The following is a 144179-nucleotide window of genomic DNA, read 5'->3' as shown; positions in this document are numbered from 1 at the left end:
GACATTACTAAATCATTATCTCCTGTTCCCTCCCTCACCATTCTTTACACCCATATACATACATTCATATTTGGGGAAACTGGAAAGAAATGAAAAATAAGGATGTAGAGGGTCACAGATAGTGGGGAATTCTGGGCGAGGTATAAGACCCTTTAGTACAGTAAAAAGAACCCTGCTGACAGTGTCTGGTTTGGCTCCCCTTCCACCCTAAGGGCTTTCCACCTTTCTGAGAAGGCAGGGGATATGACAGCCTGTGTTTAATTAAAGCAGAGATATACCAAGTGGCAAAGAGACATTTACACACAATATCAAGCTGTTTATATGGTACTGCATGCATAATATGTAATTAATGCATATTCAGTGTGCTGCAGTTTGTAAAGGCATAAGAACACATAAAGCTGAGAGAAGTTGGAGTAAACAGTCTCCTGTTTGACCATCCATGTGAGTCCAGCCTCTTCACTCCTCTTGTAAGATCAAGTACTCTGGCTGGTACAGAGATCCTCCAGAGAGCTAATCCAGATATTACTTACATTACTTAAAGGCTATAAAATCATGCATATTAGCTCACTCTTGTGAGTAATACCACTCCTAGGTCTTTATCCAAAAAAAAGGAAAAAGACCTTTGTGTAGAAAAAAAAAAATGATTGTCAGCTACACCCAGAGAAGGAACGCTGGGAAGAATGTAAACTGTTTGCATTTTTGTTTTTTTTCCCAGGTTATTTTTACATTCTGAATCCAATTCTTCCTGTGCAACAAGAAATTCAGTTCTGCACACATATATTGTATCTAGGATATACTATAATATATTTAACATGTATAGGACTGCTTGCCATCTAGGAGAGGAGGTGGAGGAAAGGAGGGGGAAACTCGGAACAGAAGTGAGTGCAAGGGATAATGTTGTAAAAAATTACCCATGCATATGTACTATCAAAAAAAAGTTACAATTATAAAGTTAATAACAAAATAAACTATATTTAAAAATTTTTAAAAGAAAGAAATAATCGTCATGGAATATCACTGTGCTATTAAGAAATGGTGAGTAGAATGCTTTCAGAATAACCTGGAGTTCCTGCAAAGTGAAATGTATTCTCTACAAAAGTAACAGCAATATTGGGAGATGATCAATTGTGAATGGCATAACTATTATCAGCAATACAACTCTGAGACTTATGATAAAAAAAATACTATCCATACTCAGAGAAAGAACTGATGGTATCTGAATACAGACTGAATCATACATTTTATATTAAAATTTATTTTCTTGAGATTTTTTTGGGTCTGTGTTTTCTTTCACAATATGACTATTATGGAAATATTTTGCATGACCACATACACATATCCTATATTGAACTGCTTATATCTGTTTATGGGATTGAGAAAGGAGGAGATGAGAGAATATGGAACTCAAAATTTTTTTAAAAAATTAATGCTAAAATTGTTTTAACATATTAGGGAAATATAATATTTAATAAAAGAAGAAATTTTACTTGTTTTTTTTTTATTTTGGTCTACCTTAAAGATTAGAAATTATCTATTTTGGGGTGTTAATATTCTAATGATGATTCACATTTTGTCAAGGACCAGAACATATCCCTGCCCATTTTATTGATATCCCACTCCTGGAACTGCTCTAAAACGAGTAAGACTTAATGGAAAAATATTTTCTCAAATTGTCTGACTTTTTGACAGTTCAGGAAACAAGCTCAGACTCTTATTTATGTCAATAGTTCAACCACAAAGTTTATCAGAAAAACTTCTTTTAATCCTTAACTTGGGATAAAAAAGGGCTTCTTTACTTAAGTTTGGAAAGAACTGCTTGGGAGATAGAAAGGATTCATTCCTCTTCCTTCCTGATCTATACCTAGATAATCTGATAAAAATCTTATTTTTTTTTCTTTTCTCCTTTTCTTTACTTTTCCTTAATTAAACTTTTGCAGAGTGATTACCAAAAAGAACAATTTAATCTCCCAGTTCACCATTTGTGAAAAGGATATAGTATCAATGCCAATAGTTGCCAAGTTTCTCTTCTTTCTTTTTATCCTACAAACCCAACCCACAAAAATTTCCTTGGCTTCTGGTCTCTTAAACTTGAATTAAAAGATCTAGGAGTAAATACTCTTTTTTCTCTCTTTCTTGTCTCTTTCCATATACATATATACACATGTATATGTATACAAACACATAAATCTATCTATCTATCTATCTATCTATATATATATATATATATATATATATATATATATATATATATATGTAGTTTAATGGCAACAACGATTAAATGCTGTTCAACATTTTTTTTAGCAGGGAACCTCCACCTCCCCCCCCCCACTTTTTTATATTTTAAATACTTGGGATTAATTAGACTTGGAAATAAATAATGGTTTTGCTATTATGTAGACCAGGAATTCTTAACATTTTTACTCCATGGACCCATTTGGCTGTCTGCTGTAACCTATAGATCCTTTTTCAGAATGTTTGTTTTTTTATTATTAATACTTTAAGGAAATTATAAATTTTAATTAGGGGTCAGTGAAAATCAATATGTGATGTTACCCTTCTATGTAAGTTCACAGATCAACTGAAATCTGTAGATTCCAAGTCAAAATGCTTAAACATAGACTGTCCACCTATAACCAGACAATACCTAAAATACTTTTCAAATATAAAGGACTATGCAAATTCTAAAGATAATTGTTTAACAATGCCCTCCAAACAAAAACAAACAAGAACAACACAAAACCAAATCAAAACAAAACAACAGCACTAAAATCCAGTCCTTGTGAAGGACTTAAGATAAATGAAATTGCCCAAATTATTGGGATGCATGCTTTTCAATGTTGGGAGGAAACCCAACCAATCAGAAGATCTTACAAATGGAATCTAGTCTAGTGACCTCACTCCTTTAGGAAATAAACAACTTTTCTTGGAGCTTTTCATTAGAGTGTAGGGTGTTTCAGCTTATAAACAGGAAAATTAGGCAGCATGGTCTGAGTAGAGAAGAATTATTTTGTCCAATTTGCTTCTAGTAGCTGTCTCATAATTAGAGCATGCTTTTCACAAGAGGAGCTGAATACTTTTTTGTCCCCTCTTAATAAGTCCACTCCCTCATTGGTTGTATAAGAGTACATTTCCAAAGGCTTTTTAAGCGTTCAGAGGCCCCCCAAGATTCATCTTTAGTCCTTGAGAGTGCTACTGACATTTTAAATTAATAATTCATTATCTGTAATTGATGACTATTAATTACACAAAAATTATTTCTCTTGGACTTTTCATGATATGAGAAAAATCTGGGAAGATATTTATAAATTGATACAGAATAGAGTGATTAGAACCAGAGGAAAAATAGAGAATAACAACAGTATTGCAAGAACAATCCATCCTTGGGACCTCTGATCAACACAATGATCAACCACATTTGGCAAAGGACTCATGGTGAAAGATGTCATCTTTTGAGTAAAAAATCTGTTCCTTCCCCTCTTTTCTTCTCTTTCTTTACTCTTCCCTCCCTTTTTTTCTTCCTTCCATTTTCCCTTCCTTCCTTCCTTTCCTCCCTCCCTCTTTCCCTCTCTTCTTTTCTTCCTTCCACAAAAATTATGTTTCTTGGTAATGAATATAAAATTTAACAAAGTATGAAATATATAAAATCAAGTACAATTGAACTTATAAAACAAACATTCAAGGAAAAATATAAACATTAGTTGATATTAAGAAAAAACAAGGTGAAACAAAAATCCTGAATAAAATATTTTAAGAAATCACAAATGAAAATTGCTGGCGATAAAACCAAGAAGGTACATCTGAATTCTCTCAAATTCCTTTCAAAACAACTTTAAAATATAGGCTCAATTTGAGCTCTGAAGTATCTGAACCAACAACAGTGAAAATATTTTCCAGCTCAAGACAATTTAGAAGATCCTTAGAAAAGATTTGCCTCACTGGGGTGGTGATAGGTCCTGGAGAGCAATGCAGGATAGGCTAGCCTAGCAATTTAGCTTTAATTATGAGATTTAGCTGCCAGCAGCAATCTAGACAAAAGAACCTTTCTTTACCTAGGACCATGATGACTGATTTTCCTGTTCATAAACAGAGACACCCTAAATTCTAATAGAAAGTTCCAAGGAAAGTGGCTTATTTCCTAAAGGAGTTATATCACTTAGGCTTTGGAGGTGAATCTGTTGCTGCTGCCTCTGTTGCTGCTGGAAGTCTCATTCTTTACACTGTAAAGGGGATCAGAAGGATATTACAGTACATGCTTTGTTGGTTCCAGGTGAAAAATACTGTTTTAGATTGTCCATACATAGTTTATATCATAGTCCTGGGGTAGAGGAGCACTAGTGAAATTGTCCTTACTACTTTGGAGAGCAAGGGCTTTGATCACAGTTCCCAAGGCAGAAAAGAGTACTCAGTTGCTCAAAAGGGGTTAGTGGTCACTGGTCCAAGGCAAAGGAGCAAGAATGTTTGTGACCTCAGGAGATCAGAGCCTGAACCTCATTCTTTGATCCTTTAAGGGGTATTTCATTCCCTTGCTGTGGGTAAATGGTTAAAAAAAAAAGTGCAACTCCCAATATCTTCTCATGTTGCTTAACTTTAACCAGCATCCTCTTATAAATCCTAGCTAAAGGTACTATGCTGTTAGACTTTATATATTTTGGTATAAGCCCTTGGAAAAAAGAACTAGCTTCACCAGTGACCTTTGGGCTCCATTTTGGTGCTGGAGGGGAACCTTATCTTTCAGAGAAGGTGACTTTGGATATGAATTTGGTGCTATGCAAAAACTGCTATTTGAACCTGCTTTCTGAAGAGTTCTAAGTAGGGGATTGTGATTCTGGGTATTTAAGGGAAATTCTTTTTCTCACTTTTATTCTTGTTATATCTTTAAATTAAATATCCCTTTGTAAATGAAAAAAAAAAATAATGCTCAAGCCTAGCTTTGAAGTAAGCTAGGTAAATAGAAAGTGTGTGTGTGAATATGTGTATGTGTATGTATGTGTGTTTTGTGTATGCATGTATGCATATACAAATTCATATTAAATTATGAAAGACTCAGACAATTACCCTCTTTCTCAGGCAGCAAGTGGGAATAGCAAGATAATTTTCTAGGTCCCTCAAATTCCACCAAGTACTTACAGCTTGTCATAGGTCTTTTAAAAGATAGATGTTGAAAATCACTGCAGTTAATAATGCTTTTGGTAATTCTGAAGAAGTGCCCTTAGTAATTCAAACCAAAATTTTCTTCACATCATTTTTTATTATAGCCTTTTATTGACAAAGCATATGCATGTGTAATTTTTCAACATTAACCCTTGCAAAAAATTCTGTTCCAACTTTTCCCCTCCTTCCCTCCATTCCCTCCCCTAGATGGCTGGTAGTCCCATACATGTTAAATATGTTAAAGAATATGTTAAATACAATATATTTGTTTACGTATACTTATAGTTATCTTGTTGAACAAGAAAAATTGGATTTAGAAAGAAGACAAAAATAACCTGTGTAGAAAAACAAAAAGCAAGCGAACAATAACAGAAAGTATAAATGCTATGTTGTGGTCCACACTCATTTCCCAGTGTTCTTTCTCTGGGTGTAGCTGGTTCTGTTTATTATTGATCAATTGGAACTGATTTGGATCCGCTCATTGTTAAAGATAGCTACTTCCATCAGAAGTGATCCTTATATAATGTTATTGAAGTGTATAATGATCTCTTGGCTCTGCTCATTTCACTTTGCATCAGTTCATATAAGTCTCTCCAAGCCTCTCTGTATCCATCCTGCTGGTCATTTCTTACAGAACCATTCTCCAATTGATGGGCATTCATTCAATTTCCAGGTTAACCACTACGAAAAGGGCTGCCACAAACATTTTTGCACATACAGGTCCTTTTCCCTTCTTTATTATCTCTTTGGCATATAAACCCAGTAATAACACTTCTGGATCAAAGGGTATGCACAGTTTGATAACTTTTTTGCATATAGTTCCAAATTGCTCTCCAGAATGGTTGGATCTGTTCACAACTCCACCAATAATGCATCAGTATCCCAGTTTTCCCACATCCTCTCCAACATTCATCATTATCTTTTCCTGTCATCTTAGTCAATCTGACAGGTGTATAAGTGGTATCTCAGAATTGTCTTAATTTGCATTTCTCTGATCAATAATGTTTTGGAACACTTTTTCATTACATGTCACTGTTAAAACCTAATATCTATCAAAAATTTAAGTTAATAAGTATCAACATAATTGAGTAAATTAGTATTTTTCTTTCAAATATCTATTGATGTCAGTGGAGACTACCCATATACCCTACCAAATTAGTTTGGGTTTAAGTGGAAAAAATATAGCCATGGTCTTTTATTTTCTATAACCTGACTTTGAGTCACGACTATAACTTTTGCTTTCTCTGTTACCTGCTGAAATACAAAACTATCCAGTTGGATTCTAATTTCCACAAAGAATTTCTATCAAGTACTCTAGTACTCTAGTGTTTGCCTTATGCTGTTCCAACTACCTGAGCACCAAAGCATATTTCTGCTGTCAGTACCAAGTTTGTTGTTATTCTATGCCTTTTATGCTTTTCTTCCTATATTAAAAAAAAGTTTTCCTGACACACTTTTTTAAACAAATGAATAAGTTCAGCTTTGGTAATGTGCTATCTGTAAATAAATGGAACAAGTATGTACAGTTCAGCAACACCTCACAGAGCATGCTTAATTAAAAATTATTCTAGGAAAGGAGCAGATATTGACCCAGAAAATATGAGAGTCATAGTTCTTTCATATTTGTAAAAAGATATAAATCATTCACTTTCACCAGGCATTCACAAAGAACAACTTGATTTAATACACCTTTTAAATGACTAAAGTTCTAGAAATGTAGTTCTTTCTAGCCTTATGGATTTCCTAAATCAGCTAGATATATAGTTCAGGAATTCTTATGTATTTATCCATCCTATATGTATTTATACACACATATGCATGCATGTAATGCATATTTTTAATTTTGTTGTCAACTGTTTTTCACTTGTATCCAACGCTTCATGACCTGATTTGGATTTGTCCAGGCAGAGATAATAGAATGATTTATTTTTTCCTTCATTTTACAGATGAGGAAACTGAGAGAAACGAGTTTAAATGACTGGTCCGAAGTCATACAACTACTAAGTGTCTGAGGCTAGACTTGAATTCATGAAGATGATCTTCCTGACTGTAAACACAGCACAAATAGCTGCTGATCACACACATACACACTCACAAACGCACACACACACACACACACACACACACACACACACACACACACATGCTTGAGAAAGATGCAGAGAGAACAGAGAGCCAGGCAAAAAGGATAGGGTGGAAGAAAGGAAAAAAGGAAGGAAGGAAGCAAGGAAGGAAAGGAGGAAGGGAGGAAGGGAGGAAGGAAAGAAGGAGAGAGAAGTAAAGTAATAAAGCAACAAAGTAATATTACTTTATTGACTTAGTAAAAATGTTATTTTATATTACATAGATTATTAATAATTGTAATGAAAAACAGTGATCTAAATGTGTCGATCAGTTTTGGAATTTGTTCTTATAAAGTATTTGAATACAATTATTTTATTTGTTTATAATTTAAATCAAGAGATCTTTGGTAAAGTTATATACTTAATTATCCTCCTTGCTCATATATATTTTTCTACAGTCCTGATTTCTGAGATACAAAATTTTATGTCATATAGTCATCAGAAGGATGTATGTACTGCAAGCCACATAAGGGGCTTGCTGTTTTTGCAATGTTCCTATATATGTGAACAACATGTTATATGATTATGGAGGTGACTTTATAATTGCAGGCTTTCAATGTTGTGTAATCATATCATGCAGTGATATATTAAATGTGAGGTTGGAAAAAGCATACAGACTATACTTAAAGAAAACAAGAGGTTATCAACCTGAAAGGGGAGAAAAAGGGATATGGCATGAATTAAGACAGATAACAAAATATGAGGTAAGTTTCTTCCAAACACAGTCCTTAATGGCTTGCAAGGCTGTTAAAAGAAATAATTCTGAAATGATGTTATTTATCAATTGCAAAATAATGCATGGGATAGGCGTTACAAATGGAACAGAATCACTAATTAGACACTATCCTTTAGAACAACAAAACTGTTCTTTGGGGACTATCCTTCCCCAGCTGCATATTGTTTATCAATATCATCATCATCATCATCATCATCATCATCATCATCATCATCATCATCATCTTCCTCCTCCTCTTCCTTCTCTTCTTGCTCCTCTTCCTCCTCTTCCTTTTCCTCCTTTTCTTCCCCCTTTTCCTCCTCTTCCTCCTCTTCTTCTTTTCTTTTCTTCTTTCTTCCTTCTTTTTTCTTTCTACTTCCTTCTTCCTTCTTTCTGCTGCTGCTGCTACTGTTTTTCTTCTTCTTGATATTAACTTTTTATTGTTTTTTTTTTTATTGTTACAAATGTACTTGTGGATGAAAAACAGAATGAGAAAGGTAAAAGACAATGGAAGGAGAACAAAAAAGTCCTTTTAGAGCAATAAAAAGAACAAAATTTAGAAGCAAGGGTATGGAATATTTAACCTAAGGGAGGAAGACTAAAAATTATATACATGTATATATGTAATATAATGATATATAATATATAACATCTATATTTTCAATTTGTGATTTTTAATATATAAAATTCACTTTTTATACATAACTCTCATACAATAATAGTATAACCCATTTGAATGAATATATATTCAAATGTATGAAAATCTTTGTAGGATTCAGAACAGGAAAGGATGTTAGAAATGATTTGGGTATTATTTGGGTAGCTAGGTGCCACAATGAATGGAGTGCTGAGACTGGAATCAGGAAGATTCATCTTCCTGAGTTCAAATCTAGCGCGAACACTTATTAGCTCTGTGACTCTAAGGATGTCACTTGACTCTCTTTGCTCAATTTCCTCATCTGTAAAATTATTTGGAGAAGAAAATAGCATACTACTCCAGAATCTGTGCTTTAAAAAAAAGCCTTATGACTGAAAAAGACTGAACAAGAATGACAAACACTTGATTTAAATAGATGAGGAAACAGGTTTGCAGACTTTTAATGTGACCAAAATCATATAGGTAGCAATAGATCAATTATTTAGACCCAAATGCTCTGATGTTAAATTTTGTCCCTTTCTTTATACCACATTCCTGGTATTTCTGTCCTAGCATGTAACTGAATTAAAAAAAAAAAAAAAAAAAAGCAAAACAATTCCAGTTTTAAAAGGGGGAATAATGTGACAATGAAATTTTCTTCCCAGCAGTCTATCCCTCCATGTAAAGATAGACTAAATACAACTGACAAATTCCAGATCTAGACACAGGCCCCTGCTCTTTCTCTAGGTACAGATTCTACTGTTTGTTGAATTATTTATATCTTGTTTGCAAATCCTTTCTTTAGTTTATTCATTTATAGTGGTGGGGGAAAAAAAGTTGGTGTCATGCTTATCCTTCATATACTTGAAGACAGTTTTCTCCTTTATTTTATTTCCTCCAAACTAAACAACTCCAGTTCCTTTAACTTTTTCTCATGGGTACTATTTTCCAAATCCAATTAGTTTTAGTATTACATTTTATGAACCTTAATTTTCCAACTGCAATAATGCTGACTGATATTAATTCTTGTTAGATTATCTCTGTATGTTTCTGTCTTCATCAACTTCACTCCCTTCCTTTCTTTCTTTCTCTCCTTTCCTTCCTCCTTCCTTTCCTCTCTCCCTGTTTCCTCCCCCTTTCTCTTCCTCTCTCTGTCTCTCTGTCTGTCTCTTATTTTGTCTCTCTTTTACACCTATCCACACCTCATAGACGCACACACATGCACACACTGTTTTGAGAATTACTGAGATATTTTGGCAAAGAGATTTCTGTTTCATAAAATAAAAGTTGTCATAAAGATATCAATTTGTTAAAAGTAGCATATTTTTCACTAATAAATAAAATTTAGATATATGAATATTATTCCATGGATACCCCTTGAAATTCTCCCTTATAAATTAAAATAGTATTTATTCTCCACTATTTTAGTTTGAGAGAACAATTAAGATCACATTTTAAATATTGATAGGCTTATCACCCATGTATTTAAATGTAAATCATTTTGATAGATATAAGCAAATTTTAAACAGATTCACTTCACTATTGTTCCTTATGAATTATATTTTATGCTTTCATAGGTCCAAGTGGATGATTTAATGAATAAACATGAGTAAAAATACTAAATTCTTTGAGAGGTTACTTATTTTTAGCTTCCTTGTTTGCAGTCATTTTTGAATTCTTTGTTCTTGAAAAATGTCCATGAATTGATCTTAGGCCATTAAAAAAAAGCACAGATGTTTTACAGGTCCTATGGATTGTTTTGAATTTATTTACTTAAAATAAATATTATTGTTTTACTTCCTTCTCTGTCTTATCCCCTCCCTTTCTTTCTTTCTTTATTCCAGCCAGGTGGATTTTACTCATTGAATCCAAAATAAGAATATATTAGAAGGTAATGCACCCCTTTAATATGTAAGAGAATTTGTTCTTGAACATATATATATATATATATATGTGTGTGTGTGTGTACATATATATATATGTATATATATATGTGTGTGTGTGTGTGTGTGTGCGTATATCTATATCTATATCTACATAGAGATATACACACATATATATAGACAGATAGATATACCACACAGACAGAGTTTGGTAACAGAATTGTTAAAAAAAAAAAAGAATGAGAAAAATAAAGAAGCAAAGAGAAAGAGAAAGAAAAATATTTTTCTTTGTAAAAATAGTTAAAATTCATGGGTAAGGAAAAACAAATGTGAGCAGTTTGTCAATATCTGTAGAAAATGGGTTTTTGCCTAAATAAAAAATTATGCACCTTGTAAATAATGTAAAATTAGGCATGTTTCATATATGAACAGTTAATGGACTAAAGGTAGAAAATAAATTTCATTTATGAACCAAAAGCTTAAAAATTTCCAAGTTAACTTACTCTTTAAATGTTATCCTAATCAAACTACTGGGGGAATTATTTGCAGGCCATAATAAAATATAATAAAATTTACTTGGGAAAACAAAGGACCTATAATATCAAAGGAAATAATAATAAGAAGAACTAGGGGTAAAATTAGAATCATACTTCCAGATCTCAGATCTTTTCTAAAAGTAGTGATCATATTATTCAGCATTTATTAAAAAACAAAGAAAGTTCAATGGAGCATACTAGACACCAGAAAATTCAAAACAATATCACTTAATAACTCAGTATTTGAGAGTGAAAAACATAAATCACCTAAGAAAGACTTTTTGTTATATTAAAAAAAAAAAAAAAAAAAAAAAAAAAACAACTACTGGAAAACCTAGAAAGCAGTCGGGTAAAAAAGGCTTTGACCATCATTATTCCATAATGTTTCCATAATGTATTCTAAATGGACGCATGACTTGAATATTAAAGGCCATTTATATGTGTATGTGAATGCATGCATATATAAGTATATGTATACATAGAAATATTTATATATATATATATATACATAACTTCATGCATGTATACCTGTACAATATGATCAGAAGATTATACATCTCTCCCAACTTTGTGTAAAAAATATATTCTTCAACAAACTACTAATAAATGCAATTACAAGAGAGAAAATGTATTATTTTGATTATATGGACCTTTAAAAATCCTGCATCAAATTAAAGCACTTAGGATAAGAAGAGAAATAGTCAAATGGGAGGGAGGAAGCTTTATATTAAATTTCTCTCATAAATATATTTATATATATGGCTATATACTTAAATGTTCATATATATAGATGTATATCTATATCTATATCTATATCTATATCTATATCTATATTTATATATAGATATAGATATAGATATATATACACACACACACAAACTTACTACCTCTATGGCCTTTGTTATATCAGTGTCCCAAAATGATCTGAAGTTGCAAGAATCCTGAGGGAAAAAAAATTATGATTTTTCAAAATACAATTTTGCTTTAAAGATCCAGAATAGTCAAGGATAACACAGCTAGTAAGTGCTAAAGCAGATAAAATAAATAGAATAAAATCCAGAATAGTCAAGTAATAACATTTCATTCGTTATTCAAAAACTATCCTCAAAGAATTGAAAGATCTTGTTCTAAATATCAGTATCACTTGGGGCAATTAGGTAATTTAGACAAGAGAATATCAGGCATGAAATCAATATCTGCCATCCAATGGATCTCAGAAATTTACTTGCTGTAGGACTTACAGCAATTAACTTGATCTTTTTTCTTGTCTTTTTCTTACTGTTTATACTTCTACTAAACAAACTGATTATAATTAATAGCAGATGAGGAAAATGAGGTAGAGAGCACCATGATCACATAATAAACATTTGAAGCCATATTTGAATTCAAGACTTTTCATCTCCAGTATTCTGTCTTCTGAATCTCACTTGTCTAGCATCATAATTTTTGTTATTATAAATAGAATAACCTAAATGTGGTATCTAGAAAGACTTTTCTGCTGAAGGAACCAGTATGAATTATTAAATCAACAAGATAGTCTTTTTCATTATCAGCTAAGTAGACAAACAATATTGAATGTGAAGAACACGTATAGGAAGAAATAAAACAATGCATCTGGCACGAGAAATACATACCAAAAGTTTCTCATTAGCCATTACATTTTACTTTCAACATCAATTGTTTCTTGCAGAAGGTAATAATTTATATCCTCATTAAAAATAACAAAAATATTAACTTAACCTTCCAATTTTGTTTTAAAAGTAAAAATTCAAAAACAAGATGATTTAAATGTATAATTACTTTTATCATCATTATATGTATATGCATATATATGTATATATATATATACACACACACACACACATATATATATATATATGTATATATATATATATATATATATATATATATATATATATATATATATATATATATATATATATATATATATATATATATATATATATACAAATGAAACGAGCATTTACTGAAAATTACTCATGAGAGAAATGAAAAAAACCTAAAGCCAAATCAGCCTTCCCCCAAATACCCTTTCATATTCTAAATGTAGCAATCATTTCAAATTACAGAATTTTATCAATGCAGAATCTGAGTAGTAAGGCCATGCTTGACACTTACAATGATGCATCAGCTGCAGGAAATTAAAATGACATATTATGTATGATTTTTAATTTAAAATCAAGAAGACTCATTTACATTCATCTTTCTTTGTGACTGCTAAAGCAGATAAAAAAGATGAAAGTACCAGCTAGAGTCCGCCTTTTGTCTAGACAGTGAGTAGCTCTCTTTCTGATGGCATTACAGTATTGGATAAAAAGCATTAAATTGGGATTAAGGGCCCTACACTTTCAGGGCAGCTGGATGGCATAATGAAATGAATTCTGACCCTGAAGTCAGGAAGATTCATCTTTTGGAGTTCAAATCTTGCCTTAGGCACTTACTAGCTGTGTTATCCTGGGGAAGTTTGTCTCAATCTTCTCATCTATATAATAAGTTGGAAATGGCAAATCTTTCTAATATCTTTACTAGGAAATTATCAAATGGGATTTTAAAGAGTTGAACACAACCAAAATGACTGAAGGTAATATACAGTGCTCTGCCATTAACTAGTTATGCATCTCAGTTCAAGTTATTTATCTAATCTGGACCTGTGTTTACCACTGGACTCATTCTATAATGTCTAATTCATGCATTTCATGAGTTAGTAGGAAGGATGCTTCAGCAATTGCCCCAAAACATTTCCCCTCATTAACCTCGAAATCCTTATCATTCACGTGAATTATAAAACTGAATTAAGTTTATCTATCCTACTGGACATTCACGCAAGTGAGCTCACCTAATAAATTCTTTATGTCTTGATATAAATTGAAGACATATTTCATACAATATTTTGGACAAACTTATGAGTTCATTGTTATACTTAACTCTTCGTGACAATACAGACCTCAATGTATTAATTAGGGAGCTACTTTGGAGGCAATGGAAGGGTAAATATCTAGTACAACATAGCCAATATATGGCATGAGTTCAATCCAGCTTTCTAGATCAACTATTTTTATCTTAAATAATAACCTGTGTTTTAATTAGAATTGATTAATTAATTGATTAAATGAAATCAGTAAATGAGACAGTTTCAGTGCTGGAACATACTACGGTAAAAAATCATATATGACTCTGAAATTTAAATACCTTATTTTTTATTAACAACCTACAAAGATGTAAGGAAGTTAGGGAATCTGGATAATAGCCAATTTTAGTTTATAATTATACAAGTCATTGAATTTGTTAATGGTTATCTTCTAGGAAGATTAACCCAAGTTTACTGTCATTCTGTTATCCTGAAGAATATTAAAAATTTAAGTCAGTGACATAAAATAACAGTATATGTTAACATTTAAATTCTATAATTTTATTGAATCAAAGTGTTATTCTCCCAGAATTTTCTTAGTACAATTTCATTTTAGATGCCTACAATTCATTGATATACTTTTGTAAAGACAAACTGAATTCAATATTGCATATTAAAGTATGAACTGAGACCAAAAATTCATTAGAAATTGTTGATTCTTATTTATATTATATAAAATGTATGGAAATTCAAAATTTTAGATTGCTCTTATTATAGTTACTTTTATATTACCTTATATATCATCCAAATGTAAAACAAATTAAATTTTTGGCATATAGCCAAAATTCTAATTTTTCTCTTGTTTAATGAAAAAATATTCTATTCATAAAAAAAATCTTCACCTGATCTATCTTCATTCAAAAAACAACATTGAAGCAAATTATTAGTCATCTTGTCACTTTGTACCAGGGGAAGTATAGGGAATGTATTCTGTTACAATTGATAATTGCTCCTTTGAAGTAATTGGTTTTATAAATTTAGGTTTTCCTAAACTGAGACGTAACTATTTTTAGAGAGATGATGAACTCATCATTATATTATATCAGAGGTTCAGCTCACCAAAATTCAGCAGCCTGAAAATTGTAATCTGGAAGGTTTCCAAGTATATTTCACCTTTTCAACAAGTTCTTAAACTCCCCAAAATATCAGTTTTGATATTCAAAGGAAATTTAAAAAAATAATAACCAAATAAAAATTTTGCCAGGTTTCTATAACATCATATATGTATATGTATATGTGTATATATATATGTATATATGTATATGTATATATGTGTATATGTGTATATGTATCTTTACTTATAATACATATATGTGTATGTATATATACATATATGTGTGTGTATACATACATATATACATGTACATATATAACATGTATGAAGGATGCTGTTAACACTTCTCACTTTAAAGAAGCTCATTTTCTAACTGAATGACGAAATTGATTCTTTGTTGATAATGAGTCTGAATATTTTAATACCCAATTATATAGCCATTTATATGAGAAAAAAAGATCTTTGGTTTTATAACAGTGAATTTTTCTTCATTTCTTCTGACTTCCAACTTTTGTAACATGAATATCATCAATCTTTTCCAGTCAAATCTCATTTCTTCCTAGGTATAATCTATTCTCTGGTATCTGACTTCAATGTCACTAAATAAATCTCCATGGACATGTGCAGAGTAGAAAAATAATTAATGTAAAAAATCCAGAGGGTCTGTTACTAGGAGGAAAATAACTAGATTCATGCTTTTAATCTTTTAAAGTTTATGTTTTATATTTCAAGATTCTGTCTTTTAAATTTTATTTATTAATACCATGGGTTTTTCTCTCCTTCCTTCTTCCCCGCTTAAAAGTTAAAATAAAATGGAAAAAAAAATTAAAATGCTGGTGACAAGTAGACATAGGTGAACAAATTTGAACTATATTTTATATATATATATATATATATATATATGTGTGTATGTGTGTGTGTGTGTGTGTGTATTTATATATATATATATGTATATAAAACAAATACACAAATTAAATATTTATTGATAATAAATCATAATTTCACAACCCCCACATTAAGTCATAATATATGGGATCTGGTCCGGCAGTTTGAGAAAATTTGGCATATCAGTCTCTTAGAATCATGGTTGATTATTGTATTAATTGGGATTTTGTTTATTCTTTCAAAATGTTTGTCTTGTTTTTTTTTTAATTGTCTTAAATGTTATTGTAACAAATTGCTTTTAGATTCTGGTCACATCCACTATATTTGTACTCCCAAGAAATCTCTAGAATTGCCAACTAAGAAAAAATTCTCAGGATGATGACAACAGAGCTTCACTGATCTTTTTTCTTCTATTTTTTTTTTTTTTTGTCCATATTGTGTACTTACGACTGTCCTCTTTGGTGCAACATTTATAATAATTAAACATCTAAAATCAAAAGCTGCTATAAGCAAACTTCATATTCATCAGAAATTCAGCATTAATTAAACACAAATGCAAATAAGTTTTAAAATATAGATGAGCTTTTGATTTAACATTCGTACTCCTAATATAGGAAAGGTCAGTGAGTCCTCTTTCAGGACAAAGTTCATCTCTCTCAGTTCTTCTCAGACAGAGATAGCTTTTTAAACTCTTAGACTACCTAATTTTCTCACTGGGCAGGTATGGAAGTGACAATGTCTAAACCCCTTAAAATTTTCAATGCAAACCACTTCTATCTTCACTCATAGATTAATTAACTAATCTCCCAAATACACCAATCTCTTTTACTATCCTTTTTTAAACTGTCAGAACCATTGATCATTTCTTGGATCTTATAAGACTTTCATTAATATTCTATTTAGAAACAGAAGAGAAATAACTCACTTTCCAAACTGAACCAGTTTTCTATTCTTAGGAATTAATAGACAGACTCTGAGAACCCTAGAGAGAACCAACAGGAATAATTACCCATTCTATTTATTACATTTTAAAAACATTTTTTGAAATTTCTGCTTTACCCAGGAATGCTAGTTTAGTTTGTGCCTAAATTGGGTTTCTCTCTGAGTCATGGTTTGTGGATGTTTTGAATTTTTTTTTGTTCTGATTTTATGTCTTGAGCCACTATAACAGCTCAATATGGTAGGTAGCTCAATATGTTTTTTATTTCTTTGTTTGTTTATTATTCCAGGCTACTTTCTGACTTCTGATTCAAATTCAGACTGGACTCTGGTCCAGGCTAGTTGTATTGCTCTTTTCTTAGAATAATTAGAGCTATGTTATTATAGAAAAAGGGACAAGGTGAAGATCCTCAAGTACTCCTAACGTGGCTTTATGTAGCAAAATTTTTTTTTTATTTCAATTATTTTTTATTGATTTTATAATTATAACTTTTTTTGACAGTGCATATACATGGCTAATTTTTTACAGCATTATCCCTTGCAAAACTTCTGTTCCAGGGGCAGAGCCAAGATGGCGGAGAAGAAACACACGACTCAGTGAATGTCCTCACTCCCTCACAACCAATTAGATAAATTAAGTCTCAAAATTAGCTCAGGACTGATAGATACCACAAGAACTGGAAGCACGACTTACCAGCTGAAGAGAATCTGGAGTTTCAACAGGAAAGGTCAGTTCTCAGGGGAGGAATAAGAGAGACCAGCACAGATGGTGGGGTAGTGGCACACTGCGCCCATTGCGCTGGGAAGCGCTCTGGGATCAGAGAAGCCACTGAGGTAAAGGAATCTGGCACAGGCTGTTAGCTCTTCTCTGCTAATTATTTAGCAGTTCAGAAGAGAAAGCCAAAATATTTTAAAACTCAGATTAGATTTTCCCGGGATTCTGGAGGTGACTCAGCAGATCTCGGCACCAGGGGGTGTGGCCTCAGCTACCACCTGAGAATAGTTAAGAGATTGACAAGTGGGTGGATACGGCCCAAGGCAACACACACTGCCTAGTTTAGCTGGAGGGAGTGGAACTCAGCTCCAGGAAGTCCCAGAGAAGCGGAACCTTTGAACTAGGGACCGTGGTTTCTGGCAGACACTTCCAGTCTGAGCGCAGGGGTTTTTCACGTCACCTGCTGCAGACATCCACTCCCCACCCGGACACATAGGCTGGGCTTTGTGCTGTCTTTACTATTCTACGCCCTCGAAGCACAGTAGTGCTAATCACCTCTGAGGCACTTCCAGGGAGGGGGTGGGGAACTCTCTCCCAGAGCTCTATCTTAGCTCAGGCGCAGGAGCCGCTGCATCCATCCGGTCTGGGAGGAAGCTGGTAAAGAAGTAAATAAATAATTTCCTACCCCGGGGACAGACCCCAAAAGATTTTTTAAGTATGAGCAAAAAAGCTAGAAAAACCATAGATTCCTTCTATACAGAGAAAGAGTGGGTATCCAACCCCGAGGAAGTTAACAGCAGAGAGACAGCAGATAACAACCTAAAGGGGAACGATTCCTGCCCCCCATCACATAACTCTCTCCTAGAAGAAACTCTTAAAAAATTGAGGGAGTTTGAAGAAAACTGGGGAAAGGAAAGGGAAGCTATGATAGAGAATAACAACGTCCTGAAATTGGAGTTGGAAAAAATAAAGAATTCACAGGAGATGCAGGGAAACAAAATTTATGAATTAGAAAAGGTTAAAAAAACACAGGAAAGTAGGATTTCTGAATTGGAAAAGATAAAAAAGTCTCAAGAAAATAGAATTTCTGAATTGGAAAAAGAAAATAATTCTCAAAAAAAAAATTAGGGAAATGGAAAAAAATTCAATAGAGCAAAATAATTCATTTAAAAACGAAATTGGGCATTTACAAAAAGAAGTAAAAACTGTGAAAGAAGAAAATAAATCCTTAAAAGTCAGGATGGAACAAATAGAAATGAATAATTCACAGAGAACCCAAGAATCAGTCAAAAAAAAAAACAAAAAAAAATGAGAAGCTGGAGAACAACGTCAAATACTTACTGGGAAAATCTATAGACCGGGAAAATAGATCTAGGAGAGATAATCTGCGGATTATTGGAATTCCAGAAAACTATGACCAAAAAAAGAGCCTAGATTCTATTTTACAGGAAATTATCAAGGAGAACTGCCCAGAGATAATAGAAACAGAAGGGAAAGTAGATGTCGAAAGAATTCATTGAACTCCTTCTGAAATAGACCCTAAAAAAAGAACACCACAGAATATTGTGGCTAAGCTGCAGAATTACCACACAAAGGAGAAAATCCTGCAAGCAGCTAGAAAAAAACAATTTAAATACCAAGGTGCCACAATAAGGGTCACCCAAGATCTGGCTGCCTCCACATTAAAAGATAGAAGGGCCTGGAACCTGATATTCCGTAAGGCAAAACATCAAGGACTGCAACCAAGAATGAACTACCCAGCTAAGTTTAGCATCTTTTTCCATGGAAGAAGATGGTCATTCAATGAAACAGAGGAATTCTATATGTTTCTAAGAAAAAAAACAGACTTAAACAAAAAATTTGATCTACATCCACAAGACTGAAGAGAAACAGAAAAAGGTACACAGAACCCTTGAGAACTGTAACTCTTTTGTGGATATATAAAAAAATACTCAAGGATAATTTGATTTTACTGATATAAAAGAAAAAAAGGGGGGTGTAGTAAAGGGAAGGAGGTCGGTTCAGAAAAAGGGGAAGGAGTGATAAAAAGAGGGAAACTACATCCCAGGAAGAGGCATAGAAAATACACCATATCTGAGGGAACTTAGTGAGGGGGAGAATCATTGTGTGACTCTTACTCTCATCAGGAGAGGCTCAAAGAGTAAATAATTAACATATTTGTTTTTCAGAGAATTTTCTCTCACCTCATTAAAAGGGGGGAGAGGAAAAGGGAAAAGGAAAAGGAGAATAAGTGAAGGGACTTGGAGGGAGGGGGGAGGGATCCTAAAAAAAAAAAAGAGGGAGGGTTGCGCGTCACAAGGGGGGTCTGTAAATTAAATATAGGGGAGGGGGATCAGGGGTGTCAAGGGAAAAAAGCATAATCTGGGGATAATACGATGGCAGGAAATACAGAATTAGTAATTTTAACTGTAAATGTAAATGGGATGAACGATCCCATCAAACGGAGACGGATAGCAGATTGGATCAAAAAGCAGAACCCTACAATATGTTGCCTACAGGAAACACACTTAAAGCAGGGAGATACATACAGAATAAAGGTAAAAGGTTGGAACAGAGCCTATTATGCTTCAGGTAAAGCCAAAAAAGCAGGGGTAGCTATCCTTATCTCAGATCAAGCAAAAGCAGAAGTAGATCCTGTTAAAAAAGATAAGGAAGGAAACTATATCCTGCTGAAAGGTAGCATAAATAATGAAGCCATATCAATACTAAACATATATGCACCAAGTGGTATAGCATCTAACTTTCTAAAGGAAAAGTTAAGAGAACTGCAAGAAGAAATAGACAGTAAAACTATAATAGTGGGAGATCTCAACCTTGCACTCTCAGATTTAGACAAATCAAACCACAAAACAAACAAGAAAGAAATCAAAAAAGTAAATAGAATATTAGAAAAACTAGGTATGATAGACCTATGGAGAAAACTGAATGGCAATAGAAAGGAATATACTTTCTTCTCAACAGTTCATGGATCCTATACAAAAATTGACCATATATTAGGACATAAAGATCTCAAAATTAAATGTAGGAAGGCAGAAATAATAAATGCATTCTTCTCAGATCACAATGCAATGAAAGCTACATTCAGTAAAAAGTTAGGGGTAAATAGACCAAAAAGTAATTGGAAACTGAATAATCTCATCTTAAAGAATGACTGGGTGAAAGAGCAAATTATAGAAACAATTAACAATTTCACCCAAGATAATGACAATGATGAGACATCATATCAAAATCTGTGGGATGCAGCTAAAGCAGTAATAAGGGGAAATTTTATATCTTTAGAGGCTTATTTGAAGAAAATAGAGAAAGAGAAGATTAACGAATTGGGCTTACAACTTAAAAGGCTAGAAAAAGACCAAATTATAAACCCCCAACCAAAAATTAAACTTGAAATACAAAAATTTAAAGGAGAAATCAATAATATTGAAAGTAAAAAAACTATTGAATTAATAAATAAAACCAAGAGTTGGTTTTATGAAAAAGACAATAAAATAGATAAACCTTTGGTAAATTTGATCAAAAAAAAGAAAGAGGAAAATCAAATTGATAGTCTTACAAATGAAAAGGGGGATCTTTCCACCAATGAAGAGGAAATTAGAGAAATAATAAGGAGTTACTTTGCCCAACTTTATGCCAATAAATTTGATAATTTAAGTGAAAGGGATGACTTCCTCCAAAAATATAGGCTCCCTAGATTAACAGAGGAGGAGATAAATTGCTTAAATAGTCCCATTTCAGAAAAAGAAATAGAACAAGCTATTAATCAACTCCCCAGGAAAAAATCCCCAGGGCCAGATGGATTCACATGTGAATTCTACCAAACATTTAAAGAACAATTAACCCCAATGTTATATAAATTATTTGAAAAAATAGGGTATGAAGGAGTCCTACCAAACTCCTTTTATGACACAGACATGGTACTGATACCTAAACCAGGTAGATCGAAAACTGAGAAAGAAAATTATAGACCAATCTCCTTAATGAATATTGATGCTAAAATCTTAAATAAGATATTAGCAAAAAGACTTCAGAAAATCATCTCCAAGATAATACACTATGATCAAGTAGGATTTATTCCAGGAATGCAGGGCTGGTTTAATATTAGGAAAACTATTAATATAATTGACCATATTAATAATCAAATTAATAAGAACCATATGATCATCTCAATAGATGCAGAGAAAGCATTTGACAAAATCCAACATCCATTCCTACTAAAAACGCTTGAGAGTATAGGAATAAATGGACTATTCCTTAGAATAATCAGGAGCATATATTTAAGACCTTCAGTAAGCATAATATGCAATAGAAATAAACTGCAACCTTTCCCAGTAAGATCAGGAGTGAAACAAGGTTGCCCACTATCACCATTACTATTCAATATAGTACTAGAAATGCTAGCCTCGGCAATAAGAGCCGAGAAAGAGATTCAAGGAATTAGAGTAGGAAATGAGGAAATTAAACTATCACTTTTTGCAGATGACATGATGGTATACTTAGAGAACCCCAAAGACTCTGCTAAAAAGCTACTAGAAATAATTCAAAATTTCAGCAAAGTGGCAGGATACAAAATAAATCCACATAAATCCTCGGCATTTTTATATATCACTAACAAAATGCAACAGCAAGAGATACAAAGAGAAATTCCATTCCAAACAAATGTTGAGAGTATAAAATATTTGGGAATACATCTACCAAAGAAAAGTCAGGAATTATATGAGAAAAATTACAAAACACTTGCCACAAAAATAAAATCAGATTTAAATAATTGGAAAGACATTCAGTGCTCTTGGATAGGCCGAGCGAATATAATAAAGATGACAATACTCCCCAAACTAATCTATTTATTTAGTGCTATACCAATCAGACTCCCAAGAAACTATTTCAATGACCTAGAAAAAATAACAACAAAATTCATATGGAAGAATAAAAGGTCGAGAATTGCAAGGGAACTAATGAAAAAAAAACTCAGAGGAAGGTGGTCTAAGTGTACCTGATCTAAAGCTATATTATATAGCAGCAGTCACCAAAACCATTTGGTATTGGCTAAGAAATAGACCGGTAGATCAGTGGAACAGATTAGATACAAAGGACAAAAAAGGGTACATCTATAGCAATCTAATCTTTGACAAACCCAAAGATTCCAATATTAGGGATAAAAATTCATTATTCGGAAAAAACTGTTGGGAAAACTGGAAATTAGTATGGCAGAAATTAGATATGGATCCACACTTAACACCATATACCAAGATAAGATCAAAATGGATCCATGATTTAGGCATAAAGAGGGAGATAATAAATAGATTAGAGGAACAGAGGATAATCTACCTCTCAGACTTTTGGAGGAGGAAGGAATTTATGACCAGAGGACAACTAGAGATCATTATTGTTCACAAAATAGAAGATTTTGATTACATCAAACTAAAAAGTTTCTGTACAAATAATACTAATGCAAACAAGATTAGAAGGGAAGTAACAAATTGGGAAAATATTTTTAAAAACAAAGGTTCTGACAAAGGTCTCATTTCCAAAATATATAGAGAACTGACCATAATTTATAAGAAACCGAACCATTCTCCAATTGATAAATGGTCAAAGGATATGAACAGACAATTCTCAGAGGGAGAAATTTAAACTATATCCACTCACATGAAAGAGTGTTCCAAATCACTACTGATCAGAGAAATGCAAATTAAGACCACTCTGAGATACCACTACACACCTGTCAGATTGGCTAAGATGACAGGAACAAATAATGATAAATGTTGGAGGGGATGTGGGGAAATTGGGACACTAATACATTGCTGGTGGAGTTGCAAAAGAATCCAGCCATTCTGGAGAGCAATCTGGAATTATGCCCAAAAAGTTATCAAACTGTACATACCCTTTGACCCAGCAGCGCTACTACTGGGATTATATCCCAAAGAAATACTAAAGAGCGGAAAGAGTCATATATGTGCCAAAATGTTTGTGGCAGCTCTTTTTGTTGTAGCTAGAAACTGGAAGATGAATGGATGTCCATCAGTTGGAGAATGGTTGGGTAAATTGTGGTATATGAAGGTTATGGAATATTATTGCTCTGTAAGAAATGAGCAGCAGGCGGAATACAGAGAGGCCTGGAGAGACTTAAATCAACTGATGCTGAGTGAAATGAGCAGAACCAGAAGATCACTGTACACTTCAACAACAATACTGTATGAGGATGTATTCTGATGGAAGTGGAAATCTTCAACATAAAGAAGATCCAACTCACTTCCAGTTGATCAATGATGGATAGAGGTAGCTGCACCCAGAGAAGAAACACTGGGAAGTGAATGTAAATTGTTAGCACTAATATCTGTCTGCCCAGGTTGCATGTAACCTTCGGATTCTAATGTTTATTGTGCAACAAGAAAATGATATTCACACACATGTATTGTACCTAGACTATATTGTAACACATGTAAAATGTATGGGATTGCCTGTCATCGGGGGGAGGGAATAGAGGGAGGGGGGGTAATTTGGAAAAATGAATACAAAAATAAAAAAAAAATAATAATTAAAAAAAAAAAAAAAAAACTTCTGTTCCAAATTTTCCCCTCCTTCCCTCCACCCCATCCCCAAGATGATCAATACATGATAAATATGTTATTGTATATAATAGATAAAATATATGTGTTTAGAACTGAATTTCTTGTTACACAGAAAGAATTGAATTCAGAAGGTAAAAATAACATGGGAAGAAAAACAAAAATGCAAACAGTTTACACTCATTTCCCAGTGTTCCTTCTCTGTATGTAGCTGATTCTGTCCATCACTGATCAATTGGATCTGAGTTAGATCTTCTCTTTGTTGAAGAGATTCACTTCCATCAGAATACATCCTCATACAGTGTTGTTGTTGAAGTGTATAATGATCTCTTGGTTCTGCTCATTTTACTCAGAATCAGTTCATGTAAGTCTCTCCAAGCTGCTCTGTATTCATCCTGCTGGTCATTTCTTACAGAACAATAATATTCCATAACATTCATAGATCACAATTTACCCAACCATTTTCCAATTGATGGGCATATATTCATTTTCCAGTTTCTACCCACTACAAAAAGGGCTGCCACAAACATTTTGGCACATACAGGTCCCTTTCCCTTCTTTAGTATTTTTTAGGATATAAGCTGGATCAAATGGTATGCACAGTTTGATAACTTTTTGGATATAATTCCAGATAGATCGCCAGAATGGTTGGATTCATTCACAACTCCATTAACAATGCATTACTGTCCAGTTTTCCCACCTCCCCTCCAACATTCATCATTATTTTTTCCTGTCATCTTAGCCAATCTGAACTTGTGTGTAGTGGTATCTCAGAGTTGTATTAATTTGCATTTCTCTGATCAATAGTGATTTGGAACACTCTTTCATATGAGTGGAAAGAGTTGCAATTTCATCATCTGAACATTGTCTGTTCATATCCTTTGACCATTTATCAATTGCAGAATGGCTTGATTTCTTATAAATTAGCTTCAATTCTCTGTATATTTTGGAAAGAACCTATCAGAACCTTTAACTGTAAAAATATTTTCCCAATTTGTTACTTCCCTTCTAATTTTGTTTGCATTAGTTTTGTTTGTACAAAAGCTTTTCAATTTGATGTAATCAAAATTTTCTATTTTATGATCAATAATGATCTCTAGTTCTCATTTGGTCACAAATTCCTTCCTCCTCCACACATCTGAGTGGTAAACTATCTAATGTTCCTCTAATTTATGAATGATCTCGTTCTTTATGCCTAAATCATGGACCCATTTTGATCTTATCTTAGTATGTGGTGTTAAGTGTGGGTCTATGCCTAATTTCTGCTATACTAATTTCCAGTTTTCCCAGCAGTTTTTGTCAAATAATGAATTCTTATCCCAAAAGTTGGGATCTTTGGGTTTGTCAAACACTAGATTGCAATAGTTATTCACTATTTTGTCCTGTGAATCTAACCTATTTCATTGATCAACTAGTCTATTTCTTAGCCAATACCAAATGGTTTTGGTGATTGCTGTTTTAGAATATAGTTTTAGATCAGGTACAACTAGGCCAACTTCATTTGATTTTTTTTTTTCATTAATTCCCTTGATATTTTACACCTTTTGTTCTTACATATGAATTATGTTGTTGTTTTTTCTGGGTCATTAAAATGGTTTCTTGGGAGTCTGGCTAGTATAGCACTAAATAAATAGATAAGTTTAGGGAGTATTGTCATCTTTATTATATTCACTTGGCCTATCCAAGAGCACTTAAATTTGACTTTATATTTGTGGCAAGCGTTTTGTAATTTTTCTCATATAATTCCTGACTTTCCTTTGGTAGATAGATTCCCAAATATATTTTATACTATCGACAGTTATTTTGAATGGAATTTCTCTTTGTATCTCTTGCTATTGGATTTTGTTGATGATGTATAAAAATGCTGAGGATTTATGTGGATTTATTTGGTATCCTGCAACTTTGCTAAAGTTGTGAATTCTTTCTAATAGCTTTTTAGCAGAATCTCTGGGGTTCTCTAAGTATACCATAATACTACACCATCATATAATCTACAAAGAATGATAGTTTGGTTTCCTCATTACCTACTCTAATTCCTCTAATCTCTTTCTCGACTCTTATTGCAGAAGCTAGCATTTCTAATACAATATTCAATAGTAATGGTGATACTGGGCAACCTTGTTTCATTCCTGATCATACTGGAAAAGGTTCGAGTTTATTCCCATTACATATGATGTTTACTTGCAGTTTTAAATATATGCTCCTGATTATTTTAAGGAAAAGTCCATTTATTCCTATACTCTCAAGTGTTTTTTTAGGAATGGATGTTGGATTGTGTCAAATGCTTTTTCATCATCTACTGAGATGATCATATGTTTTTTTGTTAATTTGGTTATTGATATAGTGGATTATGCTAATAGTTTTCCTAATATTGAACCAGCCCTGCATTCCTGGAATAAATCCTACTTGGTCATAGTGTATTAACCTGGGGATGATTTTCTGCAATCTTTTTGCTAATATTTTATTTTAAGATTTTAGCATCAATATTCATCAGAAAGATTGGTCTATAATTTTCTTTCTCTGTTTTCAACCTAATTGGTTTAGGTATCAATACCAAGTCGGTGTCACAAAAGAAATTTGGTAGGACTCCTTCAAATAGTTTACATAACAATGGAGTTAATTATTCTTTAACTGTTTGGTAGAATTCACATGTAAATCTATCTGATCCTGGGAATTTTTTCTTAGGGAGTTGGTTAATAGCTTATTCTATTTCTTTTTCTAAGATGGGACTTTTTAACCAATTTACTTCTCTCTCTGTTAATCTGGGCAATCTATACTTTTTAGGTATTCTTCCATTTAATTTAAGTTATTGAATTTATTGGCATAAAGTTGGGCAAAGTAAATCCTAATTATTGCTCTAATTTTCTCTTCATTAGTGGTGAGTTCTACCTTTTCATTTTTAAGACTAACAATTTGATTTTTCTCTTACCTTTTTTTAATCAGATTTACTAAGAGTTTGTCTATTTTGTTGTTTTTTTCATAGAACCAACTCTTAGTTTTATTAATTAATTCAATAGTTATTTTTGTTTTGTTTTGTTTTTTTTACTTTCAATTTTATTAATCTCTTATTTTTAGAATTTCAGGTTTCATGTTTGTCTGGGGGTTTTTAATTTGTTCCTTTTCTAGCATTTTTAGTTGCAAGCCCAATTCATTGACCTTCTCTTTCTCTATCTTATGCAAGTAGGCTTCTAGAAATGTAAAATTTCCCCTCATTACTTCTTTGGGTTCATTCCATGCATCTTGGTATGATGTCTCATTATTGTCATTTTCTTGGGTGAAGTTATTAATTATGTCTACGATTTGCTGTTTCACCCAATCATTCTTTAGTATGAGATTATTTAGTTTCCAATTATTTTTGGTCTATTTTCCCCTGGCTATTTATTGAATGTAATTTTCATTTCATCATGATCTGAAAAGGAGGCATTTATTATTTCTGCTTTACTGCATTTGAGTTTGACATTTTTATGTCCTGATGCATGGTCAATTTCCATGAACTGCTGAGAAGAAAGTGTACTCCTTTCTCTCTCCATTTAGTTTTCTCCAAAGATCTATCATATCTAACTTTTCTAGTATTCTATTTACCTCTTTGACTTCTTTCTTATTTATTTTTTAGTTTGATTTATCTAATTCTGAGAGTACAAGCTTAAGATCTCTCACTATTATAGTTTTACTGTCTATTTCTTCTTTCAGCTCTCTTAATTTCTCTTTTAAGAATTTAGATGCGACACCACTAGGTGCATATATGTTTAATAGTGATATGGCTTCATTATCTATGCTACCCTTTAGCAAGATATAGTGCCCTTCCTTATCTCTTTTAATTAGATCAATTTTTGCTTTTGCTTGATCTGAGATGAGGATGGCTACACTTGCTTTTTTGGCTTCACCTGAAGCATAATAGATTCTGCTCCAACCTTTTACCTTTATTCTGTATGTATCACCCTGTTTCATGTATGTTTCCTGTAAAGAACATATTGTAGGATTCTGGCTTTTAATCCAGTCTGCTATCTGCTTCCTCATTATGGGGGAGTTTACCCCATTTACATTTATGGTTAAATTTACTAATTCTGTATTACTTGCCATCTTGTTAACCCCTGCTTATGCTTTTCTCCTTTCCTTCCCCTTTTCCCTGCTACCCAGTATTAAACTTGTGAGAACCAATTGTTTCTCACAAGCCTCCCTTTTTAGTATCCTTTCCCCACCTTAAAGTTCCTCCCCCTATTTTACCCCTTTTCCTCACAATTTCTGTATTCCTTTCAGCTTAGCTTACTTTTCAATGCGGTGAGAGATGTTTCACCATAAATTGAATATGTCTATATTTTTCTCTTTAAGCCAATTCTAATGAGAATATGATACACACTATGTTCATCCCCCTCCATTCTTTCTCATAGATATAATAGGTTACCTTTGCTTCTTCATGAGATATAGTACCACCATTTTACTCTTTTTTCTGGTATAATTTCCTTTCCACCTCTAATTTCTAGAACAAATTATACATGTGTTCTTTATATATTTTTATGGCAGAAGTATAGTTCTCAAGATTTCTTTTTACCTTTTTAAGAATCTCTTGAATTTTAGACTTCAAGATCAAACTTTTTGTTTAGTTCTGTTTTTTTTTCTTCCTTCAAGAATAGATGGAATTCACTTATTTTGTTGAATGTCCATCTTCTTCCCTGGAAAAATATGTTCATTTTTACTGGGTAAGTTATTCTTGGCTGCATACCAAGTTCCTTAGCCTTTCAGAATATCAAATTGCAGGCCCTTCACTCCTTTATTGTTGACACTGCAAGATCCTAGGTAAGCCTTATTGTGGCTCGTCCATACTTGAAATGATTTTTTTTCTGGCAGTTTACAGCATTTTTTCCTTCGGCTGATGGTTCTGGAATTTGGCCACTATATTTCTTGGAGTTTTGATTTTAGGATCCCTTTCAATAGGTGATTGATGAATTCTTTCAATATCTATTTTACCCTCTGTTTCTAAAATATCTGGGCAATTCTCTTTGATAATTTCCTGGAAAATAGTGTCCGTGCTTTTTTTCATCATATTTTTCAGGGAGTCCAATTATTCTCAAATTGTCTCTCCTGGATCTATTTTCTACGTCTGTTTTCTTCCCAAGAAGGTATTTGACATTTTTTCCCTTGTTTTATTTTTTTGGTTTTGCTTGACTGATTCTTGGTGTCTTCTCGAGTCATTCAGTTCTCTTTGTTTGATTCTGATTTTCAATGAAGTTTTTCTTCACTCACTTTTTTTTATATCTTTCTCTTATTGTCCAATTGAGTTTTTGAGTGAGTTGTTTTGCTCTATGGATTTTTTTTTCCATTTTACCAATTTTATTTTTTAAAGAACTATTTTCTTTTTCCAACTCACTAATTCTGTTTTTCAAGGATTTGATTTCTTTATCCACTCTATCTTTAAATGTTGGAAGCTGATATATTTTCACTTGGGAATTTCACCTTAACTTCACAGTGTTATTTATTATAGTTGAACCTCATGGGGCTTTCCCTGAGCTTTGGGTTTACCTATTTCCTCATGATAGCCATAGAAACCAAACTTTTACTTTCCAGAGATGAGAACTAGTTCCTCCTGCTCATGCAGAATATAGGGAGAACTTTTAATTTATCAAATTGTTGGATGTGTTGGATCCCAACAATCAAACCAATGGCCATGGGTACTGTCCCCTTAAGCCCAGTCTGAGTCCTTAGTAACCGATCCCAAAGGGAACATATACATTAGGTACAGTTATCAATGGGGTTGGTACAATGTCACCTCATGGACACCTGGGAAACATGGGACTCTGTATCCCACATTTTGGAATACCTTTAACCTAATAGATGTGTGGCCAGCTGCCAATTGTAGTTGGAGGAAGGAGCAAGGTTTATGGAACTGTCATTATGTCATCTTTGTGGAGGGGGGAGGCCCCCTAGGGATGAGAGACCCTTTTAAGCTTCCCTTTCCTTTTCCCATTTTCCTTCTAGTTCTCTTGTGAGAGCCTTTTTGATTTCTTCTTTTTGTGTATTGAGGAGCAGATCATATCTCCCTTTGGGGATTTCTCTGGAGATAGTCTGTTTTTAGTCTCCTCAGGGTTTAAAGTCTGCTCTCTACCCATATAGAAGCTATCAATGGTTAGAGCTCTTTTAAATGTTTTGCTCATTTTGTCAAAAAAGAATAAAAAAAAAACAAATTAACAAACATACACACACACACACATACACACACAAAACAAATGCAGTCTGCTTTTTTTTTTTTTTTTTTTTTTTTGGTGGGGGCAGGGAGGAGGGGCTGGGTAGTGTTACCAGGCTTCTTCTACAGAAGCAGGGCATAGCAGTGAGGCACTAGCAGGACAGCAATGGCTGTGCTGTGTCTTTGCTCTGAGACTCTGAGGCCCTAAGAACAGGATGAGTCACTCTGGATGGGGGTGGCCAGGTCCTGAGAGATGCTAGCTTTTTGGGGTTATAGTCTTTACCTCTGTGTTTACAGCTTCTCTGCTGCTTTTGGCTTGCTGCCAAGACAGAATATCCACACTGTGGTAAAGATCATTCTGCAGAAACAGAAGAGATAGCTCCCCTCCTCCTTCTGGTCTGTGCAGTGTGAGCTGCCTGCCAAGCTCTCCCTACTTACCCTCAGCCTGAGACTGATCTGTTCATCTCCAACCCGGAGCAAAAACAGACCTTTTCTGGCGAATTTCAAGGATGTCTTCTGTTGGTAATTATTTGGAATTTTTTTCTGGTCCAGCATTAATTTCGAGGCTTGTCATGAAATAAATTCTGAGAAAAAATGCTGAGCTTAAGCAGATGTGTGCCTCCTCTCTGCCATCTTGGCCAGAAGTTCCCCTGTAGCAAAACTTTTGATTGCTGCCCCTCTGGTCTGATGAAGTAGGACAATCATGATGAAAATGGATGCCATCTTCACTTTTTGTTTTGCTTTTTCCAAAAAAGAAAATAAAGAATGATTGTCATTTTGGATAATTTATATTGTCAAATTTTTAGGCTCAATAAATTTCTTTGTTATAACTATAATTATACTCTTAATTATCTTTGACTTATTTCTATATTTTGTTATCAAAATTATTTTGATGCACAAGAAAATGAAGGTAAGATAAAATTGTAAACTTGATTTTTATTTTGGAGTCAATAGACTAACACCATATCAAGTATAACCTGTCTAATATTACACATGGTTCTGACAAAGTGATATATAAATCATTTACTCATTGGCTTTAATCCATTTTATAAGTATTTTATTCTAATTTATAATTAATCTTCAATTTGTACTAGGTACAATCATATTTGCTTTAGGTTTCTCTGTATATTTTAACCTCTCTGTCAAATAATTATCTAAGTTTTGGTCAAGGCACATTAACTGTTAGTATATTCAAATATTCTGAGAAGTGACTAAAATAATTATTAATCAGAGAAATGCAAATTAAGACAACTCTGAGATACCACTACACACCTGTTATATTGGCTAGAATAACAAGGGAAAGATAATGCAGATTGTTGGAGGGGATGTGGGAAAATAGGGACATAGATACATTGTTGGTGGAATTATGAATACATCCAACCATTCTGGAGAATAATTTGGAACTATGCTCAAAAAGTTAGCAAACTGTGAATACCCTTTGATCCAGCAGTATTACACTGGGCTTATATCCCAAAGAGATCTTAAAGAAGGGAAAGGGACCTGTATGTGCAAGAATGTTTGTGGTAGCCCTCTTTGTAGTGGCCAGAAACTGGAAACTACATGGAGAATGGCTGAATAAATTGTGGTATATGAATATTATGGGATATTATTGTTCTGTAAGAAATGACCAACAGGATAATTTCAGAAAGGCCTGGAGAGACTTACATGAAGTGATGCTGAGTGAAATGAGCAGGACCAAGAGATCATTATATACTTCAACAACAATACTATATGATGATCAATTCTGATGGATGTGGCCCTCTTCAACAATGAAATGAATGACCTTCAACACCTTCCATTTTACAAGATATTTTATAATTGAAAATCTGAAAATTGATTTGTAACTTCCCAAATTCTCTCCAATTTATTGTCAATTTATTGAGTTCTTCAAAAATTGGGCTTTTACTTTTGAAATTGATATGTGGTGTAAAGGCCCTTTTACTTACCAGAAAACTAGAAACACATTTTTAGAGCAAGTGTTTCTGATAAAGACTCATTTCTAAAATAGAGAATTGACTTAGATTAATAAAAATACAAACCATTACCCAATGGTCAAAGGATATGGACAGACAATTTTCAGATGGAGAAAATAAAGCCATTTCTAGTCATATGAAAAAAATGGTCTAAATCACAATTGATTAGAGAAATGCTCTGAGGTACCACTTCACATCTCTCAGATTGGCTAAGATGACAGGAAAAGATAATCATGAATGTTGGAGGGAATATGGGAAAACTGGGACACTAATTCATTGTTGGTAGAGTTCTGACATGATTCAACCATTCTAAAGAGCAATTTGGAACTATGCCCAAAAAGCTATAAACTGGATACCCTTTGATCTCATATCTGACCTTGATCTGTATCCTCAAAAAATCATAAAAGAAAGAAAAGGACACACATTTGCAAAAATCTTTGTAGCAGAACTTTTTATAGTGGCAAGGCATTGTAAACTGAGTAGATGCCCATAATTTAGAGAATGACTCAATTAAGTTATGATGTATGAATGTAATGGAATATTATTTTTTCTACAAGAAATTATGAGCAAGCTGATTTTAGAAAAGCCTAAAAAGACTTACATAAACTGATGCTAAGTGAGCAGAGCTAAGAGAACATTGTACACCACAACAACAAGATTATGTGATGATTAACTGTGATGGACTGAGCTCTTTTCAACAATGAGGTAATTCAAGGTGATTCCAATAAACTTATGATGGAAAGTGTCATTTACATCAGAGAGAGAACTATGGAGACTGAATGTGAATCAAAGTATGATATTTTCACCATTTTGTTGTTGTTGTTTGTTTTTTTTTTCTTTCTTTCTCAAGTTGCTTTTTTTCCCTCTTGATCTCATTTTTAGCTCAGCATGACAAATATGGAAATATGTTTAGAAGAATTACACATGTTTAATCTATATCAGGTTGCTTGCTATGTTGGGGAGGGGAGAGGGGAAGGAGAGGGAGATAAATTTGGAACAGAAAGTTTTACAAAAGTGAATGATGAAAATTATATTTGCATGTATGTGGAAAAATAAAATACAATTAAAATTAAAAAAACATTGATGCTAGTATATCTCTTATTTTACTGCATGGCATTATTACTCTGGAAAAATTAAATAGAAATTTTGTCAATAAAAAGGATTATATCAGAGACTATATAATAAAATACATTAACAATAGTTATATGTAGCTTGCATTTCTATGCAAATACTTAAAATTTCTATTTATACTATAGAGCATATTGGGTAGAAAGTTGCAACTCCTTTCATTCCTGAAAGTTCGCTTGTTTTCTATTCACTGCACCATAGGTTAGAATTCTACTTAATGCTCTCTTGAAGTTTATAATTTCTATCATTTTTTTAACCTATCCTTCCTCTCTCTCTCTCTTTCTCTCTCTCTCTTTCCTCTTTTTCTCTCTCTGTAACACACACACACACATACACACATGCACGCACTTCTAACTACAGAAGCACAGATAATGGAATAATCAGAAATATTTTTCTTAGCTATATTAATACATTTATATAGCATGCTATGGGTGTAGGAATTGTTTTATTTCTTTAAGTATGAAAATATTTTTACAGTCTTCTAATCCTTGAGATTCTGCTTGGTGAAGGTAGTCTAAATCTGTTAATTGGTTATCAGATCTATGTTTATGTAACATCAAATATATTGAGAAGTAATACATTGGTAAATTTTGCCTATTGGTTTTTAAAATGGTTCAATGATACTATGAATATCATGGGATTGTGAGGAAAAAAAACTACAAAAAATTCTAATTAAATGTGAAGTAGCATCATCATCATCATCACTACCACACCACTACCACCACCACCATCACTATTATTTACAAAAACACTATCTGATGAAAGGCTAAATTCAAAAGTGAGCCACACTATATCTTTCAGGAACAGTGAGGAATTATACAAAACTTCAAGATTGTTTATCACTTAACCATGATCCCAAAATAATTTTTCCACTCCGTTCCATTTGTACTACTTTCTCTAGATCTGTACAGAGGAACTAATTAGATCACATGTAAAGTCTTTTGTTTGTTTGTTTGTTTGTTTGTTTTTAATCTTTGGTCTACTTCATAGTTACACAGTTCATCCTTCATACCAGCTTGCTGTTCCAAGTTCCAGCTGCCTGGCAAATCCATAGAATAACAGAAGGCAGATGGAGCTCCAAAATCATGCCCACTTCTTAAAAATCAAATCAGCATATGTATTGAAATGGAAGTCAGAAGGATCATATTCGTATACACAGGGCTTAACGTTATTCAAAGAAAGATCAAAGCTTATTCATTTTTTAAAATGACCCCAAAGATTTAATTTTTGAAATGAGTGTAAACAGGTTTTACACATGTTCAATCACCAAAAATATAGATATCCATGTAGTAGATAGTAAAAGTAGCACCTTGCTCCAAGGACACTGCACATTCTTCTCTCATGTGGATTGCACTAGAGTAGCTACCTACAATTGGCTACATAGCCAAAATATGTCTTTAAACCTATCAGATTGAGACTGTCTTTTTCTCTTTCTAGCAATTTTGAGGTGTAAAGTTCTATTCATCCATAGTACTGGGTAAACTATATACAGAAAAGGGTACCTATGCTTTGGGCATATCAAGATCACCTAAGACAGAAGCATGCATGTGAGAGAAGAAGAAACCTGCTGTCTCTTACATGAATGCCTCCATTTTAGGTGATTTGGGCATACATAGATTCTTCTTATATAAGTTCTTAAAAACCCCAAACATTTTAGATTTAGTACCTTTAAGTAACCTGCATAAAAGTATATAGGTTTGATGGAGGTGGGAATACGAGTAAGGGAAAAAGGGAAAATAAGGAGAATACAAGATGGAATAGAACTAATAGATTATTTCTTAAATTAGCATAAATGAAAGATATAAGATGCTTTCCTAGTATTAAAATTGAAAAGAAAGATCATTTTGTCTGCCCTGTTAAATATATGTTATAATATTCTGAAGCACTATAATTTAAAAACAATAAACTTTAAAGTTAGCTTTTTTGTTGTTGTTGTTGAAGAGGAAGTTTCAGCTAAAATTAGTTGGGCATAACTTAGGAAGTTCATGACATTGTTAAGTTATTGTCTTGATAATAAAGCCTATCAAATATTTATATAATTATTTAAAAAGGGAAAATTGATAAGTGATTAATATGTGGGAAAATGTACAAAGAAAAAAAATTGTAAAATCTCCCTTTGTAAACTTACAGGGAATCATTTAGTCAAATTCTTATCAAGCTCTTGCAAGAGCTTACTGTGTTTTGGAATTCCTATTGAGTTAATGGGATTCAAGTACTCTCCACAAATTGGGAATGGAAATTTTCAAATCTGTTTATGATGTAAAGTGAGTTTCATCCAAGGTTGCCCATAATTTGTATAGGTTATATAGAATTTTACAGCAATTGGTCAATGTTATTTTTCTAGGAGTTTTAGTGCACTATCACACATTATCTATGTGAGATTCCAGAATGTAATTTTTTTTTATGTGTAGAGATATACTTTTTATTTTATTTTATTTTTTTTTAAATTTTTTTTATTATATATATATATATATATATATTTTATAATATTATCCCTTGTATTCATTTTTCCAAATTACCCCCCCTCCCTTATTCCCTCCCCCCGACGACAGGCAATACCATACATTTTACATGTGTTACAATATAGTCTAAGTACAATACATGTGTGTGAATATCATTTTCTTGTTGCACAATAAACATTAGAGTCCGAAGGTACATGCAACCTGGGCAGACAGATATTAGTGCTAACAATTTACATTCCCCTCCCAGTGTTTCTTCTCTGGGTGTATCTACCTCTGTCCATCATTGATCAACTGGAAGTGAGTTGGATCTTCTTTATGTTGAAGATTTCCACTTCCATCAGAATACATCCTCATACAGTATCGTTGTTGAAGTATACAGTGATCTTCTGGTTCTGCTCATTTCACTCAGCATCAGTTGATTTAAGTCTCTCCAACCCTCTCTGTATTCCTCCTGCTGGTCATTTCTTACTGAGCAATAATATTCCATAACTTTCATATACCACAATTTACCCAACCATTCTCCAACTGATGGACATCCATTCATCTTCCAGTTTCTAGCTACAACAAAAAGAGCTGCCACAAACATTTTGGCACATATATGTCTCTTTCCGCTTTTTAGTATTTCTTTGGGATATAATCCCAGTAGTAGCGCTGCTGGGTCAAAGGGTATGCACAGTTTGATAACTTTTTGGGCATAATTCCAGATTGCTCTCCAGAATGGCTGGATTCTTTCACAACTCCACCAGCAATGTATTAGTGTCCCAATTTCCCCACATCCCCTCCAACATTTGTCATTATTTGTTCCTGTCATCTTAGCCAATCTGACAGGTGTGTAGTGGTATCTCAGAGTGGTCTTAATTTGCATTTCTCTGATCAGTAGTGATTTGGAACACTCTTTCATGTGAGTGGATATAGTTTCAATTTCTTCCTCTGAGAATTGTCTGTTCATATCCTTTGACCATTTATCAATTGGAGAATGGTTTGGTTTCTTATAAATTATGGTCAGTTCTCTATATATTTTGGAAATGAGACCTTTGTCAGAACCTTTGTTTTTAAAAATATTTTCCCAATTTGTTACTTCCCTTCTAATCTTGTTTGCATTAGTATTATTTGTACAGAAACTTTTTAGTTTGATGTAATCAAAATCTTCTATTTTGTGATCAATAATGATCTCTAGTTCTCCTCTGGTCATAAATTCCTTCCTCCTCCACAAGTCTGAGAGGTAGATTATCCTCTGTTCCTCTAATCTATTTATTATCTCCCTCTTTATGCCTAAATCATGGACCCATTTTGATCTTATCTTGGTATATGGTGTTAAGTGTGGATCCATATCTAATTTCTGCCATACTAATTTCCATTTTTCCCAACAGTTTTTTCCGAATAATGAATTTTTATCCCTAATGTTGGAATCTTTGGGTTTGTCAAAGATTAGATTGCTATAGATGTACCCTTTTTTGTCCTTTGTATCTAATCTGTTCCACTGATCTACCGGTCTATTTCTTAGCCAATACCAAATGGTTTTGGTGACTGCTGCTATATAATATAGCTTTAGATCAGGTACACTTAGATCACCTTCCTCTGAGTTTTTTTTCATTAGTTCCCTTGCAATTCTTGACCTTTTATTCTTCCATATGAATTTTGTTGTTATTTTTTCTAGGTCATTAAAATAGTTTCTTGGGAGTCTGATTGGTATAGCACTAAATAAATAGATTAGTTTGGGGAGTATTGTCATCTTTATTATATTCGCTCGGCCTATCCAAGAGCACTGAATGTCTTTCCAATTATTTAAATCTGATTTTATTTTTGTGGCAAGTGTTTTGTAATTTTTCTCATATAATTCCTGGCTTTTCTTTGGTAGATGGATTCCCAAATATTTTATACTATCAACATTTGTTTGGAATGGAATTTCTCTTTGTATCTCTTGCTGTTGCATTTTGTTAGTGATATATAAAAATGCTGAGGATTTATGTGGATTTATTTTGTATCCTGCCACTTTGCTGAAATTTTGAATTATTTCTAGTAGCTTTTTAGCAGAGTCTTTGGGGTTCTCTAAGTATACCATCATGTCATCTGCAAAAAGTGATAGTTTAATTTCCTCATTTCCTACTCTAATTCCTTGAATCTCTTTCTCGGCTCTTATTGCCGAGGCTAGAGTTTCTAGTACTATATTGAATAGTAATGGTGATAGTGGGCAACCTTGTTTCACTCCTGATCTTACTGGGAAAGGTTGCAGTTTATTTCTATTGCATATTATGCTTACTGACGGTCTTAAATATATACTCCTGATTATTCTAAGGAATAATCCATTTATTCCTATACTCTCAAGAGTTCTTAGTAGGAATGGATGTTGGATTTTGTCAAATGCTTTTTCTGCATCTATTGAGATGATCATATGGTTCTTATTAATTTGATTATTAATATGGTCAATTATATTAATAGTTTTCCTAATATTAAACCAGCCCTGCATTCCTGGAATAAATCCTACTTGATCATAGTGTATTATCTTGGAGATGATTTTCTGAAGTCTTTTTGCTAATATCTTATATAAGATTTTAGCATCAATATTCATTAAGGAGATTGGTCTATAATTTTCTTTCTCAGTTTTCGATCTACCAGGTTTAGGTATCAGTACCATGTCTGTGTCATAAAAGGAATTTGGTAGGACTCCTTCATCCCCTATTTTTTCAAATAATTTATATAACATTGGGGCTAATTGTTCTTTAAATGTTTGGTAGAATTCACATGTGAATCCATCTGGCCCTGGGGATTTTTTCCTGGGGAGTTGATTAATAGCTTGTTCTATTTCTTTTTCTGAAATGGGACTATTTAAGCAATTTATTTCCTCCTCTGTTAATCTAGGGAGCCTATATTTTTGGAGGAAGTCATCCATTTCACTTAAGTTATCAAATTTATTGGCATAAAGTTGGGCAAAGTAACTCCTTATTATTTCTCTAATTTCCTCTTCATTGGTGGAAAGATCCCCCTTTTCATTTGTAAGACTATCAATTTGATTTTCCTCTTTCTTTTTTTTGATCAAATTTACCAAAGGTTTATCTATTTTATTGGCTTTTTCATAAAACCAACTCTTGGTTTTATTTATTAATTCAATAGTTTTTTTACTTTCAATTTTATTGATTTCTCCTTTTAATTTTTGTATTTCGAGTTTAATTTTTGGTTGGGGGTTTATAATTTGGTCTTTTTCTAGCCTTTTAAGTTGTAAGCCCAATTCGTTAATCTTCTCTTTCTCAATTTTCTTCAAATAAGCCTCTAAAGATATAAAATTTCCCCTTATTACCGCTTTAGCTGCATCGCAAAGATTTTGATATGATGTCTCATCATTATCATTATCTTGGGTGAAATTGTTAATTGTTTCTATAATTTGCTCTTTCACCCAGTCATTCTTTAAGATGAGATTATTCAGTTTCCAATTACTTTTTGGTCTATTTACCCCTAACTTTTTACTGAATGTAGCTTTTATTGCATTGTGATCTGAGAAGAAGGCATTTATTATTTCTGCCTTCCTACATTTAATTTTGAGATCTTTATGTCCTAGTATATGGTCAATTTTTGTATAGGATCCATGAACTGCTGAGAAGAAAGTATATTCCTTCCTATTGCCATTCAGTTTTCTCCAAAGGTCTATCATACCTAGTTTTTCTAATGTTCTATTTACTTTTTTAATTTCTTTCTTGTTTGTTTTGTGGTTTGATTTGTCTAAATCTGAGAGTGCAAGGTTGAGATCTCCCACTATTATAGTTTTACTGTCTATTTCTTCTTGCAGTTCTCTTAACTTTTCCTTTAGAAAGTTAGATGCTATACCACTTGGTGCATATATGTTTAGTATTGATATGGCTTCATTATTTATGCTACCTTTCAGCAGGATATAGTTTTCCTTCCTTATCTTTTTTAACGAGATCTACTTCTGCTTTTGCTTGATCTTTGATAAGGATAGCTACCCCTGCTTTTTTGGCTTTACCTGAAGCATAATAGGCTCTGTTCCAACCTTTTACCTTTACTCTGTATGTATCTCCCTGCTTTAAGTGTGTTTCCTGTAGGCAACATATTGTAGGGTTCTGCTTTTTGATCCAATCTACTATCCGTCTCCGTTTGATGGGATCGTTCATCCCATTTACATTTACAGTTAAAATTACTAATTCTGTATTTCCTGCCATCGTATTATCCCAGATTATGCTTTTTTCCCTTGACCCCCCTGATCCCCTCCCCGATATTTAATTTACAGACCCCCCTTGTGACGCGCAACCCTCCCTCTTTTTTTTTTTTTTTTTTTTTTTTAGGATCCCTACCCCCTCCCTCCAAGTCCCTTCACTTATTCCCCTTTTCCTTTTCCCTTTTCCTCTCCCCCCTTTTAATGAGGTGAGAGAAAATTCTCTGAAAAACAAATATGTTAATTATTTACTCTTTGAGCCTCTTCTGATGAGAGTAAGATTCACACAATGATTCTCCCCCTCACTAAGTTCCCTCAGATATGGTGTATTTTCTATGTCTCTTCCTGGGATGTAGTTTCCCTCTTTTATCACTCCTTCCCCTTTTTCTGAACCGACCTCCTTCCCTTTACTACACCCCCCTTTTTTTCTTTTATATCAGTAAAATCAAATTATCCTTGAGTATTTTTTATATACCCACAACAGAGTTACAGTTCTCAAGGGTTCTGTGTACCTTTTTCTGTTTCTCTTCAGTCTTGTGGATGTAGATCAAATTTTTTGTTTAAGTCTGGTTTTTTTTCTTAGAAACATATAGAATTCCTCTGTTTCATTGAATGACCATCTTCTTCCGTGGAAAAAGATGCTAAACTTAGCTGGGTAGTTCATTCTTGGTTGCAGTCCTTGATCTTTTGCCTTTCGGAATATCAGGTTCCAGGCCCTTCTATCTTTTAATGTGGAGGCAGCCAGATCTTGGGTGACCCTTATTGTGGCACCTTGGTATTTAAATTGTTTTTTTCTAGCTGCTTGCAGGATTTTCTCCTTTGTGTGGTAATTCTGCAGCTTAGCCACAATATTCCGTGGTGTTCTTTTTTTAGGGTCTATTTCAGAAGGAGTTCGATGAATTCTTTCCACATCTACTTTCCCTTCTGTTTCTATTATCTCTGGACAGTTCTCTTTGATAATTTCCTGTAAAATAGAATCTAGGCTCTTTTTTTGGTCATAGTTTTCTGGAAGTCCAATAATCCGCAGATTATCTCTCCTAGATCTATTTTCCAGGTCTATAGATTTTCCCAGTAAGTATTTGACGTTGTTCTCCAGCTTCTCATTTTTTTTGTTTTGTTTGACTGATTCTTGGGTTCTCTGTGAATCATTCATTTCTATTTGTTCCATCCTGACTTTTAAGGAGTTATTTTCTTCTTTCACAGTTTTTAGTTCTTTTTGTAAATGCCCAATTTCATTTTTAAATGAATTATTTTGCTCTATTGAATTTTTTTCCATTTCCCTAATTTTTTTTTTTTTGAGAATTATTTTCTTTTTCCAATTCAGAAATTCTATTTTCTTGAGACTTTTTTATCTTTTCCAATTCAGAAATCCTACTTTCCTGTGTTTTTTTAACCTTTTCTAATTCACTAATTTTGTTTCCCTGCATCTCCTGTGAATTCTTTATTTTTTCCAACTCCAATTTCAGGACGTTGTTATTCTCTATCATAACTTCCCTTTCCTTGCCCCATTTTTCTTCGATCTCCCTCAATTTCTTAAGAGCTTCTTCTAGGAGAGAGTTATGTGATGGGGGGCAGGAATCGTTCCCCTTTAGGTTGTTATCTTCTGAATCTTTGCTGTTAACTTCCTCGGGGTTGGGTACCCGCTCTTTCTCTGTATAGAAGGAATCTATAGTTTTTCTAGCTTTTTTGCTCATACTTAAAAAATGTTTTGGGGTCTGTCCCTGGGGTAGGAAATTATTTACTTCTTTACCAGCTTCCTCCCAGACTGGATGGATGCAGCGGCCCCTGCGCCCGTGCTAAGAGAGAGCTCTGGGAGAGAGTTCCCCACCCCCCTCCCTGGAAGTGCCTCAGAGGTGATTAGCACTGCTGTGCTTTGAGGGCGTAGAATAGTGAAGACAGCAAGAAGCTCAGCCTAGGTGTCCGGGTGGGGAGTGGATGTCTGCAGCAGGTGACGTGAGAAGCCCCTGCGCTCAAACTGGAAGTGTCTGCCAGAAACCGCGGTCCCTAGTTCAAAGGTTCCGCTTCTCTGGGACTTCCTGGAGCTGAGTTCCACTCCCTCCAGCTAAGCCAGGCCGTGTGTGTTGCCTTGGGCCGTATCCACCCACTTGTCAGTCTCTTAACTATTCTCAGGAGGTAGCTGAGGCCACACCCCCTGGTGTCTGTGGAGTCACCCCCAGGGTGGGTGGGTGGGGGGAAATCTAATCTGAGTTTTAAAATATTTTGGCTTTCTCTTCTGAACTGCTAAATAATTAGCAGAGAAGAGCTAACAGCCTGTGCCAGATTCCTTTACCTCAGTGGCTTCTCTGATCCCAGAGCCCCTCCCAGCGCAATGGGCGCAGTGTGCCCCTACCCCACCGTCTGTGCTGGTCTTTCTTATTCCTCCCCTGAGAACTGACCTTTCCTGTTGAAACTCCAGATTCTCTTCAGCTGGTAAGTCGTGCTTCCAGTCCTTGTGGTATCTATCAGTCCTGAGCTAATTTTGAGACTTAATTTATCTAATTGGTTGTGAGGGAGTGAGGTCGTTCACTGAGTAGTGTGTTTCTTCTCCGCCATCTTCGAGATATACTTTTTATAAAGATGTTTACTTTAGATTCTAAGAGAAAAGAAAAATAATATTGAATAAAATTTTAAAGGTCTGATAAACTGCTTTTTAAACACTATGATAGGAAAAAATAATAATTTAGCCCCAAGCTGTGTTTAGTGAAACTTGACATTTGAGATGAAATCTTATGGGACTGTAATTTGACATTATCCTGAGTTATGATTTTAGGTACGATTATCATACTGTCATTAGGTCAATTATCCACTATTCAGGTGAATTTCCATTTGTTGCCTAGGGGAAGTACAATCTGGCACTTACTACAGATAGAATATCTTTAACTAGGAAAGATTGAGAAGATGACCTTGGCATAGCCAAAGCAAGAGAATAGAATTTCTGCAAGTGATGTGACTCAGAAAAAAAAAAAAAAAAAAAGTCAGCTGGAAATTTCTCTAAGACCATGCCCAAATAAAAAATTTGTATTAGATGGTGTCCCAAGAAGCTGACAGCTAGATAAGATGAAACTTCTGAGTTTTAAATGGACAAGGTTATTTATTTATTTAATATTTGCTTGTTCCCTGTGTACTTTTTATCTATAGGGTTTGCTTTCTAGAGGATCTTTTGATTTTGTCAATGCAGTCTGTCTCTTTCTTTTTCCCCCTCCCATTGTTTCCCGTGATAAACCCATACTTAGAAAAGCATGATGAAGTTTTTGTCTTATTAGTTAGTGATTTGTCTCTGAATAGGATTAAATGAAAGAATGAGAGAAGTGATTATTAAATAATCAATTACTGGGAGATCTAGGGTTTTTCACCTTCCTATTTCCTCATTCTCTTCTGAGTTACCAGCCTTTGAGAAGCATTTTCTGATAATGAGATAGATTCACCTTCTTCTCAGTCTTATTCAGATCCCATCCAAGTGTGGAAGGCTATTGTGTTCCAGTTAGGTTTCAGTGGGGGAATTAGATTACCTGAGGCTGGTGGTTGTCTGAGAGCAAATGTGATAGAAGTCACATCTCAAGGTCCTCATTAGAATGAGTCTATCTCTATCACAATAATTATTTTTTACATTATTAACCAATTAGAGTTGATTGCCACCCTCAGAAATAACCAATTTTTGAAGGGCATATAAGTGTTAATTAGGTTCCATGAGAGGTTTTTGACATTCAGCAGTGCCACTGACCCTTTATTAATTAATTAGCATAGTTAATAAAATTATTAATTACTCAGAAAATCTGTTTCTCAAAATCTTATACATTCCAGAAATTTGTATAGCAGACCAGAAATGATGCCCTGACTTACAGAAGAAGTGAATATTATAAGCTTTTTTATTTTATTCATTTTTACTCACAAGCTGTGAGTAATTTTTGTAAATGTATATAATTTAAAACTCAAATACATCAGTGAAAATTTTAAGTGATTAAATAAACAAGTTTGTTTATTTAAAATTAAATAGGAAAAAAGGAAAAGAATAAAATAGAAAAGGAAAGACAGAAAAAGAAAAAAAAAAACAAAACATTGTCATGTGCCCAGCAGAATACCAAGAATTCAAAATATGTAGCAATAAATTTCTACTACTTTTTTTTCTAATAAATTCTACTCCTTGGTCAGGAACTTTAAATTAGTGGATGTCCATCAGATGGAGAATGGCTGAATAAGTTATGGTATATTATGTTATGGAATATTATTGTTCTATAAGAAATAATTAGGATGATTTCAGAAAGTCCTGGAGAGACATACATGAACTGATGCTAAGTGAAGTGAGTAGAACCAAGAAAACATTGTACATAGCAACAACAAAATAATGGGATGATCATCTCCAGGGATGTTGCTCTTTTCAACAACGAGGTGATTCAGGCCAATTCCAGCAGACTTGTGATAGAGAGAGAGCCATCTGCATCCAAAAAAAGAGGACCATGGTAACTGAATATGGATCACAATGTAGTATTTTTATCTTTTTAGTTGTTGTTGCTTGCTTTTTTTCTTTTTCTCATTTTTTTCCTTTTTGATCTGATTTTTCTTGTACATCATGATAAATGTGGAAATATGTATAAAATAATGGCACATGTGTAACATATTTTGGATTACTTACTCTCTAAGAGAGCAGGGAAGGGAGAAGAGAGGAAAAACTTTGCAAAGGTGAACATTGAAAACTGCATGTATTTTAAACATAAAAAGCTATTATTAAAAATAAATTCCACTTCTGATCCATGTTATTGTGCTTGTATATACCTCTTATTTCCTATCCATGCTAACTCTCCTACTTTACATTTACTCCTTATCTTGCCTTGCCATTATTTAGCCTTCCACAACCCATGGATCTTTTTTCTGATCTTCTCTCATTTTCTATTTCCTTTCTCTTTATCCAATTACAATAAAACAACACACTCTTCTGTAATTCCTCTTCAAGTATGTCATACTTTCCCTCTCTCTTTATCCGTTTTCCATTAATCTACTTACCTTATCCCACTCTCATGAATCTACACATCCTTCTATACCCCACATTAATCTATTCCCTCCTCCCTTATTTTATTGTAGATTTTGGAAGGTGCTATATCCTTCATGGTAGATGTATGTGTTTGTGTGTTGTGTATATGTGTTCATTGTACTTATGTGATCAGGTTTTCATAGTAACCATCCCTCCTTCCCCAACTATGCCTCTGTGCTGGTTCTTCCTCTGTACCTCATACATATAGCAAAATTAGTATTTTGTCTTTTCCTAAGCAATTTCCCTTTTTAGAATCAGATCATACTGAGGTCTGCCTCAATCTTTCTTTTTTAATTTTTCTTTAAATATGTATACATTCCCATGTATAAAGCATAAGAAGTTTATCCTTATTGAGTGCACTGAAATTTGTTATTAGTTCTTGTATGGTAAATTTCCTATTGAGTTTAGGTTCTATTAAGACAAAAATCCTGAAAATCAGGGAATTCATTGAATATCCAATTTTTTTTCATTCTGTATTATATTTAGTATTGCAGGATATATTTTTGTCAATATAGGATATTGCAGAATTTGTGGTCTTTATTTATGAGAAGTTTATTGCTGATAAACTCTGGGAAATTCTAACTGAAGCTCCAAAATATTTGAATTGAGTTGTTGGTTGTTTTTGTTTCTTGTAAAATATTCTCTTTATCTGGCTTTTTTGAAAAATTTCAATAATGTTCCTATTTGTTTTCCTTGTAAAATGTCTTAAAGGTGGTGATAAATTGATATTTTCTCTATTTCTACTTTTTCATTCTATCACTTCAGGAAAAAAATTTTTTTTATTTGTTGCATTATTGTGTCAAGGTTCTTTTTTGGATCACAAGTTTCAGATAGTCCAAATACTCTTAAATAATCTCTTTTTTGATTTATTCTCCACATCTGTTGTTTTTCTTATAAGATCTTTCCCACTCTATTGTGTGGAGTATGGGCTCACTCCCTAGATGGCCTCACGGTCAGCCAGAGTCAGGGTAAATGATAGTCCTTGGTCTTTAAGGGGAGAAGTGAAGGAGGCAGACAAGCAGAATCCTGGATTCTGGAGCCCAAAGTCACCAGCCTCTTTTTTCCTTGACCTGCAGCCAAGTGCCTCTGCCTCTCTCCCTATGCCATTTAAATCCTTGCCTACCATTATCTTAACATCAAACATTCAGCAAGCACCAGAGTTAATAATATTTATCCAGATACATGCTAATAGAGTCATTGTCTGATATCAAATAGGTAATTAGCCCTAAGTGCTCAGTTGTCTGATTCAAGCATACTTATTTGGAGTTTCAGCTCTCTATATCTAATGCTTTCTTTTGTTTTAGAACACAGGTGAACAAACCCTCTCTGATTTCTTAGGAAAGGGATAAAAACACCAAAAAGGAGGTGATTACACACGCCCCCCCCCCCACTTCTCAGGAAGGGATGTTAAAGCACAAAAAAGGAGATGATCACGCCCTCCCTGACTTCTCAGGAAAGAAGATAAAAAACAACAAAGGGAAGCCAGATATTGTTAGCAGGTTTCTGGGCTGAAGGGTCTTACGAGAAACAGGTATACACAAATGCATCAACATGGGAGGTATTACGCAAATACATAACAATAAAGCACAGGCTAGCTGAGAAAACTCTCCCACAGCTGCTGCAAGCCCAATGTGATGAATTATACATGTAAATAGTGATATAACAAACATTATGAATCAACATAGTATTGTAAAATATTTCCAGAAGTCCTAGAAGGAGGGTATGTAAATAATAATCACACATATGCCTCCTTGAGCAACCAATAGATAATCCAAAACCAATCTATTGTCTATTACTTCAGGGAATCCAATGATCCCTGCAGATTTTGAAGTCCTGCAACAGTCTCATCATATCTCAGGGAATCCAATGATTCCTTGAGAGTTTTCAAGTCCTACAACAAACTTATAAAGTTTCAGGCATACCAATGATTCCTGAGGATTTTGAAGTCCTGCATCACTCTCATTAACAATTTTGAATCAATTGCCATAACTGCCATGCTCTTTCAGTGGTGGGCACAATCAGCGATGGAAGCACCTGATGTTTCTTGGGTATTCTCCTTCGTTTCAAGGATCTGCTTGGAATCTCTCCAATGGAAAAGGTGAATACAATTTGTTGGCACCCATCTGATTCCTTCTCCAACTGTAGAGATACAAGCAAACCCTGTCCACCAAGCAGTTAACCTATCTAGTCCCTTCCATTCACCACTTTCTGGATTTCTCTATATCACCTGACAATTACCTAAAGATAATGGATTTATATCCACCGTTTGGGTGGATTATAAAACCTGTCTGCTGGAGCCACTCATCTTTGTCAAAATCAAGAAGTTAATTGTATAAAGAGCTAAATTTAGTTCTCTAGGGTTACCTGTGGCTCCCCCTCTCTTTTGTTTTTAGAGAAATGCTTTGATGTCTCTGTTTCTCCTCTCACTATTGCTTGTCCGTGATGATTAAATGGTATGCCAGTGGTATGTAAAATCTTAAACTGTGCACAAAAGTGTGAAAAATGTTTAGAAGTGTATGCAGGTCCATTATCTGTTTTTATTGCTTGTGGCACATCCATAATTACAAATGCTTGTATAAGGATTCAGTGACCACTCATGCTATCTCTTTTGCTGCTGGTATTGCAAAAGTAAATCCTGAAAAGGTGTCTATTACAACATGGATAAAAGACAGACGACCAAAAGATTTATAATGGGTCACACCCATTTGCCAAATTTCATTGGGTCTCAAACCATGAGGGTTCTTCCATGAAGGGAGCATAGGAGCGTAGAAAGGAAGGTAAGCCATACAGGTTTTTACTATACTCCTAGCTTCCATTTTTGTTATCCCAAATTGCAAACATAAAGCTCGAGCAGCCTGATGATATTTAGAACAAGATTTTTCAGCTCCTGAAATAAATGAATATTGGCCAACATAGTCAGACGGCTATCTACCTCTGAATTACCATCAAAAATAGAACCTGGAAGTCCACTATCAGAGTGACATGCAAGATATAAATCTTACCTGGATGCTTTCTCAATTGCTCTTGAAGTTCCTTCAAGAGCTGATATATATTGGAAGCTACAAATTTTATTTGGGCTGTGGCAATTATTTGTACCACACCTACTGAATAAGCCAAATCAGATATGATATTTATATCTCCTGACTGAAAAAGAGTTCTGACTATTATCTTTATAGTTAAGTCACAAGAGTATACAGCACAAATGTTACGTTTGGTTGCATCTGTAAAGATAGTTGGTCCCTAGTGGAGATCTTCAAAATAGAGAAGAGCCAATACAATTCCAATTAATCAATGATGGACAGAATCAGCTACACCCAGAGAAGAAACACTGGGAAATGAGTGTAAACTGTTAGCAATTTTTGTTTTTCTCCCCAGGTTATTTTTACCTTCCGAATCCAATTCTTCCTTTGCAACAACAACAACAACAACAACAACAACAACAACAAAATTCGGTTCTGCAAATATATATTGTATCTATTGTACTATGACATATTTAATATGTATGGGAATGCCTGCCATCTAGGGGAGGGGGTGGAGGGAAGGAGGGGAAAATTCAGAACAGAAGGCAGTACAAGGGATAATGTTGTAAAAAATTACCTATGCATATGTACTGTCAAAAAATGTTATAATTATAAAAATAATAATAAAAAAGATAGTTGGTCCTTTAAGAGGAACTTTAGAAACCTTTTCTTCAAGAATCCATCACCAACTATGTAATAATTGGGTTATCTTTAATGGAGACCGTGTGCAAAATTTGGAGCCGTGGCCAATAAAATTTGCCACTCCCGGATGGTTTCACAGCATATATTAATTTGTGCATTGGTATAAAAGGTCTATATCTTGTCAGGTTTTTTCCCAGATAATTGTACGGTTTGCTTAATGGCCTTTAATAAAATTCTAGTCACAAGCACTAGGTAAGGAGTAAGGCTTTGTCCTGGTTGTGCTGGGAGGTTCATCCACTCTGTCACATGGTCTCCTTGATGAAGGACTGCTGTGGGTACCTATTTTGTAGCTAAAACTGATACTTCCAAGGGTTTTTGAGGGACTCTTTCAACCACATTGTATACAAAAGTTTTAACTTCTCCCAAAGCCTCTTGAGCTTCTTTTGTAATCTGTCGTGGTAAGTTTAAAGCATTGTCCCCTCTAAAAATGGCATACTATGCTTGCTAATGATAAGTAGTCAAGCCATTGCATATCTCCTATCAATTTCTGACACTCATTTAAGGTGTTTAGCTTCTCTGTTATTAATGAAAGTTTTTGTACTGTAAACACTTTAGGGAATGCTTCATATACTAAATATTGAAAAGGAAGCATATTTTTGAATTTTTTTGGACCTATGTGCAATTTGTAGTTCCAATTTGTATTGTTTCCATGGTCTTTTGTAAACATGCTTCTAACATTTGCTCCCCAGGTGCACATCCCAGTATATCATCCATAACATTACTTTTGCAAATGCTTTTCTTACTGGAGTAAGAGCAGCAACAACATAAATTTGACTCATAGTAGGGCTATTTTTCATTCCCTGTGGCAAAACTGTCCATTCATATCTTTTATAAGGCTCAGCTAAGTTAATGCTGGGCAGTGAAAAGACAAAGACAAATCTTTTCTTATTATTCTTATCTAGACAGATAGAACAACACCAATCCTTAATGTCTATAACCCAAAGAGGACATTCTCTAGGCAACTGAGTAGAAAATGGAAATCCAGGATGAAAAGTTACCATAGTTTCCATCTGTTCATTTATTTTTCTTAAATAAGTCAACATCCTCCATTTTCCAAATTTCTTTCTTACAACAAATACGGGGGAATTCCTAGGACGTAGAGAAGGTTGTAAATGTCCTTAGTCAAGTACAGGAGCCCGTACTATATCTAATAAGGCCTGAATTTTTTTTTTATTATAACATTTTATTGACATAACATATGCCTGGGTAATTTTTACAACATTTTCCCTTGCACTCACTCTTGTTCCAACTTTTCCCTTCCCTCCCTCCACCCTCTCCCCTAGATGGTAAGCAGTCTTATATATGTTAAAGATATTATAGTATATCCTAGATACAATATATGTATACAGAACTGAACAGTTCTCTTGTTGAACAGGGAGAATTTGATTCAGAAGATAAAAATAACCTGGGAAGAAAAACAAAAATGCAAACAGTTTCCACTCATTTCTCAGTGTTCTTTTTCTGGGTGTAGTTAGTTCTGTCCATCATTGATTGACTGGAACTGAATTAGATCTTCTCTTTATTGAAGATATCCATTTCCATCAGAATACATCCTCATACAGTATCGTTATTGAAGTGTATAATGACCTCCTGGTTCTGCTCATTTCACTTAGCATCAGTTCCATGTAAGTCTCTCCAAGCCTCTCTGTATTCATCCTGCTGGTCATTTCTTACAGAACATTAATATTTCATAACATTCATATACCACAATTTACCCAATCATTATCCAACTGATGGACATTGATTCATTTTCCAGTTTCTAGTCACTACAAAAAGGGCTGCCACAAATATTTTGCCCCATACAAGTCCCTTTCTCCTCTTCAGTATTTCTTTGAGATATAAGCCCAGTAGTAGCACTGCTGGAACAAAAAAGTTTGATAACTTTTTGGGCATGATTCCAGATTGCTCTCCAGAATGATTGGATTCATTCATAACTCCACCAACAATGCATCAGTGTCCCAATTTTCCCACATCCGCTCCACCATTCATCATTATTTTTTCCTGTCATCTTAGCCAATCTGACAGGTGTATAGTGATATCTCAGAGTTGTCTTAATTTGCATTTCTCTAATCAATAGTGTTTTGGAACACTCATATGAGTGGAAATAATTTCAATTTCATCATCTGAAAATTGTCTGTTCATGTACTTTGACCATTTCTCAATTGGAGAACAGCTTGATTTCTATAAATTAGAGTGAATTCTCTATATATTTTGGAAATGAGGCCTTTATCAGAACTTTAACTGTAAAACAGTTTTTCCAGTTTGTTGCTTCCTTTCTAATTTTGTTTGCACTAGTTTTGTTTGTACAAAGGGCTTTTAATTTCAAAATTTTCTATTTTGTGATCAATAATGATCTCTAGTTCTTCTTTGGTCACAAATTATAAGGCCTGAATTTTACTGTTAGCTAAGGGCCACTGTTCTATCCACATTGGTTTATCAGTTTTCCATTGAATAGGAACAGGTATGAGTGTTGGCAGGCCTTCAACAACAGCCCTGCCTAAAAAACCGAATATTCATTTTTAATCCTAACTGTTGTAAAATGTTTCTTCCCCACAGATTGATGGGGATGTTTTCAGGTATAAAGGGAGTAAAAACTTGTGTTTTGCCTTCAAATGCCCATCTCAAGGAGGTAGCACTAACTTCAGCTGCTATTGATTCTCCTATACCAGACATATAGGTGTCTGCCTTCATCTTTGGCCAGTGAGTGGGCCAGCTGGCACCTCTAATGACTACATTCTGCACTTGTGCCTACCAATCCTTCTCATGGTATGCTATTTATATAGATAGTGAGCATAGATAGTGAGTTACAGTCAGCTGTAACTATGGCAGTCCAAAGTATTTTTGTATTCTCGTACTTAGAGGAAGAATCTGGGCAACTATCACCAGATTCCTTATTAGGAGGCTGTATCTGTAAACCTGATGCTAATACTTCTGCTGGTTGTCTACCTGTATTAGTGATTGGGATATTATCCACAAATTTCCCCGTTTTCCATATCAGTGAAAGGATGAACGCTGTTTTGTAAGTACTCTCAGGAGGTGAAATGGTCACGCCTACTGTGCTTGGAGGCAAGGGATCCATAGGCTAGAGAGGAACAGATTTCTCCTCTCCAGGGGCTATCTCAGCTATTTCAGTTGTCCCAGCTGCATACAACTCTATTCTCCCCAATTGTAATCAGGTTGCTTGCTGGCAGATTGGTCATGTCTGGGTATTGAACTTATGAAGGTTCTCTGGGTATAGCATTAGCTGCCATCATCTCCCAAATATTTTTTTGCCTTTGGCCCTGGGGATCCACATTCTTATGGAAGCTTCTGTTGCATTTTAGCCATGGGATCTTGCTCTCCTACCCTGTTTTCTCATTCTGTCTCTATGCCAACAGTGAGCTTTCAGATGCTCTACTTTACCACATTGAAAGCATTGACAAGTCTCTCTGGGAGTCCCTTGCCAAAAGGGACCATTTCTCCCTATGTTTGGATCTTGGAAGTCTGCATTTATAGCCTGGCTATAAGAGATATTTGTGCCCACTGTGTCACAGCATCTTATGATCTCCTCTAAAGGAGCATCCTTGTGTAGTCCTAGCAAATAACCTTAACATGATCTCTGATGCTGCATTTTCACCAATAATTCATATGGCAGCTGTCTGCAAACATCCCACAAAATCAGCAAAGGGTTCACCTAATAACCTGCCTCATTGAGGGCATGAGGAAAGGAATCAAAAAGCAAATATGTTAATTATGACAAGCTCAGGGAGATTACTCAAACAGCTGAGGAAAATCCTGCCCTGTTCCAAGGTTGATTGGAAGAGGCCCTGAGAAAATACACTAATCTAGACCCCACTTTTCAGGAAGGTGCCACAGTTCTTAGCATGCATTTTATAAACCAGTCTGCCCCAGATATCAGGAAGAAGTTACAAAAATTGGCCCTAGGGCCTCAGACCCACATGACTCAATTATTAGAAGTTGCTTTTGGACCAGTGACCCTGCCCTTTGCACCTGAAACTGGAACCCTTTTGTTCTCTAGAAATGGTGGCAGCTAAAAGTTGGGCCTGCTCTTTGTTTCTGGCTCTGGCTCTATGATCCTTCTCCATGCTGCTGCCTGATCTCTATTATTGAACATCCCAAATGAGGCAGGTTATTAGGTGGTCTCTCCTCTCTCTGTCCCTGCTTCCTGCCTGGTAGTTTCACGAGGGGTTTGATAGGGGTACAGCAACAGCCTCTGGTTGGTACCTAGCAAGGGAGGAGGAAGCCATATCATCCCCAAATTTCTGGGCTAAATCCCAGATTCGCCTTTTCTCCTCGCTTGGTAGAAGAAGAGGAGATTATAATATTAATATCATAAGATCATATTGGAGGGTGATGGCTTTGAATTCCTCAATATATTTAGTAGGATCACCAGAATATCTGCCCACTTTTTCCTTGATTTGAAAGAGATCTGACATGGAAAAGGGCACTTGTACTCTGAGTACTCCCCCATGAAGGTCTGCAACTTCCCTCAAGGGGAAGAGATTAGAAATGCTCTGACCGATTGGCTAAGATAACAGGAACAAATAATGATGAATGTTGGAGGGGATGTGGGAAAACTGGGACACTGATGCATTGTTGGTGGAGTTGTGAAAGAATCCAGCCATTCTGGAGATCAATTTGGAACTATGCACAAAAGGTTATCAAATTGTGCATACCCCTTGATCCAGCAGTGTGATCCAGTACTGGGCTTATATCCCAAAGAAATACTAAAGATGAGAAAAGGACCTGTATGTGCCAAAATGTTTGTGGCTGTTCTTTTTGTAGTGGCTAGAAACTGGAAGATGAATGAATGTCCATCAATTGGAGAATAGTTGGGTAGATTATGGTATATGCCTAAACAACAAGATTATCCAATATTAATTTTATAAGGATTTTACCTTTCAAGAGATTTTTTTTCTTCTTTTTTTCTACCCTATAGGATGAATCCAGAGAGGTTTTGAGAGACTTACATAAACTGATGCTGAGTGAAATGAGCAGAACCAGAAGATCACTATACACTTCAACAATAATACTGTATGAAGATATATTCTGATGAAAGTGGCTATCTTCAACATAAAGAAGATCCAACTCACATCCAGTTGATCAATGATGGACAGAAACAACTACACCCAAAGAAGGAACACTGGGAATTGAATATAAATTGTTAGCACTACTGTCTTTCTACCCAGCTTACTTATACCTTTGGAATCCAATTCTTACCGTGCAACAAGAAAATTGGATTTACACACATATAGTGTATCTAGGTTATACAGTAACACATTTAATATGTATAGGATTACCTGTCATCTAGGGGAAGGAGTGGAGGGAGAGAGGGGAAAATTTAGAAAAATAAATGCAAGGGATAATGTTATAAAAAAAATTACTCATGCATATGTACTGTCAAAAAAATTTTATAATTATAAATTAATAATAAAACAAAAACAAAAACAAACAAATAAAAAAAAAAAGAAATGCTCTGACCAAGATGCTGAATAACAGCTGTAGCCGAATCAGGCTCCCATGGAGGAGAAGGAAAATCTACAGCTTTAGCTCGAGAAGGGCAAAAGCCTTGAGACTGGCCGGCCTCAGAGGGAGGCGGAAGAGATTGGGTTGAGAAGAAAGGGAGCCCACTTCATGTATGAGAAGGACTAAGAAGTTGGAGTTGGGCATTTCTAGAACTCGACTCTGGTGTAGAGGGGAGTCATATATCTTAGGACCCCGGATCCTATTTCTGATAAGGAGGAGGTTCTGGGGTGCAAGTGTTCTGCTGAGAGCCATAGGGCGGAGCAGACACTTCTTGTGCCCCTGAAGAAGTGGAGAAGAGGGGATCATCTAAAAGGTCAGTTTCTTCCTCTCCATTAGATTTGGCAAGCAATGCTTTGCAATTTAGTCTTAGTTCAGTCCTGAGCTAAAGCCATTAAGGCTTGGATATAAGGGACTTCAATCCACTTCCCTTGTCTCTTGCAATATAAGTCTAACTCCTTAACAGTTCTGTAATCTGGCCTTCCGGACAAGATGGCAGAGAGGAGGCAAACAGCTGCTTGAGCTCCATGTTTTCTCTCAGAATTTATTTCATGACAAGCCTTGGAATTAATGCTTGACCGGAAAAAAACCCACAAGTACTTACCAACAGAAGACATCCTTGAACTTGGCCAGAAAAGGTCTGTTTTTGCTCAGAGGAGGGGACAAACAGATTGGGGGCAGGCTGAGGACAAGCAGCAAGAGTGACGCAGGCAGCTCACACTGCTCAGACTGGAGGGGGGAGGGCTGTGATCTCTGCTGTTTCTGTGGAAAGACCTTGAATAAGAAATTTCTATATTATTAGTAAGTTCATTTCAAATCATTGAAAGAATGTGACTCTCTCCATGTGAACCTGATTCCCATATGAACCATGTGAACCTACTAACCTAATTACCCTGTAAGCCATGTGAACTTAATCAAGGTAGGATGTGACTTCTCCTATGAGAACCTATTTTTTAACCTATAAGCTGGGAATGTACTGCAGGTGTTTTAGCTCCAAATATGTGATTCCAGGAACTCGCCACTCCTTTGAATAGTTGCTGTTGATAAGGACTGGCCTCCTTGTCAAAACAACACTTGATTATAACCATCTGAAGCCCTTGTTGGTACATTACTATCTTATATGATGTCTGTACTTGGCTCAAAGCCTTCTTTGTTCCAAACCCTATACAAATGGAGAATGCAATCTCTATTCGGAGTTTCACCCATGAAGATGGTAGCATATGGGATGATGTTTTGGCAGTTGGAGTCCTGCCTTCTCCCACATTCCTACAATCTATCTGGTACCATCTTTTCCCATTCGGAACCTAGAGGCTGTTAATCGGGACTCCTCAGCCAGATTCTCTAGTGTTGGTGCTCTTTTGAATTGGTGATGTAGTCTCTTCTCTTCTCTGATATCTTAATCATGGTTCTCATTATTCTTTGTCTTTTATGTATTATTTGATGTATTAGTTGTTATTGTAAGCAATCTATTCCATGCATTATATAATTAAATTTTACTTTTACTTTAATTGAGTCTGAGAGCGTCATTTATAGGAGCAGATCTGAACTTTCCCCTAAAATCACATAACAGACTTTTACCCCAGTGTGGATATTCCATCTTGGCAGCAAGCCAAGATCAGCAGAGAAGCTGAAAACATAGGAGGTAAAGAATAAAACCCTGAAAAACTAGCGTCCCCACTGGGAGTGACTCAGCGAGTTCTTAGAGCCTCAAGAGTCTCAGAGCCCAGAAACAGCACAACCATTGCTGTCCTGTTAGTGCTTCACGCTGTCTCCTGCAGTCTTTAGAGAAAGCTCAATTACACCATCCAGCCCCATCCCTCCCACCGCAAAAGCAGAACAATTGTTTTCCTTATTAATTTGTTTTCTTTGATTCTGCTCTGACAAAATGAACAAAAAATTTAAAAGGGCTCTAACCATTGACAGCTTGTATATGGATAGAGAGCAGATTTTAAACCCTGAGGATACTAAAAACAAACTGTCTCCAGAGGAATCCCTAAAGGAGGACATGATCTGCTCCTCAATACACAAAACTCTCATAGAGGAAATCAAAAAGTCTCTCACAAGAGAGCTAGAAGAAAAATTGAAAAAGGAAAGGGAAGCTTGACAAGAGAGTCTGGAGAAGCCATCCCAGGCATTTAAAGACAGAGTGGATGAAAAAATCAAATCATTGAAAAACAAAATTAGTGAATTGAAAAAGATAAACAACTCCAAGGAAAACAGGATTAGTGAGTTGGAAAAAGAAAATAACTCTCTAAAAAATAAAATTGATGAAATTGAAAAAAATTCCATAGAAGAAAAAAACTCATTTAAAAACTCAATTGGACAATTACAAAAAAAAATATAAAAAAGTGGGTGAAGAAAATACATCATTGAAAATTATATCGAACAAATAGAATTGAATGACTCAAGGAGAAACCAAGAACTAGTCAACCAAACCAGAAAAATGAAACAATGGAAAAGAATGTCAAGTACCTTATTGGGAAGACAATAGACCTGGAAAATAGATCCAGGAGAGATAATTTGAGAATACTTGGACTCCCTGAAAAATATGAGGAAAAAAAGAGCCTGGACACTATTTTCCAGGAAATTATCAAAGAGAACTGCCCAGATGTTTTAGAAAGAGAGGGTAAAATAGACATTGAAAAAATTCATCAATCACCTACTGAAAGGGACCCTAAAATCAAAACGCCAAGAAATATAGTGGCCAAGTTCAAAAACCATCAGACAAAGGAAAAAAATATTGGAAACTGCTAGAAACAATCAATTCAGATATGGAGGATCCACAAAAAGGATAACCCAGGATCTAGCAGCATCATTAAAGCGTCAAAGGGCATGGATATGATCTTCCAAAAGGCTAAGGAACTTGGTATGCAGCCAAGAATAACTTACCCAGCAAAAATGAAGATCTTTTTCCAGGGAAGAAGATGGACATTTAATGAAATAAATTAATTCCATCTATTCTTGATGAAAAAACCAGATCTACACAAAAAGTTTGATCTACAAATACAGAACTCAAGAGATTTCTAAAAAGGTAAAAAGAAATCTTGAGAACTATATTTCTTCCATAAAGATTATAAAGAATATATGTATAATTTTGTTCTTGAAACTAGAGGTAGAAAGTAAATTATATTATAAAAAAGGGTAAAGTGGTGGTACTACATTTCATGAAGAAGCAAAGGCAACCTATTATATCTGAGAGAAAGAAAGGAGGGTGATGAACATACTGTGTATCAATAGACAAATTTGATTTATGGTGAAACTCTTTTACTTCATTGAAAAGTGGGAGGGAAAAAGTAAAAAGGGAAGGAGTAAGCTAAGGGGAAAGGAATGCAGAAATTGTGAGGAAAGTGGGTAAAATAGGGGGAGGAACTTCAAGGGAGAGGGATACTAAAAAGGGAGGGCTGTGAAAAGCAAATGGTGCTCACAAGTTTAATACTGGGGAGGGGGGTCAGGGGGAAGGAAAGTAGAAAAGCATAAGCAGAGGTTACCATAAATGTGAATGGGGGAAACTTCCCCATAAAGAGGAAGCAGTTAGCAGACTGGATTAAAAGTCAGAATCCTACAATATGTTGTTTACAGGAAATACACCTAAAACAGGATGATACATACAGAATAAAGGTAAAAGGTTGGAACTGACTCTGCTATGCCTCAGGTGAAGCCATAAAGCAGGAGCAACCATTCTTATCTCAGATCAAGCAAAAGCAAAAATTGAACTAATTAAAAGAAATATGGAAAGGTATTATATCTTGCTAAAGGATAGCATAGATAATGAAGCAGTATCAATATTAAACATATGGGCACCAAGTGGTGCAGCATCTAAATTCTTAAAAGAGAAATTAAGAGAGCTGCAAGAAGAAATAGACAGCAAAACTATAATAATGGGAGATCTCAACCTTGCACTCTCAGAATCAGATAAATCAAACCACAAAATAAATAAGAAAGAAGTCAAAGAGGTATATAGAATACTAGAAAAGTTTGATATGATAGATCTTTGGAGAAAGCTAAATGGATACTTTCTTCTCAGCAGTTCATGGAAAATATACAAAAATTGATCATAAATTAGGACATAAAAACCTCAAACTCAAAAGCAGTAACGCAGAAATAGTAAATGCCTCCTTTTCAGACCATAGTGCAATGAAAATTACATTCAATAAAAAGCCAAGGGAAAATAGACCAAAAATAATTGGAAACTAAATAATCTCATACTAAAGAATGATTGGGTAAAGCAGCAAATTATAGACATAATTAATAACTTCACCCAAGAAAATGACAATAATGAGACATCATACCAAAATGTGTGGGATACAGCCAAAGCAGTAAGAAGGGGAAATTTTATATGTATATAGGCCTACTTTCATAAAATAGAGAAAGAGAAGGTCAATGAATTGGGCTTGCAACTAAAAATGCTAGAAAAGGAATAAATTAAAAACCCCCAGACAAACATGAAACTTGAAATTCTAAAAATAAAAGAAGACATTAATAAAACTGAAAGTTAAAAAAAACTATTGAATTAATTAATAAAACTAAGAGTTGGATCTATGAAAAAAACTAACAATCTGATTAAAAAAAGGAAAGAGGAAAAGCAAATTGTTAGTCTTATACATGAAAAGGGAGAGTTTGCCACTCATGAAGAGGAAATTAGAACAATAGTTAGGAGTTACTTATCCCAATTTTTTGCCAATAAATTTGATAACTTAAATGAAATGGAAGAATACCTTCAAAAATATAGCTTGCCCAGTTAAACAGAGGAAGAAATAAATAGTCTAAATAGTCCCATTTCAGAAAAAAAAAATGGAACAAGCTATTAACCAACTCCCTAAGAAAAAATCCCCAGGACCAGAAGGATTTACATGTGAATTCTACCAAACATTTAAGGAAAAACTAACTCCAATGCTATATAAAGTATTTGAAAAAAATAGGGATTGAAGGAGTCCTACCAAATTCCTTTTATGACACAGACATGGTATTGATACCTAAACCAGGACTTGAGGCCAAGATGGCGGCGTGGAGGCAGACAGCTGCTTGAGCTCCCCGTTTTCTCTCAGAACTTACTTCATGACAAGCCTCATACTTAATGCTTGACACAGAAAGAAATCCACAAATAATCACCAAGAGAAGACATCCTTGAAATTCGCCAGAAAAGGTCTGTGTTTGCTCGGGGGAGGGTCAATCAGACTGGGTGCAGACTGAGGGTAGGCAAGCCAGAACTAGACAGGCAGCTCACACAGCTCAGACCGGAGGGGGAGGGGTACAATCTCCGGTTCTGGGAAAAGGCTTTTTCCCCAGTGTGGATACTCCGTCTTGGCAGCAAGCTAGGATCAGTGGAGAGGGGTAAACACCGGAGGTGAAGATTAAAACCCCGGAAAGCTAGCGTCTCTCAGAACCCGGCCACCCCCAACCCCCACCTGGACTGACTCAGCGTATTCTCAGAGCCTCAGAGCACAGACTCAGTGCAGTCATCGCTGTTCTGTTAGTGGCTCTCTGCTGCCCCATCCCCAGTCTGTAGAGGAAGCCCATTAATATCATCCAGCCCCATCCCCTCCAAAACAGACCAATTGTTTCTCTTGTCAATTTATTTTCTTCGATTCCTACTCTGATAAAATGAACAAAAAAATTCAAAAGGGCTCTAACCATTGACAGCTTTTGTATGGAGAGAGAGCAGACTTCAAACACTGAGGAGACTAAAAACAGACTGTCCCCAGAGGAATCCCCTAAGGAGGATATGAGCTGCTCCTCAATACAAAAGAATCTCATAGAGGAAATCAAAAAGGCTCTCACAAGAGAGCTGGAAGAGAAATGGGAAAAGGAAAGGGAAGCTTGGCAAGAGAACCTGGAGAAGTCATCCCATGCATTCAAAGACAGAGTGGATAAAGAAATCAAATCATTGAGAAACAAGATTAGTGAGCTGGAAAAGATAAACAACTCCAAGGAAAACAGGATTAGGGAGCTGGAAAAAGAAAACAGCTCTCTAAAAAATAAAATGGATAAAATGGAAAAAAATTCCATAGAAGATAAAAATTCAATTGGACAATTACAAAGAGATATAAAAAAAGTGAGTGAAGAAAATACATCATTGAAAATTAGACTGGAACAAGTAGAAATGAATGACTCAAGGAGAAACCAAGAAGTAGTCAAGCAAAACCAGAGAAATGAAGCAATTAAAAAGAATGTCAAGTACCTTACTAGAAAGACAACAGACCTGGAAAACAGATCCAGGAGAGACAATTTGAGAATAATCGGACTCCCTGAAAAATGTGAGGAAAAAAAGAGCTTGGACAACATTTTCAAGGAAATTATCAAAGAGAACTGCCCAGACGTTCTGGAAACAGAAGGTAAAATAGACATTGAAAAAAATTCATCAATCACCTACTGAAAGGGACCCTAAAATCAAAATGCCAAGAAATATAGTGGCCAAGTTCAAGAGCCATCAGACAAAGGAAAAGATATTGGAAGCTGCTAGAAAAAAGCGATTCAGATATGGAGGATCCACAATAAGGATAACCCAGGATCTAGCAGCGTCCACATTAAAAGAACGCAGGGCCTGGAACATGATATACCGAAAGGCTAAGGAACTTGGTATGCAGCCAAGAATAACTTACCCAGCAAGAATGAGCATCATTTCCCAGGGAAGAAGATGGACATTTAATGGAATAAATGAATTCCATCTATTTTTGATGAAAAAAACAGACCTACATAAAAGGTTTGATCTTCAAATACAGAACTCAAGAGATTTCTAAAAAGGTAAAAAGAAATCTTGAGAACTATACTTCTGCCAAAAAAATATGTAAAGAACATATGTACAATTTGTCTTAGAAACTAGAGGTGGAAAGGAAATTATATCAGAAAATAGTGTAAAGGGGTGGTACTACATCTCATGAAGAGGCAAAGGTAACCTATTATATCTGAGAGAAAGAAAGGAAGGAGATGAACATAGTGTGTATCAATAGACATATTTGATTTATGGTGAAACTTCTTCCACTTCATTGAAAAGTGAGAGGGAAGGAGTAAGCTAAGGGGAAGGGAATACAGTAATTGTGAGGAAAAGGGGTAAAATAAGGGGAGGAACTTTAAGGGGGGGGGAGGGATCCTAAAAAGGGAGGGATGTGAAAAGCAAGTGGTGTTCACAAGTTTAATACTGGGTAGGGGGGTAAGAGGGAAGGAAAGGGGAAAAGCATAAGCAGGGGTTAATAGGATGGCAAGCAATATAGAATTAGTCCTTTTTTTTTTAATTTTTTATTATATATATATTTTTATAATATTATCCCTTGTATTCATTTTTCCAAATTATCCCCTCCTCCCTCTATTCCCTTCCCCTGATGACAGGCAATCCCATACATTTTAAATGTGTTACAATATAGTCTAGGTACAATACATGTGTGTGAATATCATTTTCTTGTTGCACAATAAACATTAGAATCCGAAGGTACATGTAACCTGGGCAGACAGATATTAGTGCTAACAATTTACATTCACTTCCCAGTGTTTCTTCTCTGGGTGTAGCTACCTTTGTCCATCATTGATCAACTGGAAGTGAGTTGGATCTTCTTTATGTTGAAGATTTCCACCTCCATCAGAATACATCCTCATACAGTATTGTTGTTGAAGTGTACAGTGATCTTCTGGTTCTGCTCATTTCACTCAGCATCAGTTGATGTAAGTCTCTCCAGGCCTCTCTGTATTCCTCCTGCTGGTCATTTCTTACAGAGCAATAATATTCCATAACCTTCATATACCAGAATTTACCCAACCATTCTCCAATTGATGGACATCCATTCATCTTCCAGTTTCTAGCTACAACAAAAAGAGCTGCCACAAACATTTTGGCACATATATGTCTTTTTCCGCTCTTTAGTATTTCTTTGGGATATAATCCCAGTAGTAGCGCTGCTGGGTCAAAGGGTATGCACAGTTTGATAACTTTTTGGGCATAATTACAGATTGCTCTCCAGAATGGCTGGATTCTTTCGCAACTCCACCAGCAATGTATTAGTGTCCCAGTTTCCCCACATCCCCTCCAACATTCATCATTATTTGTTCCTGTCATCTTAGCCAATCTGACAGGTGTGTAGTGGTGTCTCAGAGTGGTCTTAATTTGCATTTCTCTGATCAGTAGTGATTTGGAACACTCTTTCATGTGAGTGGATATAGTTTCAATTTCTTTCTCTGAGAATTGTCTGTTCATATCCTTTGACCATTTATCAATTGGAGAATGGTTCGGTTTCTTATAAATTAGGGTCAGTTCTCTATATATTTTGGAAATGAGACCTTTGTCAGAACCTTTACTTTTAAAAATATTTTCCCAATTTATTACTTCCCTTCTAATCTTGTTTGCCTTAGTATTATTTGTACAGAAACTTTTTAGTTTGATGTAATCAAAATCTTCTATTTTGTGATCAATAATGATCTCTAGTTCTGCTCTGGTCATAAATTCCTTCCTCCTCCACAAGTCTGAGAGGTAGATTATCCTCTGTTCCTCTAATCTATTTATTATCTCCCTCTTTATGCCTAAATCATGGACCCATTTTGATCTTATCTTGGTATATGGTGTTAAGTGTGGATCCATATCTAATTTCTGCCATACTAATTTCCAGTTTTCCCAACAGTTTTTTCCGAATAATGAATTTTTATCCCTAATGTTGGTATCTTTGGGTTTGTCAAAGATTAGGTTGTGTATCCTTTTTTGTCCTTTGTATCTAATCTGTTCCACTGATCTACCGGTCTATTTCTTAGCCAATACCAAATTGTTTTGGTGACTGCTGCTATATAATATAGCTTTAGATCAGGTACACTTAGACCACCTTCCTCTGAGTTTTTTTTTTTCATTAGTTCCCTTGCAATTCTCGACCTTTTATTCTTCCATATGAATTTTGTTGTTATTTTTTCTAGGTCATTGAAATAGTTTCTTGGGAGTCTGATTGGCATAGCACTAAATAAATAGATTAGTTTGGGGAGTATTGTCATCTTTATTATATTCGCTCGGCCTATCCAAGAGCCCTGAATGTCTTTCCAATTATTTAAATCTGATTTTATTTTTGTGGCAAGTGTTTTGTAATTTTTCTCATATAATTCCTGATTTTTCTTTGGTAGATGGATTCCCAAATACTTTATACTCTCAACATTTGTTTGGAATGGAATTTCTCTTTGTATCTCTTGCTGTTGCATTTTGTTAGTGATATATAAAAATGCCGAGGATTTATGTGGATTTATTTTGTATCCTGCCACTTTGCTGAAATTTTGAATTATTTCTAGTAGCTTTTTAGCAAAGTCTTTGGGGTTCTCTAAGTATACCATCATGTCATCTGCAAAAAGTGACAGTTTAATTTCCTCATTTCCTACTCTAATTCCTTGAATCTCTTTCTCGGCTCTTATTGCCGAGGCTAGCATTTCTAGTACTATATTGAATAGTAATGGTGATAGTGGGCAACCTTGTTTCACTCCTGATCTTACTGGGAAAGGTTGCAGTTTATTTCTATTGCATATTATGCTTACTGAAGGTCTTAAATATATGCTCCTGATTATTCTAAGAAACAGTCCATTTATTCCTATACTCTCAAGAGTTTTTAGTAGGAATGGATGTTGGATTTTGTCAAATGCTTTTTCTGCATCTATTGAGATGATCATATGGTTCTTATTAATTTGATTATTAATATGGTCAATTATATTAATAGTTTTCCTAATATTAAACCAGCCCTGCATTCCTGGAATAAATCCTACTTGATCATAGTGTATTATCCTGTAGATGATTTTCTGAAGTCTTTGCTAATATCTTATTTAAGATTTTAGCATCAATATTCATTAAGGAGATTGGTCTATCATTTTCTTTCTCAGTTTTCGATCTACCTGGTTTAGGTATCAGTAACATGTCTGTGTCATAAAAGGAGTTTGGTAGGACTCCTTCATCCCCTATTTTTTCAAATAATTTATATACATTGGGACTAATTGTTCTTTAAATGTTTGGTAGAATTCACATGTGAATCCATCTGGCCCTGGGGATTTTTTCCTGGGGAGTTGATTAATAGCTTGTTCTATTTCTTTTTCTGAAATGGGACTATTTAAGCAATTTATCTCCTCCTCTGTTAATCTAGGGAGCCTATATTTTTGGAGGAAGTCATCCATTTCACTTAAATTATCAAATTTATTGGCATAAAGTTGGGCAAAGTAACTCCTTATTATTTCTCTAATTTCCTCTTCATTGGTGGAAAGATCCCCCTTTTCATTTGTAAGACTATCAATTTGATTTTCCTCTTTCTTTTTTTTGATCAAATTTACCAAAGGTTTATCTATTTTATTGGCTTTTTCATAAAACCAACTCTTGGTTTTATTTATTAATTCAATAGTTTTTTTACTTTCAATATTATTGATTTCTCCTTTAAATTTTTGTATTTCAAGTTTAATTTTTGGTTGGGGGTTTATAATTTGGTCTTTTTCTAGCCTTTTAAGTTGTAAGCCTAATTCGTTAATCTTCTCTTTCTCTATTTTCTTCAAATAAGCCTCTAAAGATATAAAATTTCCGCTTATTACTGCTTTAGCTGCATCCCACAGATTTTGATATGATGTCTCATCATTGTCATTATCTTGGGTGAAATTGTTCATTGTTTCTATAATTTGCTCTTTCACCCAGTCATTCTTTAAGATGAGATTATTCAGTTTCCAATTACTTTTTGGTCTATTTACTCCTAACTTCTTACTGAATGTAGCTTTTATTGCATTGTGATCTGAGAAGAAGGCATTTATTATTTCTGCCTTCCTAGATTTAATTTTGAGATCTTTATGTCCTAATATATGGTAAATTTTGTATAGGATCCATGAACTGCTGAGAAGAAAGTCTATTCCTTTTTATTGCCATTCAGTTTTCTCCAAAGGTCTATCATACCTAGTTTTTCTAATATTCTATTTACCTTTTAAATTTCTTTCTTGTTTGTTTTGTGGTTTGATTTGTCTAAATCTGAGAGTGCAAGGTTGAGATCTCCCACTATTATAGTTTTACTGTCTATTTCTTCTTGCAGTTCTCTTAACTTTTCCTTTAGAAAGTTACATGCTATACCACTTGGTGCATATATGTTTAGTATTGATATGGCTTCATTATTTATGCTACCTTTCAGCAGGACATAGTTTCCTTCCTTATCTTTTTTAACGGGATCTACTTCTGCTTTTGCTTGATCTGAGATAAGGATAGCTACCCCTGCTTTTTTGGCTTTACCTGAAGCATAATAGGCTCTGTTCCAACCTTTTACCTTTACTCTGTATGTATCTCCCTGCTTTAAGTGTGTTTCCTGTAGACAACATATTGTAGGGTTCTGCTTTTTGATCCAATCTGCTATCCATCTCCGTTTGATGGGATCGTTCATTCCATTTACATTTACAGTTAAAATTACTAATTCTGTATTTCCTGCCATCGTATTATTCCCCAGATTATGCTCTTTCCCTTGACCCCCCTGATCCCCTCCCCTATATTTAATTTACAGACCCCCCTTGTGACATGCAACCCTCCCTCTTTTTTTTTTTTTTAGGATCCCTCCCCCCTCCCTCCAAGTCCCTTCACTTATTCTCCTTTTCCTTTTCCCTTTTCCTCTCCCCCCTTTTAATGAGGTGAGAGAAAATTCTCTAAAAAACAAATATGTTAATTATTTACTCTTTGAGCCTCTCCTGATGAGAGTAAGATTCACACAATGATTCTCCCCCTCACTAAGTTCCCTCAGATATGGTGTATTTTCTATGCCTCTTCCTGGTATGTAGTTTCCCTCTTTTTATCATTCCTTCCCCTTTTTCTGAACCGACCTCCTTCCCTTTACTATACCCCCCTTTTTTCTTTTATATCAGTAAAATCAAATTATCCTTGATTACTTTTTATATACCCACAACAGAGTTACAGTTCTCAAGGGTTCTGTGTACCTTTTTCTGTTTCTCTTCAGTCTTGTGGATGTAGATCAAATTTTTTGTTTAAGTCTGGTTTTTTTCTTAGAAACATATAGAATTCCTCTGTTTCATTGAATGACCATCTTCTTCCATGGAAAAAGATGCTAAACTTAGCTGGGTAGTTCATTCGTGGTTGCAGTCCTTGATCTTTTGCCTTACGGAATATCAGGTTCCAGGCCCTTCTATCTTTTAATGTGGAGGCAGCCAGATCTTGGGTGACCCTTATTGTGGCACCTTGGTATTTAAATTGTTTTTTTCTAGCTGCTTGCAGGATTTTCTCCTTTGTGTGGTAATTCTGCAGCTTAGCCACAATATTCCGTGGTGTTCTTTTTTTAGGGTCTATTTCAGAAGGAGTTCGATGAATTCTTTCCACATCTACTTTCCCTTCTGTTTCTATTATCTCTGGACAGTTCTCTTTGATAATTTCCTGTAAAATAGAATCTAGGCTCTTTTTTTGGTCATAGTTTTCTGGAAGTCCAATAATCCGCAGATTATCTCTCCTAGATCTATTTTCTAGGTCTATAGATTTTCCCAGTAAGTATTTGACGTTGTTCTCCAGCTTCTCATTTTTTTTTGTTTTCTTTGACTGATTCTTGGGTTCTCTGTGAATTATTAATTTCTATTTGTTCCATCCTGACTTTTAAGGAGTTATTTTCTTCTTTCACAGTTTTTAGTTCTTTTTGTAAATGCCCAATTTCGTTTTTAAATGAATTATTTTGCTCTATTGAATTTTTTTCCATTTCCCTAATTTTTTTTGAGAATTATTTTCTTGTTCCAATTCAGAAATTCTATTTTCTTGAGACTTTTTTATCTTTTCCAATTCAGAAATCCTACTTTCCTGTGTTTTTTTAACCTTTTCTAATTCATAAATTTTGTTTCCATGCATCTCCTGTGAATTCTTTATTTTTTCCAACTCCAATTTCAGGACTTTGTTATTCTCTATCATAGCTTCCCTTTCCTTTCCCCATTTTTCTTCAATCTCCCTTAATTTTTTAAGAGTCTCTTCTAGGAGAGAGTTATGTGATGGGGGGCAGGGATCGTTCCCCTTTGGGTTGTTATCTGCTGACTCTCTGCTGTTAACTTCTTCGGGGTTGGGTACCCGCTCTTTCTCTGTGTAGAAGGAATCTATAGTTTTTCTGTTTTTTTTGTTCATATTTTAAAAATCTTTTGGGGTCTGTCCCTGGGGTAGGAAATTATTTGTTTACTTCTTTACCAGCTTCCTCCCAGACCGGATGGATGCAGCAGCCCCTGCGCCTGAGCTAAGATAGAGCTCTGGGAGAGAGTTCCCCACCCCCTCCCTGGAAGTGCCTCAGAGGTGACTAGCACTGCTGTGCCCCAAGGGCGCTGTGTTTTAGAGGCTTCCTTGAGATTTGAGACTGAACAGTAAAGGCAGCACAAAGCCTAGTCTATGTGTCCGGGTGGGGAGTGGATGTCTGCAGCAGGTGACGTGCAAAGCCCCTGTGCTCAAACTGGAAGTGTCTGCCAGAAACCGCGGTCCCTAGTTGAAAGGTTCTGCTTCTCTGGGACTTCCTGGAGCTGAGTTCCATTCCCTCCAGCTAAGCTAGGCAGTGTGTGTTGCCTTGGGCCGTATCCACCCACTTGTCAATCTGTTAACTATTCTCAGGTGGTAGCTGAGGCCATGCCCCCTGGTGCCAAGATCTGCTGAGTCACCTCCAGGATCCCGGGAAAATCTAATCTGAGTTTTAAAATATTTTGGCTTTCTCTTCTGAACTGTTAAATAATTAGCAGAGAAGAGCTAACAGCCTGTGCCAGATTCCTTTACCTCAGTGGCTTCTCTGATCCCAGAGCCCTTCCCAGCGCAATGGGCGCAGTGTGCCACTACCCCACCGTCTGTGCTGGTCTCTCTTCTTCCTCCCCTGAGAACTGACCTCTGTTGAAACTCCAGATTCTCTTCAGCTGGTAAGTCGTGCTTCCAGTCCTTGTGGTATCTATCAGTCCTGGGCTAATTCTGAGACTTAATTTATCTAATTGGTTGCGAGGGATTGAGGACGTTCACTGAGTCGTGTGTTTCTTCTCCGCCATCTTAGCTCCGCCCCCTAGAATTAGTCCTTCTAACCATAAATGTGAATGCGGCAAACTGCCTCATAAAGAGGAAGCAGTTAGCAGACTGGATTACAGGAAACACACCTGAAACAGGGTGATACATTCAAAGTAAAAGTAAAAGGGTGGAGCAGAATCTATTATGCTTCAGGCAAAACCAAAAAAAGCAGGAGTAGCCATCCTCATCTCAGATCAAACAAAAACAAAAATTGATCTAATTAAGAGAGATAAGGAAGGGCATTATATCCTGGTAAAGGGCAGCATCAATAATGAAGCAGTATCAATATTAAACATATATGCACCAAGTGGTGCAGCATCTAAATTCTTAAAAGAGAAATTAAGAGAGCTGCAAGAGGAAATAGATAGCAAAACTATAATAGCGGGAGATCTCAACCTTGCACTATCAGAATTAGATAAATCAAACAACAAAATAAATAAGAAAGAAGGCAAAGAGGTAAATAGAATACTAGAAAAGTTTGATATGATAGATCTTTGGCGAAAGCTCAATGGAGACAGAAAGGAGTATACTTTCTTCTCAGCAGTTCATGGAACCTATAAAAAAATTGATCATATACTAGGGCATAAAAACCTCAAAATCAAATGCAGTAAGGCAGAAATAGTAAATGCATCCTTTTCAGACCACAATGAAATCAAAATTACATTTGATACCTAAATCAGGTAGGTTGAAAACTGAGAAAGAAAATTATACAACCATCTCCCTAATGAATATTGATGCTAAAATCTGAAATAAGATATTAGCAAAAAGACTACAGAAAATCATCCTCAGGATAATACACTATGACCAAGTGGGATTTATACTAGAAATGCAGGGCTGATTCTATATTAGGAAAATATTAGCATAATCAACTATATCAATAACCAAATTAACAAAAACCATATGATCATTGCAGTAGATACAGAAAAAGCATTGGATAAAATACAACATCCATTCCTACTAAAAACACTTGAGAGTATAGGAATAAATGGACTATTCCTTAAAATAATCAGGAGCATATATTTAAAACTGTCAGTATACATTAAATGTAATGGCGATAAATTGAAACCTTTCCTGGTAAGATCAGGAGTGAGACAAGGTTACCCACTATCACCATTACCACTCAATATTGTACTATAAATGCTAGCCTCGGCAATAAAAGCTGAGAAAGAGATCAGAGCAATTAGAGTAGGTAATGAGGAAATCAAACTATTACTCTTTGCAGATGATATGATGGTATACTTAGAGAACTCCAAAGATTCTGCTAAAAAGCTATTAGAAATAATTCCTAACTCTAGCAAAGTTGCAGGATACAAAATAAATCCCCATAAATCCTCAACAATTTTTATACATTACCAACACAATCCAACAGCAAGAGATACAAAGAGAAATTCCATTCAAAATAACTGTTGATAGAATAAAACATTTGGGAATATACCTACCAAAGGAAAGTCAGGAATGATATGAGCAAAATTACTCCCTAAACTAATCCATTTATTTAATGCTATACCAATCAGACTTCCAAGAAACTATTTTAATGACTTAGAAAAAATAACAACAAAATTCATAAAGAAGAAAAAAAGGTCGAGAATTTCAAGGGAATTAGTGAAAAAAAAAATCAAATGAAGGTGTCCTAGCTGTACCTGATTTAAAATTATATTCTAAAGCAGCAGTCACTAAAACCATTTGGTATTGGCTAAGAAATAGACTAGTTGATCAATGAAATAGGTTAGAGTCACAGGACAAAATAGTGAATAACTATCACAATCTAGTGTTTGACAAACCCAAAGATCCCAACTTTTCTGATAAGAATTCATTATTTGACAAAAACTGCTGGGAAAACTGGAAATTAATATGGCAGAAACTAGGCATAGACCCACACTTAACAATACATTCTAAGATAAGATCAAAATGGGTCCATGATTTAGGCATAAAGAATGAGATCATAAATAAATTAGAGGAACATAGGATAGTTTACCTCAGATTTGTGCAGGAGGAAGGAATTTGTGACCATAAGAGAACTAGAGTTCCTTATTGATCACAAAATAGAAAATTTTAATTACATCAAATCAAAAAGCTTTTGTACAAACAAAACTAATGCAAATAAGATTAGAAGGGAAGTAACAAATTGGGAAAACATTTTTACAATTAAAGGTTCTGAGAAAGGCCTTATCTCAAAAATATACAAAGAATTGACTCTAATTTACAAGAAATCCAGCCATTTTCCAATTGATAAATGGTCAAAGGATATGAACAGACAATTTTCTGATGATAAAATTCAAACTATTTCCATTCATATGAAAAAGTGTTCCAAATCACTATTGGTCAGAGAAATGCAAATTAGGACAACTCTGAGATACCACTACACACAAGTTCAGATTGGCTAAGATGACAGGAACAAATAATGATGAATGTTGGAGGGGATGTGGGAAAACTGGGACACTGATGCATTGTTAGTGGAGTTGTGAAAGAATCCAGCCATTCTGGAAAGCAATTTGGAACTATGCCCAAAAAGTTATCAAAATGTGCATACCCTTTGATCCAGCAGTGCTACTACTGGGCTTATATCCCAAAGAAATACTAAAGAAAGGAAAGGGACCAGTATGTGCCAAAATTTTTGTGGCATCCCTTTTTGTAGTGGCTAGAAACTGGAAGATGAATGGATGCCCATCCATTGGAGAATGGGCTTATATCCCAAAGAAATACTGAGGAGGGGAAAGGCCAAAATGTTTGTGGCAGCTCTTTTTGTAGTAGCTAGAAACTGGAAGATGAATGGATGTCCATCAATTGGAGAATGGTTGGGTAAATTATGGTATATGAATGTAATGGAACATTATTGCTCTGTAAGAAATGAATACAGAGAGGTTTTGAGAGACTTACATGAACTGATGCTGAGTGAAATGAGCAGAACCACAAGATCACTATACACTTCAACAATAATACTGTATGAAGATGTATTCTGATGAAAGTGGCTATCTTCAACATAGAGAAGATCTAATCCAGTTCCAATTGATCAATGATGGACAGAAACAGCTACACCCAGAGAAGAAACACTGGGAAATGTGTGTAAACTTTTTACATTTTTGACTTCCTTCCCAGGTTATTTTTACCTTCTTCATCCAATTCTTCCTTTGCAACAACAACAACAACAACAAAATTAGGTTCTGCACATATATATTGTATCTAGGATATACTATAACATACTTAATATGTATGGTAATGCCTGCCATCTAGGGGAGGATGTGGAGGGAAAGAGGGGAAAATTCGGAACAGAACAGAGTACAAGGGATAATGTTGTAAAAAATTACCTATGCATATGTACTGTCAAAAAAATGTTATAATTATAAATTTAATTTTAAAAATTAAAAAAAAAAGTTCTGTAATCTGTTGAGCCATATGTAGGTATCTTCCCTAGTCTAAAACGTACTTAGGCCAGGGTGTTTTCGAAAAATAAATTAGCTTTTTTGTTTTGAGATCTCTTATGCCAAATTTATCTTTGTTTTTTAAGAGACAGCCTCGAGGTGAGTCTTTAGTAATGGATGAATTAAACTGTCCCATTCTCACCTTAAGCCTCAAAAAAAAAAAAAAAAAAAATACTCAAAAGCCTGTGCTGAAGTGTCTACATGAGAACCTAGAAATGTCAGTTTGTGACAGGTGATTCGATTATTAACTACAGTTTGCCTGTTTTATTGGGCTTGTATCCTACAGATTCACTATGTTCAGAGAGCCAAAACAAGTTTTGTCCAGATTTTAAGAATGTCCTTGATATAGATTTCCAGTTACTTGGGATTAAACTTTCATAAGCCAAACTCTGTACTAACATCTTAACATAATATGATTTAGCCCCATAAAGAGTGCAAGCGTTTTTTAGGCCTTTACTAATTTCTAGATTAAAAAGAACTGAATAGTTAAGCTGTTCAATCACATGATACATTTATATTCTCAAATTAGCTTCAAACTGTCTTTCCTCTTTGGTTCTAAGTAGTGCCTTTTGCAATCAAGTCATAGGAGGGAGGTTATTACTGAGGGGGAGGTGCTGGTGATATCACTGCTCTTCCTCCTCCCTCCACCCAGGAAAGTGAAGTTGATGGGGGAGGGTCAAGAGACTGCTCCAGTATAGGCATTTAGTTGAAGCTGGACTGTGAGAGTGAGAATCAGTAAGCCCTTCAAGTTTACTTAACTCCTCATGCCCTCTAATGATATTTCCATAACCCTCTCCAGTCTTTACCTCTTCCTCTTCACACTTCCTCATCTGGCTGTTCTTAAAACTTTTCTTTTTTCTAAAATTTGTGGGATTCTTTAAGGCCAATTGTACTATGTTGTATATATAGTATGTTTCCTTAGAAATTTAATCAGGATTCAGTGAGGGGAGCAGGAAGGACTTACAAAATATACAATGGTGGGCGGAGCCAAGATGGCGGAGAAGAAACACACGACTCTGTGAACGTCCTTACTCCCTCACAACCAATTAGATAAATCAGCCTCAGAAATAGCGCTGGACTGATAGATACCACAAGGACTGGAAGCACGACTTACCAGCTGAAGAGAATCAGGAGTTTCAACAGAAAAGGTCAGTTCACAGGGGAGGAAGAAGAGAGGCCAGCACAGACAGCTGAGTGCTAGCATACTGCGCTGATTGCGCTGGGAAGGGATCTGGGATCAGAGAAGACACTGAGATAGAAGAATCTGGCACAGGCTATTACCTCTTCTCTGCTTATAATATAGCAGTTCATAAGAGAAATCTAAACTACTTTTAAAAATTCAGATAGATTAGATTACCCCGGATCCTGGGGGTGACTCAGCAGATCTTGGCACCAGGGGGTGTGGCCTAAGCTCCCACCTGAGACTAGTTAAAGAGATTGACAAGTAGGCAGATACGGCCCAAGGCAACACACACTGCCTAGCTTAGCTGGAGGGTGTGGAACTCAGCTCCAGAAGTCACAGAGAAGCAGAACCTTTGAACTAGGGTCAAGGGAAAAAGCATAATCTGAGGTTAATATGAAATACAGAATTAGTCATTTTAACTGTAAATGTGAATGGGATGAACGCTCCCATCAAACGGAGACGGATAGCAGACTGGATCAAAAAGCAGAACCCTACAATATGTTGTCTACAGGAAACACACTTAAAGCAGAGAGATACATACAGAGTAAAGGTAAAAGATTGGAGCAGAGCCTATTATGCTTCAGGTAAAGCCAAAAAAGCAGGGGTAGCTATCCTTATCTCAGATCAAGCAAAAGCAGAAGTAGATCTCCTTAAAAAAGATAAGGAAGGAAACTATATCCTGCTGAAAGGTAGCATAAATAATGAAGCCATATCAATACTAAACATATATGCACCAAGTGGTATAGCATCTAACTTTCTAAAGGAAAAGTTAAAAGAATTGCAAGAAGAAATAGACAGTAAAACTATAATAGTGGGAGATCTCAACCTTGCACTCTCAGATTTAGACAAATGAAACTACAAAACAAATAAGAAAGAAATTAAAAAAGTAAATAGAACATTAGAAAAACTAGGTATGATAGACCTTTGGAGAAAACTGAATGGCAATAGAAAGGAATATACTTTCTTCTCAGCAGTTCATGGATCCTATACAAAAATAGACCATATATTAGGACATAAAGATCTCAAAATTAAATGTAGGAAGGCAGAAATAATAAATGCCTTCTTCTCAGACCACAATGCAATAAAAGCTACATTCAGTAAAAAGTTAGGAGTAAATAGACCAAAAAGTAATTGGAAACTGAATACTCTCATCTTAAAGAATGACTGGGTGAAAGAGCAAATTATAGAAACAATTAATAATTTCACCCAAGATAATGACAATAATGAGACATCATACCAAAATCTGTGGGATGCAGCTAAAGCAGTAATAAGTGGAAATTTTATATCTTTAGAGGCTTATTTGAAGAAAATAGAGAAAGAGAAGATTAACGAATTGGGTTTACAACTTAAAAGGCTAGATAAAGACCAAATTATAAACCCCCAACCAAAAATTAAACTTGAAATACAAAAATTAAAAGGAGAAATCAATAAAATTGAAAGTAAAAAAACTATTGAATTAATAAATAAAACCAAGAGTTGGTTTTATGAAAAAGCCAATAAAATAGATAAACCTTTGGTAAATTTGATCAAAAAAAAGAAAGAGGAAAATCAAATTGATAGTCTTACAAATGAAAAGGGGGATCTTTCCACCAATGAAGAGGAAATTAGAGAAATAATAAGGAGTTACTTTGCCCAACTTTATGCCAATAAATTTGATAACTTAAGTGAAATGGATAACTTCCTCCAAAAATATAGGCTCCCTAGATTAACAGAGGAGGAGATAAATTGCTTAAATAGTCCCATTTCAGAAAAAGAAATAGAACAAGCTATTTATCAACTCCCCAGGAAAAAATCCCCAGGACCAGATGGATTCACATGTGAATTCTACCAAACATTTAAAGAACAATTAGCCCCAATGTTATATAAATTATTTGAAAAAATAGGGGATGAAGGAGTCCTACTAAACTCCTTTTATGACACAGACATGGTACTGATACCTAAACCAGGTAGATCGAAAACTGAGAAAGAAAATGATAGACCAATTTCCTTAATGAATATTGATGCTAAAATCTTAAATAAGATATTAGCAAAAAGACTTCAGAAAATCATCTCCAGGATAATACACTATGATCAAGTAGGATTTATTCCAGGAATGCAGGGCTGGTTTAATATTAGGAAAACTATTAATATAATTGACCATATTAATAATCAAATTAATAAGAACCATATGATCATCTCAATAGATGCAGAAAAAGCATTTGACAAAATCCAACATCCATTCCTACTAAAAACTCTTGAGAGTATAGGAATAAGCCTTAGAATAATCAGGAGCATATATTTAAGACCGTCAGTAAGGATAATATGCAATAGAAATAGACTACAACCTTTCCCAGTAAGATCAGGAGTAAAACAAGGTTGCCCACTATCACCATTACTATTCAATATAGTACTAGAAACGCTAGCCTCGGCATAAGAGCCGAGAAAGAGATTCAAGGAATTAGAGTAGGAAATGAGGGCATCAAACTATCACTTTTTGGAGATGACATGATGGTATACTTAGAGAACCCCAAAGACTCTGCTAAAAAGCTACTAGAAATAATTCAAAATTTCAGCAAAGTGGCAGGATACAACATAAATCCACATAAATCCTCAGCATTTTTATATATCACTAACAAAATGCAACAGCAAGAGATACAAAGAGAAATTCTATTCCAAACAAATGTTGAGAGTATAAAGTATTTGGGAATCCATCTACCACAGAAAAGTCAGGAATTATATGAGAAAAATTACAAAACACTTGCCACAAAAATAAAGTCAGATCTAAATAATTGGAAAGACATTCAGTGCTCTTGGATAGGCCGAGCAAATATAATAAAGATGACAATACTCCCCAAACTAATCTATTTATTTAGTGCTATACCAATCAGACTCCCAAGAAACTATTTCAATGACCTAGAAAAAATAACAACAAAATTCATATGGAAGAATAAAAGGTCGAGAATTTCAAGGGAACTAATGAAAAAAAAGTCAGAGGAAGGTGGTCTAAGTGTACCTGATCTAAAGCTATATTATATAGCAGCAGTCACCAAAACCAATTCTTATCGGCTAAGAAATAGACCGGTAGTTCAGTGGAATAGATTAGATACAAAGGACAAAAAAGGGTACATCTATAGCAATCTAATCTTTGACAAACCCAAAGATACCAACATTAGGGATAAAAATTCATTATTTGGAAAAAATTGTTGGGAAAACTGGAAATTAATATGGCAGAAATTAGATATGGATCCACACTTAACACCATATACCAAGATAAGATCAAAATGGGTCCATGATTTAGGCATAAAGAATGAAATCATAAACAGATTAGAGGAACAGAGGATAGTCTACCTCTCAGACCTGTAGAGGAGGAAGGAATTTATGACCAGAGGAGAACTAGAGATCATTATTGATCACAAAATAGAAGATTTTGATTACATCAAACTAAAAAGTTTCTGTACAAATAATACTAATGCAAACAAGATTAGAAGGAAAGTAACAAATTGGGAAAATATTTTTAAAAACAAAGGTTCCGACAAAGGTCTCATTTCCAAAATATATAGAGAACTGACCCTGATTTATAGGAAACCAAACCATTCTCCAATTGATAAATGGTCAAAGGATATGAACAGACAATTCTCAGATGAAGAAATTGAAACTATATCCACTCACATGAAAGAGTGTTCCAAATCACTACTGATCAGAGAAATGCAAATTAAGACAACTCTGAGACACCACTACACACCTGTCAGATTGGCTAAGATGACAGGAACAAATAATGATGAATGTTGGAGGGCATGTGGGAAAATTGGGACACTAATACATTGTTGGTGGAGTTGTGAAAGAATCCAGCCATTCTGGAGAGAAATTTGGAACTATGCCCAAAACGTTATCAAACTGTGCATACCCTTTGACCCAGCAGTGCTACTACTGGGCTTATATCCCAAAGAAATACTAAAGAGCAGAAAGAAACATATATGTGCCAAAATGTTTGTGGCAGCTCTTTTTGTTGTAGCTAGAAACTGGAAGATGAATGGATGTCCTTCAGTTGGAGAATGGTTGGGTAAATTGTGGTATATGAAGGTTATGGAATATTATTGCTCGGTAAGAAATGACCAGCAGGAGGAATACAGAGAGGCCTGGAGAGACTTACATCAACTGATGCTGAGTGAAATGAGCAGAACCAGAAGATCACTGTACACTTTAACAACAATATTGTATGAGGATATATTCTGATGGTAGTGTAAATCTTCAACATAAAGAAAAGCCAACTCACTTCCAGTTGATCAATGATGGACAGAGGTAGCTACACCCAGAGAAGAAACACTGGGAAGAGAATGTAAATTGTTAGCACTAACATCTGTCTGCCCAGGTTACATGTACCTTCATAATCAATGCTTATTGTGCAACAAGAAAATGGTATTTACATACATGTATTGTATCTAGGTTATATTGTAACACATGTAAAATGTATGGGATTGTCTGTCATCGGGGGGAGGGAGTAAAGGGAGGGGGAGGATAATTTGGAAAAATGAATACAAGGGATAATATTATAAAAAATGTATAACAAAAATTATTAAAAAAAAAAAGAAGAGAGAAATTTAATCAGGACTTTTGTCATTATAATATTCACATATTTGATCTCCTACTAGTTACCAATTATCTGCCTCTATTTCTTCTTTTTTGAAGAATCAAGGATACGTGCATTCTAATGTATCCAGGAGTCCACCAACATGCTCCCAAGTTACAAACAAACCTTGCTTCTTTATCAATCTAAGAATGCTTTCTATAGAGTTCCCACAGGGTGGGTGTGGGTGTGGGATGAGGTGTGGGGGAGAATCTTTTCCTAATATCTGCCCCATTTCATGAGAGTTACTTGTTTATCTCTTAACAATGTAAATTCCCCGTTTGTCTATTAAAATACTCAGACTATTTCTTGATTACAGGGATTTCTTCAGTGAAATTAGGGTCCTTGGTCCACATTGGGTGCCACAATGTGGATTACAGGCTTGCTCCCTGGTAGGCCTTGGGATCAGCCAGAATCAAGATAAATTAAAGTCTTTGGTATATAAGGGGAGAAGTGAAAGAGGCAAACAAGCAGAATCCTGGATTCTGGAGTCCATATTCACCAGCCTCTCTTCTCCTCATCCTGTAGCCAAGTGCCTCTGCCTATCTCCCTCTGCCCTCTAATCCTTGTTATCTTAACACAAAACATTCAGTAAGCACTATAGGTGAGAAGAGCCATTTATTCAAATATATGCTAATAGAGTCAGTGTCTCACATAAAATAGGTAATTAGCCTTAAGTGCTCAATTGTCTGATTCAAGCATAACTTTTTGGAGTTTCAGCCCTCTACACTACTGTATATTTTTTTAATTCTTTATATTTTGTTTTGTTATTTCTTGGTCTTATAACTTCATTGTCTTCCCTTTGTCCAATTCTGATTTTCAAATAATTATTTTCTTCTTTTAAGTCTCTAGATCTCTATTTCTAATTGATTGGCTAAAAAAAAAAAAAATCTTATTTTTTTGGATGGTCCTTATTTTTGTATGTGTGTGTGTGTATGTGTGTGTGTGTGTGTGTGTGTGTGTGTGTGTATCTATATATCCATGTCTAGATCTATCTATCTATCATCTATGTATAGTTTTCCCTCAAACTCAATCATTTGTATTTTTACTCTCTTTTTAGTTATTCAATAAATTGTTTTTGGACAGGTAATCATTTAATGTTACTCTCTGGGTTAAAAGAGGCTTTTCCCTTCAATATTCTCCCCTGAAGATAAACCTCAGTATTCCCCTTTTAATAGTGAGTTTCTATAATTAGGTTCTTTCTCTTTACCTTCTCAGTTTTTAAAAATGAGAACTATATAATGAGAAATATATTTTTTATCAAAATTACTTAATGAGAATTATTAACACTTTTAAACCTTTAATAGGGCTGTGTGTATGGTTTCATTTCATCTCTGTCCTGGAACCCAAAACCAAAAGCTCCACCCTCCTGCAAATGCCCTCACCCAGCAGAGTTTCTGCCCCACTGCTTTTGCACTGAACAGGTATGCTGATTCTTTCTCAAGCAGGGTCTTAGCAGCACAACTAGGATTGGCAATCCTTATCAGGGGAGGTTCCTTCAGTCTTTCTGCTTTCAACACCTCAACTCCCTAGCCTGTCTAAGAATGGAAAGTTACTGTGGTTGGGGCTGAGCTTAGCTCTGAAGTCATCTAGTTGTACAACTCCCCTATTTGCTTTATCTGTGGAGTTAGTCTGGATTTGCTTACACTTTACACTACTTAAATCCAGCTCCTGGGGTCTTTCTTTGGGTCTTCTCAGGTTGTACAGAAAAAAAAAAAAACCCAAAAAACAAACAAACAAAAAAAGCCACATATGTTCTATTCAATGTTTTGTTTGTTTTTCATGGCTCTGTGTTCTTTCAGAGGCAAAATTTTGTTTTGTTTGTGGAGAAAATCTAGAGATCAGATTTTTCTGACCTATTCTATCCTCTTTCCAGAATACTCTATGAGTGAAACTTTTTACCCCAACATTATTCTATTTTTTCCAAATATATGTAAAGATAGTTTCAACATTTATTTTTGTAAAAGTCTCTATTCTAAATTTTTTTTCCCTCCATAGTTCATGTTTCACCTCCCCAGACAGCAAGTAATCTGTAGAGGGCAGGAACTCTGTGAAGGTATTCTTAAGGCTCAGTATGAATTATTTAATCCTACAACAAGATATTAACTCAGGGAAATTGATGAAATAATTAGTTCCCTAATGATATAATGATTGGCTTTTACTCAGGATGATGAATTGATTTAACAATAATAGAGTATTTAAGAAGTCAGAGTCAGATCATAGTGGGAGCAGAGATTGAGATGTGCAAACTGCTGACTGGCTGATTGACTGAGACTGCTGATGCATACTGGGAGATTGAAGGAGACAATCTATTCCTGACTATTCTCGTGGTGATTATTCTGGGGAGACCAAGGCCACTCTTGAGGTCCCCCAGTAAGCTAGCCAGAATATTACATTTTGGTGCCCAAATGTAGACGAAAGGGTTTACACTCAGAAGCTCAACTGACATGGTCAGTGGAGAAGTCCTTGTGACCCGGAAACAAAGTGAGTAAAAAATAGACAAGCAGGGACCTTTGGTAAGTGCTACACTAGTGTTTCAACTGAAATGGGACAAATGCTTAGAAAAGAACCTTCCCTACCCCAAGGGGAGTATATAATGTGTAGAATGCATAATTATAAGCTAATAAAGAACAAAAGTTTGAATGTAACTTGGAAGCAGATCATTGAACTCTTAGAAACATTACAGTACAAGTCTCCTTGGTTTTCTAAGGAAGAAAACAGAGAGCCATATAAATGGAAACTAGTGGGAGAACAACTAATTGAATATTACAGTGATAAGGGTTCTGATTCAGTTCCTGAAGAAACATGCTATATATACAGCATAATACAATTAGCTTTAAGGAATTACATAAGGAAAAATAGCAGGAGGGAGATGGTATTGAAAAATAGCTGGAAAGCATGAACAATTAGACAAGAAAGGAGTTAAGTACAGAGCTGATTAAATTAAGGAATGTGGTAAGCATTCTCCTTCTCATGACCCTCCCTCAAGGAGGAGGGGGAAAGGCAGTGACACAATCAGCACCACCCATGAAGCAGCTTTGTCCATCCCCTATGATAAGATTACAAAAGTCACTAGTTAATGCTAAAAAAAGAACAGGATATATCTGATATAAAAATAAAAGCATACCCTGTGGTTGAAGAATTTGATTCTTCAGGTCCAACCAGGAGAAGATATACTTCTTTTGATCTGTAAATTATTTGAAAAAAGGTCGCACTCTTTATGGGGCTACATTGTCTTATGTTAAGATGGTATTAGAGAAATTGACTTTTGAAATTTTAACCCCTAATGATTGGAAATCTGTAGCAAGGATATGTTTAGAACCTGTTCAAAACTTGTTGTGGCTTTCAGAGTATAGTGAATTATGTAGAATACAAGACTAATGAAATAGGCAAACTGGAGTTAATGTACCAATCACCTTTGATCAATTAGTAGGTATAGGTCATTATGCAGGCATTTTAGCACAGATTAATTACCCTTTGATAGCATATGAGCAAATTGCTGCTGCTGCTACCAAAGCATGGGGCACCCTCCCAGGAAAACAAGATAGAGGAGATTACCTTCACTAAAATAGAGCAAAGTCCAAATGAACCCTTTGCTGATTTTGTGGCATATTTGCAGATAGCTGTCATATGAACTATTGGTGAAAATGCAGCAATAGGGATAATGATAAAACAACTTGCTAGAGAAAATGCTAATGAGGTTGATAGAAGAATTATATTAGGACTACACAAAGATGATCCTTTAGAGGAGATCATAAGACACTGTGCCACAGTGGGCACAAATATCTTTTATACTTAGTCTATGATGCAGACTTTTCAAGATTTGAACATGGGAAGACAGGGTTTCTTTTGGCAAAGGACTTCCAGAGAGACTCATCAATGCTTTCAATGTGGTAAATTAGGGCATCTAAAAGCTCAAAGTTGGCACAGAGATAGAGTGAGAAGACAGGATCAGAGAACAACATCCAAAACCCTATGTCAAAAATACAACAGAGGCTTCCATTACACATCAGAATGTAGATTAACTCAGGGAAATGGAAAGTAAGGTCCAGTTCCAGACCCCAGGCAAAAAACAGGTGGAACATGATGGCAGCCAAGGTTATACCCAAAGAGTCTGTAGAAGTTCAGGACTCCAACTTGAACAATCAGTGAAAAAGCAATCTGTTGGAAGAAAGGGATTACATAATTTATCAGCCAAGAAGCAATCGGATGGGAAAAAGGGATTGCAGTTAGGAAGATTGCAGCTGGGACTATTGAAATATCCACTGGAGAAGTGGAATCTGTCCCTGTCCGGTCTATGGATCCTTTGCCTCCAGGCACAGTAGGCTTGAAATTTCACCTCCTAAGAGTGCTTATGAAACAGTGTCCATTGATAAACTGATATGGGAAACTTTGGAATATTTAGCTAATATCCAGTCACTAATATAGGTAGATAATGTGTAACTTATCAACTAGGAGAAGTAGTAGCATCAGGTATACTGATACAGACTCCTAATAGACAATCTGGTGATATTTGCCCAGATTTTTATTCCCAGTAATAGAATCCAGGAATATTTTGGATTGCATCTGTTACAGCTGATCATCCTATGCTCACTGTCTATGTAAATAGATAGTGTCTACTATCTATTTACTATCTATGGTAGACACTATCTATGTAAATTTTTGATGTTCATGAGTCAATTGCCCACTCCTTTTCAATATTTAGGATATGAAATATGTGCTAAGGTGCTTACAGTATAAAAACTTTCTTTAAAACAAAGAAGTTGAACACCTTAAATAACTTTCAGAAATTGATAGGACATATCCAATAGATGCATCCAGTGTTAGGCTTAACTACCTATCAATTACAACCGTTGTATTAAATTTTAAGGGGAGACAGTGCTTTAAACTAATTATGCCTGCTTACAAAAGAAGATCAAGAGGCTTTGAGAGAAGTTGAATTGGCTTTATCCAATGTGGTTGAAAGCGTTAACTGTTTGGTGGGGAGGGTTTGCTTGTATCTCTACAGATGGAGAAAGAATCAGATGAGTGCCAACAAGTTGAATTCACCTTGTCCATCTGAGAGAGATAGAAAAAGGGAAAAACCTCAAAACAAAGGAGAAAATTCAAGAAACATTGGGTGGTTCCATTCTGACTACATTTGTTACTGAAAAAGCATGACTGATAACCCAATGTGTATGGAAATTGACTCATGAACATCAAAAATTGTTGATAAGATTGTTACACAACTTCAAAACCCTCAGGAGTCATTGGATTCTCTGAGAAAAGATCAGATTGTTACAGGACTTGAAAATCCTCAGAAATCATTGGATTTCCTGAGACATGATGACTTCTAAAGACAGGACTTCAAAACTTGCAGTAATCATTGGATTCCCTGACATGTGAAGGGACTATGCATCGGCTGCAAAAGGAGGTGTATGTGTGGTGGTTACCCATATATACCCTCCTTCTAACACTTATGAACATGTATAATTCTTCATGTTGATCAATATTTTTGTTATATCACTACTTGCATGTATAATTTATGTTTGTTACACCACACTGAGCCTGCACCACCTGTGAGAAGAGCCATCACTACTAGCCTGTTCTATTTTATTATGTGTTTGTGTAGTGTACCTCCCATGCTGATGGATTTGTGTATATCTGTTTCAATTTCAGCCCGGAGGAAACGCACTAACAAAATCTGCTTTGATTCCCAATTTCCCCTTGGTGTTTTCAGCTTCCTTTCTGAGATGTCAGGGAGGGCATGATCACCTGATGTTTTGGTCTTTTCACCCCCCTTTCTGAGAAGTCAGGAAGGGTGTGACCACTTAAGTTCTAAAACAAAAGAAAGTGAGAAATATAGAGAGCAGGAACTCTGAAAAGGTATACTTAAGACTTAGTATGATTGATTTAATCCTACAACAAGATATTGAATCAATGGAATTGATGAGATAATTGGTTCCCTAGTGGTACAATGATTGGCTTATACTCAGGGTGATGAATTGATTTAATTGTAATAAAGTATTTAAGAGATCAGAGTCAGATTGAAGTAGGAGCAGAGACGGAGATGTGCAGACTGCAGAACGGCTGACTGACTGAGACTGCTGAAGCAGACTGGGAGACTGAAGGAGACAATAGACTTTGGATTCTATTCCTGACTATTCTCATGGTTATTCTGGGACAGCAAGACTGCTCTTGAGGCCCCCAGAAAGTTAGCATGAACATTATGCAATCTGATATAGGTTAAATAGTTGCAATCCTTTTAAATATATTTTATTTTGCTATGTTGTACAAGAAAAATCTGAACAAGGGAAAAGGGAAACATCACAGGAAAGAAAACAAACAAACATATTTTAAAAATGTGAAAATGCTATGCTTCAATTCATATTTAATTTACACAGTTTTCTCTCGGGTTGAAATTGGCATTTCAATCCTAAGTCTATTGGAAGGGCATTGAATCACTATATTGTTAAAAAGAGCCAAGCCCATCACAGTTACAGTGTTCAATGTTCTCTGGTCTTTCTCAAAGGAGAAGCTTATTTCACTCATCATCAATTTATGTAAGTCTTTCCAGGCTGAAACCAGTCTGCTCATCATTTCTTACAAAACTATAATATCCTATTACTTTCATATATCATAACTTATAATGAAACTTTTAAAAAAGAAAATAATTTAGATTTTCCATTACAATGACAACTTAGTCACTTTTTATAAGCCCTTGCTCATTCTCCAAATTTTAGTAAAAAGAAAACTTGTATAAGTCTTCTTACATACATAATACATAGAAATTGCGAACATACATAAATACATAGAAATTATCACTTATAATACCTATAGGATAGAAAAAAAGAAGAAAACATCTCTCGGAAGGTAAAATCCTTATAAAATTAATATTGGATAATCTTGTTGTTTAGGCATGTTCAACTACTTGTGCCCCTAATTGAGATTTCCTTGGCAAAGGTATTGTTGGGGATCCAAGCTTATGATGTGTGAGACAAGGTGTGGGTTTAGTAAAATAATTTACTCAATTTTCTAAAATAAAAAAAAAAAAGTAAAAGTTTATTTTAAATCACTGAGAGATCTCTGTCCCTCAGTGGACAAAAACTTTTAGATGAGATTAGAGTTCTGCCAGTTGGTACAGCCAGAGTACTTAGTTTTATGATCAGAGCTTAGGTCTTGAGGGCTTGAATAGGTTTCTGTAAAATTATAGAAAGTTTAATTGGTGGTAGTTCAAATCTATAGAAAGCTTAAGTGATGGTACTTAACATTAATTCAGTTCTTTTGAAGGTTAAGTAGTGGTACTTAGCTTTAATTCAGCTCTATAGAAAACTTGGTTAGTGTCAGCTGAACTCTATAGAAAAATTAATTAATGGTACTTAACAGAAATGGGGTTGGTTTCTAGGTGGAGATAGAATTAAGGAATCTAGTTTCAAGGTGACTGACTTCTGATTTCCTGTATTAGTATTGTAATGCTTTGCCATTTCCTTTTTCATTTCATTTTGCAGTTGAGGAAACCAAAGCAAAGAGAGTTAATTGTTCTCTCCAAATCACACAGCTAGTAAGTTTCTGAACTTAGGTTTTGGGTTTGAACTCAGGTTCTTTTAGCTGCAAAACCAGAAATCTATTCACTGTGCTGACCCAACAGTGGAGAATTTCAAAGCATTTTCTAGTCAGGGCTATTCAAACTAATCCAAATCATTACCTGAGATACACTTTGCTAGTATGCCAATATAACTCAACTTTGAGAATGTACCCTTATAATAGTTAAATGGTGAGATATGAACTATAGACAGAAAAAAAGATTAAAACATCTAAGAGGAAGAAATGAAATAAAAGCTCAGAGCAAAAGCAGAATCTCTCTTTTTTTTATTTATAATTTTTTTTCACAGTATATATGCATGAGTAATTTTTTTAAATAATATTATCCCTTGTATTCATTTTTCCAAATTATCCCCTCCCTCCCTCTACTCCCTCCCCCCGATGACAGGCAATCCCATACATTTTACATGTGTTACAATATAACCTAGATACAATATATGTGTGTAAATACCATTTTCTTGTTGCACATTAAGTATTACATTCCGAAGGTATAAGTAACCTGGGTAGAAAGACAATAGGGCTAACAATTTGCATTCACTTCCCAGTGTTCCTTCTCTGGTTGTACTTATTTCTGTCCATCATTGATCAACTGGAAGTGAGTTGGATCTTCTTTATGTTGAAGATATCCACTTCCATCAGAATACATCTTCATACAGCATTGAAGTGTACAGCGATCTTCTGGTTCTATTCATTTCACTCAGCATCAGTTGATGTAAGTCTCTCCAAGACTCTCTGTATTCCTCCTGCTGGTCATTTCTTACCGAGCAATAATATTCCATAACATTCATATACCATAATTTACCCAACCATTCTCCAATTGATGGACATCCATTCATCTTCCAGTTTCTAGCTACTACAAAAAGAGCTGCCACAAACATTTTGGCCTTTCCCCTCCTCAGTATTTCTTTGGGATATAAGCCCAATAGCAGCAATGCTGGATCAAAGGGTATGCACAGTTTGATAACTTCTTGGGCATAGTTCCAAATTGCTCTCCAGAACGGCTGGATTCTTTCACAACTCCACCAACAATGTATTAGTGTCCCAGTTTTCCCACATGCCCTCCAACATTCATCATTATTTGTTCCTGTCATCTTAGCCAATCTGACAGGTGTGTAGTGGTATCTCAGAGTTGTCTTAATTTGCATTTCTCTGATCACTAGTGATTTGGAACACTCTTTCATGTGAGTGGATACAGTTTCAATTTCATCATCTGAGAATTGTCTGTTCATATCCTTTGACCATTTATCAATTGGAGAATGGTTTGATTTCTTATAAATTAGGGTCAGTTCTCTATATATTTTGGAAATGAGACCTTTGTCAGAACCTTTAACTTTAAAAAGATTTTCCCAATTTGTTACTTCCCTTCTAATCTTGTTTGCATTAGTTTTGTTTGTACAGAAACATTTTAGTTTGATGTAATCAAAATCTTCTATTTTGTGATCAATAATGATCTCTAGTTCTCCTCTGGTCATAAATTGCTTCCTCCTCCACAGGTCTGAGAGGTAGACTATTCTCTGTTCCTCTAATCTATTTATTATCTCATTCTTTATGCCTAAGTCATGGACCCATTTTGATCTTATCTTGGTATATGGTGTTAAGTGTGGATCCAGCACAAGCAGAATCTCAAAGTAAGGGTGTGTATTAAATCATCAACAACATTGCAAAAGTTCTCTCAAAAAATATCTGAAGTAATTAACCAAGGTCTTTAGAAATACTAAATTCTCTGAATTGTCAAAAGATCATAAAATAAGAAATGCTAGATTGTTTTAAAACAGAAATTAAGTGTATAAAAGATCTCAGATTTCTCTATGCAAAAATAAAATACTCAAAATATTATAAAAATTGGTTCCATAGTGGAATTTCTATAGAAAATTAAATTTAAAATGGAGAAAAATTTTGGAGAAATGAAAAAATGCAATTATGTTAAAAGAACAATTGCTTTCTGTATAAGTTAAAGAAAGAGATCCACTAAGGAATATACTTTTTTTGGAAGAACATGACAAATAAATCAACCACACAAGAACAATCTGAATTGAAGCAACATTATGAGAAAACTATACAGAATTTAAGAATACCCCCCAAAAATCAATCAAGACAATATATGGATTGTCGTAGGGATAGTGTATGGTGAATAATGATTTAAATCTGGATACATGTTCACTAAATTTAATAATTCAGGGACAAATTACTTGTATAAGTTTCCAAATGTAAATTTTTTTTAAAATATAAATGAAATACCACAAAATTATTTCATATTCATATGTGTATTATGATTTTAAAGAAAAGTTTGGATTTGCTCCTATAAATGACGCTCTCAAGCTCAGTTAAAAAGTAAAAGTAAAAAGTTTTAATCAAACAAGACAAGGTACAGACAATCTAGATTTACACAAAAAAAAAAAAAACAAATAGAAACAAGAATAATTAACAACATGACAATTATAGCAGATAGAGGAAGAGAATAGATCAACAATTCAAGGGAATCTCAAAAACTCAAATGGCTGGGAGTCCCGTTTCAGCCTCAATCAACTTTAATTGTGTAAAGATTTTTCCTTGAGAAGCGTCCTCCCCACAGATGAGACTCAGTGGAGATGTAGCACTCTTAATCTTATATATCCCTCTTAGACAAAGAGGGCTTTCAGCCAAGAAATCTGGCACGTATACATGTGTAAAATACATGACCATCTAGTGTTTTGACTCACTCCATATATCATCTTGACATATATATGTATAAAATACGTGACCATCTGGTGTTTTGACTCATTCCATATTGTCTATACCTTGACGTGTTTCTTTAGTAATTGTATATGCTCGGGGAGGAAGCCACCCAGCCCTAAGCATAGACATTCCCAGGTACCTATTCTAGTTCTATACTAGTTCCTGGTACCTATTGTCAAGGATATATAGAGTTCATGGAATGGTCAAATTCCCATAATTTAGAAGCTCAGGCCTGTTAGATTTGAGTGAGCTTACAATTCTAATATGAAATTTTAATTTCTTATTTAATATGAAATTGCAAAAATAAATTAAATAATAAATTCATAAAAGTAAAAGGAACTTAAGCTACAATCCAAAATGACAGCTTAAAAACTTGAGCTTGGGAAAAAAGAACACTTCAAACCCCAGCATTAAAAAGAAAGTAAAGAACTAGAATTCCCAAGAAGCTTACAAAAGAACAGATAATGAAATAAAGAGGCTGGTCAATATTTCACAACTTTATCTCTGAAAATAATGTGTGCAGAAAAAAAAAAAAAAAAAAAAAAAAAAAACTTTTGAGTTTAATTTACATTAACACTTTCTTATGTCTTACAATGAACAAAACAATAAGTCAAGCTCTGTTTTATAGTTTGTTTATTTCCAAACATTTAAACAATGCTCAATCTGAAAATTTAACAATGCTTTCTTAGCAGCTAAATTGAGCTGGCTCCAGCACAACCTTAGAAAGAAATTACACAAGTTTAGATGTTATTTTAAAAAAGAAAAGGGAGGGAGACAAAGAGAAACATACACAGAAATTGAGACAGACAGACCCAGAGAGATAACCATGAAGTTAGAATGGAGGAATCATCAAAGGCATACCTTCCTTTATGAACCCATGTTGTATGGATAGAAGTGACATGAATTTATTGCCCCTTTAAATGTCTCTTCCTCAGGGACTGGCTGTCCCCTTTAATTTAGAGGATGGTCTAGGAACTCTAATTTTCTGAAAATTGCAACATAGATGACTAAATAATAATCTTTTTTCCTGGGATAGTCACACAAACTAGTTAGGCAGGGACAATTTTAACCGGTAGTGTTATTAGACTGATAACATGTTCACCTTCCCCTTAAAATGCAGCCTTATTTTCCAAATACATAAAAATATTATACAAACAATTCCAGGGGAAAGGAAGCCTGACAATTAAGAAGAACCTGGAATATTTCCTTAGGGAGGAAGAAACACGAGAATTTATTAAGTATCTTAAGAGCTTTATAATTTTCTAAATATCAGAGTATTCTCTTCATTCTACAATTGAAGAAACTAAGTCAAATAGAGATGAAATGTCTTACCTGTTTACACCAATAATGAATATTTGAAATTTTATTTGAACTGAGATCTTCCTGATTCCAGTCCTGGATAACTCTAAATATTGCACCCACACATTGATCCAACAGAATTCTTTTCAAGAAATAATTTATTTTATTTATTTATTTTTCTTTTCAACTCTTTTGATGGATAAGTGACCAGAAAATATCAATCAGAACTATGTTTAAAAGTAGTATTTAGTAATTGAGTAAGTCTTTCTGGAGTTTGTATTAAAAAAACAAAAAACAAAAAAAACAAAAACAAAAAACCAGGTCATTTTAAGAGTATCATTTAGTAAGTTAACAAACATTTAAAAATTATGTCAGGCATTCAGAGTACAAAGAGAAAAAGAAATAATCTCTGCTAATAAAGAGTTTTCAATTTTCTTGCATAATATGCAATCTTTCCTCCCAAATGTCAAAAAAATGAGGTGAAGAATTGGGGAATACAGGATTTCACATGTAGAACATATAAATACATTTTTTTGCATATATACATACATGCATATATATGTGTATATACAAAAATATGTATATATATATATACACATATATTTTTGTATGTACATATATAGACTCCCTATTTTACATGTATTATACCAGACAATGTATGAGTATGTTCATTTTATTTTAAAATTACTTCACATAGGGGTTAGTTTGGACTATACTCCATGGAAAAAGCACAGCCATCCTTTAGAATGTTGACTATTTCCTCCAAAATCTATGGGAACATGGGTGATTCAACACTGAATTGTTTGATAAGTTGGGATAATAAAGAAAACTCAGGTTGCTAGCTTCAGATTTGGAAGGCTTCATCAAAAAAGAATGGATATAAAACCAGGAAAAGTAAGCCATTCAGCAGACTTTGAAAGGACTGCCTTTGTCATCTGGATTATTTTTTTTTCCTCTCTCCTGAACAAGTTGCATACATCTCTCTCTCAGGCACTTTCAGTGAGGTATATTGATAGGGGTTGAGGTCTCTTTAAGATTCCTTTCTGTTTTCCCAACCCCATGGCTGAATATCTGGGCCCAGCCCCCACCAGATCTGAGCTGGCTTGGGTTTTCTCAGCCCCTAAAACAGTTTCTTTCTGATCTGAAAAGCCTGCCAAGAACTTGGAACCACCCACAATCTCCTTTTAGGTATAAAAGAGCCAAACTGGAGTTCTCTCTTTGCAGTAGCCCTTCCCCCCAACACATGGTATCCTTCTGACCATGTAAGGGTTCCTGCCCGCCCAGTGGCCACCTCTGGCCCTGGCATCTTTCTAACTGAACTTTACTTCCACATTTCTATAATAAACCTTTTATTTATCAATCTAGGTTTTGGGGCCTGTAAATTCATTCATAGGGGATACTGCGCCTCATGGGATCTTTGCGCCAACAAAAGGGGTTTCCCCCTTTCCTTTCTCTCATCATTTGGTGGCCCATGTACAGGGACCCTGAAAATTGTTACCCCGAAAACTAACCTTAACCTTTTGAGGTCTCTTAGAACCAATGTTCATCCTTAGCAGTTTGAGCAGCTTCCAGGAAGAATATCTGTGTTCCTACCCTCCTCTCACTCTGTCTCTAGAAGCTGCAGCTTTTAGAGACAAAAGACCTTCTTTTCCAAGGCAATTCTAAATCCCTATATCTCGCCAGAAAGCCTGCCCTCAGGCCGAAACTCAGAGACACATGGGAGAAAGTGTCTCTTCTTCACCCCTCCCCCCACCACTTGGCTATTCATTCTGAGGATCCCTCTTGGGTCCCAGGCCAGCAGTCCCCTTGATCTCTTCTGGGGGAGAAATCTGTGTTTGAGCCTCTCTTGTACTCCACCATAGTGGTAGCCACGAGGAAAAGTCTGGATCGGGGTGAACTTGGAGATGTTTCTTTACCCAACTTCATGAGCCCTTTACCTTTGCCACTGGAGAAGCTCTAGGTAAGATAACATCTCTCCCTTCCCCCATCCTCTCTCTTTTCCAACCTCTCCCATGTGGCTTGGCAACCTCCCATTTAAATGCTCCCATCCTGTCCCCTTTTTAGGTATAGTGGGGAGATTTGGGGACTCTTTTCAAGATCTCTAGAAAAGCCTCCTATTAACTTTTAAAAAGGTACTTTGCCACAACTCTGAATGGCTCTCCCATAGCTTTCACCTGGCTCATAAAGGAGCCAAGGTTTTAAGCCCTCTTGGAGAACTAGCTTGTCCCATACATTTTAAAATGGGACTGGGTTTCTCTGATTTAGTCATCCTGCATTAGACCATGCTTTCTAGGCTGGATATAAGATTTTAAAACCGCCTCAGGGCATACTTACATGCTCTCAGACAGATAAAGCCTAGACAGAGAATTTAAACTGCTCAAGCCTTTCTCTGTCTCAGTAGCTCCTAACCCACTCTCCTATTTTTCTATGCCCCCTATGCCAACAATTAAAAGATTCCCTTTCCAATTCTAGTCCTGGCCAGTCTAGAACTTCAGAAAGGAGATCTTTGTAATTTTGGCTAGGGAACAAAATTCCGAATCAAGGCAAATTAATTGTTAAGAGAGTGAGAATAGTTTATTTTACCTTTTTTCTCTCATCTCCTGACTGCAGGCAGGCAGATGTGAATTAAAAGAGAGATTGAAACTATTTAAAAAAACACTCCTTAACTACTTTTTAATTTGGCGCCTCTCTAGAATCTTTCTCTGTTCTGGTGTGGACAGTTCTCTCTCTCTTTTTTTTTTTTTTTTTACTGCCTCAATTTCCTTAGGCTGATCTCTTTCTTGCCTCAACTTCTGGCATTTCAGTCCAGGAAGACAGGGATATAGAATATGAATAGATTCTCCCTCAAGCTGCCTTTTAGAGAATGGCTAAATTAACACCTGAATTGTATGTAGAGTTCCAATCTCTCTCTCTATTCGCCCAACCCCCAACTTTCTTTTCTGGAGTCGAGTATCTCCAATTAGGGTCTGACTTTTCTAAATGCTTCAAATGCCCCCACACCCTACTCACTAAAGGGATGGGTGGGGTAGGATCTCGTCTTCTACTCGACCACTATTCTCTGCATAAGTGCTAGTTGCCTTCCCCTCCCCCCTTGCCTCTTCTAACAGAGTAGGGAGGGGCCATGTGGGATTTCTCCACACCCACCTCCTGCAGAGATTCTTGTCTTTGGCAAAAGGTTCTGAGATAGGCCCGACTTCAAATTAATCGATCTATTTTTTAAGACTCGTTAAAACTGGGGGACTTGCTAAAACTGTTTGACTATTGCTCTGTATGAGAAAAACTGTTTAACTATTACTGCATAAAACTGTTTAACTATTGCTGCATAAAACTGTTTGACTATTGCTCTGTATGAGAAAAACTATTTAACTATTACTGCATAAAACTGTTTAACTATTGCTGCATAAAACTATTTAACTATTACTGCATAAAACTGTTTAACTATTGCTCCATAAAACTGTTTGACTATTGCTGTTTCAGGAAATTTACTAGTCTATTATGCATGATCTGATTTTTGTAAACAGGGGAGGAAGGAAAACTGAGATTTCAGCTGGTCAGGAAATTGGGAAAAACTGATGTATTATTTCATTAAGTTCAGGCTGAATTGGAAACTATTTTACTCTTTGCTTAAAATTTATTAGACTATGATTTGCTGGGTTATGCTTTAACTTTGAAACCCCTTATTCAGTCTTTGGGATTATTCTTTAGAAAAAAAACAAAAATCAGACACCTGTCCAAGGACTGGAAGCCTCTCTGTTTTCCCAGTTCCTTTATTATTATTTCAGCATTTCGATATCAGGACACTAATGGTTTGGGGTGGCCTGTCTTGGTCTAATTGCATAATTTACTCAGAATTCTGTCCTGCCCCAGAGAGAAAAAGAGAATGGAGTTCTCAACCCCATTTTTTCCCTCTCCTTGGGGTGCCTCTTAGGGCAGCAGGACTGCTTTGAGCACTGCTACACAGCAGAGGCTGAGTTAAATGCACAAATGAATGCACATACCTAAAGACTGTCCATCTCTGGCTGAGATGTCCCCCAACTTCAGAGATTCGAATATAGAGGCTTGTGTGTCTCTCTGAATAAGGAGTGCTGTTCTATGCTAATAATTCTGGGGTTATAGGGGAGAAACTGGTTCTTACCATAAGTCTTTGCATTTTCTAGTTTTAGTCTGGTTTATTATTGTCCTGACTCAGTTTCCCTAATTCTGGACAAGGGAAAAGAGTTTTTCTTTTCCTATTTTGCAGTGGACATCCAAGCCACTTCAGGCTTGGGTCGTTGCTAGAGCTCTAAGCTTGGGCACAATTCTTTACGAATTGCTGCGATTGACAAAAGGTCTCCTTTTGTTTCACTGTCTCTAGAGATAAGAGAGAGGCTGCAAGAATTTGGAAAAGTAAAAGCTTTTACCTGTCCACATTCTAGACACACCTCTGAATCAGTCCTGCCTCATTTTCCCTGCCTCTTAGTTCTGCAAAACCTACCCCTGCCTCTTTATCAGAATACTTCATAAGATCTTATGTTTCAGAATAGCAGAATGTCTCTCCCATCCCAAGCTATGGGAATCTCTTATCAAGATGCTGTCTCCATTGATTATTTCATCTCTCTAGAGACCTTCTCCAATATTGCTCTTGCCTCTATTTCAGTCTTCCCGCTTTACTGTTCATGAGGTTACACAAACCCCCACCCTCTATCATTGAGGTGGACAGCTCAATTTCCCAGGACTTGATTGACGCTCAGCTGGATATATTTGAAATATATCTCTGTGAAATAGAGACAAAAATTAAAAGTTTTTGTCGTATCTCTCTCTCTCGCCTAAAGGGAATGAAAGCTATAGAGTTGGGGTCCGGTTACTGCCTCTCAATAAACTCCACTGAACAGATTAACTAATCGATCTCTACCCACCTTGACAGGGCTTCCCTGCTGTTAGGACACACCCAGCAAAGCTAGCCCCTTTGAAGCAAACAAGGTTGGGAAAGAGCAATAAAATCCAAACTTAGCCTGGGTTTCTGTGAATGTTATCCATACTTCAGTAGGATTTATTTCTAAAAGTTCAACTGCTAACTTCTTGAATTCTCTTATGTGGAATTAGATATTCTGTATATGATTGCATTTGCATTGGGTATTTTAAAAGCAAACTGATTTGTATGAATTATGTTCACTTATGAAACATCTACTTTTATATGAACTTATTGGGACAAATTCTTTACTGCTATCAATATAAGGTTATGATAAATATTTGTTTAGAATTTATGTTCTTGCAATTTTTTCCTTCTGTAACCAATTTCTAAGATCAGAGAAATAGTCAATAGAAATTGTTAATGCAATTCAATTATGTCATACCTTGCTGTTTCCAGCCTGATTATATGTAATCATTGTATCCTAAATGCTTGGGCAAATAAGTATTTAGCCTGGTCATCTGTCTGTTACTGGACAACTAATAGATATTTGTAAGACCAAAACTGATTTCTGACACCTGTTGGTTTCCCTTTATCTCACTAACTGAGGCTCTCAGTTCTCTTCTCAAAGCAATTCCTGCCTCCAGACACTCAGAAAGAAGCAGAGGTGCAAATCTCTTCTAGACTTAAGCCTTAAAAGACCCCAGTCTCTGCCCTGAATTCGAGCAGGAGGAACTGCCTTCTCACCAACACAGCAAACATGAAAAGGGTTGACCTGGCTCCCCAGCGTCCTGCTCCTTGGTAGGAATTTGAGGTCTGGACCTGTTTCCCTTTTATCTCAGGATAGCCCAGAACACTTCAGGGGCCGGTAAGCTGGGTAGGCTCTGCTGATACTGTGCACCCTCTCTGACTCCTTTCACCCCTCCCTATAAAGAGTGGGGAAACTAGGAAGGAAAAGATTCAGTATCTTTGCTTATTGAGGAACCAACTCTCCTCAAGAAAAACAGCAGTTTTTCCAACATTTCCAAGACCTTAAACTGCATTCTTATCTTGATCTGCAGCCCTGACAACTAGGAGATATACCCATGCCTTGACCCTGCCTTACAAAAGAGCAGTGGTTCATTAAATCTACTAGATATCAAGGCCTCTTGCCTCCCCTGACTTCTGAGTCCACACTCTTTAATCCCAACCCCAGGAGAAATTAGTTTTCCTGGAAATTAAGGGTGAAAGAGCTAGGCTACAAATAATCTTTTCTCTCAGCATTTTCTCCTATTTCTCTTTGATAGTTAGAGGGGCCACTAGCTAAAGGCCCCATTCTCCTGAATGTCACCATCTCCACCCTGGATGACACCCCACTTTTAATCTGTTCCCGAGATTTGTTTTCTCTAGGCTTCAAACTTTGGATTCTCAGTTGGCCTTCAGTCTGGAGAAATTGACTGGGGACAACTGACCGGGACACCCCCTCGATGCCCTGCTGCCATCCCCCACACCTCACACCTCACCTCCTGGCATGAAACCCCAAATTTATATGATCCTTGTCAGCTCAAAGCAATTAAGAGGAGATTGACACCCCTTTTCCCACATGCATCTGGAGGTGATGGTTTGAGGGGGGAACAAGACAAGAGGACCCCACTACTCTGAAGATCTTTGGAGAAATTCTTCAACCTTGCCTTAAATGAAGGACATTGCCACCAATTTTTTTCTTAAATGAATTTAAGTCTTGACTGTTTAAGGGAGGAAATGATAGGGGTTGAGGTCCTTTTAAGATTCCTTTCTTATTTCCCAACCCCATGGCTGAATATTCGGGCCTAGCCCCTACCAGATCTGAGCTGGCTTGGGTTTTCTCAGCCCCTAAAACAGTTTCTTCCTTATGTGAAAAGCCTGCCAAGAACTTGGAACCACCCACAATCTCTTTTTAGGTATAAAAGAGCCAAACTGGAGTTCTCTCTTTGCAGTAGCCCTTCCCCTCAACACATGGTATCCTTCCGGCCCACCCAATGGCCACTTCTGGCCCTGGCGTCTTTCTAACTGAACTTTATTTCCAAATTTCTATATAAACCTTTTATTTATCAATCTAGGTTTTGGGGCCTGTAAATTCATTTACAGGGGACACTGAGTCTCATGGGATCTTTGCGCCAACAAATGGGCTTCCCCCTTTCCTTTCTCTCATCCATATGGGCAACTTCCAACAGGATTATGCTGAGGCTGGGGGCATATAGGCAAATAATACAATTTTAAGTCTGAGTTTTTGTTTTATTAATTGCCTAGACTTAAGAGAGTGATGGAAAAATGTTAATAGTGCAGATTAAATTCAAAAGACTGTTTTGGATACTTTTTTTTGGGGGGGGAGGAATTAGAATATCATTATTTTGTTGTTGTTTTTTTGCTGTGACAATTGGGAGCAAGTGACTTTTTCCAGGTCACACAGTTAGGAAGTGTTAAGTGTATGGGGCCAGACATGAACTAAAGTCCTTCTGATTTCAAGGCGGTGCTTTATCCATTGCACCAACTAGTTATCCCTAGAGGGAGCATATTCTTTTTAAATCATTTCTATTTTAACTCTTTATTGACAAAACATATGCATGAGAATTTTTCAACATAGACCCTTGTAAAAACTTCAGTTCCAACTTTTCACCTTCTTCCCTCTACCCCTTTCCCTGGATAGCTAAAAGAGGTAAGGATTTTGGTAGTGAACAAGTGGGTCTTCTGACCAGGTGTTCACTAGGGAACCAACAAGTCAGGGCATCAAGTCAGGGCATTATGTGAGTAGGTATAATAAAGGGTTTTAAGTTTACACGTGGCTGTTCTTGAGCGCGCTACTGGTTATTAAACTATAGATTCAAGAGATCGTGGCCAGAGACATTTGAAGGCCTCAGAGGAAGCGAGCCCTGTAGAGTTGACACTGCAAAGGTCAGTGGTCAAAAGTACTCTGTTGGGCCTAGGACAGACTAGTAATTGTAACTGCAACGAGGGCAAAATCTGGAGAAGCAGCTAGACATGTGATCAACCATTTTTCCATTATAGAAATTTCACATGCATTTAAAACAGTTTATGGATTGGCTTACAAATATTTTGCCTTTAGGTGTTTTTGCATTGAATTTGACTTTGCCCATTCCATTGGCATTTCCTATAATCCTATTAGTAAAGTCATTACTGCACAGACTATATCCCCAAGATCTTCTTTTCTAAACAAGAGAAGGGAATTTTGGGATATGCACAAGATGTGGCAATACATATATGTGATTGCTTGCAATTTTTAAATTTTGATTTTACATTTTTAAACACTTTTGATTTTACATCTTTAAAGTATTTTGATTTTACATTATTAAGTTATTTTGATTTTATAAGTTATTTTGGTTTTACACTTTTAATCTATTTCAGTTTTACACTTTTAAATTATTTTGGTTTTACATTTTAAAATTCTTTGCATTTTACCTTAGCAATGCACTTCAGGCACACACAGAAAGTGCAGCTAAGTGACAGACTGACTAACTTTTGTCTGACTTTTGTTAATCTTTTTGACAACAGCGGGGCGGAGCCAAGATGGAGGAGAAGAAACACACGACTCTGTAAAGGTCCTCACTCCCTCACAACCAATTAGATAAATCAGCCTCAGAATAAGCCCAGGACTGATAGATACCACAAGGACTGGAAGCAAGACTTACCAACTGAAGAGAATCTGGAGTTTCAACAGAAAAGGTCAGTCCCCAGGGGAGGAAGAAGAGAGGCCAGCACAGACAGCTGGGTGCTAGCATACTCTGCCGATCGCGCTGGGAAGAGCTCTGGGATCAGAGAAGCCACTGAGATAAAGGAATCTGGCACAGACTATTAGCTCTTCTCTGCTAATTATTTAACAGTTCAGAGGAGAAAGCTAAAATACTTTAAAAACTCAGATTTTCCCCGGATCCTGGAGGTGACTCAGCAGATCTCGGCACCAGGGGGTGTGGCCTCAGCTCCCACCTGAGAAGAGTTAAGAGATTGACAAGTGGGTGGATACGGCCCAAGGCAACACACACTGCCTAGCTTAGCTGGAGGGAGTGGAACTCAGCTCCAGGAAGTCCCAGAGAAGCGGAACCTTTGAACTAGGGACCGCGGTTTCTGGCAGACACTTCCAGTTTGAGCACAGGGGCTTTTCACGTCACCTGCTGCAGACATCCACTCCCCACCCGGACACATAGACTAGGCTTTGTGCTGCCTTTACTGTTCAGTCTCAAATCTCAGGGAAGCCTCTAAAACACAGCGCCCTTGGGGCACAGCAGTGCTAGTCACCTCTGAGGCACTTCCAGGGAGGGGGTGGGGAACTCTCTCCCAGAGCTCTATCTTAGCTCAGGCGCAGGGGCCGCTGCATCCATCCGGTCTGGGAGGAAGCTGGTAAAGAAGTAAACAAATAATTTCCTACCCCAGGGACAGACCCCAAAAGATTTTTTAAATATGAACAAAAAAACCAGAAAAACTATAGATTCCTTCTACACAGAGAAAGAGCGGGTACCCAACCCTGAAGAAGTTAACAGCAGAGAGTCAGCAGATAACAACCCAAAGGGGAACGATCCCTGCCCCCCATCACATAACTCTCTCCTAGAAGAGACTCTTAAAAATCTTTTTGACAACAACTTTGTTTCTACTGTGATGTGGAAAGGCCTGGATGGCATTTGGAAAGGCCCAAGTTGGGCCCCAGGTACATTCATTCCTAGGTGTAGAGCCAGCAGCAAAGTTCATCCCCACCAGAGACATTTGTAACCTGGGGATCCAAGAGAAGGACCAGACAACAGCCCTAAGGGACTAGCCAGATGTCCACAGCCCTTCAGATGCTGATGACAGCAATGTCCCTCCTAACCGTGACACCAGAGACAGCAGACAGTTCCAGTGTTGCTGCTGAAATGGACTGTTTTGGGTGATATACAATATAAAGACTGTAAATGGACAATGGGCCAGCTTGCTCCTCCCGTGGCTACTTGCCATATGGTGGCCTGGGGAGAGGCTTTGCCCTATGCTTTCTATTGAAGGACTATGCTTTTAAATTAGTGGGTGAAAAACCAACATACCCACCTGCTATTGTTATTGAGACAATGTTATGGACATGACTTTGCTTATGTGCACCTGTGAAACTAGAATTGCTCTAAAATTGTGAAAAGTGCAATAGAGAATTGTGAGGAACTAGAATTGGTCTAGAATTGTGATAAATATAACTAGAATTGTGACAACCTACCTCACTGGTATTTAATTGTTAACTAGAATTGTGATGTTTTACCTTGTTGACTTCCCACCTCAGTGTTGACAACCTCATTGGCATCGAACCTCTTTGGCTTATTATCTGCTTGAGTATGACTTTAATGATTGGGTTGAACACTTGGGCCACTGTTGAGCCTGGTTCTTATTGTCATACTTCTGTTTACTGATCTGCTGCTTTGTACCTCCTTGGGCATAACACTCTGTCATCTCATGGATCAAGTGAACTATAGCTGGTGCTAAAAGTTTAGCTTGATGACATGTGCGGTTTCCACAAAACAAGAGAAGGGAATTATAAGGGCCCTTTAAATGCGTGGTGCCACAGTGCAACGGGAGATTGAGTTCCCCAGGAAGTATTCTCTGTGGATATTAGGACTGCCCTGTCGGTGGGATCTTGGCCATATTGAGATAGCTTCATAATGGGTGACTCTCTTGCTGATTGGCTGTGTGTGTGACCTCACAGGCCCTTTATAAGCCCACTGCAGACAGCAGTCACTCTCTTTAACTTGGCTCCCTAGCCTGGGTGGCCAAGCCGAGATGGATAGCTGAAAGAGGTAAGGATTTTGGTAGTGAACACATGGGTCTTCTGACCAGGTGTTCACTAGGGAACCAACAAGTCAGGGTATCAAGTCAGGGCATTATGTGAGTAGGTATAATAAAGGGTTTTAAGTTTACATGTGGCTGTTCTTGAGTGTGCTACTGGTTATTAAACTGTAGATTCAAGAGATCGTGGCCAGAGACATTTGAAGGCCTCAGAGGAAGCGAGCCCTGTAGAGTTGACACTGCAAAGGTCAGTGGTCAAAAGTACTCTGTTGGGCCTAGGACAGACTAGTAATTGTAACTTCCAGGAGGACATGTAATATGTTAAAGTATATGTTAAATACAATTTATGTATACATATTTATCAGATGTCTTGCTACATAAGAAAAATCAGATTTAGGAAGAAGATAAAAATAAACTGGGAAGAAAAACAAAAATGCAAGCAAACAATAACAGAAAGAGTGCAAATGCTACATTGTGGAACACAGTCATTTTGAAGTGATCTTTCACTGGGTGTAGCTGGTTCTGTTCATTACTGATCAATTGGAACTGATTTTGGATCCTCTAATTGTTGAAGATAGCCACTTCCATCAGAACTGATTCTCGTATAGTATTGTTGTTGAAGTGTATTATGATCTCCTGTTTCTGCTCATTTCACTTAGCATCAGTTCCTGTAAGTCTCTCTAAACGTTTTTGGTACCATGCTGCTGGTAATTTCTTATAAAATAATAATGTCCCATAGCATTCATATATCACAATTTACACAGACATTCTCCAATTGATGGGAATCCATCCAATTTCTAGTTTCTAGCCACTACAAAAAAACAAAAAACAAAAACAAAAAAAGGCTGCCACATACATTTTTGCACATACAGGTCCCTTTCCTTTCTTTAGTATTTCTTTGGTATATAAGCCCAGTAGTAACACTGCTGGATCAAAGAATATGCACAGTTTGACAACTTTTTCAGCATAGTTCCAAATTGTTCTCCAGAATGGCTGGATGTGTTGACAGCTCTACCAACAATGCATCAGTGTCCCAGTTTCCCCACATCCATTCCAACATCTGTCACTATCTTTTCCTATTATCTTAGCCAATTTGGAGAGGTGTTTAGTAGTATCTCAGAATTGTCTTGCTTTGCATTTCTCTGATCAACAATGATTTGAATTTTCAAATGGTTAGAAATACTTTCAATTTCATCATCTGAAAATTCTCTGTTCATATCCTTTGAACATTTATGGTCAAATGAGAATGACTTGATTTCTTATAAATTTGAGTCAATTCTTCCAAATCACTATTGATCAGAGAAATGCAAATTAAGACAACTCTGAGATATCATTACACACCTGTCAGATTGGCTAAGATGACAGAACAAATAACGATGAATGTTGGAGGGGATGTGGGCAAACTGGGACACTGATGCATTGTTGGTGGAGTTGTGAAAGAATCCAACCATTCTGGAGAGCAATCTGGAGCTATGCCCAAAAAGTTATCAAAATATGAATACTCTTTGACCCAGCAGTGCTACTCCTGGGCTTATATCCCAAGGAAATACTAAAGAGCAGAAAGGGACCTGTATGTGCCAAAATGTTTGTGGCAGCCCTTTTCATAGTGGCTAGAAACTGGAAAATGAATGGATGTCCATCAATTGGAGAATGGTTGGGTAAATTATGGTATATGAATGTTATGGAATATTATTGTTCTATAAGAAATGATCAATAGGAGGAATACAGAGAGGCTTGGAGAGACTTACATCAACTGATGCTGAGTGAAACGAGCAGAACTAGGGGATCATTATACACTTCAACAATGATACTGTCCAAGGATGTATTCTGATGGGAGTGGATATCTTCAACATAGAGAAGAGCTAATCCAATTCCAATTGATCAATGATGGACAGAATCAGCTACATCCAGAAAAGGAACACTGGGAAATGAGTATAAACTGTGAGCATTGTTTTTTGGGTTTTTTTTTTTTTTTTTTTGTTTTGTTTTGTTTTGTTTCTCTTCCCAGATTATTTTTACCTTCTGAATACAATCCTTCCTTTGCAACAACAACAACAACAAAATTTGGTTCTGCACATATATATTGTACCTAGGATATACTATAAGATATTTAATATGTATGGGAATGCCTGCCATCTAGGGGAGGGAGTGGAGGGAAGGAGGGGAAAAACTCGGAACAGAAGGGAGTACAAGGGATAATGTTGTAAAAAAAAATGTACCTATGCATATGTACTGTCAAAGAAAATGTTATAATTATAAAAATTAATAAAATACCACACATTTTTAAATAAATAAATAAATAAATTCTAGAAAAAAAATTGAATCAATTCTCTATATATTTTGGAAATGAGGCTTTTATCAGAACCTTGAATTGTAAAGATATTTTCCTAGTTTACTGCTTTCTTTCTAATCTCGTCTGCATTAGTTTTATTTGTACAAAGGCTTTTCAGCTTGATATAATCCAAATTTTCTATTTTGTGATCAATAATGATCTCTAGTTCTTGTTTGGTCACAAATCCCATCCTCCTCCAGGTTTATGTCTGAGAGGTAAACTATGCTATGTTCTTCTAATTTATTTATAATCTCATTCTTTATGCTTAGATCAGGAACCCATTTTGATCTTCTCTTGGTCAATGGCTAGTTTCTGCCATATTGATTTCCAATTTTCCCAAGCAGAAGTGCATTCTTATACCAAAAGTTGGGATCTTTGGGTATGGCAAATGCTAGATTGATATAGTTATTGACTATTTTGTCCTGTGAACCAAATCTATTCCACTGATCAACTAGTCTATTTCTTAGCCAATACCAAATGGTTTTGTGATCACTGCTTTATAATATAGTTTTAGATCAACTATAGTTAAGCCACCTTCATTTATTTATTTATTTTTTCATATGTTCCTTTGAAATTCTTGATCTTTTGTTCTTTCAGATGAGTATTGTTGTTATTTTTTCTAGGTCATTAAAATAGGTTTTTTGGGAGTCTGTTATAGCATGAAATAAATAAATTAGTTTAGGTAATATTATCTTTCTTCTATTCACTCAACCTATCCAAGAGCATTTAATATTTTTTCAGTTTTTACATCTGATTTTATTTTTGTAGAAAGTGTTTTATAGTTTTGCTCATATAATTCCTGACTTTCCCTTGACAGATAGATTCCCAAATATTTTATATTATTTACAGTTATGTTAAAAGGAATTTCTTATTGTATTCTCTTGCTACTGGATTTTTTTAGTGATATAAAAAATGCGGATGATTTATGTGGATTTATTTTGTATCCTGTATATACTTGATATACTTGGGGATTACTTCTAATAGCTTTTTAGTAGAATTCAGTGGGGTTCTCTAAGTATGCTATCATATCATCTGCAAAGAATGATAATTTGGTTTCCTCATTACCTACTCTAGTTCCTTTAATCTCTTTTTCAACTCTTATTGTCTAAGTTAGCATTTCTAATAACATATTGAATAGTAATGATGACAGTGGGTAAACTTGTTTCACTCTTGATCTTACTGGAAATGGTTCCAGTTTATACCCATTACATGTGATGCTTACTGAAGGTTTTAAATAGGTGCTACTTTCTATTTTAAGGAAAAGCCCTTTTATTCCTATATTTTTAAAAATTTTTAATAGGAATGGATGTTGGATTTTATCAATTTTTTTCTGCATCTTTTGAGATGATTACATGGTTTTTGTTAATTTGCTTATTGATATAGTCAATTATGATAATAGTTTTCCTAAAATTGAACCAGTCCTGCATTACTGATATAAATCCTACTTGGTCATGCTGTATTATCCTGGGGATAGTCTTTTTGCTAATATTTTATTTAAAATTTTAGCATCAATATTCATTAGGGAGATTGGTCTATAATTTTCTTTCTCTGTTTTCAAACTACCTGGTTTAGGTATCAGTACCATGTCTGTGTCATAAAAGGAATTTGGTATTACTCCTTCCTTCCCTATTTTTTCAAATAGCTTATATAGCCTTGGAGTTAATTGTTCTTTAAATGTTTGGTACAATTCACATGTAAATACATCTGGTCATGGGGATTTTTTGTTAGGTAGTTGATAAATAGCTTGTTCCATTTCTTTTTTCAAAATGGGACGATTTAATCATTTTACTTCTTCCTCTGTTAATCTGGGCAACCTGTATTTTTGAAGGTATTCATTCATTTCATTTTATTTATCAAATTTCTTGGCATAAAGTTGGGCAAAATAACTCCAATTATTGCTCTAATTTCCTCTTCATTAGTAGAAAGTTCTCTCTTTTAATTTTTAAGACTAACAATTTGATTTTCCTCTTTCCTTTTTCTAAGCAAATTCACTATTTATCTATTTTGTTAGTTTTTTCATAGAACCAACTCTTAATTTTGTTTATTAATTCAATAATTTTTTACTTTTAATTTTATTAATCTCTCCTTGACTTTTATATTTTCAAGTTTCATTTTTGATTGGGGGTTCTTAATTTGCTGTTTTCTAGCTTTTTTTTTTTTTTTTGCAAGCCTAATTCATTGATTTTCTCTTTTTCTATTTTATACAAATAATCTTCTATGAATATAAATTTTCCCCTTATTACCACTTTGTCTGCATCTCCCATATTTTGGTATGTTGTCTCATTATTGTCATTTTCTTGAGTGAAATTTTTAATAGGGTCTATGATTTGTTGTTTCACCCATTCATTCTTTAGGATGAAATTATTTAGTTCCAATTACTTTTTAGTATATTTTTCCTGGCTTTTTATTGAATATAATTTCTATTCCCTCATGATTTGAAAAGGATGCATTTACTATTTCTGCCTTTCTGCATTTGAATTTGAATATTCAATTGAGAAATGAAATTGAGTATGGTCAATTTTTGTAAAGGTTCCATGGGCTGTCAAGAAGAAAAAACCCTTTCTGTCTCCACTTAGTTTTCTCCAAAGGTCTATTATACCTAACTTTTTAAATATTTTATTTACCTCTTTAACTTCTTTCATTTATTTTGTGGTTTGATTTATCTAGTTCTGAGAGTGCAAGTTTGGGATGTCCCACTATTATAGTTTTGTTGTCTGTTTCTTCTTGCAGCCTTCTTAACTTCTCCTTTAGGAATTTAGATGCTATCTCACTTGATGAATATATGTTCTAAATTGATATTGTTTCATTATCTATGCCTCCCTGTAGCAAGAAATCATTTCCTTCCATATATCTTTTAATTAGATCAATTTTTGCTTTTGTTTGATCTGAGATTAGAATGGCTACCCTGCTTTTTTGCCTTCACCTGAAGCATAGTTGATTCTGCTCCAGCCTTTTACCTTTACTCTGTATGTATTCATACAACTTCAACTTCAACTGCTTCAACTGTGCTTCCTATAAACAACATATTATGGAATTCTGGCTCTTAATCCAGTTTGCTATCCACCTCCACTTTATAGGGGAATTTACCCCATTCACATTTATGGTTAAGATGACTATTTCTGTACTTCCTGCCATCTTGTTAATCCCTGATTATGCTTTTCTCTTTCCTTTTCCCCTTATACACAGCCCTCATTCTTTAGAGTCCCTGCCTTAGAGTCCCTCCCCTTTCCTCAAACCTTTCCCTTTAAATTTCTATATTCCCTTCTATTTATCTTACCCCTTCCCTTTTCTCTTTTCCCCTCTCACTATTCAATGAGGTGGGAGAGGTTTCTCTGTAAACCGAATATGTCTAATAATTTCTCTTTGAGCCAATTCTGATGATGAGTCACACTGTGATCATCCCCCTCCTTTCTTTTCCTCAGATATGATGGGTTTTATTTGCCTCTACATGAGATGTAGTTTCCATCTTTTTCCCTCCGCTTTTCCCTTTTCCTGGTACAATTTCCTTTCCCCCTCTAGATCCTTTTTTATATTACAACAGTAAACCAAATTATATATGTACTCTTTATGTATACCCATAACAGAAATACAGTTCTCAATAGTTCTTTTCACTTTTTTATGCTTCTCTTGAATCCTATATTTGAAGGTCAAACTTTGTTTAGCTCTCCTTTTTTTCATCAGAAATATATGGAATTCATCTATTTCATTGAATTTCCATGTTCTTCCCTGGAAGAAAATGTTCACTTTACAGGGTAATTTATTCTTGGCTACATACTAAGTTCCTTTGCCTTTTGGGATATCTGATTCCAGGTCCTTTGATCCTTTAATGTGGAAGCTGCTAGATCCTGAGTGATCCTTATTGTGGCTCCTCAGTATTTGAATTGGCTTTTCTGGCTGCTTGTAGTATTTTTAACTTGGTCTGATCGTTCTGGAATTTAGCCACAATATTTCTTGGAGTTTTAATTTTGGTATCTCTTTCTGTAGGTGATTGATGAATTCTTTCAATGTCTATTTTATCTTCTGTTTCTATGACATCTGGGTAGTTTTCTTTGATGATTTCCTGAAAAATAGTGTTTAGGCACTTTTTTTTCATCATGTATTTCAGGAAGTCTAATAATCCTTAGATTTTCTCTCCTACATCTATTTTCCAGATCTCTTGTTTTCCCCATTAGGCATTTTACATTTTGTTTCAATTTTTTTTTTCATTTTTTTGGTTTTGCTTGACTGATTCTTGGTGTCTCCTCCAGTGATTCATTTCCATTTGTTCAAGTCTTAATTTTAGTGTGTTATTTTCATTTACCCTTTTTTTTTTTTTTTACTTCATTTGCTTTTCTTTACTTTTACTTTTTTTATACATCTAATTTGTCTAATTAAATTTTTGAATGAATTGTTTTGTTCTGTGAAATTTTTTGTCCATCTCACAAATTCTATTTTTTAGGGAGTTAATTTTTTTTTTTTTTTGCATTTCACAAATTTTGTTTTTTAAGAAGTTATTTTTTTTTCCTGTTTCATAAATTCTGTTTTTCTTGGAGTTGTTTTCTTTTTCCAGTTTATCAAATCTATCTTCTAATGAGTTATATGCTTTTCCCATATCACTATGTCTATTTTGTGTTGCTTTTTCCAGACTCTCTTGCAAGACTTTAATTTCCTTTTCCCATTTTTCCTCTAGTTCTCTTTTAAGATCCTTTCTAAGTTCTTCTAGGAGAGCCTTGTGTGATGGGTACCAGATTATTTCACCCCTTGGAGCTTCATCTGGAGAAAATCTGCCTTTAGTTTCCTAAGGGTTTGAAATCTGTTCTTCTTTTTAGCTATAAAAGCTGTCAATTGTCAATTTACTTTTTTAATCATTTTTTTTAAATTAAGTTAAGATCTGCCTTTAGGGTGTAAGAGATTTTTCAAGTGACTTCAGCTGTGTTGGGTCGGTGCTGATTCACTCCTGGTGCTGGCTCTGCCCTGTGGAGTCATCAGCATTCCCTGAGGCTCTGTGCTATGTGCCCTGGTTTTTGTGGTCAGAGTCTGCTCAGGCACCTTGAGACTGTATTGCTGCCAGATTCTGAGCTGTCAGTGCTGGCATTTGTGGTTAGCTGCCTGGGCCTCACTGTCTCTCGTTTCTGATTGAAACAGATCTTTTCTGTTCTGTTTCCTTCCACAAATTCTCCGTCCCAGGACACCGAGCTATTTGCACTGGCATTTGTACTGGTTGCTCTGGCTGCCTCCCTCTCATTTCCAATTGAAACATATCTTTTTTGGAGATCTTTGAAATTATCTTTTGCTGATAATTTGTTTCACTCCCAATATTTTTGGGTTCTGCCCATCCAGTGCTAATTCAAAGGCTGGATTTCATAATTACTGTGAGGGTTGTAAAGAAGGTCAGAGAGAAACATGTGTCAGCTCCACCCCCTGAGAGAGCATATTCTTAAGCATTGGCAGAACACTGTTGGATGGAGTAGTAATAGTAAGCTGCAAATAATAATAACATATTTGAGTCCAGCTATGATGCTTCTGTGTTTTGGAGCTCTAAGGGCAATTACACCAAATCAGAAAAAATGACAACAGAAGAATGAGTGGCTTGTCAAGTAACACGGACCTTAAATGAATTATTTCAGTTTTGTGGAGTCAAGATTTATTGAGATTTTCAATTTATCAGTTCCACAAAATGCTTCATGTTTCGACACATTAAGTATCAGCATTCCACAAGACATTCCACTGGAATATAACAGATATATTAATACTTAATTTTAAAGATTTTGTTCATCTATTTGTATTTTGTGTTAACCATTTCTTTTTTGTGAAGAAAATAAATACCTATTCTATATCTTCTATACTTTTTAGAGTGATTATATCTTCTTCCTCTTCCTCTTTCTGGGAAACACTAGACAGTGAGTAAACTTACATTTGAGAAGAGAGTACCACCAAAGCACAGAGGTAAAGATTTAAAGAGGCAGAATAGGGGAACCTCTGTTTTAAGAGATCAGATACCACCCAGAAAGAAGACAGTCCATATAATGAGATGCTAGAATATGGGGAGATATCATGTTTGGTGGAGGCATAGGTCCTATGTGAAAGAATTTGCAAACTCGGGATCTGTGATTTTGTTCACTAAGAAGGAAACTTTCTTAGTGCATAAAACTTGGATTAGGAATTTGGCAGAGATGGATTAGCAAAATCTTGATTGTGTGGGATAAGTCTTGGCCTCGGGCTGTGAGCTGTCTGGGATACTCAATAGAAGATCATCAGATAGAGATCTCCAATTGAATAAAATCACTTAACAGGTAGTCTGAACTGGTAGTTTGTGGCGATTCAGTGGAGGGTGATTGACCAAGTTCTCCAGTTGAATAAAATCACTTTATTCAAACTGGGGATTTACAAGCTTTTCCCAGAGTCTAGGAACTCCCCCAAGGAGGTATAGTTTCTGGGTCCCCAAAAGATCTTACTATATTAAGAATTCTTTTGTATTAAATTGCAAAGGCCTTTGACAATCAGTCCTTTTGCATTAATTAAAAATTAATACTCTCAAAGCATCCCTGCAACTTTAGAATATTAAAAAAATATATAAGAAATTCTGGAATCTAAAATATAATATTTTCATTCCTTAGAAAAAATTGAAAAAGAATAAAAAATTTAAAATGATCAGAGGCAAATTATTATTAGTGCACTGTTTTACTATCACTTTTTTAATGTCCATCTGAAATACAAAGATCCATTTGGTAATCTTTCTTCCTACCTTTGCAAATGATTGCTTTATTATAATGGATTATCAATTTCAATTAAACATACAAATCTAAACTCTGTTGTTAAGAACTCATATTCATGTTTTACAGCAATCACTTATAATTGTGCAGAAACATAGAAGGGGAGAAATTGGATCTTTGTGCCTAGGATAATTAGAAAAATAAAAGTAATGTTATTTTAAAAGGATGATTGATGGCTTTATTCCAAGTGAGTTTGGTAATTTTGGATTCAAATCACAATAAATGTGATAATATAAAAATAAGACAATTTTATAAAATATTATATAATTATAATAAAATGCTTGATTCTGTAACATAATTGTGAAATGGGTTTTTATTCCTTCTTTACATAGGAAAAAGAGACTATGTTGTATACATTGAATAATGTATAGTTGAAGTGTTTGACTTTTTTGTTTTACTGCTTTTTTTGAACTTCTTATTCTTTGCTATAATGATTAGCTTATTGGGTCAAGAAAGTATATATCTGGAAATGATGTAAACCTTAAAAACAATAATATTTTATAATATACATTTACAGACTATGTTGGCAGAATAATATTTTTTGAAAAATAATTATTTTTAATTAAGTAAAAACAAAAGAGTTTTTAAAACTATATCCATTGAATCTTTTTTGCATCACATAAGGCTGGGCATTAACTGCTAACTATAAAAACAATTCATTCAATAGAAGAAATATTAGTGTTGTGTACAGTATATGGTCAAACCTATGCTTAGTGAATCATATGCAAAATAGCTTCTAATGGTTTTATTTGCAGAAAATACAGTAGGGAGTAGAATTAGAAGAGATCTTAGACCACTCTTATTTTACAGATGAAGCCTAGGATGTTAAGTACCTTATCTTAAGTCACAGGCTTATAGACAAAGTGTCTTACTGGGAATTTGACTCTTGGTCCTTTGACACTATATTTATAGATCTTCTTTTCATTTCATGCTCATTAGAATTCTTTAAGACTGAGATTGAGCCCGTTTTTGCCTTTAATATGATATTACTATTGAAACTGATTAAAACAAAACAAAACAAAAAAGTGATTTGAAATTACTGGTTAAGACATGCAGTATAACTGCTTCTCCTCCATATGGCCTCCTCACAGCCCCCAAAATTTAGCTTTCATCATGATTAGGTTGGAGAGCATTTTATTATGGTATTTAGCTGTTCTATGTCTTCTACCTTCAGGAAACTGAAGTGAACTTGAGTCTGAAATTACAAGACTGAAGATTGATTTTTCAGCTTACACAAATTGAACAAAAAAATAAAACTGAATGCATAGCAAAACAGAATTTCCTTTTTATCAGATATTTCAACTTAATATCCAAAGCACACTTTTAAAAAATAACAATAGTGAAAACACTCCTTCACCTCTTTTACCATCTTCTCTTTATTGTCTATAATTACAGGGCCATTTGTCATGCATGATATAACACATTGCCATCTTGATGTTGCTATAGAAGAATCAAATTTTAAAAAATAGTTTATAATTTAAATCCTATAGACTTGATTCTTTTATCAGAACTATTCTTTATATGTTCCTATGATTAGTTGCATGAATTACTTTAAGAAAACATAGACTAATATCCAACTTGCTAGACATAAATAGGTAAAGTATATAATGGATCCAAATAGCATGTCATTGTTTAGCAAAATCAAGAGCTACAAAGCTACAATCTACTTTTTTCTACAAAATGTGGGGGGGGGGATTTAAAATGTTTTAGAAAGATGTGTTGAGGTATAAGAAATGAGGGTTGAGAGATAACCAGACAGCAATCTGGTCCCTTGGCTGGGGTCAGTGTCACAGGCTTTGGGGAAGAATTCACAATCTCAAATGTAGATGAGATTTGTGGCAAAAATGGGTTATTGAGCTGAGAAATAACCTCCCAGAGGCCTAGCTCCAAAGGGATTAGCAAAGCCAGGTTTTAGCAAAGGTGGGTTTGCACTGAGAAAACAACTTTCTCAGCAGGCCTTTGTGATTAGGGATTAGCAAAAGTTTGGGGCTTCAGCCTTTGAATATATTGGTTTTTTTATTTGTTTTTGTGGCCAGGAGATAATCTTCAGTTGAGTTTGAGGGAATAATTTTCAACTCAATAAATGGTGGTAATTATGCCCTAGGTCAAGATCTCCAATTGAATTGTCTGGGAATTTTCTATATGAACAGGAGAGTTGGGTACCTGCCGGGGTCTGAAGGGATTTGAGATTTTTAGGATTTCTCTAATACAAGTCCATCCTTCCCCCTCAAAAAAGATCAAGGGGAACACAGTTTAAATCAGATGGATCCCTTCGGAAGCCTGGTGGAGCCAGTAAACCCCTTGTCAGAATAATGCCTTTAAAATGCATAAAATAAAATTCATAGGAGTATAAAGTAAGCCAATTACACTGAAACACAATTATATAAATATTCAAAAGAAACTTCATAGGGCCCAAGTCAAAACCCTTGCTTCACATTTTTGTTGTGTTCTTAGTGCTTAGAACAATGCCTGATATAGAAGGCACTTAATAATTGCTTGTTGGTAAATTCATATGGAAGAATAAAAGGTTGAGAATTTCAAGGGAATTAATGAAAAAAAAAGTCAGATGAAGGTGGTCTGGCTGTACCTGATCTAAAGCTATATTATAAAGCAGCAGTCACTAAAACCATTTGGTATTGGCTAAGAAATAGATCAGTCGATCAATGGAACAAATTAGGTACAAAGGACAAAAAAGGGTACAACTATAGCAATCTAGTGTTTGACAAATCCAAAGATATCAACATCTGGGATAAAAGTTCATTATTTGAAAAAAAAACTGTTGGGAAAACTGGAAATTAGTATGGCAGAAATTAGATATGGATCCACACTTAACACCATATACCAAGATAAGATCAAAATGGGTCCATGATTTAGGCATAAAGAATGAGATCATAAATAGATTAGAGGAACAGAGGGTAGTCTATGTCTCAGACCTGTGGTAGAGGAAGGAATTTATGACTAGAGGAGAACTAGAGATCATTATTGATCACAAAATAGAAGATTTTGATTACATCAAACTAAAAAGTTTCTGTACAAACAAAACTAATGCAAACAAGATTAGAAGGGAAATAATAAATTGGGAAAATATTTTTACAGTTAAAGGTTCTGATAAAAGTCTTATTTCCAAAATATATAGAGAACTGACCCTAATTTATAAGAAATCAAACCATTCTCCAATTGATAAATGGTCAAAGAATATGAACAGACAATTCTCAGATAAAGAAATTGAAACTATATCCACTCATATGAAAGAGTGTTCCAAATCACTACTGATCAGAGAAATGCAAATTAAGACAACTCTGAGATACCACTACACACCTGTCAGATTGACTAAGATGACAGGAACAAATAATGATGAATGTTGGAGAGGATGTGGGAAAACTAGGGCACTGATGCATTGTTGGTTAATCTGGCTGCGCAGATGGACTTGCTGTTAGACATCTTTGTAATGCTAAAGAGCCACTGGCAGGGGTGGAGAGAAATTCTCTTTTTCTCTTCTTGTCATCTATTCTTAAATATAGTTTACCAAAAGTGCAAGTGAAAAGTAAAAAAAAAAAATCCTTTTCATAAGATGGGATCCTATCTGCTTTTCTTTTTGACTTTCAGGGATGACTCCCTTTTTAGAATTTGCTTTTTATGAGTATAATGATTGTGATTGTTTTCATCATTCAGTTAAATAGCCAGCCCCATTATAATTCCCTTTAAGTAGAGGAGTGAACCTTTTACACAATATGAATGGTTTCCTCTTTATAGTATTTAAATATTCACTCAGAATGTGAATCTTTCAAATATTGAGAAAATTTGTGCACTATGATTATAACTCTACAGAATTTAAAAGGAGAATTTTAGTTAAGTAATATTTTACTTAATTCCTTTTTGTTGGTATTATTTGCTCTGTGTATCTTTTAAGGACAAAAAGTGGGTTGGGAGTACTGAATAGTTTAATACCCTCTACTAAATATGCAATTTAGAAAAAGGGAAAGGGAGATAAAAAGAAAACCATAATAATACCAGTAAAACCAATTATCTTATGTGGGCATTAGCTTATAAGTAACAAACCCCTACAATGATTTAGGTAATTACTTGACCTAATTATTAATTTAGAGATAGACATATGAAAACTTGCCTGAGCATATTTGGAGCCTAGAACAGAAGGGAATTTACTTTCTCTCTAATTCCTGGTTTGATTTTACTAGCAAGCTTATTTGAAATGGAAAATTAATTCAGGAAGAAGATTACTATAGGAAAAGCATGGAGATAAATTTTTACCTTTTCTTAACCTATCATTATTTGAATCTTAAAACAAGTTAAACATTGTTTTTTTGTTTTTTTTTTTTCCATTATTAAATAGGATGTTTTGTGTTCCTTTATCAAGTAAGTGTTTAACACAGTATCTGGTACCTAATCAATTCATTAAAATGTTTGTTAACTGATTGATTAGACTGCTACAAAATCATGAAAAAGTACATTAAAAAGTTTTTTTTTTTTTGTTTTCTACATTCTACAGTATAAGGGGGACATGTTTCTATTGTCCCAAATGCCACCATATAGCACAACAAATGAATTATTTTTTCTGTTGTTAGGCAAAAGAGTGGCTATCAACTATCTAGAGAAGAGATAAAAGGGAAATGAAACAGAGAGAGAAAGAGAGAAAGACAGAGAGACAGACAGAGAGATTGAGATGGAGAAAGAGACAGAAAGAGAGACAGAGACAGAGAGACACATACAAACACACACACATACACAGAGATTAGATGAGATCAGCTCAGATCAAAAATATAGATATATAGAAACAGCCAGACAGAGGCAAAGACAGAAGGTGAAAAGCATAGGCAAAGAAAAAAGAGTGACAGAAGCACAGAAAAAAAGGGACAGAGAGACAGAGAGGCAGGGAAAGATTCAGAGAGAAAGAGACACACATTCAGAGATAGAAAAATTATGGAGAATCAGAGAGTCACTGAAGAATACACACTTAACAGAGGCAAAGATGGACATGCAGACAAACATAGAGGGGCAGAGAAAATCAGAGAAAAAAATAGTGAAGAGCAGAACAAAGTAAAGATTTATGTTACCTCCCCCATCTCCCACTATACAGGAACAGGTAGAGCTAGATTCAAGATCTTTCTCTGACACTTATTTGTGTGTGTATATATTTGTGTGTGTGTGTGTGCGTGTGTATTAACCTCTCAGTTCTCTACGCAACTAACATACAACATTAAATAGTACATAAGAAGATGCTGTCATGCTTGGTAGAAGTTTCCTCCTTTGGGAAGTCTGTATATCAACACAAATCACAGGTCCAGCTATCCCTAATTTTTAAAATGAGTTTAAGATTGGTAGTGTTTATTATAATAACAGCTTTGCTGGGAATTAATTTTTATCCAGGAAGAAATATGGATGTGTTGTTATTGATAGTCGGTCCTTTGAGTGGATGTGCTGTGTTATTAATAACATACATTTTACTTTCATTCATTAATATTATGATTTCATTTTAGTGTCAGCTGCATTACTGAATTCTTATTAATTATTGGCATGTTTATTGTTAGTGTTGTAGTCATTTGGGATCCCTTGTCACTCTCTAAATGTTCTTGCTAAAGATAATCTGATGGGAAATTCTTCTAATTGTTGGATAAGTGTTAATGATATAAGAGATGCAGATGCTTGGCACATTTTATTTTTTATGAATACTCTATATAGTAGAACTCCAAATCCTACATAAAACTCTAATCATGTCTAGTGACATTAGTACTCAGTATATAATGATCAGATACTGGCTTTGTTTTTTTTTGGTTTATAGAGATGACAGTGACTTTTGAGCTTACATCCAGCTTTTAGGTGAGAGGGGACATACACTGAGAGAGAGAGAGAGAGAGAGAGAGAGAGAGAGAGAGAGAGACAGAGAGACAGAGAGACAGAGAGAGTAGAGAAAGAGTCCCCTGCAGAAGCAGCAGCTGGATATGATAAAAATTTATAAGTTAAAAAAGAAAGGACTCTAACTGAATTGGAATGGATCTTTCTTGAAATAACTGAAAAAAATAGTTGACTTATCTCAGTATCTAGAGAGAAATGTTAATATAATAATAAGACCTTTTATAATTTTTATCCTTTTTAGTGAATCACAATACATACTTCTAAGAATTGAAGTTTATAATGAAAGAATAGGGGCAAACTAAGTTATTCAATCAGTTATTAAAGTTTCACTCATTCAACACTTTTTTGAAAGAACAATACAAGAAATGTGTGTCATAGAACCCTTTAACAATAAGTTAAATTAACATTTAGAAAAATTGATCATGAATTAGAATCCAGAGATACAACCAAGAAATGGAAAGAAATAGAAATACTAAGCATATTCTTTCTCACTTTCTTTTGTTTTAGAACACAGGTGGTCACTCCATCCCTGACTTCTCAGGGACGTAAGAACCCCAAAAAGGAGATGATCATGCCCTCCCTAACTTCTCAGAAAAAGAGGTGAAAACACTGAAAAGGAAGTGATGACAGCCCCCCTGACTTCTTAGGAAGGGAGATGAAAAGCATCAAAGAGAACTGGGGATTGCTAGCGGGTTTCTGGGCTGAAAGGTCTTATTAGAAACAGGTATGCACACACATGCAAGGTATTACACAAGCACATAGCAATAATGCACAGGTTATTAGTGATGACTCTCTCCACAGCCAGTGCAGGCTCAATGTGTTGTAATAAACATGAATTGTACATGCAAGTAGTGATATAACAAACAATATAAATCAACATGACATTGTAAAATATTTCCAGAAGTTCTAGAAGTAGGGTATGTAAAAAACAGTCACACATAGGCCTTCAACAGCCAAGAGATAGTCCAAAACCAATCTATTGTCCATTGCTTCACGTGTCAGGGAATCCAATGATCCCCACAAGTTTTTGAAGTCCTACAACAGTCTTATCATTTCTCAGAAAATCCAATTAATCCTGAAGGTTTTCAAGTTCTATAATAGTCTTATTATGTCTCAGAGAATGTAATGATTCCTGAGGGTTTAGAAGTCCTACAATAATCTTATCATTTCTCAGAAAATCCAGTTATTCCTGAGGATTTTCAAGTCCTACAACAGTCTTATCATGTCTCAGAGAATCCAATGATTCTTGAGGGTTTTGAAGTCAAACAATTTTTGATGTCCATGAGTCAATGCCATAAACTGCCATGCTTTTTTAGTGGTGGGCACAATCAGCAATGGAACTACCTGATATTTCCTGGGTCTTTTCCTTTGTTTAAATGGTCTGTTAGGTCTCTCTCTGATGGACAAGGTGAGTATGGCTCATTGGCACCCATCTGATTCCTTCTTCATCTGTACACAAAAACCCTCTCCCCCAAGCAGTTAACCTATCTAGTCCCTTCCATTCACCACTTTCTGAGTCTCTCACATCACCTGGTAATTATTTAAAAATAATGGAGCTGCTCCCACTGGACACTGTGCTTCTGGTGGTTTATAAAATCTGTCTGCTGGAGCCAGTGCATCTTTGTTAAAAATCAAGAAGTTAATAGTATAAAGAGCTACTTTTAGAAGTTCTTTAGGATTACCTGTGGCTCCCCCTTTCTTTTGTTTTTGGAGGAACGTCTTAATGCCTCTGTTTCTTCTCTCTACTATTGCCTGTTCTAGAATCAAAAAGTATGCCACTGGTGTGTAAAATCTTGTACTGTGCAAAAGAGTGTGCAAAATATTTAGAAGTATATGCAAGCCCATTGTCTGTTTTTATTGCTTATGACACACCCATAATAGCAAATGCTTGTATAAGGAAGGAATTCAGTGATCACTCAGGCTGTCTCTTTTTCTGCTGTTATTGCAAAAGTGAATCCTGAAAAGGTGTCTACTGCAACATGGATAAAAGATAGATGACCAAAAGATTTATAATGGGTCACATTCATTTGCCAAATTTCATTGAATCTCAAACCACAAACTTCTTCCCTGGAGGGAACATAGGAGCAAGGAAATGAATGCATGCTGTACAAGTTTTTACTATGCTCTTAGCTTCCTCTCTTGTTATTCCAAATTGTAAACATAAAACTCGAGCAACCTGATGATATTTAAAATAAGATTCTTGGGCTTCTTAAAAAAGGAGTAATGGCCAACATAGTCAGAAGGCTATCTGCCTTTGAATTACCATCAAAAATAGGACCTGGAAGTCTAATATGAGAGTAGACATGCAAAATATAAATCTTACCTGGATGTTTTCTCACATGCTCTTGAAGTTCCTTAAAGAGCTGATATATATTGGAAGCTACAAATTTTATTTGGGCTATGGCAATTCTTTGTACCATACCTACTGAATAAGCTAAATTAGATATTATATTTATATCTCCTGAATAATAAAAAGATCTAGAATGATTACATAAAATTCATTTGGCTGAGTGGACTGAAAAGGAGGACTGACTACTCTCTTTATAGTTAAGTCACAAGAGTATACAGCACAAACTTGCAGGATTCTTTAAAGCCAATTGTATTAAATTATACATATAGAATGTTTCCTTAGAAATTGAATCAGGATCTTTAACATTGTAATATTCATATAGTTGGTCTCCTACTAGTTTCCAATTATCTGCCTCTATTTCTTCTTCCTTGAATGTATCCACAAGTCCATCAATCTACTCTCAAGTTACAATCAAACCTTGTCTCTTTATTAGTCTGAGTATGCTTCCTGTAGATCTCCCTTGTGGTGGGGTTGGGAGTAGGCACGGATCTTTTCCTAATATCTGCCCCATTTCAGCTAGAAAATGTGAGTTACTAGTTTAGCTCTTAATAAAGTTCCCTATTAAAATTATATTAAAATACTCAGCCTATTTCCTGTCACAGGGACTTCTTCAGTGAAATTAGGGCCTTTAGTTCATGTTGGGTGCCAAAATTTTAAGTCCATGCTGGTTCTCTGGAGGCTTAGGATCAGTCAGAGTCAGGATAAGTAAAAGTCCTTGGTATTTAGGGGGAGAAGTGAAAGAAGCAGGCAACCTGCCAGGAGTTTTGCCAAAGAATCTCCACCTTTGTCCTCCTTGTCCTGCTGCCAAGTGATTCTGGCCTGTCTTACCTCACCCTCTAATCCTTGCCTACAATTATCTTAGCACCAAACACTGAGTAAGCACCAAACAGTGAGAAGAGTCATTTATCCAAAACATATAATAATAGAGTCATTGTCTCATATCCAATAGATAATTAGCCTTAAGTGCTCAGTTGTCTGATTCAAGTACACCTTTTCATAGTTTCAGTCCTTTACAAATAATAATACGTCAATTACCTTAATGAATATTGATGCAAAAATCTTAAATAAAATGTTAGCAAACAGATTACAACACCTTATCACCAGGATAACATACTGTGATCAACTAGGATTTATATCAGGAATGGAAGGCTGGTTCAATGTTAAGAAAACTATTAGCATAATTGACTGTATGAATAACCAAACTAAAATAAATCATTATTATCTCAGTAGATGTAGAAAAAGCATTTGAAAAATCCAACACTTCTGGAAGTAGCATGACTTTTAGTTCATTTCAATAACCCCAAAATGCAGCCAGAAGTTAAAGTCCAGATCCTTTATTGTGTCCTTCAAAATCCTGAATCTTTTCCTGGGCCCAGTTAGCTTTAATAGAGGCCTATCTCTCTCTTTTGTTCCTGAGAGCTCTTGTCTGAATGTCTCCAGCCTCTCGTTTTCCCAATGTCTCCAGGAGCCAGTACAGAAGGTTGAAGTGGGAATGAATCTTGACTCTAAATCTCCAAGAGTGTGGGATTGTGGGTTTCTGCCTTGTGAATCTCCCGGAAGTCAATCCTAGTTCTGAATCTCCTGGAAGTCCATGAGCAGGCTTTTCCTTTAGACTTGTGAATCTCCTGGACTTGTGAATCTCCCCACTGAAATTCTGGCTCTGAATCTTCCTCCCAGAGCTTGTCCCTTTATATGCTCTCTAAATTTGTGAAGTCTAATGTGAGAACCAATGATCGAACTGCCTTAAAGGTGTGAACTCCTTTAAGAGGTGTGAACCAAGTACATTACCTTGCAAGAATCCTAACAGTGAAGTTTTGAACTGATTTATCCATTCTGAAGAGCAATTTGAAGAGCCTAAAGGGCTATCAAACTGTGCATACCTTTTGATATAGCAGTGTTTTTACTGGAGTTGTATCCCAAAGAGATCACAAAGTAAGGAAAGGGACACACATATGCAAAAATGTTTATGACAGCTCATTTTTTTTATGGCAAGAAACTGGAAAATGAGTGCCTACCCATCAGTTGGAGGATAGCTGAATAAGATGGTATACTAATTTTATGGAATATTATTGGAAATTACATCCCACAAAGAGGCAAAAAACCCAATCCTATCATATCTGAGGGAATTAAGGGTGGGGGAGGAACACTGTGTGAATCTTACTCTCATCAGATTTGTCTCAAAGAAAAAAAAATATTAGACATATTTGGTTTACACAGAATTAAAAAGTGGAACAGGAAAAGGGAAAAAGGAAAAGAGTAGGCTAAATAGAAGGGAATACAAAAAAAATGAGGGAAAGGCATAAGAAAGAGGGAGGAAATCAAAGGGGGTGGGAGAACTGCTTGAGGGAAGTGGTGCCCATATGGGTGTAAGTAGTAAGTAGAGGAATTACTAATTTTAACTGTAAATGTGAATGGGGTAAATTCTCCCATACAATGTGAGCAGATAGCAGACTGTATCAAAAGCCATAATCCCTACAATATGTTGTTTGCAGGAAACACATTTAAAACAGGGTGATACATATGGGGCCAGTGCAATGTTATATGAATTAAATGGCTTGTCAAAATCAATTTCTATAGACACTTTATCAATTTATATGACCATAGTGATGGATTTAAATCAGAAAAAAAGTGAAAATACTGTGCTGTGATCCATTTTCTGTCATTGTGGCCAAATGAAACAATGACTCAGTAGATTGTTTTATTCATTACCTCCAGGACTGGCCACTACCTTGACTTCAGACACCTCTAGTAACTTGTCTCCCACCATAAATAGATCCATCCAAGAATTTAGGCCTAGGTCACTAGACTTAGTGATTGATGATGGCTGGAGTATAATCAATTTAGCTATGACAATAGGTATAGATCTTGAAGGCAGCTGAAATAAGCTGATTGGCTCTTATAGTATCTGCACATAGATAGGATTTATATCACCACTTTCATCTTTGTCCATTTATTACTCTGCCCTTTAGGCATGAGTTCCACTAACTACATCTAAAATTATTGGTGTTAAGGTTTGACACTACATATGACAATACTAGAAGGAAAAAAATTTTTTAATTTTCTTGAAATGATAAGTAAAATTAGAAAATAAATTTACCCATCATGGCATCTGACAGATCCTACAAGAAAAACACATAGGAACATTACTGCTAAATTTTAGAGCCCCTCGATCAAAGAGAACATTTTACAGCAACCAAACAAAACAATTATATATGCTTGAGTTACAATTAGAATTATACAGTATCTATCAGCAGCTGTCATAAAAGACTTCAAGTTTATTATTATTATTGTTTATTATTATTATTATATTAGCAATCAAAAGTAGTAGGCCTGTAGCCAAAATGTTATATCTAACAAAAGTAAGCATAATGCTGAATGAAAAAAAATTGGACATTCAGCGAATTTGCAGATTTTAAGGATTTTGTCTCAGTTAAATCTGAACTCAATATAAAGTTTAACATATTAGAGCCATTATAAAAGTTTAACTTCAAGGGATTCAAAGAAAAAGAATTACATTTTAATATGTTGAAATCTAAACCATAAGTTTAAGACTGCCCTGGTTAGTGCAAAAGAAAAATTGGGCCAGATCTGAGTATAATCTGACTTGAAAAAAGCAAAGCCATCAAGGAAAAGGTAAAAATAGTAATGATGCTATGTAAATGAAGTGCAGAAGAAGAACTGTCACAGAGGCATTAGAAGGAGGCAGAAGGCTGGTAGTTTTGAAAACTTATTTACATCAGGATTGGGTTAAATTAATAACAATACATACATACACAAATACATACATATGAATATATATATGCATTTGTTTACACATACATATATGTGAATGTATGTGCACTATGAAGGATATTATCATATCCCTTCAAAATCTATAAAGAAATAAAGGGGAAAGTTATAGTATTAGATGGGGCATTAGAGGGCATTGAGACAAGGTATGAAAATTAACAAGAAAGAGATAAAGAGGGAGGGAAAGGGTAGCATAGGATAAGGTGGGCTACAGAAGACAGTGTAGATTAAGGATAGTAAAATGCAGTTTTTAGATTAATGAGAATGGAATAAAAGGGGAGGGAGAGAAATTGGGGAGAAGAGAAGGGGGGATTCATGGGTGAGGGAGATCAAGTGACAGCAAGGCAAATAAATGTGTAGAAGTAAAGTAGAAGAGTTGACATGTGTTAGGATTACTAAGTGAGAACTCAGGTTGTCTGGACAGTGACAAGGTGAGAATTCAGGTTTTCTGGACAATTACAAGGTGAGAACTCAGGTTGACTTGATAGAAGGAGCAAGCTCATTGGCTGAAGTGGTTCTTCCCAGAAGCCCTTGCATTATCCCACGCCCATTCTCTGGGAGGAAAAAAGCAACAGTGGGCCTGGAAAGTGAGTCTACATGGAGAAGGATAAGAGCTGGAGGAGATTCAAGGAGAAGACTCTGCACTACATCTGGCTTGACGGGGCTCTCTGCAGGAAGGGAAGTCGGCTCTCTGCAGGAAGGGAAGTCACTTCTAAGGACAAGAGTTAACAGCAACTACCTGGAGACAACGGTTCACTACAGGAAGAAGAATCTTTATGAAAGATTTGAGTAGACACAGCAGATCTCTTCCCAGAGAGCGATCCAGCAGCTTCTGGAGATGACAGCTCGCTACAATTTGGCGTCCACACGTGGGGCAAGGACTTTTGCTTATCCTGACAAGAGGAGCTAGACCAGACCTTCGCAATTTGGCGCCCGAACAGGGACAGACACGGTCCTGATTCCAGTGGAAAAGCCTCCCATCCAGATCTCAGTCTCTCTGACCCAGAACCGTGAGTAACAAGGAAACTTTGTTAAAGATTAAGTGAGCGTGCTAATAGATAAATAAGGAACTTAACTTGTTAAGGGCTAAACCAGGAATCTCTTATAGCTGAAATGGGGCAGATGTTAGCTAAATTCAATCCCTGGACCTCAGCCGACTCAACCCCAGCCCCAGAAGCAACCTCAGCTCCATCCCCATTCAGGAGTGGTACTATAGAGAGTATAATCAAGATAATTGAGGAGCAGAGTTTACTTGTAACCTGGGTACAGATTGCTAAACTCTTGGCTGCATTAAGACGCACATCCCCTTGGTTCTTAGAGGAAGAAAAGATAGATGTAGATAAGTGGGATATGAAATGAAAAAATTTCATGCAAAAAATGGGCCTCGTTCAATTTCTGCAGAAGTATTTTATATCTACAACATAGTTCAATTAGCCTTAAACTATCAAGCAAGTTGTAGGAGAAGGAAAAGTTCTAAAAATGAACAGAGGAGGAAGTGTGAGGAAAAAAGGAAAGATCAAGATCTTTCCCTAGAGCAAGAGGATTTAAATGAGGAATTATGGTATGATTCTCTTGAAGAAGCTTCAACCCTGCCTAGAGAACAGATTATTGACAGGCCCACATCAACCCCACCTTCAGAGATGGAGGAAGAAAGAGGGGAAGAGGCAGAAACACAAACAGAATTGCCTGTGAAGAAGCCTAAGCCTATGACAAGATTAGAAAAAGCATTGGTTAAAGCTAAGAGAGAAGGACAGGATATAAGTGATTTTATACATGCATATCCTGTGATTGAAGAGATTGACTCTGTAGGTAAAAAAAGGAGAAGATATGCACCTTTAGATTTGAATAAAATTAAGGATTTGAAAAAAGGTTGTACCCTTTATGGGGCTACATCAGCTTATGTCAAAATGTTACTAGATGGTTTGTCTTCTGAAGTCCTAACCCCCGAATGATTGGAAATCCATAGCAAGGACATGTCTGGAACCTGGAGAAAATTTATTATGGCTTGCGGAATTTCATGAATTATGTAAAATTCAAGTCAGATGCAATTTGGAAATAGGAGTTAACACACAATTCACTTTTGAGCACTTAGCTGGTGAAGGTCAGTATGGAGAGAATTCAGAACAGATTAATTATACCATGACAATATATGAACAAATTGCTAAGGCTGCAATAAAAGCTTGGGGTGTCCTTCCTGGACAGAAAGATCGTGGAGAGGCTTTCACTAAAATACAGCAAGGTCCCAATGAACCTTTTGCAGATTTTGTGGGACGTTTGCAAACTTCTGTCAAAAGAACTATTGGAGAAAATTCAGCTACAGAAATAATGACCAGACATCTGGCTAAGGAAAATGCCAATGAGATTTGCAAAAGAATTATATGGGGATTAGACAAAGATGCTCCTTTAGAGGAGATCATAAGACGCTGTGCTCCAGTGGGAACAAATGCTTTTTACACCCGGACAATGATGAATGTGGAAAGACAGGGTCCCTCCTGGCAAGGGCCTTCTAGAGAAACTCGGCGATGTTTTGAATGTGGAAAAATTGGGCATCTAAGAGCTCAGTGTAGATATGGAGATACAGTGAGAAGACAGAGTGAGAGAAGACCTAAAACCCCATGTCCAAAATGCAACAGAGGACTCCATTGGGCATCAGAGTGTAGATTAATTCAGGGAAATGGGATGAGGGGCCCTGGACCTGGGCCCCAGGCAAAAAAGACTTGGGGCATGATGGCAGCTGATGTTACACCCAAAGAGTCTTTAGAAGGTCAGGACTCTGATTTGATCAACCAGCAGAAAAGCTATCACATGGCAGAACGGGATTACCTGATAAGTGAGCCAAAAGGCAATCAGATTGCAAAAATGGATTACACTTGGGGAGAATACAGGCCTTTTAAACCAACAGGGCTGTGTCCAGTGCAAACAACTCCAATGTAATTGCCAGATGATGAGAAGAGATTTAGAAAGTGGTAAATAGAATGTAATTAGATAGGTTAACTTCCTGGGAGAGAGGGTTTGCTTGTATTTCTTCAGCAGGAGAAGGAATCAGATGGGTGCCAACGAGTCGTATTCGCCTTGTCCATCAGAGAGAGACAGAAAAAGAGAAAGACTTCAAAATAAAGGAGAAGATCTAAGAAACATCTTACACCGAAAGAGCATGGCTAATAAAAAGACTGTTAAAGAACTTTAAAACCAGCAGGAATCATTGGACTTCCTCACACAAGATGAGACTAATGGACAATGGACTTATGGACATTTATAAATTTTCAATTTATGATTATGTTATATACTTCTAGCATGTGTTATGTTACTATGTTACTATGTGCTTATGTAATTTATGTAATTATCTGTAATACTTCCCATATTGATGGATTTATGTTTCAAGGTCATTTATGTAATTATCTGTAATACTTCCCATATTGATGGATTTATGTTTCAAGGTCATGACTATCCTATGTTCTAAATCAAAAGAAAGGGGGAGATGTTAGGATTACTAAGTGAGAACTCAGGTTGTCTGGACAGTGACAAGGTGAGAATTCAGGTTTTCTGGACAATTACAAGGTGAGAACTCAGGTTGACTTGATAGAAGGAGCAAGCTCATTGGCTGAAGTGGTTCTTCCCAGAAGCCCTTGCATTATCCCACGCCCATTCTCTGGGAGGATAAAAAGCAACAGTGGGCCTGGAAAGTGAGTCTACATGGAGAAGGATAAGAGCTGGAGGAGATTCAAGGAGAAGGCTCTGCACTACATCTGGCTTGACAGGGCTCTCTGCAGGAAGGGAAGTCGGCTCTCTGCAGGAAGGGAAGTCACTTCTAAGGACAAGAGTTAACAGCAACTGCCTGGAGACAACGGTTCACTACAGGAAGAAGAATCTTTATGAAAGATTTGAGTAGACACAGCAGATCTCTTCCCAGAGAGCGATCCAGCAGCTTCTGGAGACGACAGCTCGCTACAGGCAGGGATAGGAAATAAGAGGCATACATAAACACAAAAATGTCAGATCAGGAGTAGAATTTATTTATAAAAAGTAGGTGTAGCAGTCATTTATGTCAAAGTCAAACTTGAGGATTCAATCAAGTGAGAAATTTACATTATATGTAAACCATACTAATAATGATTCAGATGTATATGCAAATATGCAAATACATTTGTGTACAAACACATGTATATACATATAAGCATATAGGTGTGAATTTAGATGTGTTTATATGTGTGTATATATGTATACATAAATCTACCTCTACTTAACTGTATCCTGCTTGAAGAAGGTAAGGGATATGAAAACAGGAAAAAAAAAAGAATAAAATTAAAAATTCATAGCAGAGAACAAAAAAATAACAAGGAAGGAAGAAAAGCTAGAGCATTATGAACATAATGTCTTCTATGACTATTCTTGAAATGGAAATTTACTGTTACATATTTTGAATTCTCCTTGATGTTCTGTTGGTCACATGACAATGTTTTATTTTGTTTTTCCATTTTCTGTCTTTCTTTTTCTATTTTTAAAAATTTTGTATTTAGTTTTAAAGAACTAAATTTAAAAAAAAAACTAAAAAAGAGAAATATCAATTTAGCAGCCATGTGAAGGTTGTATTGCAGAAGGAAGAAACTGGAAGCAATCTGTTCAATTAGGAGGATATTCAAGCAGACAGAGAAAATTGTGATAAGGCTTGAGTTAGTCTGGTAGTCATGGGAAGAAGGTGCGGGTAAGGGATGTTATATTAATGGAATTGAAATATTTGACAATTGACTAACTGTGTTAATCAAGGAGATAAACTAAAGAAGGAAGAAGTGATGACTCTTAAGTGCTCTGTTCACCAAGACTTTAGGAAGCAAATAGCCCAGCTTAAATTGTTATCTTTACAGAGGAAGAAACTAAAGCTCAGAGCTATATTATTTGCTTATGTTAACAGAAATAGGGTCATAACAGAATGTTTATGTTAACAGAATAGTCATATATTTCTCTCATTTTGTTATTTTAAAGAATATTCAGAAATGACTCAAATATTATACTGTTTTGTCTGGCCATTGTAAATGCATGATGTTTATTGAATTAAACTGAGAATGTATTATTTGTGTATGTATTATACACACACCTATGCACTCAAAATTTTTTTCAACTTTTCTGTAGATATTGTTGCAAAACTCAAATTTCTGGGAAGCCACAGAACAGTATCATATAAATGTGCAAGAAATATGAAAAAAAAAAAAATTCCTGAGAACATACTGTTTCTCTCATATAACTATGACCTGGTAGTGTTGGTAGTTCAAATAGATAAGTAAAAAGACACATAGACAAACAATACCAAAGCAAACAACAAAAACATAAACAATCCTGAGATTGGAGTTGATTTTTTTCCATTTTTGTAAGTAGCATAGAGTAAGGAAAATTGACAGAAAGGTAACATATAATGAGTAACATTGACTCAGAAAGGAAAGATTGAGAAATCATAGGGATATATGAGTTCTTTAAAACTTGTAAGCTCTGATAATAGACATTATTTGTTCTCTAGTTGCTTCTATAAATCACTATTCTAAGCCTATCTCTGCAGTCCATATATGAAAACAAGAAATTGGAGAAGATGGAGCTCATTGATCATTTTTCACAGAAGTCAGGGCTTAGCTTCTTCAGAAATTTAAAGAAATCTGTGATCTTATTGGAATCCATGAAGATCCTTACTTATTCCAACTCTTTCAAACCATACAATTCTTGTTCATGCATTTAAAAAAATCCTCCATATTGATGGATTTATGTTTCAAGGTCATTTATGTAATTATCTGTAATACTTCCCATATTGATGGATTTATGTTTCAAGGTCATGACTGTCCTATGTTCTAAATCAAAAGAAAGGGGGAGATGTTAGGATTACTAATTGAGAACTCAGGTTGTCTGGACAGTGACAAGGTGAGAATTCAGGTTTTCTGGACAATTACAAGGTGAGAACTCAGGTTGACTTGATAGAGGGGGCAAGCTCATTGGCTGGGGTGGTTCTTCCCAGAAGCCCTTGCATTATCCCACGCCCATTCTCTGGGAGGATAAAAGAGATAGCACTGGGCTCAGAGAGCAGAGCAGCCTGGAGAAGGATAAGAGCTGGAGGAGATTCAGAGCCAGGATTCAAGAAGAAAGACTCTGCATTGCATCAGGCTTGAAGGGGCTCTCTGCAGGAAGGGAAGTCACTTCTAAGGACAAGAGTTAACAGCAACTGCCTGGAGACAACGGTTCACTACAGGAAGAAGAATCTGTCTGAGAGATTTGAGTAGAAGACACAGCAGATCTCTTCCCAGAGAGCGATCCAGCAGCTTCTAGAGACGACAGCTCGCAACAGACCGGCAGTCCTATACATGTTAAATATGTTAAAATATAGGTTAAATACAATATAGGAAATATATATTTATACAATTGTCTTGCTACACAAGAAAAATCAGATTTAGAAAGAAAGTAAAAATAACCTGGGAAGAAAAAAAATGCAAGCAAACAATAACAGAAAGAGTGCAAACACTCATTTCCAGTGTTCTTTCACTGGGTGTAGCTGATTCTGTTCATTACTGATCAATTGGAACTGATTTGGATCCTCTCATTGTTGAAGATAGCCACTTCAATCAGAATTGATACTCATATAGTATTGTTGTTGAAGTGTATAATGATCTCTTGGTTCTGCTCATTTCACTTAGCATCAGTTCATGTAAGTCTCTCCAAGATTCTCTGTATTCATCCAGCTGGTTATTTCTTACAGAGCAATAATATTCCATAACATTCATAAACCACAATTTACTCAGCCATTCTGCAATTGATGGACATCGATTTAATTTCCAGTTTCAAGCCAATACAAAAAGGGCTGCCACAAAAATTTTTGTACATATAGGTCCCTTTCCCTTCTTTAGTATCTCTTTGGGATATAAGCTCAGTAGTAACACTGCTGGATCAAAGGGTATGCACAGTTTGACAGCTTTTTCAGCATAGTTCCAAATAGCTCTCTAGAATGGTTGGATCCCTACACAACTCCATCAACAATGCACCAGTGTCCCAGTTTCCCCACATCCACTCTAACATTTGTCACTATCTTTTCCTGTTATCTTAAGCTAATCTGAAAGGTGTGTACTGGTATCTTAATTTCCATTTCTCTGGTCAATTTGGAACACCTTTTTATATGGTTAGAAATAGTTTCAATTCCATCATCTGAAAATTGTCTGTTCATATCTTTTGACCATATATTAATTGGAGAATGGTTTGATTTCTTATAAATTTGAGTCAGTTCTCTATATATTTTGGAAATGAGGCATTTATCAGAACTTTTAACTGAAAAAATGTTTTCCCAGTTTATTGCTTTCCTTCTAATCCGTCTGAATTAGTTTTATTTGTATAAAAGCTTTTTAACTTGATATAATCAAAAGTTTCTATTTTGTGAACAATAATGATCTCTAGTTTTTTCTTTGGTCCAAAATTCCTCTCTCCTCCACAGGTCTGAGAGATAAACTATCCTATATTCTTCTAATGTATTTATAATCTGATTTTTTATGCTTAGATCATGAATCCATTTTGATCTTATCTTGGTGCACAGTATTAACTGTGGGTATCAATGCCTAGTTTCTGCTATAATAATTTCCAATTTTCCCAGGAGTTTTTGTCAAATAGAGCATTCTTATCCCCAAAATTGGAGTCTTTAGGTTTGTCAAACACTAGCTTATTAAAGTTATTGACTCTTTTGTCCTGTAAATCTAACCTATTCCATTGATCAATTAGTCTATTTCTTAGCCAATTCCAAATGGTTTTGGTGACCAACCCCTGCTTTATAATATAGTTTTAGATCAGGTACAGCTAGGCCATCTTCATTTGATTTTTTTTTTTATTAGTTCCCTTGAAATTTTTGACTTTTTGTTCTTACATATGAATTTTGTTGTTATTTTTCTAAGTCATTAAAATAGCTTCGTGGGAGTCTGATTGGTATAGCACTAAATAAATAGATCAGTTTGGGTAGTATTTTTATCTTTCTTATATTCGCTCTACCTATCCAATAGCACTTAATATGTTTTCAATTGCTTAGATCTTACTTTATTTGTGTGGAAAGTGTTTTGTAATTTTGCACATATAGTTCCTGACTTTTCTTTGGCAGATAAATTCCCAAATATTTTATACTATCAACCTTTATTTTAAATGGAATTTTTCTTTCTATCTCTTGCTGTTGGATTTTGTTAGTGATATATAAAAATGCTGACAATTTATATGGATTTATTTTGTATACTGCAACTTTGTTAAAGTTGTGGATTATTTCTAATAGCTTTTTAGTAGAATCTCTGGGGTTCTCTAAGTATACCATCATATCATTAGCAAAGAGCGATAATTTGGTTTCCTCATTATCCACTCTAAATCCTTTAATCTCTTTCTCAACTATTATTGCAGAAGCCAGCATGATGACATAGGACTTCTTCATTCCCTATTTTTTCTAATAGTTTATATAGCCTTGGAGTTAATTGTTCTTTAAATGTTTGGTAGAATTGACATATAAATCCATCTGGTCCCGGGGATTTTTTATTAGGGAGTTGATTAATAGCTTATTCTATTTTTCTAAAATGAAACTATTAACCAATTTACCTCTTCCTCTGTTAATCTGGGCAACCTATATTTTTAAAGATAGTCATCCTTTTCATTTAAGTTATCAAATTTATTGGCATAAAGTTGGGCAAAGTAATTCCCAATTATTTGTCTAATTTCCTCTTCCTTAGTGGAAAGTTCTCCCTTTTCATTTTTAAGACTAACAATTTGATTCTCCTCTTTTCTTTTTCTAAGCAAATTTACCAAGAGTTATCTATTTTGTTGGGGTTTTATTCATCTTACCAACACTTGGTTTTATTTATTTATTCAATACTTTTTTTTCTTTCAATTTTATTAATTTCTCCTTCTATTGGTTATGGAATATTATTTTTCTGTAAGAAATGACCAGCAGGAGGAATACAGAGAGGCTTGGAGAGACTTGCATCAACTGATGCTGAGTGAAATGAGCAGAACCAGAAGTACACTTCAATGCTGTATGAAGAGGTATTCTGATGGAGGTGGATATCTTGAACATAAAGAAGATCCAACTCACTTCCAGTTGATCAATGATGGACAGAAATAACTACACCCAGAGAAGGAACACTGGGAAGTGAATGTAAACTGTTAGCACTACTGTTTATCTACCCAGGTTACTTATACCTTCGGAATGTAATACTTAATGTGCAACAAGAAAATGGTATTTACACACATATATTGTATCTAGGTTATATTGTATTATCCCTTGTATTCATTTTTTTCCAAATTATGCCCCCCCTCCTTCCACTCCCTCCCCCCGATGACAGGTAATCCCATACATTTTACATGTGTTACAATACATTTAATCCAGTTTGCTATCTGCCTCCACTTTATAGGAGAGGTTACCCCATTCAAATTTATGCTTAAAATGACTAATTCTGTATTTCCTGCCATCTTGTTAACCCCAAATCAAGCTTTTCTCTTTCTTTTTGCTTTACCCCTCCTCTCCAATATATTTTTTTACATTTTTAAATTAATTTTATAATTATAACAATTTTTTGACAGTATATATGCATAGGTAATTTTTTACATTATCCCTTTTACAACATACTCCCTTCTGTTCTGAATTTTTCCCTTCCGTACCTTCACCCCCTCCCCCCCCCCGCAGATGGCAGGCATTCCCATACATATTAAATATGTTATAGCATATCCCAGGTATAATATATATGTGCAGAACCAAATTTTGTTGTTGTTGTTGTTACAAAGGAAGAATTGGATTCAGAAGGTAAAAATATTCTGGGGAGAAAAACAAAAAATGCTAACAGTTTACACTCATTTCCTAGTGTTCTTTTTCTGGGTATACCTGATTCTGTCCATCATTGATCAATTTGAATTGGATTAGCTCTTCTCTATGTTGAAGATATCCATTTCCATCAGAACACATCCTCATACAGTATCATTGTTTCACTCAGCATCAGTTGATGTAAGTCTTTCCAAGCCTCTCTGTATTCATCCTGTTGGTCATTTCTTACTGAACAATAATATTCCATAACATTCGTATATCATAATTTACCCTACCATTCTCCAATTGATGGGCATCCATTCATTTTCCAGTTTCTAGCCACTACAAAAAGAGCTGCCACAAACATTTTGGCACATATGGGTCCCTTTCCCTTCTTTAGTATTTCCTTGGGATATAAGCCCAGTAGTAGCACTGCTGGATCAAAGGGTATGCACAGTTTGATAACATTTTGGGCATAATTCCAGAGTGCTCTCCAGAATGGTTGGATTTGTTCACAACTCCATCAACAAAGCAACAATGTCAGTATGAGCCAAAGGGTCAAAGGATTTGACTTTTGGATCAAAGGGTATGCACAGTTTGATAACTCTTTGAGCACAGTTCCAAATTGCTCTTCAGAATGGCTAGGATGTATTCACAATTCCACCAACACTGTATCAGTGTCCCGGTTTTCCCACATCCCCTCCAACATTCTGCATTATCTTTCCCTGTCGTACTACCAATCTGATAGGTGTGTAGAGGTATCTCAGAGTTGTCTTAATTTGCATTTCTCTGATTAATAATGACTTGGAGCATCTTTTCATATATCTAAAAATAGTTTCAATTTCTCCCTCTGAGAACTGTCTGTTCATAACCTTTGACCATTTATCAATTGAAGAATGGTTTCATTTCTTATAAATTAGAATCAATTCTCTACATATTTTGGAAATGAGACTTTTATCAGAACCTTTGACCATAAAAATGTTTTCCCAATTTATTGCTTCCCTTCTAATCTTGTCTGCATTAGTTTTGTTTATACAAAAACTTTTCAATTTGATATAATCAAAATTTTCTTTTTTGTGATCAGTAATGATCTCTAGTTCCTCTTTGATCATAAATTCCTTCCTCTTCCACAGGTCTAAGAGGTAAACTATATTATGTTATTCTAATTTATTTATAATCTCATTCTTTATGCCTAGGTCATGAATCCATTTTGATCTTATCTTGGTGTACAGTGTTAAGTGTGGGTCAATGCCTAGTTTCTGCCATATTAGTTTCCAATTTTCCCAGCAATTTTTTTTCAAACAGTGAGTTCTTATCTCAAAAGCTGGGGTCTTTGGCTTTGTCAAACACTAGATTATTAAAGTAATTTCTAATATTCCATTTACCTCCTTAATTTCTTTTTTATTTGTTTTGTGGCTTGATTTATCTAATTTTGATACTGCAAGGTTGAGAATTCCCACTATTACAGTTTTGCTATCTATTTCTTTTTGCAACTCTCTTAACTTCTCCTTCTGAAAGTTAGATTCTATACCATTTGGTACATATATGTTTAGTATTGATATTGCTTCATTGTCTATGCTACCCTTTAGCAAGATATAGTTTCCTTCTTTATCTCTTTTAATTAGATCAATTTTTGCTTTTGCTTGATCCAAGATAAGGATGGCTACCCCTGCTTTTTTTGCTTCACCTGGAGCATAATAGATTCTATTACCGCCTTTTACTTTTACTCTATATGTGTCTCCTGCTTTAAATGTGTTTCCTGTAAGCAACATATTGTAGGGTTCTGACTTCTGATCCAGTCTCCTATCCTCCTCCACTTTATGGGACAGTTCATCCCATTCACATTTATGGTTAAAATGATTAATTCTGTATTTCCTGCCATCTTATTAGCCCCAGATTATGCTTTTTTATTGCCACCCACCTTATTCCCTTTCCCAGTATTAAACTTATGGGTACCACTAGCATCACGCAGCCCTCCCTATTTTGTATCCCTCCATCCTCCCTTTAAATCCCTTTCCCTTTCTTGTTCCCTTTCCTTTTTACTCTTTGTCTTTTCCCTTTTTTCTCTCCTCCTTTTTAATGAGGTGAGAGAGATTTTTTTGTAAATCAATGTCAATTATTTTCTCTTTCAGCCAATTTTGATTAGAGTAAGATTCACACAGTGTTCCTCCCCCTTCCTAACTTCCCTACGATATGATGGGTTTTCTTTGCCTCTTCATTGGATGTACTTTCCCTCTTTTAATCTCCCCTTTTCCCTTTTTCTGACACTATCCCCTTTCCATTTCTACTTCCTTTTTTTTTTGTTATATCAGTAAAATCAAATTGTACATGTAGTCTTAATGTATATCCACAACAGAAATATAGTTCTCAAGAGTTCCTTTCACCTTTTTCTGTTTCTCTTTAGTCCTATGGTTGGAAATCAAATGTTTTGTTTCGCTCTATTGTTTTGTTTTGTTTTGTTTTGTTTTTCTCCTTAGAGTGAAATAAAATTCATCTGTTTCATTAAATGTCCATCTTCTTCAATGGAAGAAAATGCTCAGCTTAGCTTATTCTCTTGGTTGCACTCCAAGTTCTTTTGCCTTTCAGAATATGAAATTCCAGGCCCTTTGCTCCTTTAATGTGGATGCAGCCAGATTTTGAGTGACCTTTATTGTGGCACCTCGATATTTGAAATGTGTTTTTTTTTTCCCCCCCTCTGGGCTGCTTGCAATATTTTTTCCTTAGTTCTGAAGTTTGGCCACAATATTCCGTAGAGGTTTTTTTTTTTTTTAAGTTTCATTTTCAGAAGGTGTTTGATAAATTCTTTTAATACCTATTTTATCTTCTGGTTCTATTATGGCTGGGCAATTCTCTTTGATGATTTCCTATAAAATAGTATCTAGGGTCTTTTTTTCATCATAATTTTTGGGAAATCCAATAATCCTCAGATTATCTCTCTCCTAGATCTATTTTCCAGGTCTGTCATTTTCCCAAGAAGATATTTGACATTTTTCTCCAGATTATCATGTTTTTGGTTTTTTTTTTTTTTTTTTTTTTTTTGTTTTTTTTTTTTTGCTTGACTTATTCTTGGTGTCTCAATGAATCATTCATTTCTATTTTTGCAGATCTGATTTTTAATGAGTTATTTTCTTCATTAGCCTTTTTTCTTATTTCTTTTTGTATATGTCCAACTGAGTTTTTAATTGAGTTGTTTTGCTCTATGGAATTTTTTTTTCCCATTTCACTAAATTTGTTTTTAGTGAGTTATTTTTTTTTTCCAATCACAAATCCTACTTTCATGGTAATTCTTTATCTTTTCCAATTCACAGATCCTACTTTCTTGAGAATTCTTTATCTTTTCCAATTCACAGATCCTACTTTCCTGTGATTTCTTTATCTTTTCCAGTTCCCTAATTCTGTTTCCCTGCACTTCCTGTGAATTCTTTACCTTTTCCAATTCACATTACATGAAGTTGTTTACTTTTTCCAATTCACATTTTAGGAGCTTCTCTCTCCTTTCCCCGTTTTTCTTCTAACTGTCTTTGAGATTTTTAATAGTCTCTTGTAGGAGAGGGTTATTTGGGGTATTGTCTGGAGGCTGTTTGCTATTAGTCTCCTCAGGTATAGATGCTATCAAATGTTCTCCTGATTTTTTTACTCACTTTTTTCAAAGTCTTTAGGTTCTGCCTTCAGGGCAAGGAGGTTACCAGCTTTCTCTGCAGAGAAAGGATGGGTATATGGACAGTAGTTGTCCTGCCAATTGGCTGCAAGAAGTGGTTGAGCTGCAGGAGTGCTCTGGGAAGAGCTCCACCAGGAAGTGAGTAGGCCTGAATATGAAGGGTTGGGCTAAATAAGTGCCCTAGGAGGAGCCCAGCTGTGAGGACTAGCAACTGCTTTAGGGCTAGAGGTTAAGCAGCAAAAGTATCACTGCCCCCTCCCACAAATGCTTGCTTTGAGCATTTGCAGTCGCCCTATTCCTCACCGCCTGGGAAGTGTCTGTACCTGGGGAGTTCAGTGGAGCTGGGGAGATTCCACTACCCTAGGCCGAACCCCACACTGTGCAGATGAGAGGCTGCCCCGAGTTGTGCTCCTATTGTGCAGGTTTGTGACTGCCCCCCAACAAGAGTCTCTGCTGCAGAATGCCATGAAAAGCTGTGTTATGGTCTGTGCTGAGTCTCTTCTGATTCTGGGTGTATGCAGTCAGATCCTGCTCTGGCTTCCCTCAGAGAACCCTGTACCCTAGGCTCCAATTTCTCTGCTGATCCCCTACCCTGCAACCAAAGCAAAGCAGTCAGGGTATGGCAGAGAACTCTATGTAAACCTTCCAACTGCAGAGGCCTTCCCCCTGCCACCTCCTCCCAATTCTATCCCTGCCCTGCCCCAGTCTGCTCCCGCCACTCAGGACAAACCTTTTCTGGTGATATTCCTAATTATCTTTGGCTGGTGAGTTGTTGTACTTCCAATCTTTATGTACCTTACCAATCTAGTACTATTTTTGAGGTTGATTTTAATAATTGGTAATGAGGGTATGAGAGGAGCTCAGAATCACGCATGTGCCTTCTCCGCCATTTTTGACTCCACCCCCACCTAAAAATCTCTTAACAAGTTAAAACACTGACCTACTAAAATACTAGAAGATCTTTTTTCAATATAATAAAAGTACATATACAAAAAAGATGACATTTTTCATAATGTGGAAATATATGAGACTTTACCAGTAAGTACAAAAGAAAATTATTTATGATCCCCTTTCTCACTACTATCTAACATAATTCTTGAAATACTAATCAGAGTGACAAACTAATAGAAAACAACAGAGATCTTACAGCAGCTAAAGAGGAGACAAACTTTTTGCATTTACTGACAGCATGATAATTTACTTAGAGAAAATCCTAGAGATTTTTCTCTCAAAACATCAAATCTCAAAATCAGAGATAATCAATAGTGTAACTAAAGTCAAAGGCTAAAATAAATCCACAATAATTAATAGGATTAATAAAAAACTTGAAAACAAAGAAATGGAAATTCTATTCAAAATAATAACATTCCTAAAATACTTAAGAATTAATATACTGAGGCACTCAACACATGTATCAACCTGAGTAGAAGAAAAAAAAATAAAAATAAAACTTATATAACTAGTGGGACAGGGGGAGTACATATGATTTTATGCCTACTATGTCAATCTGTCTTTGTCTTGGTCTCTCATCTGTTCCACAACATTTGATGCTGTTGGGCAGTTATTTCAAATATGTCTGACTTTTCATGACCACATTTTTGTTTTCTTTCTTATATTGGAATGGTTTGCCATTTTCTGCTCTAGTTTCTACAATATACATATATATGTACATTAATTTACATTGACAAATAGGCATTCTGTGTCCTAAGTGTTTTGTAAATATCATCTTATTTGATCTTCACAACAACCTTGCAAGGTAGGAGCTGTTAATATATGAGTTTTGCTTTTGAGGAAACTGAGACAAACAGAGGTTAAGTAAATTGAACACAGACACATGGCTATTATATGTCTGAGACTAATATTGAGCTAAAATTCTATGATAATAGGATTGTAAATAAGAGTCTAAAATAATGTGACACCTAGCTGCCTAACCGACAATTTTCTTCTGAGCAAATTTTTAAAAAAGTAGAAATATGAAAAATAAAACATTAGATTTTTTTTTACTTTGAAAATACTGAAAGAATCAGAAGTATGAATATTAAAAGACATTTAGGACATGTAGGTGTTATTTGCAGATTCAATTAACTATGCTAAGCTATATCTGTTTAGTAAGGATTAAAAATGTTTTCTGTCAATAAAGTGATTTTGATGCTTTTGAATACAATGAAATGACAGCATTTTAATAGCAAAATGAAACAGATATATGGAGAAATTATAATTATAATCTAAGGCAAAAAGACTACTGAGCTGTAAACATCTATTTAAATAGTTAACAGTATTCACTGTGTATTTGCTTGAACTATTGTTCTGTCAATTTTTTACTAACCTTGATTAGTATTAACTAAGCTTTCACACAGATGTTACAATTTCCATTCTCAGCCTAGAAGAGTAATACTAATGAATTACAGTTATGACAAAGTTGGTTTTATCTCACATACTGCCTTTCTCTAGAAACATTTATTCCATTTAATTTCAATCAGTCTCAAATGGAAAGAATGTTAATATGCCATTTTCAAAAAAAAATTAAAAGGTAAATATATTTAAATTAATTGTTAGACACTATTAAAGTGGAAGTTTTTTGAACTCAGTTTTTCCACGTCTGGGAAAATATTGTTTTTGGCATGGCAAAAGTGACTTAGATTTGAAAATATTGCAATATCTCATTTAGAACATATCTCAAAACAAAGTCAAGTGATATAAATTCAATCTTCATTCTCACATTTTTAGAAATCATATCTTTAGACTTCCTGGGGTGGAGCCAAGATGGAGGAGTGAAGCCAGGAAGCTGCTCAAGCTCTCACAGTTTCCCTCAATAACCACATGAAACCAAGGCTTTAAACAGAGTTTGATAGAAGGAGACCATTCTGCAGCTTAAGACAGATTAGAAAAACTTAAATAAAGGTCATTATCACTGGGATGAAAAGGGGTGTTTAACTCATCTCAGGTAGATTCTGGGAAGGTCAGTGAGAAGGTCTTAATCAGAGTAGATGAGCAACTGAGATGCTTGGTCCTGACTGAGTAGTAAAGCCAGCCAGTGGAAAAGTCTCCAGTACTAGCTCAGAAGGTGATTTTTTTTTTGGTAAATCACACTATTTTCTAGAAAGATCAGGCAAAAATATCCCCTGCAAACACAAGGGGATCCTGTTTTCAAAACCAAGGCTCAGAGCTGCACAGGAAGCTTTGGACAGCATCTTCTTACAACAGAAACAGAGCTCCACCTTAAAAGCAGAAAAAAAAAGAGGAAATACAAAAAAGAAAAGGGAAGAAAATGTACAAGAAACAGAAAAGAACATTGACCATAGAAAGCTACTATGGTAACAGGGAAGATGAAAATATCAACTCAGAAAAGAAGAAAATTTCCAAAGAGGAACTCGCAAAGAGTGATATGAACTGGTGCCAAGTGCAAAGAGGCTTCTTGGAAGTGTCCATAAAAGACTTTAAGAATGAGAGATAATAGAAAAAATAAGAAAATAAATTAGAGGTATGCTAGAGCTAGTAAACAACTTGCCAAAGGAAGGCAATTCTTGAAAAAAAAATTCTATTGGTAAATTGCAAAAAATTAAAAAAAAATCTAGTGAAGAAAATAATACCTTGAAATGTAAAATTAATCCGGTTGGAAAAGAGGTACAAAAACAAACTGAAGAAAATCACACATTAAACTAGAATGGGGCAAATGGAAGCTAATGACTCTATGAGACAACAAAAATCAGTTAAACAAATTAAAAAGACTGAAAAAAAATGGAAGAAATAAATACCTCATTGGAAAAACAGCCAACCTGGAAAAGAGACAATTTAAACATCATTGGTCTACCTGAAAGCTATGACCAAAAAAAAACAAACCTGGATACCATTCTTCAAGAGATCATCAAGGAAAACTGTCCTGTTATGCTAGAAACAGAGGGACAAATGGTCACTGAAAGAATTCATCTTACGAGCCATACCATAATAAAGTCAAAATGGATACATGATTTGGCATTAAAGGTGATACCATAAGCAAATTAGAGAGAGATAATATATCTATCAAACCTTTGGAGAAGGGAGACATTTATGACCAAAGTAGAACTAGAGAATGTTATAAGGTGCAAAATGGACAAGTTTGATTACATGAAATTTAAATGGTTTTGGACAAACAAGCGACAGTTTATAAAAGCAGTAAAAAGCCAGAAAAAATTTTACAGCCAGTGTTTCTGATAAAGGTCTCATTTCTAAAATATGTAAAGAACAGTGTCAAATTTACAAGAATATAAGCCAAACCCTAATCCATAAATGGTCAAAGAATATGAATGGACTATTTTCAGATGACTATATATAGTCATATGGAAAAAAAAAAAGTTCTAAATCACTATTGATTAGAGAAATGCAAATTAAAATATCTCTGAGATACCACTTCACACTTCTCAGATTACTCAGATGATAGGGAAAGATAATGATAAATGTTGGAGAAGATGTGGGAAAAACTGGTACACTAATGAATTGTTAGTGGATTGTGAATTATCCAATCATTCTTGAGAGCAATTTGGAACCATGTCCAAAGGATTATCAAACTGTGCATACCCTTTAACCCAGCAGTACCAACATTGGCTTTGTACCCCAAGGAAATCATAAAAGAGGGAAAAGGACCCAAATATGCAAAAAAAGTTTATAGCAGTAGCAAAGAATTGGAAAATGTGCAGAAGCTCTTCACTTGGGGAATGGATGAATGTTTTAGTACATGAAGGTAACGAAATATTATTGTTCTATAAAAAATGATGAAAAAACTGTTTTTAGAAAGGCTTGGAAAATTCACATAAACTATTGCTGAGTAAAACAAGTAGAACCAGAAATACACTGCATAGAGTAACAGATTATGTGAGATTATGTGATGATCAACTGTTAAAGACTTGGTTCTTCTCAACAATTCAGTGATTCAATGCATTTCCAATAAATTTTGAATTTAAAATGTCATCTGTGTACAGATTTTTCTCTCTCAATATGATTTATAAAGAAATGTATATTAAAATTAATATGCATATGTAACCAGAAAATATAAAAAAGTGATTCATTTACAAGAAAAAATACTCATATGCTATACATTTGCTAATGTAGATACAACCAAAAATAATAAATATGATTTGAGAAGAATGGTAATATCCATAATGAAGATAATAATAATACTTGTAACTTTACATATTTTAACACACATTATGAGTTAATAGCTAAAGTGAGCTAGCAATCTTGTTTTTCTTTTAGAAAAGGTAGAGTCTTTTTAATATTATGTATTTTTCCAATTACATATTCACAAATTTTAACATTTATTTCTTAAAAATGTTAAATTACCTCCTTTCCTTAGCTCTCCCCAAATCTAAGCAGAATGTATCTGAAGTATTGGCCATCATGTTGTGGAGAACATTCAAATGACAGATGTATGATAATTTGTCAGTTTTATTGTGACAGGAAATCTTGTTCAAGTATGTGATTGTCTTTGACATTCTCTAATGATTTGAGATTCTATAACTGTGTGAATTCCATCCATATGTTAAAAAAAGAGAAAAGATGAGTAAGATTTATTATGGACCTTTTAGTAAACAATAAGGAGGGACTGAATATTAAAATAGAAATAAGAGAATTTTGGAAATAAATTTTCCACTCTTAATTATAACAAATAATAAATGAAAAATGAGAGGTTTTAGGGTTTCCCACATTTTAGGGAAATTAGATTTCAAAGAATTTGGTCTTTTGTACCAAGTGTCAGCAGGGAAAGTTGCCTCAAGAGATGGAGGATTGTTTTAAGATTAAATTTTGATTTGGAAAAAAAAATGGAAAAATAAAAGGATATACCTTTTTCTGAGTGGCACATAGCACACTCACACAAAAAATCAAATGAGAAAGACAGAAATATTAAATGCATTCTTTTTGGATCATAATGCAGTAAAACTTACATCCAACAAAGATCTGTGGAAATAGAGATTAATAATTAATTGGAAACCTAAATAATCTAATCCTAAAGAAGAAATGGATGAAAGAACAAATCATAGAAACAATCAATCATTTCAATAATGAGAATGAAAGCAATTAGACAAATTGGGGATGCATTCAAAGCAATACTTGGGGGAAACATATTTACATTTTTTATCAACAAAACAAGAAAAGAACAGATTGATAAACTGGACATGCTACTTAAAAAAAATCTTGGGCAGGAGGGAACAAAACAAATATGACCTGTGACAAAATGTGCTGGACCAATCACAGACTTATGCTCTTCAAACTAAACATTGCATTCAACAAAAGGTTCAGCTCTAATTCCCTACAATACTTGAATATTTAATGTCAACAGGAAAGATCTTCTCCATGTGGGAAAAATGTATGGCAAACTGGGAGTCGAAGCTGAGTCAACACATAGTTGGTGATAGTGGAGCAGAAAAAGAGTGGGCAATTTTCAGAGATTTGTTGTACAACACCATCTGGGCCAAAACACTTACAAGCATCAAGTTTAGTTTGATGAACGTGATATGGAAATTCAGAGGCTGCTAAAAATGTATGCAAATTCACAGGATTTATCATCAGGATAATTTATGCATTTCTAGGAAGGTAGCATTTAACTCCATCAAAAATAAAGTTCAAAAGAAGCTTAGAGAGATGCAGAATCCCTTAACTCAATAACCAGGCAGATGAAATTCCTGCCTATCTTGGTGCAGGAATGAATTGAACCAGCTACATCTAGTGAAAGAATTCTGGGAAATGAGTAAGAACCATTACATAGAATTCCCAATCCCTCTATTTTTGACCACCTGCATTTTTTATTTCCTTCACAGCTAATTGTACACTATTTCAAAGTGCAATGCTTTTTGTACAGCAAAATAACTATATGGACATGTGTACATATACTGTATTTAACTTATACTTTAACATATTTAGCATGTATTGGTCAACCTGCAATCTGTGAGAAGTAGTGGGGGGAAGGAGGGAAAGATTGGAACAAAAGCTTTTGCAATTGTCAATGCTGAAAAATTACCCATGCCTATATCTTTTAAATAAAAAAAAAGAATTATAAACCAAATTTGATGGAAGTAACAAACTGTACTTTCAGATGATTATATCTGATATAACAGCTAAAAAAAGAAAGCCAGAAACATGATAGAGTCCAATAAAAATATTTCTTTCGCTATTGTTTATAATGCATGAACAACCAATCAATGAACACTCTTTCAACTCTCTGACCAATGAGCCGCTACCTCAATAAGCATGGAAAAAAAAAAAAGAAAAAAGAAAATCGCCTGTGCTTTCTCCACCATCTTGGCTTCACCCTCTCGAGGACATATTTCAAGTGGAATTCCAGAAAATCATTAGCCAGGATGCTTTGGAATTTAAATTCACCAACACAGTTCCTAAAGAAATTGTCTCATATTGAGTTTCATTATAGGTATCATAAAAATCAATACCTGGTTCAATCTTCATTCGGAGTATGTTCAGGAATTGCGTAATCAGTTCCCACAGGGAACTCTGGGTGTAGATGGCTCTCTTCATCACTGAACAATTGGAATTGGTTTATATCATCTCATTGTTGAAGAGAGCCATATCTATAAGAAATGATCATTTTATAATATTGTTATTACCACGTATACTGATTCTGCTCATTTCACTTAGGATCAGTTCATATAAGTCTCTCCAGGACTCTCTGAAATCATCTTTCTGGTTATTTCTTACAGAACAATAATATTCCATAACATTCATATACCATAATACATTCAGCCATTCTCCAATTGATTGGCATCCATTCAGTTTCCAGGTTCTAGCCACTACAAAAAGGGCTGCCACAAACATTTTTGTACATGTGGATCTCTTTACTTCCTTTAAGATCTCTTTGGGATATAATCCCACTGCTGAGTCAAATGGTATGAACAATATGATAACATTTTGAGTCTGGTTCCAAATTGCTCTCCTGAATGGTTGGATCCATTCACAGTTCCACCAACAAGGTATCATTGTGCCAGTTTTCCCACATCTGCTCCAATATTCATCATTATCTTTTCCTGTCATTTTAGCCATTCTGAGAGGGGTGTAGTGGTATCTCAAAATTGTCTTAATTTTCACGTCTCTGATCGTTTCAATTTCTTCATCTGAAAATTGTCTGTTCATATCCTTTGACCAGTTATCAATTGGAGAATGGTTTGAATTCTTATAAATTTGAGTCAATTATATATACATTCTATATATTTTAGAAATGAGGCATTTATCAGAACCTTTGAATGCAAAAATGTTTTCCCAGTTTATTGCTTCCCTTCTAATCTTATCCATGTTAGTTTTGTTTGTTCAAAACCTTTTTACCTTAATATAATCAAAATTATATATTTTGCTATCAATAATGATCTTTAGTTATTCTTTGGTTGCAAATTCCTTCCACTTCCACGGATCTGAGAGGTAAACTATTGTATATTCTTCTAATTTGCTTACAGTATCATTTTTTATGCCTAGAGCATGAATCCATTTTGACCTTATCTTTGAATACAGTGTTAGTTATGGATCAATGCCTAATTTCTGCCATATTAGTTTCTAATTTTTCTGGCATTTTTTATTTTTTCAAATTCTTATCCCCAAAGCTGGGGTGTTTGAATTTGTATCAAGGACAAACTTATATCCTGACCCATTATGCATTCCGACCTTCCTGTCTCTCTTTGAGGCTGTTGAACTTTCCCTTATGGGGTCTGGCAATCTTCACTTGTAACTTCTCCCTCAGAGATTACTGATTACCACCATGTCTAATCCCAGGTCTTCAGATATCTTCAGCCACTGCCTCATCAAGCAGTGGTTCTTGTTCAACAGAAAACCCGGACACAGGAGCTTGCGAGCTCAAGCTTGAAAGACACTGGACCCATCATTCTCACATCTTTTTATCATCTCCTCAAGATTTTCATCCTTATCTAAGGAGGCTTTCTGGCAATGGACATTTCTCTCTAGCTAATTTCTGGATAAGAAGACCAGCTGCTTCTCCTTTATCTACTAACCTCTCAACAGACACCTGTAGGCAAGACACAAAATCAGAAAAAGGTTATGGAGTTTCAATCCTGTAAGTGTTAACTCTTTGAATTCTTCCACTCCAATGGGACCCACATTCTTTCCTGGGTGTTATCAAACATGCCAAATCCTGGCTTCCTGATTCCCTTCATTTGCTGCCTTCTGTAACATACATCCTAATATCTATCTACTTCCTGCTTCTTTCCCCACTGCCTCTTCGTGTAATATCACATTTACTTTTGGCTTTCTTTTTCAGTTCTTCCCATGATCAGGCCAGCCAAACTCATGAGGTCCTTGACTAATCTGGTCCCTGTTCTTTGGGAGCCATTTGTAACCTCCCACTCCAAGGAGTTACTGATTGCCATGTATGTAGTGTTCTGGTTGGTTTTCTGGAAGTCTCTGGAGTAGCCTTCTTTTCAGCAAAGTAATCACCAGGAGAAGAGCCAGGTGTTAAAGTCGAAATTCTTTATTGTCTCCTTTCCTGGGGCCCGGGCTAGCTTGGTCTCAGTGATGGAAACGCAGGAGGACAGGCCAGTTACCACAGTGGTATGAGATGGAGTGAATCTATCTTCCTGGGTCAAAGAGCTTGAGCTCCCACCTCCAGTCCTCTGTCTTCTCTGAGTCTGATCCTGGCTGAGTTTGTCCCAGTTTATATGCTCTATTAAAATTAGATCATTTATACTATACTGAATATAAATCAATCATTATATCAGTAGGGAACCATTATTTGTAGTAAGATTAAATCAAGCATACTGAACTAGAAAACTATTAATCATCATGCTAAACTGGATAACCATTGTCTTATCAATTCCATTGAGTTAGAACCTTGTAATAATGCTTGTTTCAAGTACAGAGTTCTGGCCAGTTAACAGTCATACATACAAATCTT

Source organism: Sminthopsis crassicaudata, chromosome 3 (genome assembly GCF_048593235.1).
Source record: "Sminthopsis crassicaudata isolate SCR6 chromosome 3, ASM4859323v1, whole genome shotgun sequence".
Taxonomy (NCBI): domain Eukaryota; kingdom Metazoa; phylum Chordata; class Mammalia; order Dasyuromorphia; family Dasyuridae; genus Sminthopsis; species Sminthopsis crassicaudata.
This window is presented reverse-complemented; position numbering follows the sequence as displayed.